General features: G+C 38.0%; 2 protein-coding genes across 19 annotated transcripts; one reads left to right on the top strand and one right to left on the bottom strand.

The window, feature by feature from the left end:
* Positions 1–5,110: 5,110 nt before the first annotated feature.
* Positions 5,111–59,911, bottom strand: MTRF1 (mitochondrial translation release factor 1). 8 transcript variants are annotated; one of them, XM_043579797.1, is made up of 11 exons: positions 59,798–59,905; positions 59,551–59,683; positions 57,515–57,940; positions 53,004–53,095; positions 51,542–51,623; positions 51,235–51,342; positions 41,307–41,479; positions 33,388–33,505; positions 15,733–15,869; positions 12,166–12,264; positions 5,111–7,291 (listed from the first exon to the last, which is right to left on the bottom strand). In XM_043579797.1, the coding sequence occupies exons 3-11, from the start codon at positions 57,930–57,932 to the stop codon at positions 7,178–7,180; spliced, it is 1,341 nt and encodes a 446-aa protein (XP_043435732.1). In that variant the 5' UTR covers positions 57,933–57,940; positions 59,551–59,683; positions 59,798–59,905; the 3' UTR covers positions 5,111–7,177. The 8 variants fall into 8 exon arrangements, with proteins under 8 accessions (XP_043435732.1, XP_043435758.1, XP_043435767.1 ...); XM_043579823.1 differs by having other exon boundaries at positions 57,683–57,940; XM_043579832.1 differs by having other exon boundaries at positions 57,515–57,900.
* An 18,228-nt stretch (positions 59,912–78,139) lies between these two features.
* On the top strand, positions 78,140–143,916 carry NAA16 (N-alpha-acetyltransferase 16, NatA auxiliary subunit). 11 transcript variants are annotated; one of them, XM_043579694.1, is made up of 22 exons: positions 78,140–78,479; positions 84,084–84,168; positions 85,974–86,078; positions 88,177–88,334; positions 90,394–90,528; positions 93,124–93,277; positions 97,573–97,692; positions 98,790–98,816; positions 100,223–100,318; positions 106,705–106,811; positions 119,462–119,534; positions 122,619–122,788; positions 123,143–123,295; positions 128,193–128,321; positions 133,646–133,859; positions 134,941–135,134; positions 136,354–136,462; positions 136,898–136,996; positions 137,325–137,468; positions 141,044–141,163; positions 141,283–141,380; positions 142,507–143,916. In XM_043579694.1, the coding sequence occupies exons 1-22, from the start codon at positions 78,426–78,428 to the stop codon at positions 142,702–142,704; spliced, it is 2,742 nt and encodes a 913-aa protein (XP_043435629.1). In that variant the 5' UTR covers positions 78,140–78,425; the 3' UTR covers positions 142,705–143,916. The 11 variants fall into 11 exon arrangements, with proteins under 11 accessions (XP_043435629.1, XP_043435637.1, XP_043435646.1 ...); XM_043579749.1 differs by lacking the exons at positions 78,140–78,479; positions 84,084–84,168 and adding exons at positions 87,615–87,632; positions 88,059–88,102 and having other exon boundaries at positions 85,972–86,078; positions 88,305–88,334; XM_043579741.1 differs by lacking the exons at positions 78,140–78,479; positions 84,084–84,168 and adding exons at positions 87,603–87,632; positions 88,059–88,102 and having other exon boundaries at positions 85,974–86,074; positions 88,305–88,334.
* Positions 143,917–144,179: the final 263 nt, after the last annotated feature.

Raw genomic sequence — 144,179 nt, 5'->3', positions numbered from 1 at the left:
AACTTTGACAAAATTACAAGCTTTTGCCTATCAAAAGCAGTGGAAAAAAAAAGGTAAGTCATATATTGCTATGCTTGCCCTTTTTTTTCACTGCTTTTGATAGGCGAAAGCTACATATATATCTAAATCTATATATATATCTATCTGTAATTCACAAATCAGTGGTCAATAAAAACATGAAAAAGCTGCTCACTGTCATTCATTCTTAGATGTATGCAAATTAAATTCATGAGAAAACACTGCACACCCATGAGAATGGCTAAACTTAAAAAGGTCAAAAATGCTAATGTTGGTGATGATAGAGACAGGGTGTTGGTAGGTTCTCTTTGGAACCTTCATATACTAATCATAGGAATATAAATTGGTATACCCATTTTATCAGTTTATTTAAAGACTTTATTTTTTAAATTCCTGCCACAACTTCATTAACAGCACTAAAATAAAGTCCTTTATTTTCTGTGTTTCCTCAAGATTTCTTATAATTTGCATAATCCTTTACAATGGACTCCATATTCTTCTTGACAGGAAGATAAAAGAACTGTTTTTGCTTGGCAATTACACCTCAGTCATCAACAATCATGGTTTTAGTTCTTCAGAAATGTTTTTTTTTTTCCAGCATTTATTTATTTTTGAGAGACAGAGACACAGCATGAGTAGGGGAGGGGCAGAGAGGGAGACACAGAATCCAAAGCAAGCTCCAGGCTCTGAGCTGTCAGCACAGAGACCGATGCGGGGCTCGAACTCACGAACTTTGAGATTGTGACCTGAGCTGAAGTCGAATGCTTAACGGACTGAGCCACCCAGGAGCCCCTAGTTCTTCAGAAATGTTTAACTTCAACTCTGCTCATGAATGTTTCCAACAGCAGGATCTACTCTGGCCCTTTTCTTCTGAGGAGGCTGAAGTGTCTCACTGGTACTGCCACCATTTCCATTTCTGGGTGACTTCAACATTCCTTTCTTACAGATCAGACATCCTCTTCCCTGGGGCAACGCCTCTCACCTTTCCCTCTGAATGTTGCTCCTGATTGACTTTGTGTGTATGTGCATGCGTGTATGTCTCATGGACTTCTGGAAATTGTTTCTGTGGACTGGTTTCCATGTATTTGAGTACTCTGCTTTCTGGAACCCCTTCCTCCCAGTTTTCGTTCCAAAATGAATACACCTGTGTAACCCTACTCAGCTTAAGAAATAAAACATTGCCAGCAACCTGGAAGCACCTGCCTCCACATCCTTCTAATCATTATTGACCACCAACACAAGAATATGCTTTTAAAGACTGTGTCTTTTAATTTTTTGACTGTTTGTAGTAGTTTGCTGATTTTAGATCCCTTGACTCAATTTCAAAGTCAATTAAAAATATTTCTAAGTTGGGGCACCTGGGTAGCTCAGTTGGTTAAGCATCTGACTCTGCATTTTGGCTCAAGTCATGATCTCCTGGTTCATGGGATCAAGCCCCGCGTCAAAACAAACAAAATAGACTTTTAAAAAAGAGGAAAAATATCTCTAAGTTTATTTACTTATTATTTATTTTTCAAAAATGTTTAATTACTTATTTTTGAGAGAGAGAGAGAGAGCACACAAGCAGGGGAGGGGGAGAGAAAGAGAGGGAGAGACAGAATCTGAAGCAGGCTCCAGGCTCTGAGCTGTCAGCACAGAGCTGGATGCAGGGTTTGAGCCCATGAACAGTGAGATCATGACTGAGCCAAAGTTGGATGATTAACTAGCTGAGCCACACAGGTGCCCCTATGTATTATTTTTTAAAGTTTATTTACTTTGAGAGACAGAGTGCATGTGTGAGCGGGGGAGGAGCAGAGAGAGAGGGAGAGAGAGAATCGCAAGCAGGCTCTGTGCTGTAAGTGTGGAGCCCAATACAGGGCTCGATCCCATGAATGGAGATCATGACCTGAGCCGAAATCAAAAGTCCAACACTTAACCCATCAAGACACCCAGCCACCCCTAAGTTTATTTAAAAAAATTTTTTCACGTTTATTTATTTTTGAGACAGAGAGAGACAGAGCATGAACGGGGGAGGGTCAGAGAGAGAGAGGGAGACACAGAATCTGAAACAGGCTCCAGGCTCTAAGCTGTCAGCAAGAGCCCGACACAGGGCTTGAACTCACGAACCGTGAGATCATGACCTGAGCCGAAGTCAGACGCTCAACCGACTGAGCCACCCAGGCGCCCCTAAGTTTATTTTTTAAATAAAGTTTGTTATTCCTTGGTATTCTAAAGGTATTGTGTGTATGAGGCAATAAACTTTGGCTTTCCAGATTTTTTTTTTTTTACAAAGAACCCTGATTTATTATTGGCTTATTAGTTGATTCCTAACATTTTTCTACTAACAATTAAAAGATGTCAAGTTTATCTTTATAGTGTGAGAGGCTCATCAGTCTATCTGAATGAAGCAGGATTACAGGTTTAATTGAAACTCATTGTCCAAAAATAGTATGCATGACAACTGAAAGTACTCACCGAATAATAGAGATCCTAGATTTTTGCTATTCCAAGTGGTGTTTGTTAGTCTGTAGTACCTGCCATGACCTGGGACCTTGTGGAAATGAAATGAATTGTGGAAATGCAGAACGACAGGCCCTAGACCTTCTGAATTAAAATCTACGTCATGGCAAGATCCCCAAGTTATTTGTACATATATAGAGGTTTGGAAAAAAAGAGCATCCAAGATTTTAATAGGTTCATAGTTCCAACTTTTGATTTTTTCCCTCCAAATAAAGTGTGTGCTTGAAGGAAAAGCCAGAGCTGGAGGACGAGGGAAGGGCAAAGACCTTGGTGGTGCTAAGGTCGGGGCTTCCTTCCAGGAAGGTGGAGCCTCTTCAGCCTTTGGCTGAAGAAGCACTTTTCCTTTTGCCCTCATTCCCTCTTAGAGCCCACCCTTCCTTGGCATGTATAGAGTGTTAACACTGATCACCAAATGAATAAATCGTAACAAATCAGTACCCTTTTCTACTGCTTTCCCTCTTACAATTTTTCACTTTCTTAGTGAAGTTTTGCAGAAATCATGTTTTGGGGTTTATGGATTTAGTGGTTTTCTTCTGGGAAAAAAAGAATTATGAAAATGACGTGATCTAACACTTGACATAGCATAGCTTATTAGACTATGTTCATTTTGCTTTGATTCACACAATGTTTTAATATTTACATTTTCTTGGATAAATGTTTCTGTTATGTAAAATACGTGACAACAAAAGTTAGTTTCTGTGTTTCTAACCTTTACCCTGAAACTCCCTATGTAATTGAACATTATTTCAAGTTAAATCAGATTCTCCAGAGACATCAATTATTTTAGAGGGCAATGCCTACTCCTAGGGAGATAATAATGATACTGATTCAAATAGGATTAAATTATCTCTCAACTCAGAGAAAGTGAGAGGAAAAACAAAAGAAAGCTTTCTGTAAAGAATGCCAGCTATTAATGTAGAAAGAATGAGAACATCACCATTTTGTAACTCCCAGTGGAACAGCTGATTCAGGCAAAGCAAGCATCATTAACTGATACTAAATCAATGAGATGAAAGGTCATTGGGTGTATTAGTTACATATTTTAGTGTAAGAAATTACGCCCAAATTAGCAGCTAAAAACAACTTTAATTTACTCAATTTCTAAGAATCAGGTATCCTTGAGCAGCTCAGTGGTGTGCCTCTGGCTCAAGGGTCTCATGAACTTGTAGTGAAGCTGCTGACCAGGACCACTGTCATTTCAAGACACCTCTGGGGCTGAATGATCTGCTTCCAAGCTCATACATGTGCTAGGAGGCAGACTTTAATTTCTTGAGAGCTGTTGGAACATGGTCCTCAGTTCTGTCACACAGCGCAGGCTATTCTATAGAGCTGCTCACATCCCCTTGCTTCCGCCTGTGTTGTTAGAGTAGGAAGTTAGTTAGGTTTTAACAGAATGCCTGTAGGCCAGCAAAAGGGGAGTCATGGCCAGCTCCCGGGGAAAGTAGACACCTGTCCTGGCAGCACTCCAGAAACAAAGCCACAAGAAGCTGGATCAAACCAGAGACGCCCAAGACCAGGAAGACCAGAAACCTTGACCAAGTAAGGGAGAAAAGGCACAAAAACCTGCTCCCCCACAAATCGCCTCCCCAGGTAATAAATACTCCACCAGCTTTCGTTTGAGCTCACCTGAGTGTACTCACTCACTTTCATAAACTTTCCTACTTGTACTGTTCAACTGTTGTGTCTGGTCTTGGATTCTTTCTTGTGATGAGGCCAAGAGCCTCTGGTGACATTCTGGAGACAGGCTGGTTGGAAGTCTCAGGGCCCCAGGGTCTCCCCAATCTACCCAGCAACAGTGTGTGTGGCCAGAAAGAGAGGCAGAGCCAGAGAGCCTGAACCAGAGGCAGGTCTCTTTACAACCCAATATTGGAAGTGACAATCCTACCACTTCTATACATTTTATTTGTTAGAAGACAGTCAACAAATCCAGTTCATGTTCAAGGGGAACAGATTACAAAAGTGTACGAAGGCCAAGAATGAGATCACTGGGGTCATCTCAGAAGCTGCCTAACACTAAATGAAGAATGAAATGGTTTTTGTTTTTGTTTTTTAATTTTTTTAACGTTTATTTATTTTTGAGACAGAGAGAGACAGAGCATGAACGGGGGAGGGGCAGAGAGAGAGGGAGACACAGAATCTGAAACAGGCTCCAGGCTCTGAGCGGTCAGCACAGAGCCCGACACGGGGCTCGAACTCACAGACCACGAGATCATGACCTGAGCCGAAGTCGGACGCTTAACCAACTGAGCCACCCAGGCGCCTCCGAAATGTTTGGTTTTTTTTTTTTAAACATTTACTTAGTGTTGAGAGGCAGAGAGAGACAGAGTGCAAGCAGGGAAGGGGCAGAGAGAGACAGAGACAGAATCTGAAGCAGGCTCCAGGCTCCGCGCGGTCAGCACAGAGCCCGACATGGGGCTCAAACCCACGAACCATGAGATCATGACTTGAGCTGAAGCTGGACGCTTAACTGACTGAGCCATCCAGGCGCCCCAAGGAATGAAATGTTTATATAATGCCAAAGTATAACTCCATAGAACTTCCTGGCACAATACACTGAATTTCACAAAATTACCCATGAAGTAGCCTTGTCAAATGTGTTTACTAAATTTAATTAATTTTTAGACTTAATATTACTTCATAGTACATTGAAGGGATAGATAAAAGTTACCAATAGCTCGAGGAAGCAGCCAGACAAACCTGGATGTAGGTCATTCTACAAAACAACCTTGTGGGATTCTTTAAAAGGTCAGTGTCATGTGGGAAAAAAGGTTGGGGGATTAATCCAAACACTAAAGAGAGACAACCAAATACAATGTGTGAATCTTGACTGGATCCTGGATTGTACAAAACTAACAGAAAACAGCTAGAAAGACATTTTAGGGATAATTGAAGAAATTTTAACATGTGATAGACATTAAACTATATTATACAGTCATAATTAATTATTATTACATAACTAAGTATAATAATGGAGTTATGATTTTGTAGGAGAATGTCCTTATTCTCAGGACAAGCTGAGATAGTTTGGCGTGGTATTACAGAGTCTGCAACTAACTTTTAAATGGTCCAATAACCACCACAGGTATGTTTATGTGTATATATAGAGAAAAAAACAACCATGGCAAAAGGGTAACAGTAGGACACTAGAGTATATACTGTTCGTTGCACTATTTTTTAAAAAGTATTTTAAAAACTTTTCCATGTGCTTGAAAAGTTTCAAAATAAAAAACTGAGAAAAAAATTTCACTGAAAAAAATTTCACCTCCTAATTCCATTGGTCTTAAAACTCTATTTTAGCTAGTCTTTCCCTCTGAGGAATGTCTAAAATAATAACCCTTCTCTTTTGAACTCAAGAAACTTCCTAGCACAACTACTAAATATATCATGCCACTTTGTATTAGAGTCGGCGGTTTATATTTTGGCTTTGTCACTCAACTGGAAGCTTCTGTAAGGTAAGGATGGGGTTTTGTATGTATCACTGCACAAAACCAGGCATAGAGAATTACACACATTACACCACATCTGTTGATGCTTATAAATTAAGCCAAAGTGAAATAAGAAATAAAAGCCAAGCAGAGAGTTCACTTTAAATATTGGTGTGTAGTTTATACAGTAGAGAATTTGTTCTGCTCTCAAAGAGCTCTAAAATCATTATTTTTGACTCATATTCTTCACAATATTTATTTTTTATTTAAAAGTAGCAGGTTGGGGTGCCTGGGTGGCTCAGTCAGTTAAGTGTCCAACTTTGGCTCAGGTCATGATCTCGTGGTTTGTGGGTTTGAGCCCCGCTTTGGGCTTTGTGCTGACAGCTCGGAGCCTGGAGCCTGCTCCGGATTCTGTGTCTTCCTCTCTCTCTCTGCCCCTCCCCTGCTCACACTCTGTCTCTCTCTCTCTCTCTCTCTCTCTCTCTCTCTCTCTCTCTCAAAAATAAACCAATATTAAAAAAAAAACTAAGAAAAATTAGTTTAAAGAGAGAAAATAAAAAAATAAAAGTAGAAGTTTAAAACCTAATTTTAACATGGTTAATAATACTTTTTCTTTAAATAGGGGTTTACAAAGAAGTTTATAAATCTTGTATCACTAAATTTTACCATGTGGTAAAATCCTGAAGTAATAAATGGAAAATGTGTTTAATTTATAGATGGTTAAAAAAAAAGGCATGTTTGGGGGTGCCTGGGTGGCTCAGCTGGTTGAGCGTCCAAGTCTTAGTTTTGGCTCAGGTTATGATCCCGGGGTCATGAGATCGAGCCCCAGTTCATGCTCCATGCGGAGCATGGAGCCTGTTTGAGATTCTTTGTCCCTCTCTCTCTGCCCCTCTCCCCAACTTGCACGTCCTCTCTCTCTCTCTCTCTCTCTCAAAAAAAAAAAAGGTATATAAAAGAGAAGAAGTGACCTATATTACATAATCAATTCCCAATACTTTATTTCTCTTTTCAAAAATACATGCTTATTTTTTTGTTTTTTGCAATGTTCATTGCATGCTTGTTTTCTGCTTGAAGAGTTGGGACTGTATTTTATAAATTCTTAGGTCAAGAAATGTGACTTAATTCATTAAAAAATATATTTGTACGTACTGTGTAATTTTAGCTGCACTTTATGAACAGCTGCTTCTTGAGATAGGTCTGTTTCATTTATAGAAGAATCTATAATAAATCAGTATTTATTTTGCTGATTTAAGGTTTTCATCCAAAAATTCAGTAATGGCTTCTTCGTCTGCTGAATGAAGTAGTCTTTGAATTAGCTGATCCAGATGCTTCTCTCCACATAAAAATTCCTGGTAAAAGAGACAGTTATTATAAAAACCTGATTAGTAGAAATAAGAGAAACAAAGCAAAGAATTAGATGTATATTTACTTTGTTTCTTTACAGTCCATATTTAATAGCAACAATGGATTACTGAAGTGGTTCTACAACACAATGAACACAATTGCTAACTTGGGAGGATCCTGTTATTTTGGCTTTTTATGTAAAAAGTGAATCCAAAAGAGTAAATGGAATTCTACTCTTTCTTTGTTTCCATTAGCATTTTATTTAAAAATCAATCTTCTAGAAGTTGGATCTTTCCAACTCTGGAAACACCAAAACAAAGGAGATCTGAATAGACTTGAAATTTACCACCTCTCTCTTTAAAATTCCTTTGCTTGACTTTCCTAACAGGGTTCTAGGTCTCAAACCATCTTTGGGAGGATGTTTGCCTTCTTTTGTTCCCCAGAAAAGATAAGGCTTTTTACTCTTGCCCTGAAAATTCCACCCTTTTCATTCATAACACATTATTTCCCAAGGGCAAGAAAGACCAAAATGCCTCCACCAATGCCCCAGGCACCTTGCTGCCACATTAACATGCACAGCCCCTCCTTGCCCTTCTCAGCCTTGCCAAGTCCTCTGGACCTCCCAGGACCATTTCAAGCTCAAACTTCTCATGCCAACCCTCAAATTTAGATTGTATTTAATCCATAAGTGGCTTATACTAGTTCTGTTTTTTCTTAAATTGGAAATGTGGTTTTAAAATGTAGAAGTCCTGTGCAACCAAAAAAATATTTATGCCAAAATATTTAGGGGACAAACGTCTTGAGGTCTGCAACTTGCTTTCAAATGGTTCACCAGCAACACAGGAGGTGGAGGAGGAAGAGAAGGCAAAGGCAGCAAATGTTAACTGTTGCATCTAGGTACAGCGTGTGTACTGATTCTTTTTTTAATGTTTATTTTTGAGAGGAGGGGGAAGAGAGAGAGAGAGAGAGAGAGAGAGAGAGCGAGCATGCATGCGGGAGGGTCAGAGAGAGACAGAAGCAGGCTTCAGGCTCTGAGCTGTGACACTGGGCTCAAACCCATAGCTATGACCAGAGCCAGGGCTGGACGCCTAACCAACTGAGCCACCCATGCGCCCCTTGAACCAGCCTTCAAAGTATACTTGAAGTTTCTAAATAAAAAGTTCAGAAAAATAAATGCTCTTATGTTTACCTCAAAATATGCCTATTGGGTGAAAACTGTTCAGTTAGACTTCCTTGTAGTCTTCCCTACAGTTCATCTCTACAAGTCACTAAAATAATGACTAAGTACCTTTCCTGTGCTACAGAAGTTCTGTGTAACAGAGTTGTTGGGAACAGTGAATTAGCAGAGTCCTATATTTTAGAAATGTTCAAAATCTAGACATTGGCCTAATGGAACCATTTCAATGTCAGCATCCGGAACACAGAACATTTAAAGTTTTGATGTAGGTATGAACTAATCTTATTTTGGTCTTTCTTGAATGATCTTAAAGTTGAATTTTAGGTTAAGTGTATACATTTATCTCTCCGATTAAACTATAGGGGGAACGATGCCTTCCTATCTTTGCATTCCACAAAACACCAGCATATATTAAAACCTCAATTAAACTTGAAAAGTAAAGCAAAAGCACTACGATAAGCTTTTAAATTAAGATTTAAACCATTTTGAGCATAATATGGAAACTGCTTATAAAATTAGCAGGCCCAGAACTCAAATGATCATGGTATTGCCAAGGTGATTTCATCATTTGGAAATTGTATCAAAAGGATCATCCCTCTTAAATGATAATCACATCACTCGTAGAGTTCAACTGGATTAACCAGAGTGCTAGAGATAGAACAAGGATGAATGACTTGTGGTTCCTAACCTCCAGAAGCTCATAATCTAGTGACAGAGTGAGGCACCACAATCAGAGCAAGAAATCAAGGAAGCAACTGAGGGTTGTAAGGTTAATTTTAAAAGAAGGTGGCAGGGCGCCTGGGTGGCTCAGTCAGTTAAGCGTCTGACTTCAGCTCAGGTCATGATCTCACAGCTTGTGAGTTCGAGCCCCATGTCGGGCTCTGCGCTGACAGCTCAGGGCCTGGAGCCTGCTTCACATTCTGTGTCTCCCTATCTCTCTGCTCCTCCCCTGTTCACTCTGTGTCTCTCTCTCAAAAATTAATAAGCATTAAAAAAGAAGGTGGCATCAGGGAAGAGTTTAGGCAGGAAGAAAAAATTTGCATTAGATCTTAAAAAGATAATAGTATTTCTCTAAATAGAGAGCGGAGCATTTCAGTCAAAAGGAGGATGAAGAAAGGCATGAAAACAAAGTATTCAGGGCAAGGGAAAATCTTCAGTTTAAGGGAAATACAGGGCAGGAGATAGGTTGATGTTCAGGAATTTGCACAAGGACTTTGAGAAACAATAGAAACATAAAACAATATATTATAGGGTAGTCTGTGCTTCTTATCTAGATGAATGAAAATAAAAACAAAATCACCTACACGAGAACTCACACTAAGAATATGAGGTGATCTCACAGAACCCAAGGATAGGAATGTAAAGGCTGGTGCCACTGCCCTGGGAATGCAGCCTACGAATAAATGAATGCGGGGATTAATATCATCAAGATTCTTTCCATCCAGTTCTATTTTTGCTCCTTTCAATACATCAGCTTCATCTCTTACTGAACACTGCCTTCTCCTCATGGTTTGGAAATGTGGCTTCTAGCCTCTTGTAAATCTCACATATTTCAGCTTTAGCCAAGAGAGAGACTAACCCTCTTTGTCTCCGGTTTAAAAATGCTAGTAAGGAACTCATTGGTGGGGGCTTGTTCGGATTTCCTCCCCAAACAAACCAATTATTGTCTTCAATCATGTAAGAGCAGAGCAGTTTCATCAAGAACTATGTAAATGGAAGGAGGTCAGGCTCTAAAATAAAGGAGCAGAGCTGAGCTTAGCTGAGCTAAGTCCCACAGACACCCACTTTCTTTCCCCTCCACGCCTTCCATTCTGTCCTGGGGCTACTGCCCTCGGATTAAGGCCCTCAATCACTTTTCCTGCCTCATCTACAACTCTTACAGTTCCTAAATTATTCACTCCCACTTGTCTCTTTACTGTCCTTCATATAGATTTCAATGTTTTACTACATTTTTTTCGTGACATTTCCAAATTTCCTCCTTTCACCAATATGGGATGTTTTCTTTCTTTCCAATAGGTGGGTTAGTCATAATGAGAGCACGCAAATATAATTTCCCTTACATTGCAGAGTCTGGCATGCTAGTTTCGTCAGTAATAACATGTTAGTTATTATAACCAGGCCAAAGCCAGGTATTTTATAACTATAAAAGCTACTTAATTTGCCTGTTTCAATACTGAATACCAACTGAGGACCTAAGGGCTATTCTAAAAAATATTACTGGTCATAAGAATGCAGCTGTCTCAGGAAAAACCATCACCACTACCAGAAAACAAATGAAAGAGTATGGTGTAATTACAACAATATGGCCAAACATATTTGGTTATTGCTGTGTGTTTCCTGAGGAAAGGGAAGTGAGCAAATATCTTCTCCTTTTTGACAAGGCTATTATGTTCCTATTTAAGACAGTATTAAATTGCTGAGAAGACAGAGGAAGTGGCATAAGATACACAGAAATTTCTAAATATTTTGAAAACACAGACATTTCCCCTTGTAAAATGAGGACTTTAATTTTGAGTATAGAATGGGACAGAATCAAATGAAAGAAGCCTTATATATCACATGGCGTCAAGGAAAAAGATCAGAACTTTCCATCTCTTGCCTTTTGTACACAGTCCTTTATGAGAACCACTTCGTTTTCTCCTTCAGTGGAAGCAAAAGGGGAATCTTTTTTTTTTTTTAATTTTTTTTTTTTCCAATGTTTATTATTTTATTTTTGGGACAGAGACAGACAGAGCATGAACGGGGGAGGGGCAGAGAGAGAGGGAGACACAGAATCGGAAACAGGCTCCAGGCTCTGAGCCATCAGCCCAGAGCCCGACGCGGGGCTCGAACTCACGGACCACGAGATCGTGACCTGGCTGAAGTCGGACGCTTAACCGACTGCGCCACCCAGGCGCCCCATAGGGGAATCTTCCTGTGCTTCATCATTAATGATTTATGTCAGTGATCCGGCCAAATGGGATTTAGTTAGGTTAATGTTCAAACCATGATGAGAGGGTCTTTCCCCAACAGCATAATTATAACTCCTGAATCTAATGAACAATAATACATCGTGGTAAGCAGAACTCTAAGATGCCCCCTGGTGGAGGGCTTGCAGAAGTCCCTCCCTTATGTCAAGGCAGAAGCTGTGAATATGACAGAATATCACTCCAGTGATTAGGTGACTAATCAGTTGACGTTGAGTCATTCAAAAGGAGTATCACTGGCATGGGCCTGACCTAAGCAGATGAGCCCTTAAAAAGGCCTGTGCCATTCCTGCAAAAGATTCAAAGTGGGATTGGGCATATGGAAGGGCCACCAAGCAAGCAACTGGACCTGAGAGCTCTGAACTCATCTCTGTTGTGTCCAGATTTTTAACCTATATAACCATTAAGATATAATATTTTAAACCACCAAATTTGTGGTAATTTGTTACACAGCAACAGGAAACTGATACAGTGTATACATGCATATTGAATATACCTTAGTACACTGTGATTGCATAGCAAAGAATCTGGAGTTCAAAGAGAATTGTTTGAAACTGGCATAAAGACCACATTTTTTACCATGAAACTAATCCAAGTATCTGCAAATTTTAGGGTACTATCTTAAACTGGCTTAATGATTTTAAATTACTTGGTAAGATTTTAGACATAACTCTCTAGAATTTGAGTATACTTTCTTTGAAAAGCAAAGTACATAAAGCATATTCAGTAATATTACCTTAATATCACGAACTTCATATGCTATCCTGTGGTCAGTGACTCTATCCTGGGTGAAATTATATGTCCGAATTCTCTCTGACTGGGCTCTTGTTCCCACCTGTGTCATAACAAAAAGGCAATTCATATTTTAACTTTATAATTACCTTTATTATAATGGAAACATACTTGTAAATGACTTTTCTATTATAACAGGTTCAATTTTTTCTAAAAGTCATATATACAAAGTGACAAGGAACAAGAATGGGCAAAACTTACTGTTTAAGACTACAGGTTTGTAAAGCTTAGTTATGGAATAAGAATGAATGTCTCTTTGGTACTTTAAACTTCAAATATTTAAAACCAAATTATCTTTGGGGCGCCTGGGTGGCTCGGTCGGTTAGGTGTCTGACTTCGGCTCAGGTCATGATCTCACAGCTTGTGAGTTCGAGCCCCGCATCGGGCTCTGTGCTGACAGCTCGGAGCCTGGAGCCTGCTTCAGATTCTGTGTCTCCCTCTCCCTTTGACCCTCCCCCGCTCACGCTCTTTCTCTCTCTCTCTCTCAAAAAATAAACATTAAAAAAACAAATAAAAAATAAAACCAAATTATCCTTGCATCCCAATCAGTTCTTCTTCCTGTTCTATAAATAACACCACCACATGCCCTTGGCTCCAAGTGGGAAACTCTGACATCCTGCAACTTAGCTCACATTTCATGGGAACTTGACACAGACACCAGGGGAGAATCCATCTTCAATTCATCGTATTCTCTACCTGCCCATTCCCAATGGTTTCAGGGGTCACCTGTTACATCCTGCCCTTTCCATTTCTATCATTCAAGGGCTTGTTATTTTCACCTTCATTCCTGTAAAAATCTCCTGATTCCTCTTCCATTTCTCTGCTTACATTGTGTTGCCCTGCTTAGCCTGCTTAAAACAGTTTTCTGATAAATTTACTTCTTCGGTTTCTTCTTGTCTACTAAGCAGACACAACTCAATTCATCATTCAAGGTACCTCATAATGTGGCCAATCTTCCTGACATCATTTCTTAAAACTATGTGACCCACTATAATGCCACTTATTAAACCATATCAAAATTATGTGCATTTCTGTCAACTCAGCTAAAACATCATCTCAAGGGATGCCCTTCCCAAACACTCTATCATCCCCACCTTTCCAGCTAGCAACGACTGAAATAGGTTAACTTTCTCCTTTGAAACTCCTTACACTTGGAATCTTCTCTACAGCACACTACAGTTTGCCTTATGCTATGGTTATTTGTATTTTTGTTTAATGTTTGTCTATTTTTGAGAGAGAGTGCAATTGGGGAGGGGCAGAGAGAGGGAGACACAGAATCTGAAGCAGGCTCCAAGCTCTGAACTGTCAGCACAGAGCCTGCCAGACTTGAACCCACGAACCGTGAGATCATGACCTGAGCCAAAGTCGGACGCTTAACAGACTGGGCCACCGCAGGTCAGGTACCCCATGGTTATTTGCATTCTTCTTAATCTCACCTACACTACCTCCCCAACACAATACCCCCTCTCATACACTTCCACTTTTTAAGACTAAAAAAAGACATTTCTATAACTTTTTTTTCAAAAAATGTTTTTTAATGTTTATTTATTTTTGAGAGAGAGACAGAGGGTGAGCAGGGAAGGGACAGAGAGAGAGGGAGGCACAGAATCTCAAGCAGGCTCCAGGCTGAGGTGTCAGCACAGAGCCTGATGTGGGGCTCTAACCCACAAACCGTGAGATCATGACCTGAGCCAAAGTTGGACCAAATGAACCACCCAGGTGCCCCTATAACTTATTTTCTTAACCCCTTAGGCAAATGATATGGAACTAAATTAAATATGGCTGACCATCATGAGCATTTTTAAAAATTAAAGATGCTAAAGCCCAACCTCAGATATACTGAATCATGGATTATGTAGATTTAGAATATTCCCTAGGCCATCCATTCTGCAACCAGCCAGGTATGGAAACTACTATCACCATATTAATGCCCAGGATCCCACCCAAATCAATTATGTTAGACTCTGGGTGGAGGGTGGGGGGCTGAGGGATCTACAAAGCTCTTTAGGTGATAAATGGAGCCAGAGTTGAGAACCTGATATAATGCCTTCCATATAAAAGCTACTGTATATATTAGCTGAACCAAAACTTCTCTAAGCATTAGAAATACCTACTAAAAAATTCACACAGATGGACAAGTTAATTGGGAGGCCTTTTCTGCTGCCTGAAGCCAGAAATTTCTGAAGACACACACACACACACACACACACACACACACACACACACACTATTTGTATCAGACCAATATTAAATACTCATTTTAAAAATTACTGTGTGAACATTTGGTACTGAAATGCCAAGTAGCAAGTAAATCCCAATGTCTTTTATTAATCCAAATGTCACAAAATTCATCGTGTTTACATTATCACTTACTTGCCAAGAAGCAATGGTTTGTTAATGAGCATTCCTATCTGCAAATGTATATACTGATCCTGAACCACAGTCTAGGATTACCACAAAGAGAGGATTATTCTCTCATTTATCCCATCACGTTTACTAGTTGGAAGTTACAATGTGCATAAGGAAAGCTAGAAGGACAAAAGTGTGAAGAGACCAGGTAAAAAAAATAATTAATGTTTAAAGTTTATATAATTCATTATCCTTCCCAATTTAGGGTAGCATACCTATCCACAAACAATACAAAGCACACTTTCTCTTCCAACCTCTCTCAAAGACAAACTTAACCTTTTTTAGGATTTAAAATCCCACAATAATTTGTTTACTTATATCAATGGCACTTATTCATTTTGTTTAACCTTTATCTACATATTTGAATAAATATCACACATTTATATGGTACAAAATTCAGAAAGTACAAAAGGTATATATAGTGGCCAATAAATCTCTCTTCTACCCCCACCCCACATCCCATCAGTAGCAATCACCATTATAGGTTTTTTGCAGTGACATTTACTTTTGATCCCACAGAGTTTTTAAAAAAGCATAGGTTTTTAAATTAAAAAATCTGCAACTATCCTAATTTCCAGAGAACTTTTTTATCTTTTAACCTAATCTCCTCTCAAGATAGTCACGATACAAACACTGGAGGGAAACAACTGGGAAATGATTTGGAGTTTACGCATATCTCATCTATTCATTTTTTAAAAAAATGTTTTATTTATTTTTCAGAGAGAGAGAGAGAAAGCTAGGGAGGGACACAGAGAGAGGGAGACACAGAATCTGAAGCAGGTTCCAGGCTCTGAGCTGTCAGCACAGAGCCCGACGTGGGACTTGAACCCACGAACTGTGAGATCATGACCTGGGCCGAAGTCAGACGCTTAACTGACTGAGCCACCTAGGTGCCCCTCTCATCTATTCATTTGTAAACTGACACATCCAAATTTAGCCCTAACCTGCTAGTCCATATGCAATAAAATTATTGTTTATTTACAAATAAGCAAGTTTCTCTATGCTATCAGATATTCCCATTTGATCAAGAACAAACGCTGTATTTTCTACATAAAATTATGACTTTTTGTGCAGAGGTATCATTATACCAAATAAATCTTACCTGCAGTTTTCTAGTACTTTGTTGCTGACATTTGTCTTTCTCAATAATCTGCTGGTAGAGTCTAGCTCTCAACACACGCAAAGCTATCTCTTTATTTTTTATCTGTGATCGTTCTTGTTGGCATTCTACTACAAGCCCTGAAAAACGAGAATCAGAGGTAAACTGTAGCATCCAGAAGCCAAATTAATATAGACCTGAGATGTCAATTATATCTTAATAAAACTGGAAAAAAAATATTTTTATTTTAGACAGAGACAGAGAGAGAAAGAGAGGGAGGGAGGGAGACCATAAACAGGGGAGTGAAGGTGGAGGGGAGAGAATCTTAAGCAGGCTCCACGCTCAGCATGGAGCCTGATGTGGGACTTGATCCCATGACCCTGGGATCATGACCTGAGCCGAAATCGAGTTGGATGCTCAACTGACTGAGCCACCCAGGTGCCCTGAGCTCAGGAATATTTCAGACTTAGCATACTTTAGAAACCAGCAGTAGATGGCCATTTAGATTCAGATATCTGAATGAGATACTTCAGATGAGAAGAGTGGAAGCAGTAGCATCTGCATCCCACAGCTCTGCCTCTCCCTCCCAGCTGATTCACACAACAGCCCGACAGAGTGAACTGCTGCTACCCCCATGCAGTGCTGCTCCATTCTGTTTTAGTCAAAGAGCACTCAGCTTTTCCCCTTTAAGCCACAAATACACACAGAGCTGATGTTTTAAAAATGACTTTATACAACCCAAATGTCTGTCAATAGATGAATGGATAAAGAAGATGTGGGGAGTGCTTGTGTATATTCATTTATAAGTGTGTGTGTGTGTGTGTGATGGACTATTACTCAGCCATAAAAAAGAATTAAGAAAGAGAACGAAATCTTGCCATTTGCAACAACATGGATCTAAAGGGTACAAATGGTAAGTGAACTGTCAGTCAGAGAAAGACAATACCATATGATATTGTTCATATGTGGAATTTAACAAACCAAACAAACAAAGGAAAAAAGAGACACACAAAAAAATAGACTCTTAAATATATAGAACAAAATGGTGGTTAGCAGGGGGAAGTAGGTGAGGGGATGAGTGAAAGAGGTGAAGGGGATTAAGAATACACATATTGTGATGAGCGTTGAGTAATGTATAAAATTGTTAAACTACTACATTATATACTTCAAACGAATATAACACTGTAAATTAATTATACTGGAATTAAAAACATAAGTTGAAAAGAAAAAAAATGACTTGATACAGTTGCCTCTTGAACAAGGTTTGAACCTGCACAAATCCACGTATATACATAGATTTATTTTTTTACAGTATGGTACTGTAAACATATTTTCTCTTCTTTATGATTTTCTTAGTAACATTTTCTTTTCGCTAGCTTACTTTAGTGTAAGGATGCAGCATTTAATACATACAACATAGAGTATGTGGTTATGTTTTTGGTAAGGTTTCTGGTCAACAATAGGCTATTAAGTTTTGGGGGAGTCAAATTTATAGGTGTATTTTTGGCAACAAGGGGTTGCATTCCTAATTTCCATGTTGTTCCATGTTGTTCAAGGGTCAATTGTTTATAGAAACTAACGAAAAGAAACTATTTATAAAACTCTTTTTAAAAAAAATTTTTTTTTAACGTTTATTTATTTTTGAGACAGAGAGAGAGACAGAGCATGAACGGGGGGAGGGGCAGACAGAGAGGGAGACACAGAATCTGAAACAGGCTCCAGGCTCTGAGCGGTCAGCACAGAGCCCGACGTGGGGCTCGAACTCACGGACCATGAGATCATGACCTGAGCCGAAGTCGGACGCTTAACCGACCGAGCCACCCAGGCGCCCCTATAAAAGTCTTTATAAGGAAGAGTTCATAGTGAATGTTTCTCAGTTGTCCTGGTTCTAAAATCAGCTAATCCCACATCTGATCATACATGTTTTGGTTAGCCACCTTCTGGATTTGGGTGGGTTTTGCCTGTTGTGTAGCCCAGTTACTAGCCTGAATCTCGACCTGAAATAATGACCCTTGATACTTCAGGCTGTTCTGTTCTTAACTTTGCAGCTACCATTCTGAAGGTCTATGTCTGATCCTGCTCTCAAGTACATTAGAGGTGAGCCACAAAACCCAAAATCCATATTAGCTTAGGCCAGCTAAACTGATACAGTCGTAACTATTTTTCTGGAGACTTAAAAATTTTCTGTAAAATTCTACCCTCCAAAAAACCCCCAAATTTAACTCTCTAAATTATGTTTTTTCCCTGTCTAAATAAGCCACAATCTACAGCTGCTAAATACTTTTACTAGGATACCTAGGTTTCACCTCTATTAGTTTATTCTTGACTGCTGTACAGTCACATGCAGCCCTGTGTTTGGGCTGGGACACTTTCCTGCAGCTGTCCTGAATCTGGTATCCTTTTTCACCATCTAAAATGATATGAAAATATTTATTTCAAGATGGCTAAGTGCTCATAAGCTTTCCTTCAAATTCTTCTTCTTCTCAGCTGACCGGCAGTAAGTTCTACCTAAACATCGATACTATTCCCATCCAGTGGCTCAGGTCAGAACTTTGAGCTTAAAACTCTTACTTACCAGCTCAGTGATTCCCAAGGAAATCACTTGATCTTATATTTTAATACACTTTCTAAAGACCAGTATTTAATCACAAGTACTCCCCTAAGAAGAGAGGACCTGGGTCCGGGGGAAGTATGCTGAATAATAGAAGAGTTGTTGAATAAGGTACTAGGATGATTAAAAAACTGTAAAAGTGCTTTGGAAAAAAATAACTTTTAGGGGCACCTGGGTGGCTCAGTTGGTTGAGTGCCTGACTCTTGATTTCTGCTCAGGTCATGATCCCAGGGTTGAGGGATCAAGCCCCATGTCAGGCTCCATGCCCAGCATGGAGTCTGCTTAAGATTCTCTCTCTTTCTCTCTCTCTGCCCCCTCACCCACTTGTGCTGTCTCTTTCTCTCTTTCTAAAATAAAAATAAATAAATAAGTAAAAAACTTTTCTCAGTATTAATACTCTAAAAAAGGTTCCAAAATTCCAAGTAGCAATGGTACCAAGTAGGTATTAAATGTGTGTTTGCTAAATAACTACATTTGTTATTTAAGATTTTCAATTATAAATGAGAACAAATATACCATATTTCATTCTAAAACAGTCCATTAAAAAATTAACATCTCTGAAATTAAAGTGCATCTTACATTCATTGACATATCATTGCTTAATTGGTAGTGTTTTCTATGTTCATAGTAACAAAATCATGATGTCTTAATCAATGGGTTCTTAGATTAGATGAAATTATATGTAATCAAAGGTTAAATAAAAACCCTGTAATCCTAAAAATGCAAAATGATGAAGGGGCGCCTGGGTGGCTCAGTTGGATAAGCATCCGACTTCGGCTCAGGTCACGATCTTGCAGTTTGTGGGTTCAGGCCCGCGTTGGGCTCTGTGCTGACAGCTCGGAGCCTGGAGCCTACTTTGGATTCTGTGTCTCCCTCTCTCTCAGCCCCTCCCCCACTTGTGTTCTTTCTCTCTCTCTCTCTCTCTCTCTCTCTCCTCTCTCTCTCTCTCTCTGCCTCAAGAATGAATATACATAAAAAAAAATTTTTTAAATGCAAATTGATGTAAAAACTTAAATCTGATTAGGAAGAATTAGGTATTATCCATAATCTACAATGATGAAGGAATATAGTGTAAGAATTACTGAGGCCCACTTTCACTCACTAACTGATAAAAAACCAAAAAGCTTGCTTTAAAACACAAAATATTAATTTGTCTTCATCTTGATTTGTTAAATTTTACACACACACACAAAAGTAACTTTTCCCTGAACAAACATTTTGTCATACCCCTACGGTACTACTCTCTAACAATGGTAAAAAAATGGAGTTATATAGAAGCAGTAGGTCAGAAAAAAATGTGATTCTTCAGAGTCCATGTGCAAGGAGAAAATGGAAGAATGACCTACAGCTCTCACTTTCAAGTCCAGCAGGGACACGGTTCCCATTCTAAGGGTCATGGAGTAGAAAAGATAGAAGAAAGGCTGAGTTTTCTTTGCAGTAGATGCTGAAATGATGGTCGACCTCAAAGTACAGTAGATTCAAGAAATCACCTGCTCCTAACAACATGGACTCATAAAAGTTAGGAGGCTTTGTAATGCATTGCTTAAAGGGAAGTTTGAGGGTAAGCCTTGAGGTCTCTTTTCAATTTAAAAAAAAAAAAATTTATTTTGAGAGAGAGAGAGAGAGAGAGAGAGAGAGAGGAAATGAGGGAGGGCCAGAGAGAGAGGAAGACAGAATCTTAAGCAGGCTCCACACTGTCAGTGTAGAGCCCATCGTGGGCTTTAACTCACGAACCATAAGATCATGGTCTGAGCTGAAGTCAAGAGTAGGACGCTTAACTGACCAAGCCACTCAGGAACCCCACGCCTCTCTAAAATCAAGGAACCAGATCTAAGTAGCTAAAAAATAATTTGGCTCAAGGTAAGTTTGGCAACAAACCATTGGTCACTTTTTGTAAATTGAGTAATTTATAGCTGTACAAGGTGTATGTTTTAAAAATATTTTGATTCATTTTTGTCAGAATTTTTATCACTTCTACCTGACTTTCTCTCATTTAAAATTTTAATTCATGGCACAGAAACAGACACATAGACCAATGGAATAGAATAGAAACTCCAGAACTAGACCCACAAAAGTATGGCCAACTCATCTTTGACAAAGCAGGAAAGAACATCCAATGGAAAAAAGACAGCCTCTTTAACAAATGGTGCTGGGAGAACTAGACAGCAACATGCAGAAGGTTGAAACTAGACCACTTTCTCACACCATTCACAAAAATAAACTCAAAATGGATAAAGGACCTAAATGTGAGACAGGAAACCATCAAAACCTTAGAGGAGAAAGCAGGAAAAGACCTCTCTGACCTCAGCCGTAGCAATCTCTTACTCGACACATCCCCAAAGGCAAGGGAATTAAAAGCAAAAGTGAATTACTGGGACCTTATGAAGATAAAAAGCTTCTGCATAGCAAAGGAAACAACCAACAAAACTAAAAGGCAACCAACGGAATGGGAAAAGATATTTGCAACTGACATATCGGACAAAGGGCTAGTATCTAAAATCTATAAAGAGCTCACCAAACTCCACACCCGAAAAACAAATAACCCAGTGAAGAAATGGGCAGAAAACATGAATAGACACTTCTCTAAAGAAGACATCCGGATGGCCAACAGGCACATGAAACGATGTTCAGCGTCGCTCCTTATCAGGGAAATACAAATCAAAACCACACTCAGGTATCACCTCACGCCAGTCAGAGTGGCCAAAATGAACAAATCAGGAGACTATAGATGCTGGAGAGGATGTGGAGAAACGGGAACCCTCTTGCACTGTTGGTGGGAATGCAAATTGGTGCAGCCGCTCTGGAAAGCAGTGTGGAGGTTCCTCAGAAAATTGAAAATAGATCTACCCTATGGCCCAGCAATAGCACTGCTAGGAATTTATCCAAGGGATACAGGAGTACTGATGCATAGGGCCACTTGTACCCCAATGTTCATAGCAGCACTCTCAACAATAGCCAAATTATGGAAAGAGCCTAAATGTCCATCAACTGATGAATGGATAAAGAAATTGTGGTTTATATACACAATGGAATTCTACGTAGCAATGAGAAAAAATGAAATATGGCCTTTTGTAGCAACGTGGATGGAACTGGAGAGTGTGATGCTAAGTGAAATAAGCCATACAGAGAAAGACAGATACCATATGTTTTCACTCTTATGTGGATCCTGAGAAACTTAACAGGAATCCATGGGGGAGGGGAAGGAAAGAAAAAAAAAAAAAAAGAGGTTAGAGTGGGAGAGAGCCAAAGCATAAGAGACTGTTAAAAACTGAGAACAAACTGAGGGTTGATGGGGGGTGGGAGGGAGGAGAGGGTGGGTGATGGGTATTGAGGAGGGCACCTTTTGGGATGAGCACTGGGTGTTGTATGGAAACCAATTTGTCAATAAATTTCATATAAAAAAATTAAAAAAAAATTTTAATTCAGTGTACACTCATTATTACTATTCTGGATAGTATAATATAGAACAATATTCCACAATACAGGGTTGAGGTGAAACACACTAAGTATCCAACAGTTTGTGGATTTCATAGGTAAATTATGGTAGGCTACAAAATTTATCATCTCATTTTTGATGAAAGGGATTTATTTCTCTATGCATAGAAAAGAATTCAAAAGGATATACACTAAAGATATATACCAAAGTGGTTATTTGGAATGGTGACAGATGTTTTCTGTTCTTTTGCTCCTGTATATATTCTAGGTTTTTACAGTTTCTTATGGAATACAAATCAAAGAAAACTTGAGATTATAAAATTATCCTGTTGTTGGATATTTAGGCTATATTAACCTAAAAAATTTTTTTTAACGTTTATTTATTTTTGAGAGAGAGAGAGACAGACAGACAGACTGCGAGTGGAGGAGGAACAGAGAGAGGGAGACACAGAATCTGAAGCAGGCTCCAGGCTCCGAGCTGTCAGCACAGAGCCTGACATGGGGCTTGAACCCATGAGCCATGAGATCATGACCTAAGCCAAAGTCAGGATGCTTAACTGACTGAGCCACCCAGGTGCCCCTAGGCTATATTAACTTTTGCTATTACGAGCAGTGCAAGCAATAATAATTGACTGAAAATTTAAAGGTGACATCTGATCTCAAGATGGCCTCCTCTTTCTTTTAAAAATCATACTAAAACAACAAGAAACAGAAATGCAAAATAAAAACATATGATGCATGTAGCCCCAAACACGATATATACAGACAGAAAGCACATGAAGAATGTTAAATGACTTAGCTATGGCGGGGGAAGTGAAACATAACTCCATGTAGAGGGAGAGCTGACCAGTAACAAGCCTATTTGCCCTGCTGAGTGCCAGAAAGCCTCAGGAATTGAGGAACCAGGTACTTCGGAAGTTGGTCACTAAAAACAAAAAGTCTTGAAGCGTATCTTTAAGTCCCCTCCCTCAATCTGTAGGAGGCAGAAGAAGGTATAGTCTTTAGGGAATTAAGTAAGGGAAGTTTCAGACTTGAGACTTGGGACAAAGGAGAGTAAGTATGAGACATGGGACTGAAAATAAGAGGATTAAGTAAGGTTGCTTAGTGAATGGTGAGACCTTAACCTTACTTTTAAATACATCATGGACGATCCTATATGGGAGAAAACAAACTACTCAAGTAAAAAGATCTATAAACACTGACATCTGGCAGTCCCTAATAAAAAAGCTAATTAATCATCTAACTGCTCTTCAGTGAAACTTCCTAGTGGGTAAGTGGCATCCAAGCACCCCAGAGCTTTTAGAACCTCCCTCTAGTATGTATATATAGACAGCAAAGAATTCCTAGACATTTCCAACAAGAAAGTAAGAGTAAAACAAAAAATAAACAGAGGAAACACAGACATTGCAGGAAGCAAAAGAACTTCAGGGAAACTAAAATTAATATCTGAACAACAACAACAACAAAATTCCATCAATGACAACAACAGGATGTTATCAGAATGGGACAATTCTGAGAATAAAAAAACTTGTGAAAATTAAAAAAAAAACACATTTTTAAAACTCAGTAAAAGTGCTGGAGAAAAAAAACCTAAAACACAAAGTGATAGACAATGTGAGAGAAAAAAAGAAGACAAACAATAAATTCAAGAGATCTAACACTGGAGTAACAGAAATTCCAGGAAGAACAAAGAAAACAGTAAATAAATTATTGAGGAAGATATTTTGGAACTGAAGGGCATGAGTCTCCAAATTGAAAACAACAAATACAATGAATGACAAAAGCCTTAAATGTTCTAAGTGGAAATTACTTCCAATCAAGTATTCATGATCAATGAAGTGTGAGCTTGGAATAAAGCTATTTTCAGATGTACAAAGTCTCAAAATATGTCTCTCATGCATCTTTTCTTAGGAAACCACTTGGAGAAGGGCTTCACTAAAATGGGGGAGTAAACTAAGAGAGATGAGATGGGATCCAAGAAACAAGAGGCTCCAACACAGAACAGACATGAGGGGAATTCCCAGACCATCAGTGTCCGGAACAGCCCCTGTGCCGTAGCCTTGGAGAGTAAATCATCCAGACTAGAGCAGGATAATCCAGGGCTCTATAAATGGTGTTGCCAAAACACATTAGCTTAAATAGAAAATCTGGTAAATTTCATTTTATAGAGCTTTTGGAAGATCAAGCAAGACTTAAGAGTCAAAGAAAACTAAGCAAATGTAAAACCAATGAGGTAATTATTAACTCTAGGAAATGACATCACAGTACAGGTCTTCCCTGCTATCAGAAAGTAGAACATTCTTATGAAACCTTTCAAAGGCTGAAATGGTGTAAAGTGAAGAACCATTACCATTAAGTTACATGGGAAATTTATTGAGCATTCCCACACCGAAAAAGTAACCTCTGTTAAGGCTGATTCCTTAAACACATCTTGCTAACAGATGGACAAAATAAACTGAGATAAAGCCCAGATGCTCAGAGACAGAGTTCAAAGCTGTGGTAACTTGATGCTGAGGTGCTGAGTGTAGTTCCTGGGGAAGGAGCTTGGTGGGGCTACTCTCACTGCTCAGCGTATGTGAAGCCTCAACAACAGCTGGCTGCAAAATAAATGCTGAACACTATTTTCTCTTTTCACCTTTTTTTTTTGTAAAAGGGAAAATCCTCTTTGGACTTCTCCTGATTGGTGAAAACAGGCATAATGTAGGTCTTTCATAAAAGTGAAGCAGCTTAATGTGAATTTTTGAAAAGCTGGGGGGATACTTGTGTGCTATGTGGCTCAGCAGTGAACACGATTTACTCTGTGTATGAAAGCAGTGAAAGTTAATTTTGCCAAAATAGAAATATATTAGGTAGAAGAAAAGAGGATATAATAAAAGAGCCCCAATCTTTACCTACTACATTAAGAAGTCAATATGTAATATTGTAACTAATTGATCAGAAGAGGCACCATACATTAGGGTACCTGGGTGGCTCAGTCAGTTAAGCATCTTATTGGGCTCAGGTCATGATCTCACAATTTTCTGAGTTCCAGCCCTACATTGGGCTCTGCACTGACAGTGTGGAGGCTGCTTTGGATCCTCTCCCTCTCTGCCTCTCCCCTGTGCTCTCACTCTCTCTCAAAAACAAATAACTGTTAAAAAAAAAAAAAAAAGAGGGGGCGCCTGGGTGGCGCAGTCGGTTAAGCGTCTGACTTCAGCCAGGTCACGGTCTCGCGGCCCGTGAGTTCGAGCCCCGCGTCAGGCTCTGGGCTGATGGCTCAGAGCCTGGAGCCTGTTTCCGATTCTGTGTCTCCCTCTCTCTCTGCCCCTCCCCCGTTCATGCTCTGTCTCTCTCTGTCCCAAAAATAAATAAATGTTGAAAAAAAAATTAAAAAAAAAAAAGAGCACAATCTAATATTTAGAAACACTGAGGTAATTATCAGAAAAAATAGCTAAGAGTTTAAATTGGTTGCCTGTGGGTAATGGGACTTCAGGGTCAAGGAAGGAAGGAGGCACAGGAAAAAGAGGTCTAAGGAGCTGCTGTTTTTTGTTATAGGATTTTACCATTGACTTTTAAAACCTTATAATATATAATGTAAAAATTAATTTTAAAAAGGAAAATTTTAGGGGCTCCTGGGTGGCTCAGTTAGTTAAGCATCTGACTCTTGATTTCAACTCAGGTCATTATCTCATGACTGGTAAGACTGAGCCCCATGTCAGGCTCTGTGCTGATAGCAAAGTCTATTGGGGATTCTCTCTTTCCCTCTCTCTCCCCCTCCCTCTCCCTCTCCCTCTCTCTCTCTCTCTCTCTCTCTCTCTCTCTCTCTGCCCCTCCACTGTGCTCTGCCTCTCTCAAAATAAATAAACATTTTAAAAACTAAAAAATAAATAAAAACATAAAAAGGAAATTTTAAAAGCTTAAAGTAAGTTTAAAATTTGAAAAATGATAGAAATATCTGAAATCACGTCAAGGACTGCAAAACTACCTCATAGTATACCACAATTACCAACATTCAAAATAACAGCATTAATGCAACACAGCCCAATGGAGCTAGCATTCAGTCTCCAAGGCAACTTGTAGATCCATTACAGTAGCATGTCCAATACTGCTTTCATGTTTATTTTTAGGCTGGGACATCTCTGGTTGTTCACCGCTGTCCAGAATACCTGGTGGCTTCTCTCCATAGGTCCACTCACTATCTGCATCCTTTGAGAGAAGTACCTTTACCAAACAGATGTGGAATAGGGAGGGGAGAGTTAAAATGGCAGAGTAGTAGGGGACCCTAGGGTTGCCTCGTCTCTCAACACAGCCAGATAAATATCAAATCATTCTGAGAACAAACTGCACATCTAAAGGGAGAAAAATAGCCACCTTGTGGAAGGAAGAAGCTGCAGAGTTGATTTGAGGGAGAAGAGAACTGCAGGTGTTACGGAGGAGAGGGAGCCCTGATCATGGAGAGAGAAGCGAGGGAGAAAGAGAGAAAGAGAGAAAAAAAACCACATAGGAAATTGTACAAGAAAAAGTCTTCCCCAAAACCAATGACTGGGAAAAGGAGAGGGGCTGACTCCTACCAGTGTTTATAAGCAGTGGAGCTCAAAGTCTGAAGTTTTAGAAGTTTGGGTCATTGCTGGGGTCATGCTTGGGGGACTTAGTGTTACTCCTGTGGGGAAAGAGGGAAAAAGCCTGGAAGTGGACAGCATGGTCTGAGGATCCCCTTGGTCTCACGGGGAGAAACAATTTCCCTTCTTGGAGTGCATTTTGGAGAGGTGGCATGGACTTTCCGGGGACAAAAAAACTGGAAAGTGCCAAGGTATTGCCCTGTTCATTAGCATAGGAACAGAGACACCTGCTGAGGGCAGCAAATCTTTGTGCTGGCTTTTTGATGTGCTTTACCATAAACTCCCAACCACTGTGTGGCTGAGTGACTGCTTTTCAGGGACAAACTAGCACCAGTCACGGTGCAGCAAGACCCTCCCCCAGAGGATCAGCGCGGGTCCATGCTGCACCAGGTCCCTAAAATTTGAAACTTAGACACCCAGCCACATTCTTGAGATAAAACACAGGAGTACTGTGCCTCCTGGCAGGCAGAAAGCTTGGACACAGACAGGGTGAAGGCAGGGCTGTGGTGGAAGCTGGGGACACAAGAAGGGAGGCTGTTCACTCTTCTGTGAGGGTTTCCTGAAGAGTGGCAGGCTTCAATTCCCTGCTCTGGGGACAAGAGAGTGGGGTGATGCCATTATCCCCTCCCCATCGGCACCGACTAACTTCAGTGAGCAACACAAGACCCCCAGTGAAGGCTGGAACCGCCTACACCAAGTTCTTGCCCCCCTGCGCCCTGCAGGTGCATCTTTCCTAGGCAAGTCCTCCTGAAAACCATTACAGCAGGATCCTCCCTCAGAAGACCACAAACCCCTCATGTGCACCAAGTATACTGATCACAGAGTGCTGCAAAGCTTCAGCTCTAGGGGAAATAGGATCTAGCCTCTTTTAACAAGCAGACTGAAACATACTTAGTTAAAACTTGCACACAGTGGACAGTGTCCAAGCACTCCCAATGCAGGCAAGGAGAAACTCTGCAAAGGATTGACCTGAGGGAAAGAGCAGCTAAAGCACAACAACAGAATGCATACTCTGAAATACTTCCTGAAGCACCAGTACCAAGACAGTATAGGACCTCTTCTCAATATAGCAATTACTCTCATGAGCAGGAATATAATAGGCTTTCCTGACATACACACACATAAACAGTGACCAAGACAAAATGACAAGACATAGGAATTCACCCCAACAGAAAGAACAGGAAGAAGTCTCAGCCAGGGATTTAATCAAAACAGATACAAGTAAGATGCCTGAAAAAGAATTTAAAACAACAATAATAATGATACTAGCTGGGCTTAAGAAAAGCATAGAGGACTTTAGAGAATCCTTTACTGCAGAGATAAAAGAACTAAAAACTAGTCAGGCTGAAATAAAAAAATGCTATAATGGAGATGTAAAACTGAGTGGTCAATGACAATGAGGATGGATGAAGCAGAGGAATGAATCAATGATACAGAAGATAAAATAATGGAAAATAATGAAGCTGAAAAGAGGAGAGAAGAAAAAGTATTGGATCATGAATGAAGACTTAGGGAACTCAGCAACTCCTCAAAGTATAATAATATTAGTATCATAGAAGTCCCAGAAGAGAGGGAAAACGTGCAGAAGGTTTATTTCAACAAATTATAGCTGAAAACTTCCCTAATCTGAGGAAGGAAACAGACATCAGAATGCAAGAGGCACATAGAACTCCCATCAAAATCAACAAAAGCCAGTCAACATCAAGACATATCCTAGTGAAATTTGCAAAATAGAGAGATAGGGGAAAGATCCAAAAAGCAGCAAGGGGAAAAAAAGTCCTTAACCTACAAGTGAAGACAAATCAGGTTTGCAGCAGATCTGTCCACAGAAACTTGGCAGGCCATAAGGGAGTGGCATGATATATTCAATGGGCTGAATAGAAAAAATATGAAGCTAAGAATACTTTATCCAGCAAGTCTGTCATTCAGAATAGAAGGAGAGATAAGGAGTTTCCTAGACAAGCAAAAACTAAAGGAGTTTGTGATCACTAAACCAGCCCTGCAAGAAATATTAAAGAGGACTCTGAGTGGGAAGGAAAGAACAACAGCTACAGAGACTAGAAAGGAATGGAGAAAATCTCCAGAAACAATGACTTTACAGGTAATACAATGGTACTAAATTCATATCTACCAATAATCACTCTGAATGTAAAAAGACTAAATGCTCCAATCAAAAGATATAGAGTATCAGAATGGATAAAAACAAAACGAAACAAAACAAAAAAACCAAGACTCATCTATAGGCTGCCTTTAAGAGACTCATTTTACACTTAAAGGCAACTGCAGATTGGAAGTGAGGGGATGGAGAACCATCTATCATACTAACGAACATCAAAAGAAAGCCAGAGTAGCCATACGTATATCAGACAAACTAAATTTTAAACCAAAGACCATGACAAGAGATGAAGAAGGATACTATATCATAATTAAGGGGTCTATCCATCAAGAAGATGTAACAATCATAAATATTTATGCCCCAACTTGGAAGCACCCAAATATATAAGTCAATTAATAAAAAAACATAAAGACACTCATTGATAATAATACAATTAATAGTAGGGAACTTTAACACCCCACCTATAGCAATGAACAGATCATCTAAGCAGAAAATCAACAAGGAAACAATAGGTTTGAGTGACACACTGGAGCAGATGGGCCTAACAGATATATTCAGAACATTTTATCCTAAGGCAGCAGAATACACATTCTTTTCGAGTGCACATGAAACATTCTCCAGAATAGATCACATACTGGGTCACAAATCAGCCCTCAGGTACAAAAAGACTGAGATCATTCCATGCATATTTTCCGATCACAACATTATGAAACTTGAAGTCAACCACAAGAAAAATTTGGAGAGATCATAAAAGTATGGAGGTTAAAGAACATCCTACTAAAGCATAAATGGGTTAACCAGGAGATTAAAGAAGAAGTAAAAAAAAATACATGGAAGCAAATGAAAATGAAAACACGACAGTCCGAAACCTTTGGGATGCAGCGAAGGCAGTCCTAAGCGGGAAGTATACTGCAATGAAGGCCTATGTCAAGAAGCAAGAAAAATCTCAAAGACCCAACCTAACCTCACACCTAAAGGAGCTAGAAAAGGAACAGCAAATGAAGCCTAAAGCCAGCAGAAGAAGGGAAATAATAAAGTGTAGAGGAGAAAAAAACAATATGGACACACACAAAAAAAGTAGAACAGATCAACAAAACTAAGAGCTGGTTCTTTGAAAGAATGAATAAAATTGATAAGCCCTAGCCAGACTTATCAAAAAAGAAAAGAGAAAGGACCAAAATAAATAAAATCATGAATGAAAGAGGAGTGATCACAACCAGCACCACAGAAATACAAACAATTGTAAAAGAATATTATGAAAAATTATATGCCAACAAATTGAGCAATCTAGAAGAAATGGATAAATTCCTAGAAACATACAAACTATCAAAATTGAAACAGAAAGAAATAGAAAATTGAACAGACCCATAATCAGCAAAGAAATCGAATCAGCAATCAAAAATCTCTCAACAAACAGAAGTCCAGGGTTAGATGGCTTCCCATGGGAATTCTATCAGACATGTAAAAAAAGTTAATACCTATTCTTCTCGACTGTTCCAAAAAATAGAAATGTAAGGAAAACTTACAAACTCATTCTATGAGGCCAGCATAACCTTGATTCCAAAACCGGACAAAGACCCCACTAAAAAGGAGAATTATAGGCCGATATCTCTGATGAACATGGATGCAAAAATTCTCAAGAAACTAGCAAATTGAATCCAACAGTACATTAAAAGAATTATTAACCATGATCATATGGGATTTATTCCTGGGCTACAGGGGTGAGTCATAATTTGCAATTCAATCAACATGATACACCACATTAATAAAAGAAAGGATAAGAACCATATGATCTACTCAATAGATGCAGAAAAAGCATTTGACAAAGTACAGAAGCCATTCTTTTTTTTTTTTTTTTTTGAGACAGCAAGCATGAAAGTGGGGAGGGGCAGAGGGAGAAGGAGAGGGAGAATCTCAAGCAGGCTCCATGCTCCAGAGTCTGACATGGGGCTTGATCCCATGACCATGAAATCACCACCTGAGCTGAAATCTAGAGCTGGATACTTAACTGACTGGCACCCAGGCGCCCCATAAAGCATCCATTCTTGACAAAAACTCCTAACAAAGTAGGGATAGATAGAACATACCTCAACATCATAAGGGCTATATATGAAAGACCCACAGCTAATATCATCCTCAATGGGGAAAAACTGAAAGCTTTTCCTCTAAGATCAGGAACAAGACAGGAATGCCCATTCTCATCATGGTTATTTAATAGTTTTGGAAGTTTTAGCCTCAGCAATCAGACAACAAAAAGAAATAAAAGGCATCCAAATCAGCAAGAAAGAAGTCACTCTTTCACTATTTGCAGATGACATGATGTCATTTATGTAGGAAACATGAAAGACTCCACCACAAAATTGCCAGAACTAATACATGAATTCAGCAAAGTCACAGGATACAAAATCAATGTACAGAAATTTGTTGCATTTCTATACACCAATAGTGAAGCAGCAGAAAAAGAAATCAAGGAATTGATGCCATTTACAATTGCACCAAAAATAATAAGATAACTAGGAATAAACCTAACTAAGGAGATAAAAGATCTGTACTCTGAAAGATATAGAACACTTCTGAAAGAGGGGCGCCTGGGTGGCTCAGTCGGTTAAGCGGCCGACTTCGGCTCAGGTCATGATCTCGCGGTCCGTGAGTTCGAGCCCTGCGTCGGGCTCTGTGCTGACAGCTCGGAGCCTGAAGCCTGCTTCCGATTCTGTGTCTCCCTCTCTCTGACCCTCCCCCGTTCATGCTCTGTCTCTCTCTGTCTCAAAAATAAATAAACGTTAATAAAAAAAAAAAATTAAAAAAAAAGAACACTTCTGAAAGAAATTGAAGATGATACAAAGAAATGGAAAGACATTCCATGCTCATGGATTAGAAGAGCAAACATTGTTAAAATGTCTATACGACTCAAAGTAATCTACGTATTTAATGCAATCCCTATCAAAATTCCAGCAGCATTTTTCAGAGTTAGAACAAACAAGGTTGTATAGAACCACAAAAGACCCTGAATGGCCACAGCAATCCTGAAAAAGAAAACAAAGGTGAAGGCACCACAATTATGGACTTCAAGCTGTATTACAAAGCTGTGGTCATCAAGACAATATGGTACCGGCACAAAAACATACACTGGATCAATGGAATAGAACAGAAAGCCCAGAAAAAATGACCCACAACCCTAAGGTCAACTAATCTTCAACAAAGCAGGAAAGAATATCCAATGGAAAAAATATAGTCTCTTACACCCTACACAGAAATAAATTCAAAATGGATGCAAGATCCAAATGTGAGACAGGAAACAATAAAAATTCTAGAGAATAACACAGGCAGCAACCTCTTTCACCCAGGCCGTAGCAAATTCTTACTAAATACGTCACTGGAGGCAAGGGAAACAAAAGCAAAAATGAACTATTGGGACTTCATCAACATAAAAATCTTCTGCACAGTGAAGGAAACAATCAGCAAAACTAAAAGGTGACTGACAGAATGGGAGAAGATATTTGTAAATGACATATCAGATAAAGGGTTAGTATCCAAAATCTGTAAAGAACTCAACAAACTCAACACCCCCAAAACAAATAATCCAGTTAAGAAAGGGATAGAGAATACATGAATAGATGTATTTTCTAAAGAAGACATCCAGATGGCTTTCGTCCAGACATGAAAAGATGCCCACCATTGCTCATCATCAGGGAAATACAAATCAAAACCACAATGAAGTATCACTTTACACCTGTCAGAATTAACAACATAGGAAACAAAAGATGTTGGCGAGGATGTGGAGAAAGGGGAACCTTCTTAAAGTGTTGGTGGGAATGCAAACTGGTACTCTGGAGAACAGCATGGAGGTTCCTCAAAAAATTAAAAACAGAACTATCCTACGACCTAACAATTACACTACCAGGTATTTACCCAAATGATAGAAAAATACTGATTTGAAGGGGCACATGCACCCTGATGTTTATTACAGGATTATCAACAATAGCCAAACTATGGAAAAAGCCCAAATTTCCATTGACTAATGAATGGATAAAGAAGCTGTGGTATATCAGGGTTCCTGGGTGGCTCAGTTGGTTAAGCATCCAACTTCAGCTCAGGTCATGATCTTACGGTTTGTGGGTTTGAGGCCCACATTGGGCTCTGTGCTGACAGCTCAGAGCCTGGAGTCTACTTCAGATTCTGTGTGTCCCTCTCTCTGTGCCCCTCCTCCACTTGCTCTCTCTCTCTCTCTCCCAAAAATAAATAAATGTAAAAAAAAAAAAGAAAAAAAAAAAAAGAAGGTGTGGTGTGTATATATACGCAATGAAATATTATTCAGCCATCAAAAAGAATGCAATCTTGCCATTTACAATGATACGAATGGAACTAGAGTATATTAGGCTAGGCAAAGTAAGTCCATAAGAGAACAACAAATACCACATGATTTCATTCATATGCAGAATTTAAGAAACACAACAGATGAACACAGGGTAAGGGAAGGAAAAATAAGATAAAAATAGAGAGGAAGGCAAATGATAGAGACTCTTCAAAACAAAGAAGAAACTGAGGGTTGCTGGAATGGAGGCGGGGGGGATGGGCTAAATGGGTGATGGGTATTAAGAAGGTACTTGTTGGGATAAGCACTGGGTGTTATATGTAAGTGATGAATCACTAAATTCTCCTCCTGAAACCAACTATGACACTATATGTTAACTAATTAGAATTTAAATAAAAATTTGAAACGGAGAAAAAAAGTGGAATATGAACACACTGGGGACCTCAGACCCATGATCTCAATGTCAACTTAAAGAGTTGGTGCAAGAAACAAGACACCAACACAAAACTATTTTCTTCTCAACGTTGAATAATTTTGTAAGATGTAAAAACAGGTTAAAAGTACAAAAGCAAAGGGACTTGATTACCTGTGGGGATATGGACGAGTCTGACAGCACTATCAGTTGTATTAACATGCTGACCTCCTGCTCCTTTGGCTCGAAATGTATCTATTCGCAAATCCTTGGGGTCTATTTTCACATCTACCTAGAACCAAAAGTACAACGTAAGTAAATTCTACTTCCAACAAATGTTTTAATACTTAAACTAAGAAAGAGCTTATACCCAAGAAAGAACCGTAAACTCCCTATATCAATTGATGCTATTTTTTGACACTGATTATGTTGCTATGAGATCATGGGGTTAGGCAATCTCTCAAGTTTCCTCACACACCATGCCACAAAACCACATTTGATAGAAAATATCCATATATACGTATGCGTGTATACATAAAGTTGATCCTCATTATTCCGACTATATGCAAATTCACCTACTTTATTTGTTCCCCATATCAATTATTGCTGCACTTTCAGTCACGAGGTGACATGCGCAGAACTGTAGAAACTCCAAGCTGCTCTATATGTGCACATTCCCAACTGAGGTCGAACAAGGTGATACTTGGCTTTCTTTTTTCAGCATGGCCAGAGAATGAAGACAGGAGGGGGCAGAGCAGCATAGTGCAAGCAGCTTTGGCTCTTGGGTCAGTTGGATGGGGTTTGAACCCCCAACTCAGGCATCTGTTAATGAAGTAGCCTCAGGCAAGTCACCTAATACTTGTGAACCTCATTTTCTCTTTGTAAAATAAAGAAAATAGACTCTACCATGACAGGTTACTTTTAAGATTATAATCCATGTAAGATAAATAGATACAGAAATATATAGGTATATAAATATATGTATACACACGCATACATATTTCCCCTAGGGGAAATGATGGTTCAATATTTGCTAAATCAGTGTTTGCTGAGACTTCACAAAACATAACTACTGTGAATACTGAGAATCGACTATGTGTACTTATTAGTGGACTAAATGGTAGCATCCAAAAAGATATGTTCATGTTCTCACCACTAGAACCTTATTTGGAAAAAGAGATTTTGCAGCTGTAATTGATTTAAGATGAGATCATCCTGGATTATTCAAATAGGCCCTAAATCCAGTAAGAAGTGTCCTTAGAGGAGAAAGTAGAGGAGAGGAACGTGTGCATTCAGAGCTATCTAGCTTGCATCCAAGGAACACCTAGAGACACTAGAAACTGGAAGTAGCAAGGCAGCCTTCAGCCTTAGAAGCTCTGGAAGGAGTATGGTCCTGCCAATACCTTGATTTTAGACTCCTGGCTTCTAGAACTGTGAGAAAATAAATTTTTTTTTCTGTTTCCAGCCCCTAAATTTGTGGTAATTTGTTACACACACACACACACACACACACACACACACACACACACTACAAAATACGATGTTTTTCAGGGGAGAACTAACATCTTGTTCCACATTTATCATTTATTTGTATGAATGGCAGCGAGTATGATTTTTCTCTTTGTAGAGTAATAACAGGGTCAGTTTTAGACTCTAATATACAATTTGGTTATTCTTTTGTTTCCTCTAAAATGAATACTATACTGTGAAGAAAAGATTATACAGCTTTTGTTAAAATATGCCAGTGTTGGCTACCTTAAAATTTCAATAAATGCTAAAGAGAAGTGGGGCACCTGGGTGGCTCAGTCGGTTGAGCATTTGACTTCGGCTCAGGTCATGATCTTGTGGTTTGTGAGTTCAAGCCCCATATTGGGCTCGCTGCTCTCAGAGTGTCAGCGCAGAGCCTGCTTCAGATCCTCTGTCCCCCTCACTCTGCCCCTCCCCCACTTGCGCGGTCCCAAAAAATAAATACTTTTTTAAAAACAAACACTAAAGAGAAGAGTAATTTCCCATTTTTTGTGGTTACAGTATATTAAATAGTCATGTAGTAAATATATGTATATTGTATGTCCTATTCTCTTAAATGTTATAACTACCTAATGACTGTTGGAAAATGCTGAACAAAGAAACAGTGACTTAATGAAATACAAAGAATTTTAAATGTCAGTTAAGAGAATAAGACTTTGCTCTTTTATGAAAATGAAACTCCACTACATGAGTGTAATTTTCAAGAATATGAAGAGAATAAGAGGATAGGTGAAAATGGGGTGGAAGGAATAAGGAGGGAAGCAAGAAAACTCTATGGTTTTGATTTCTGAACTACATAAATGTTTGCATACACCAAGAGTGAAATTATATAAAAGAGGAAAGAAAACTCAAATGCTAATACTTAATAGGAACAGAAACAAATGAATCAAAATATTTACCATAATGATATCATAAGCACATAGAAAAACATTATTTCAGATGGTCTTTGACCATAGTGCTTTGACTATGCTTTCCTGGTAGGCAATATCCTAAGGACAGAATTCTTAAACAGTACTCAGTAGTTTGCTAATTTTAAAAACATTTTATATATGCTACATAATAAAGAAAAACATAAATATATTAACGTGATTAAGAAATAAAATTTTTACTCACGTGTAAAGAGATATAAATACAAAATGAAAGATGGTGAGGAGGAAATACTCCCTTAATGTTAAATTTGAGTTGGTAATACTAGTAATTGGTACCAGTTATTTAAAATCATATGTATATCGTAGCTCTGTACATTAAAGAATCTAAATGTAAGCACACATTAATAATAATGAGCATACATAGTACCCAGCTCTTAATTTCTGGGTATATTTCTCACCAAAAGAAATGAGATCTGATACCAAGTCTGAGGCAGACAGATAGAAGTTGGGCTTAGGATATCTAATTATACCAGAAAGCAAGGATATGTTCAAAAACTAATGGGGTCATTTCAAAAAGAGCTGCCCTAAAAAGGCTACCACTGACCAAATCAGGGACAAATTGAACATTAAACACAACAGTGATTAGAACTCACAAACTGTAAGTCTATAATGAGGTCAATAATGAAATAATATTGAGTTTATAATGAGGTAAAATAAAAGACAAAGAAAGAAGGAAGGAGGAGAGAGGATATATTAGTGAGGAAAGTTCTTTACAGAAAAGAATGCCAGTTAATAAATGCAGAAGAAAAGACAGTTAGAATATTACCATCTTGCGACCCCAAAGAAAATAACTGATTCAGGCAAAAAGATCACTAATGGATGTTAAGATCATTGAAAAGTTGTTGGAAATAGGATATATGTACCCTAGAGATTCCTCAGGAACTGCAAAGAGAAAAATATAATTTTTAAACGGTGATAGTTTTATGGTCACGATGTTTAAACTAATCCTCACTAAAGTCAGACAATCTGATATTATGTGTCTTCTGATAAAATGCAACATGAATATAAGTGCCTATAAAGTATTCTTGATCAAAATGAGTAATCTGAGGCGCCCTGGGTGGCTTAGTTGGTTAAATGTCCAACGTTTGATTTCAGCTCAGGTCATGATCTCACGGTCATGAGTTTGAGCCCCACATCGGGCTCTAAGCTCATAGCATGGAGCCTACTTCTGATCTTCTGTCTCCTTCTCTCTGCCCCTCCCCTGCTCATGCTCTGTCTCTCTCAAAAATAAATAAACATTAAAAAAAAAACCCACAAAAAACATATAACCTGAATGCAATAAGATAAAGGAATGAGTTAAAGAGTACCATGAGGAAACAAATTCTATAAGACAAATGGTCTAGACTCTTCAGAAAATTAATGTCATTAAAAAAAAAAAAGGGTTGGGAGACTGTTCCAACCTTAAAGATATATATGACTTAATGACAAGGTATGAAACTTGATGGAATCCTGATTAAAAAAAAAAACAACCTAGAAATAACTCCACAGAACTCCTAAAACCCTCTGAATTTCCTATGATAAGACTGATGAATTGCACCAAAACCCATAAAATACCAGGAATAAACCTAACCAAAGAGGTGAAAAGTCTATACACTGAAAACTATAGAAAGCTTACAGAAGAAATTGAAGAAGACACAAAAAAATGGAAAAAGATTCCATGCACACGGATAGGAATAACAACTATCGTTAAAATGTCAACACTACCCAAAACAATCTACATATTCAATGCAATCCCTAACAAAGTAACACCAGCATTCTTCACAGAGCTAGAACAAAGAATCTTAAAATTTGTATGGAACCAGAAGAGACCCCAAATAGCCAAAGCAATTCTGAAAAAGAAAACTAAAGCTGAAGGCATCACAATGCTGGACTTCAAGCTGTATTACAAAGCTGTAATCATCAAGATGATATGGTACTGACACAAAAACAGACACTTAGATCAGTGGAACAGAATAGAGAAACCAGAAATGGACTCACAAACATATGGCCAACTAATCTTTGACAAAGCAGGAAAGAATATCCAATGGGATAAAGACAGTCTCTTCAGCAAATGGTGCTGGGAAAACTGGACAGCAACATGCAGAAGAATGAACCCTAGACCACTTTCTTACACCATACACAAAAATAAACTCAAAATGAATGAAAAACCTAAACGTAAGACAGGAAGCCATCAAAATCCTAGAGGAGAAAGCAGGAAAAAACCTCTTTGACCTTGGCCACAGCAACTTCTTACTCAACATGTCTCTGGAGACAATGGAAACAATAGCAAAAATGAACTCTTGGGACCCCATCAAGATAAAAAGCTTCTGCATGGTGAAGGAAACAATCAGCAAAACTAAAAGGCAACTGACAGAATGGGAGAAGATATGTGCAAATGACATATTAGATAAAGGGTTAGTATCCAAAATCTATAGAGAACTTATCAAACTCAACACCCAAAAAAACAAGTAATCCAGTGAAGAAATGAGCAAAAGACATGAATAGACACTTTTCCAAAGAAGACATCCAGATGGTTAACAGACACATGAAAAAATGCTCAACATCACTCATCATCAGGGAAATACAAATCCAAACCACAATGAGATACTACCTCACACCAGTCAGAATGGGCAAAATTAACAGCTCAGGCAATGACAGATGTTGGTGAGGATGCAAAGAAAAAGGGACCTTTTCACACTACTGGTGGGAATGCAAACTGGTGCAGCCAGTCTGGAAAACAGTATGGAGGTTCCTCAAAAAATTAAAAATAGAACTACCCTACAACCCAGCAATTGTACTACTAGGAATTTATCCAACAGATACAAAAATGCTGATTTGAAGGGGCACATGCACCCCAATGTTTATAGCAGAACTATCACCAACAGCCAAAGCATGGAAAGAGCCCAAATGTCCACTGACAGATGAATGGATAAAGAAGATGTGGCATATATACACAGTGGGAATATTACTCAGCAAAATTATGCTAAGCGAAATTAGAGAAAGACAAATATCGTATGATTTCACTGATATGTGGAATTTAAGATACAAAACAGATGAACATAAGGGAAGGGGAGCAAAAATCACATAAAAACAGGGGGGCAAAACATAAGAGATTCTTAAATATGGAGAACAAACAGAGGGTTACTGGAGGGGTGGTGGGTAGGGGGATGGGCTAAATGGGCAAGGGGCATTAAGGAAGACACTTGTTGGGATGAGTGCTGGGTGTTATATGTAGGGGATGAACCATTGGATTCTATTCTTGAAATCATTATTGCACTATATGCTAACTAACTTGGATGTAAATTAAAAACAAATTATTAAAAAATAAAGACTGATGAAGGTATTTTGTTGTACACAACAAGCCCCCTTTTAAGTGTATGTTAATAAGAGGTGATTTCTTTTTTTTTTTTTTTCCAACGTTTATTTATTTTTGGGACAGAGAGAGACAGAGCATGAACGGGGGAGGGGCAGAGAGAGAGGGAGACACAGAATCAGAAACAGGCTCCAGGCTCTGAGCCATCAGCCCAGAGCCTGACGCGGGGCTCGAACTCACGGACCGCGAGATCGTGACCTGGCTGAAGTCGGACGCTTAACCGACTGCGCCACCCAGGCGCCCCAATAAAAGGTGATTTCTAAAGCCCTTAGATAACCACACGATGGGGGCTGACTGCCAGGGGGACTAATCATGTGATTGGAAGACTGGAATTTTCAGCTCTACTGCCCCCACCCCAACTTTCAGTGAAGGGAAAGGAACTGGAGGTCAAATTAATCGCTAGTGCCCAATGGTTTAATCAATCATGGCTATGTATAGAAGTTTCCATGAAAATCCTCAAGACACAGGGTTCAAAGAACTTTCAGGCTGGTGAACATGTGGAGGCGCAAGGAGGGTAGTGAACCTAGACAGGGTAGGGGAGCTCTGCACGTCTTCGCACGTACTTTGCCCCATACATCTCTCCCATATTCCTGAATTGTATCTTTTGTAATAAACAACTTTTCATAGTAACTGAGTTCTGTGAGCTACTTCAGTAAATTATCGAGCTCAAGGATGGGGTTGTGGAAACCTCTCAATTCATAGCCACTTGGTCAGAAGCACAGGTGACACCCTGGACTGGTGACTGACCTCTGAGGTGGGAGGGAAGGGAGACCGGTGGGAATGAGCTCCTAGCCTGTGGGGTCTGATGCTATTTCCTGGTAGGTCATGTCAGAATTGAGTTGACTTGTAGGACAGCCGCTTGGTGTCCACAGATTATTGAGAAATTGCTTGCTCACGGAAAAAAAAGCTCGACATACTTAGAGTGGAGGAGTATTCTGTGAGTAAACAGAACGTGCAGGAGTTTTTCCTAGAAGATAATATTACAGCATTATGGCTGATTTTCACAAATAATGGTATTATTTAAGTAGGAAAATGTCCTAATCTTAAAAGATGTTAAGTTGAAGATGTGGAGGATAAAGCCTCATAGTGTCTGCTATACTCTTTATAGTTATTTAAAAAAATGTGTACACATAGGAATCCCGCAAATATGGCAAAATGTAAATGGGTATTGACTACAGGTGAAGGTTATGTAAGTTTTTAGTGGCAGTCTTTCAATTTTCCGTATATTTAAAATAAAATTTTAAAAAGGAAAAAAAATAGGCAATATGGCTGTATTCAACTAATAAGAAAATAGACCCCATACAGATATTATGTCACTGCCCTCAACATATTATCTATGGAATTCATTTCCACAGATAAAACTTAAGCAACATTATAAAAACTTTATGAATTCTGTTTTATGAAGAGAATTGGCTTCTATTTAAAAAGCAAAAGAAAACACCCTGGTGAGGCATAAGAAGGGCAACTTTACCTTGGGAAGAGTTAAGATTTCCCAATATAGACTACAAAGTTCAATGTGTATCATCAAAAACCAGTTTCCTAGTGCTGGAGAGGATGTGGAGAAACGGGAACCCTCTTGCACTGTTGGTGGGAATGCAAACTGGTGCAGCCACTCTGGAAAACCGTGTGGAGGTTCCTCAAAAAATTAAAAATAGACCTACCCTATGACCCAGCAGTAGCACTGCTAGGAATTTACCCAAGGGATACAGGAGTACTGATGCATAGGGGCACTTGTACCCCAATGTTTATAGCAGCACTCTGAACAATAGCCAAATTGTGGAAAAAGCCTAAATGTCCATTAACTGATGAATGGATAAAGAAATTGTGGTTTATATACACAATGGAGTACTACGTGGCAATGAGAAAGAATGAAATATGGCCCTTTGTAGCAACGTGGTTGGAACTGGAGAGTGTGATGCTAAGTGAAATAAGCCATACAGAGAAAGACCAATACCATATGTTTTCACTCTTATGTGGATCCTGAGAAACTTAACAGAAACCCATGGGGGAGGAGAAGAAAAAAAAAAAAGAGGTTAGAGTGGGAGAGAGCCAAAGCATAAGAGACTCTTAAAAACTGAGAACTGAGGGTTGATGGAAGGGAGGGAAGGGTAGGTGATGGGCATTGAAGAGGGCATCTTTTGGGATGAGCACTGGGTGTTGTACGGAAACCAATTTGACAATAAATTTCATATATTAAAAAAAAAAAAATCAGTTTCCTAGAAGCTAAGGCTTGTCAGCAAAACACCTATTAAGCTGAAGTTGTCAATGCCTCCTGGTAAGGTTACCTCATCTGGTTGAGGGAGGACAATGACTGACATGGTTCCTGTGTGAATACGCTGCATTCTTGATGACAGGCCCACCTCGGGGATTCGTTGAACTCGGTGAATCCCACCTTCATACTTCAAATGCTTATATACACTGTCACCAGAAATTCGGGCAGCTGCATGATGTAGCCCACCTAGGAACATAAAATCCAAAAATATTAACTAGTTCTACTTTGAAAGGGATTTGGATCTTAAATGCCCTTACTCCCAGGCCTGAATCCAAGTACAGAGCCAAAGATGAGAACATAAACTAGGTACAAAACTGTATCTTCCCAAGGTCAATGTATTAATATATAAAAGGAAATATACCAAAATATTATTTATGCTTATCTCTGGGGAACAGAAGAACAATATATTTTTTTATTTTACCTTTTATACTTTTGTTTCTAAACATTCTGTAATGAACAAAATTTACTTTTATAAAAATTCTTCTAGAAAAAAATACTGGGACATTTTCTTCAGTGAACTACCCTATGCAAGCGTAGGCCAGTATGGTGCCTATATAAAAGAAGGCTCACTAACATAAGAATTTATGTATTTATTTTAATTTATTTACTGTTTATTTTTGAGAGAGAGAGACACACACACACACACAGAACATGAGGAGGGGAGGGGCAGAGAGAGAGGGAGACACAGAATCTGAAGCAGGCTCCAGGCTCTGAGCCATCAGCACAGAGCCTGACGTGGGGCTTGAACTCACCAACAGTGAGATCATGACCTAAGCTGAAGTCGAATGCTTAACCGACTGAGCCATCCAGGTACACCTTTATTTTTTTTATTAAAAATTTTTTTTTAGCATTTATTTATTTTTGAGAGACAGTGTGTGAGCAGGGGAGGGGCACAGAGAGAGGGAGACACAGAATCTGAAGCAGGCTCCAGGCTCTGAGCAGTCAGCACAGGATCTGATGGGGGCTCAAACTCACGAGCCGTGAGATCATGACCTGAGCCGAAGTCAGACGCTTAACTGCTTAACCGACTGAGCCACCCAGGTGCCCCTCAGGTGCTCATTTAAAAAATAATTTTTTAATGTTTATTTATTTTTGCATGATGAATAATTCTATATAGGTCCTCCCAAGTTTTCAAGAATCTGTTGAAATTTAGCTCTTGCTTATTTATCTGTGGAACGTGAAGATAAACAAAAAAATCTTCATGCCTAGGTTAGCCTTTTCTTATTGGACATATTTTTTAAAAATATTTTTATTATAAAATAATACACAGACATGGGGTACTTGAGTGGCTCAGTTGGTTAAGCATCTGACTCTTGGTTTTGGCTCAGGTCATGGTCTCACAGTTTTGGGTTTGAGCCCTGCATCAGGCTACACTCTGACACTATAATGAAGTAGGGTCATTTTAATCATATGAAGATACTATTTTTAAAATACCACTATAGGGGCGCCTGGGTGGCACAGTTGGTTAAGCGTCCGACTTCAGCCAGGTCACGATCTCGTGGTCCGTGAGTTCGAGCCCCGCGTCAGGCTCTGGGCTGATGGCTCAGAGCCTGGAGCCTGCTTCCGATTCTGTGTCTCCCTCTCTCTCTGCCCCTCCCCTGTTCATGCTCTGTCTCTCTCTGTCCCAAAAATAAATAAATGTTGAAAAAAAAATTTAAAATACCACTATAAATCCAGGATTTGAGTATATCTATCATGTTTAAATCAATTGCAACTATTATCAATGAAGCTCAACTTGTCCATCTTTGTCCAGCAGGTGCTTTTTCAAGGTAATTTCTGAGTTCTTGTAGAGTATAACAGAGTTCTTACTATGGTATAACAAAATTTCCCAGGATTATCCTGAACTTTTCCTCCCCAAAACCTGGAATCAGTGATCTCTCCAAGAAGCCTTCATTCCTTTCAGAGAGAAATAATACTTCAATATTTTTAATATTTGGGCAATAGGAATGTTCACTATTACTGGGTAGGTCATTGATTCCAGGTCTTTGCGTAGACAGAGACAGGAAATACGTCGAGTTCATACCGATGTTGGGAGACAACTCTGTATCGGTTTCTTGCATTTCTGCACATCTTGCAAATAAGGCACTGCCTGTCCTCTCGTTCCAGAAAATATTTTTAAGAGTGTTTGCATAGGAAACAGCTTTGGAGGTGCATCTCCCTCCAGAGCAAAGGACAAGTTTGCTTATGGCCTTGGAAGGTAAAGGTAGCGTCTCCTTGTTAGAGCAACGGGCAAGCATGCTTACTTAAAAATTTTGAGATCGCTAAGCTCAGAGTTCCTCTCATATAATGAAACCTACTGCATAGGCAGTTATCTGGCTTCGAGTTGCCTTATAGGACTTGGGGCTCATTGAACCAAAACAAAAATGGTAATATTCTGCTTACTGCTATTGCGAGCAATAACCTGTCCTCTGTCTCTGACCCACAAAACTGTGGCGTGCTAACTTGTTGGCTTGCAAGTAGGGCAAAATCTCAGACCATTTGCAGTTCTTGACAATTAATACTTCCAGGGTAAATTCAAGATGACAGCCTCTTCTCTATTGCTCTTGTCTTCCATTCCAAGAATCTTGGTTCTTAAGGACAGGGAAGATACTACAATATCTCATAATTATTCATCTATTTTATCCCATAGTACACATACAACAGTCTAGAATAACTATGCTAGTTCTGCCACAACATGATTACTAAAAACATTAAAAGTTGCTCTTCCTGTTCTCCCATTTTTCAAATGATTGTATTCTATACTGTCAGATACAGTTCTAAAACACTGTATTATTTTCCTTAGTCCTCAAATAGACCTAGTTCTGCAGGTAACCACATGCATGCTCACCTCTACTCCTTATGTTGATACTTCATATTTTAGTTGTCTAAACTTTTATCTTCTAGTAGATTCCTCAGAAAGGGAACATGGGAAAAGGACTTCTTGAATCCCTGCATATTGAGAAGTTTGTATACTTATACTCATAAGTCAGTTTTGCTGCTTATAAAATCCTTAACTCAAACTTCCTTCCCCTGGGTTAACTATGCTGCCACTGCTGCTGCCATGTTCCTAAGATGTTTCTAGTGAAGACTCAGTGCTCTGACATCAGATCTAACCACTTGGTTTCTAAAGTCAGCATGGTGGACAAAAATTGGCCATAATTTTAGATTACCCTAGAAAACGACTTAGGAAGGTAACTTATCAGAGACTGACATACCCTCTCTTTTTAAGATTTTATTTTTAAGTTATCTCTACATCTAACGTGGGGCTCAAACTCACAACCCCAAGTGATGGAACAAATTACTGTTTATCTTCTTGAATACCAGATAAAGAAGCTGACTAGCATTTAGCAGTCAGATGATATGAAAAATGTAATTGTTTATCATTAATACTCAGTGTAGTCAGATGCTCATATTATGAAAGATACCTAGAAACTGAGACAGAGTGAGGCCACAACAATTAAATTTTCCATCTCATACTCACTCTGCACTTTTAATATTATTCCCCTCACCACCCCCCCTTTACCTACTTCATGTTGAGGGCACATATTTGAATTTATATGACCTGAAAGGAGAAGGCTGCAACTTTACTGTACAGATTACTAGAGCCAATCTTAGGCTGCCTGGGTTCAAATTTAAGCTTTTCCTCTTCCTAGTGTGTGTCCACAGGCAAGTTATTTCATTTGTTCATGCTCTGGTTTCCTTACTTGTAAATGGTAATTATAACTAGGGCTACAGTATGGAAAGTCATTCACATTGCAGACTATGTGAGTAGTGCTTCAAGGCATAAGTAAGCATATGATATAGTGCTAAATTCAACCTACCTCCAAGGGTTGTTGTGAGGAATAACTGAGATAAACACTTGTAGAGCATTTAGCAGTATTGACATTTAGCCATCAATAAGTATCAGTAGTTCAGTTACTGAGAGTGTATCATTGGCTCTCCTGGGCCAGTCTGATATCATGTGGAAGAGAATGATGATCCCTGTGAACTGGGGCGCCTGGGTGGCTCAGTCAGTTAAGTGGCCGACTTCAGCTCAGGTCACGATCTCGCATTCCATGGGTTTGAGCCCCGTGTTGGGCTCTGTGCTGTCATGACAGCTCAGAGCCTGGAGCCTGCTTCAGATTCTGGGTCTCCCTCTCTCTCTGCCCCTCCCCTGCTTGCTCATTCTCTCTCTCTCTCTCTCTCAAGAACAAACAAAGGTCCTGTGAACTAAATTATGATGTAGGGCAGAAATGATATACCTCTGAGGTAGGAGAGTGAGGTGCACTGCTGGCCTTGCCAGCTGAAAGAAAACTGCTTTTGGTGGTCCTAACTGGCAGGTGTGGAGAAAAAAAAGTATTTGTCAGATCAACAGCTACATACCAGGTATCAGGGGGTGTGAATTTGCTCAAGCAATGAAGTACAGCTGCTGTCATTAGAATCACCAGCTGGCTAAGCTTATAATAATCCACTGTCATTCACTGGGATCTGATCTACCTTCTTTTTTTTTAATTTTTTTTTTCAACGTTTATTTATTTTTGGGACAGAGAGAGACAGAGCATGAACGGGGGAGGGGCAGAGAGAGAGGGAGACACAGAATCGGAAACAGGCTCCAGGCTCTGAGCCATCAGCCCAGAGCCTGACGCGGGGCTCGAACTCACGGACCGCGAGATCATGACCTGGCTGAAGTCGGACGCTTAACCGACTGCGCCACCCAGGCGCCCCTGATCTACCTTCTTTATAGGTCAAATAAACAAGTTGAAAAGGGATGCAGTAGGAATCATCAACCGTGCATCTTTTAAGTCCTTGATGGTGGCACTAATCTCTGCAATCTCTTTAGGAATGCAGCATTGCTTTTGGTTTACTATTTTCCTAGGCAGAGGCAATGCTGATGGCTCCTACTTGGCCTTTCTCATCATCTAGTCCTCACCCCACAGGTCAAGGAAAATAATATGGGATTCTGCCAGCTGCTGAGTATATCTGTTCCAGCTATGTATCCAGAACTGGGAAACCATTGCAGGATGGGTTTGGGAACCCACCAGGCCCACTGTGAGAGGAACCTGTACTAAAACTATTCTCCACCTGCCCTCCACAAGCCTCTCTTCTAAGTGCTGGGCCACAGTGATGTTTTGGGTCTCCTGGAATCAGTGTCATTTCAGAGCCAGTGTCCAGTAGTCCCTGAAAAGTCTGGTTATTTCCTTTTCTGCAGGACACAGTTACCCTCGGAAAAGGCCACAGATCCCTTTTGGGAGAATGCTGGGAGAAGAGTGAAGAGTATAAATATTTGGCAATATACTGGGGTCCTTCCTCAAGGGGACCCAGCGTCCCCTTTATTCAAGGGGTTTGGGCCTGTAAACCGGCTCAGGTCTGAGAACTGATTGAGGAGCCATGACTTGTTTTTATGATTAAAGTTAGATTTCTGTTCACTTGACCTAACACTTTTCTGCTTATACAGATCAAGTAAGAATTTACGGGGCTTCCTATCTATTTTCCCTCTAGAGACGCCATGGTCAACTAGCCAATGCCATAGGTCTATACGCATCAGACTACTGACTGCTGCTTTGACTCTACTGTCCATGACAGCAACTGTATCCACCTTGCCTCTGCTGCTGAGTGCTGCCACTTGCCCCCTGCCACCCTGAAATCCAATTACTCCCATTGCATTTAGGTTTCCCAATTGAGCTACCAAAGTCCCCACTCTAAGGTCTGGCCGACAGAGAAGAGCAATCATAGAGCTCTTCAAGGATGCCAGGGCTCCCCTTACAAATTTATTTCTCACATCTGTGGTAAAAAGTATGTCTTCTGGACACATAAAATGAATCATCACATTACGTTAAGCGACCTTTCCCTGAATTTAACTGGCAAGCAGAGTATAGCAAAACATAATTATAAACATTAAACTGTTGGAAGGGAGGAGATAATGTAATACACTTCATAGAATCCCTTTAACTTGGAATATATTTCAATTTATCAGATACCCAGTATACAGAATAACAGAGTTCAGACTTACACTACATATCCAGAGCTCTTGCCCTCTACCGCTTCCACAAAAACTATCTTTAATCATTTAGTTTGGACTATTTATGGAATGACTGAGTATTATCCCTATCTGTACCTACGGTTACAAAACTACAAGACTTTAAGTCACTCGATACATGAATTTTTGCATGAATGTTTTCTTTCAACCTTAGCTTTTAGGGCTGTGTGAATCTTTGGAGTTCCTCTCCATTTCAATTAAATATTAAAATATAGAGAGAGAATTTAACATACATAGTTTATAAGGTAGGTACTTTTTACCCCTCTATTTTAGCCTTCCTAGTCATATCTTTTATTCTCCTAATTATAAATAAATCAACTTTTAAGTATTTTATAATTATAAGAAGTAGAGGTTTACTCTTAGTCTTGAATTAAAAAAAAATTTTTTTTAATGTTTATTTAGTTTTGAGAGAAAGAGAGACAGAGCACAAGCAGGGGAGGGGCAGACAGAGAAGGAGACACAGAATCTGAAGTAGGCTCCAGGCTCTGAGCTGTCAGCACAGAGTCCGATGCAGGGCTTGAATCCACAAACTGTGAGATCATGACCTGAGCCGAAGTCGGACGCTTAACCAGCTGAGCCACCCAGGCACTTCACTTAGTCTTTAATTTTAAAGGTATAGAGTAAGATATTTAAATTTTTCCTCCTTTAAAAAAAAGTCCTTTTTGGAGTGCCTGAGAGGCTCAGTTGGTTAAGGGTCTGACTCTTGATTTCGGCTCAGATCACAATCTCACAGTCTGTAAGCCCACCATGGGACTCTGCGCTTGGGATTCTCTCTCTCCCTCTCTCTCTGCCCCTCCCCTGCTTGCACAAACACTCTCTCTCTCTCAAAATAAATAACTTAAAAAAAAAGCCTTTTTTACTTTTTAAGGTATCTCTATTTTATTTTTCCAGTAAGTCAGTCTATCTAAAAGAAAGGTTTCCCAAACATTGTCTAGGAATTGTTTAGGCTGCTCTACATTTTTGGAACAGAATCTCTTTCCCTGTTGTTATTGAGTTCATCTTTTGTTCTTGAAAACTGGATTCAAAATATACATCTGAGAGGTCATGATGACATTTACCACTATTCCCTTTTATAATGCTGTTTCTAAAAATATCATTTTATTTTATTTTATTTTATTTATTTATTTATTTTCAACGTTTATTTATTTTTGGGACAGAGAGAGACAGAGCATGAACGGGGGAGGGGCAGAGAGAGAGGGAGACACAGAATCGGAAACAGGCTCCAGGCTCCGAGCCATCAGCCCAGAGCCCGACGCGGGGCTCGAACTCACGGACCGCGAGATCATGACCTGGCTGAAGTCGGACGCTTAACCGACTGCGCCACCCAGGCGCCCCAAAAATTTTATTTTTTTAAGTAATCTCTATACCCAACGTGGGGCTTGAACCTGTAACCCTGAGATCAAGAGTAGCATGCTCCACCAACCAAGTCAGCCAGGTGCCCCATAATGCTGCTATTTCTGATTATATTCTCCTTTAAACTCTCTCCTCTCTTGCTTCCATAATATTATATTGTCCTTGGGGCGCCTGGCTGGCTCAGTCGGTAGGGCATGTGACTCTTGATCTTGGGGTCATGAGTTCAAGCCCCATGTTGGGAATAGATATTACTTTCTAAACATACTATTATGCAGTCCTCATCCTTTTTCTGCTTATCTGACTCCTCTCTTTCTTTTGCCAACTAGTTAATCTTTCTAAATGTGGCCGTTCTGTAAGTTCCGATGCCTTACATGTTCCCTCTCCATAGACTCTCCCTCACGTATTCTCTCAGTGTTAGATGTGGCTATTGAATCTTTCTCCTTGATGCTGTTCTCTCACCCAAGCTCTGGCTACACAACTTCAGCATTTAGTGCATATTTCTGAATGGGTGTTCACTATAACCAGAGATTTAATAATTCACTCTGCGTTCCATCTTGAATGAATGTTGTAGTCTTCCCAGCTAGAAAGATTAGAATCCCGGTGGCTCATCTTGTTTGTGTCAGAATAGACTATGAGGGTGGGGATGTATGATTCTGGATCTGACAAACTTAAGTTTAATCCTGGGACTGCCATTACTTACCATGTGATCTTGGATTAGGTACTTACTCTCTGGGCCTAACTCCTCATCTGTAAAATGGGATTAATAATATCTATCTCACAGGGCTATGAAGATCAAACCACCTACACTGCACCCTGGACATGGGGGCAAGCACTAGGTCCTCTTTTGTCCATTCTTCCTTTGAAGATCTCCCATGTGTCTACTGCCAAGTGTAAATCTTAGTTATACCTGGATTTCTCTAATAACCTCTCTGCAGTCTGCTTAAATCTAGCTTCTTGATCCATCCTGCAAATTGCTGTCTAAATAATCTTAAAATATGTATTTATCAAGTCATGTGCTTATTGATAAAATCTCCAACAGCTCTCTACTCCCCAACAATCAAGGCCTGTTCAGCTTTCAAGGCTGTTCAAACTCTACTCCCTTAAACTCATTTCCTATGACCTCCTATCACAAATGTGCTCTGGGTAAACTGGGGTCCTCATTGTCCTTCACACACACCAAGATCTTTCCTACCACCACATTGTTGCTCTGGTGGCTCCTTCCCTCTGCTTTCAATTCCTCTTTCCTGACCACTGGCTGTATTGAAAACCTGTACCAAGCACAACTTTCTTATTCATACATTTTCCTCCACTGTTTAACTTACTTCAATCCTTCTTCCTTTTTCCTGAGAGTTTCCAGTTTATTATTGGGTATCAATGTATAACCAAGAAGATAAAAACTTTCATATGGCTTAAAAGAATGGGGAAAAAAAAAAAGAATTACTACCAGATGTTCTGATTTAACATAATTGAGTATTTAAAAGTTTAAGGACTTGTATTGTTTGCTATTGTTTACATTGTATAAGTTTTTATCTGCCCAACTACAGTGGTGTCTTAAAAATAAAGACAAATGATTAACTTTTTCTGCATTTCCATAAAAATTGAACACATAAAAAAAGAGAATAGATGCAAAGTCAGGAAACTCATACATGGTGCTGAGGGAAGGTAGAGAAAATGCTACTAAGGGCAATGAAATGAAGAGAGAAGTTGAGAGAATAAAAATGTGAGAAAAGTTTTTGAGATAATATGAAATAGGGAGAAGATTCTTTTTTTAACTTCAACATTACGATAATAAGAATATAAGGTGGATGGAATATGTTCAAAAGAGAGCTTGAAGAAAGCTCAGAAAGTTAAAATCCTTTATGAAGAACGATTTCAATGGATTTGGCAGAGAAGCATAAGGCTGAACCATTGGCAGACCAGATTTTTGGAAAGACTATTTTGTTATGAATATTTAACCTTTCAGATTATAAAAATTAAAGAGGTTAAAAAAGAATCTAATACATCATTAGCCACTCAGTCTAACTGATAATACTTTCAGGTTGTATCCCATAAATGATAAAGTTCTTAACAGCAAAAACCTTAACACATCTTTCTTTGAATAGAGAACAATGAGTTTCAAGGCAAGGTATATCTATCCTTCCCAGAGAAGTTTTCTCTAATTCAGACATTCCTTCCTTCACTACATCCCACTCCTGGTTAAGACCCCTATTAGGGTAAAGCCGCTGAGAATGATGAGCCTGCATCACAGCATTTAGTATATACAGATAAAATGTTTTAAAAAATGGGAGGGGCACTTGGGTGGCTCAGCTGGTTAAAAGCCCATCAGACTCTTGATTTCACCTCAGGTCATGAGCCCATGGTTTATAGGCTCGAGCCGTGTTGGACTCTGTGCTCCAGGAACGGAGCTTGCTTGAGATTCTCTCTCCCCACTCCTCGCTGCCCTTCCCCCACTTGTGCATGCGTGCACTCTCTCTCTCTTTCAAAAGAAAAAAGAAAAATTTAAATAAAAAATGGGCCCACATGGTTCTAATGGAGATCAGACGTAAAATAATTTTTAGCATCATCTATGGGCAAAATCCTCAAATATGCCTACCGTAATCAGCTGGTGTATAATTCAGAAGTTCAAATTTCCAGTTTTTATAGCTTGAATAATTCTGGTACATATCAAATATTTCCCGGGTAAACTGCTGGCAGATATCACCTAAAAAAAATTATATACAAAAAATATTCAGCACAAATTTTTAAGAGAGCCATTCTTAGGTACAGGCCTCTTAGGAAATGAGTAACTGGTTCCACAGTGAAACACATTTAATGGACTTTTAAAGTTAAAGTGTGTCAAACCAAGGTAAAATTTAAGTATTTTTTTCTTGGATCATTTATAATAAAATTATTTAACTGACCTCCAGTAGTTCTTCCAGATGTCACCTCTAAAAGAACGTCATTTTTGTCATATTTCTCCTTTGGCACTAGACTCTGGAAAAGCTGAAAAAGGGGGAAAAATCAGCATTTGTGTGTATATTTTCTATGGTATACTATTGCTTGATTTTAGATAAAAGACCTCCAAACATTAAAAAATCAATAACACAATCATATAGCATCCCAACAAGGTCTAGTCACTAAATGCTATAAGTGGACTGGACCTAAAATAAGTGATCAGTTCATGCTAACAATGGAGCTACTTGTCAGGGTATTCTCCACAATGCTATCAGACAATCTTAATTTTCTAAAATGTCCAAGTGTAGATCAAAGTCCAGAGTGTTCCATTCAATTTTTTCAGATTTTGCCTCTTATTAGTTCTGAACAGTAGCTTCTTTCATCTAATGAATGAAGTAAAACTTTGAAAGTCTTCACTTGCCAAAAATAAGGACTCCTTCCATATGACTATTCTCTCCTGCCATAGAGGACAGCAGGCCCCAGGTCATGCCCTGTGTTCTCAGGAGAGCTGCTCTGCTTAAAGAATGTACTGAGGTCCCCCAGGATAAGGCCCAAATAGTTTGAGCTGTGAAAAGAAAACAAGGGGCTTCCTAATAAAGAAAGTAACTAGCTTCCCTCTAAAGAAGAAAAAGGAAGCAGTTTTATTTTTTATTTATTACTAAAAGGTCTTGCAAATCAAACTAAAAGTTCCTACGTGTCATGACCCTCTCTACTGCTAATTTTTGAAATACGCCGTCTCTGCTAGAAATGATAGTTTATGGGAGAGAGTATCAGACCAAGAGTGACACCCTACTTCTGGTTGACTTGCTGGTTAAATCACAGTAACCGGTAACTCCACCTCATTCCTCTCAACAAGCCCCACTACGGATCCCAGAATAGGGAGACTGATTGCAGGAAGATGGCAAATAGGACAGAAGCAAAGACAGTATACAGACAGCACTGTTTCTCGCTGTCCTTTAAACACATCATCCGTTGAACTACAAGGAGCTAAAGACTTGTGTGAACCAACTGTGTCTACACCCTTTGATTCGTCCCATTCTATCCAGAAAGCAAATTTTCAATCCTTAATTAACACAATCACTGCAAATACCTCCCCCTTTTCTAAGGCTTAAAAACTGTTGATTCTTCCTCTTGGTGAACTAAATTTCTTTACCAACATCTGTCTCCTTGCCTGGCAAGTTAATAGCTTTGGAATATGGTTGCTCTTGGAGGAGGGGGAAAGGTGATATTTTATTCTTTGGCATCCCAATGGCTTCAATCTCATTATTCAATCTGTAGCAGATTACAGTATTAAACCCAGCTTAATCATTTATTATAAAAGAAGGCTTAATAAACTGGTGTTGGAAAGTACTTTGAGCACAATATATCCTAGCAAAACAATATTCTTTTATATTAACAAAATTGAGTAGTCTGCCACCTAAAACATACCTCACTGTATAACATATTGATTTTTTGAACCATGGTTTGTCTCTCTTCCAATGCAAGTTCTTGTAACTGCTTTTCATCTTGTTGATTTAGATCTACAAAACAGCAACAGAAATGATAAATGTTTTTAAATACTCATAGAGAAACTCTTAAACAGCTACTTAATCTCTGCCTACTGAGTTTTATTTCAGTTGTGAAGTAAAGGGATTATACAAAAGAACAGTTAGAATAGACAATATCAATTAATAAGTACTGGTGAACTTTGTCTAAAAAAGTCAGCGTGAAAAGAAGTATGACTGGTCCCCAAAGAGTTTATGATTTGAATGTGTACAATTCATTCTAAAAATCGATGATTGTTTAAGGAACTGGTTAATTAAATATAAACCCAAGTAAGGAGAGTTTTGGAGAAAACTGGGGTGACCACTTTTTGTCTTCAAGGTGGCAGCCATTACTCCACACACGGTGGGTAATCTAGCATGGCTAGTAGAGCCTCCATTTTTTTCAAAGTCAGAAATAAGAACTCTTAAAAGTTTGAAGTCTCTTGAAATGTTTATCCCTAGTAAACGTTTTTTAAGAACACCATGCAGGTCAAACAAAACATCTTTGTAACCTCTGTTTTATGGAAACAATGGTCCTTTTCACATCATTTCAAAAGCAGAAAGTTAAATCATAGAACTCCCAACAAGAAAGCTACCAATGAGAGACAGTAGCCAAGCTTGGTGGATCTCATAACCTTTGCCTCCATTGCTAGATACCGAGACTCCATTTGTTAGTGGCAATGCTTGAAAATTGAGGTAGAAATTGTTGATTCTTGGTAAGAAAACAGAAATGAAAAAATCATAATCATAAAAGAGAGAAGGCTCTTGAAACTTCTTCCCTAGTCATGGAAGGCATGAAGGCTGGTGGGATTCTATGCCTCTTTCATGCTTTCAACATTTAACACTTATTATGCGCCAGATACTCTGCTACTTGTTGGGCACACAAGGATGAATAAAACAGGATTCTAGGCCTCAAGTGGCTCAGCGTGGTGGGAAAGATGGACACGTACACGATTAAAACATGTGATATGACAGTGCCATGGAGGCATAAAGGAGGGGGTCTAACCCAGACTTTAGCACTTGAGAAAGGCTTTCTGATAAGGTGCCAAACTAAATTCTAATTATGGATCATCTGTTGCAGAATTGTAATATCACTAGTGGCCCCACAGTATGCACTTACGCCACAAATGGAAACCAGCATGACAATACTCCGTATAGATACTTGGTAGGTCAAAAGAAGAACGTGATTTGCAGTCACATAAAATTATTTTTGTGGCCTCTAACTGTTTACTGATCTATAAAATCCAACTTAATTCAATTTCATTATATCAACAAAGGTTTGTCTATTACATCCTACGTTTGGTGCTGCAGGAAATATAAAGATGAGTGAGACACAGGCTCTGTCCTTGAGAACAGATGATGAGGGAAGGGGCAGAAGTTAATTAACTTTTTTTTTTTTAATGTTTATTTTTGACAGAGACAAAGACAGAGTACAAGCAGAGCAGGGGAGAGCAGAAAAAGAGAGACAGAATCCAAAGTAGGCTGTCAGCACAGAGCCTGACACGGGGCTCGAATTCATGAGCTGCGAGATCATAACCTGAGCTGAAGTTGGACGCTTAACCGACTGAGCCACCCAGGGACCCCAAACCAATTAACTTTTAAGACAAAGGATCAAAATTAAAAACAGAGAAAGGTAAACTTATTTGTCTTACAGAGGGGATTGAGGCCAAAGTATGACATCCAAGCCATACGTAAAAGGGGACTGAATTTTAACAAGGTGACATTGGTGGGTAACAGTAAGCGCAAAGACAGACATGGGATGATACTGGAATATTCAGGGAACGGTGAGTTATCTATTTTTCTTGGAAAGTAGCGTATGCAATGGGAATTAACGCACTACACAGAGAGGCTGGTGTCACTCTGCAGAGGCTCTTAAATGCCAAATCAAGAAATATGTATTTATACGCAATGGGAGCTACTGAAAATTCTGAGCAGGGGAGTAATAGATTAAGGTTGCACTTGGACTGGGAAAGCCTGTAAGTGGCACAAGTTAGGAATTTATCGTAATCATTCAGGATGAGATATAATAAAGATATAAATGAGCAGAAAGAATAGAAGGGGACTATTGAAAGGTATACCACAGAGGTAGAGCCTCCTGGACTTTGAATCATTGTGCAGTGGATAAGAACAGAGGCTGTGGAGTCTCACTGATTGGGTTCAAATCCTTACTCCTCACCTGACTGGCTGAGTGACCTTTAACATCTTAAGCTCTCAGTTGCTTCATCTATAAAATGAAGATTTTACCTCAGCAGATTATTGTGAATATTCAAATGAGGTAATATTTGTAAAATACTTAGCTTAAGTGCCTGGCACATAGTAAGACAGGAAATGTAGCTTTTAATAGAGAATAGCAGAATTGCAGACCTAGAAAACATTTCAGAAGCAATCCAATCCAGTCTTAATTACACATGATACAACCAAGGCTGAAGAAGGTTATGTCAATTTAATTTAGAAAGCATTTAGTCAGTTTCTATTATGTGCAAAGAACTTTCTCAAAACCAATGAATTACAAATTTGAGTGGCATAATACAAAAGAGTAAAAAAAGTCCTCATTAAACAATAGGTGAGAAACTCACGGTACCACCAACAAAAGGCAGGACAATACAAGTCTTTGGAAATCCAGAAATTTATAGGTGTAACTGTGACTGGCCTTGACGTTGCTTAATGTCTCTAACACTTAATGAAACAGGATGAAGCACAGGGGAAAGTTTAGAAACTAAAAGCTTAAAGCACTATCTGGATAAATGTTGAATCCCAGGGTTGTTCATCATATTTTTCTCTCAACTTGTGTACATTTTGGAAAATTTTCATGTAAGGAAAATGTTAAGGCAACAGCAATATTAAGAAATACTAAAATTAAAAATACACATCTCACATCATATATAAAATTAACTCAAATAGATCAAATAATTAAATATAAGGCTAAAAATATAACTCTCAGAAGTAAACACGATGTACCCTTTGTGACCTTAGATTACACAACAGTTTCTTAGATAGGACACCAAAAACACAAGCAACAAGAAAAAAAAAAGATAAATCTGACATCATGAAAATTAAATATTATGGTGCTTCAATCTTTTTTTAAAAAGCGGGGGAAGGGGCAGCTGGCTGGCTTAGTAGATAGAGCATGCGACTCTTGATCTTGTGGTTGTGAGTTCAAGCCCCACGTTAGATGTAGAGATTACTTAAAAACAAAATCTCAGGGGCGCCTGGGTGGTTCAGTTGGTTAAGCGTCGGACTCTTGATTTTGGCTCTGGACATGATCTCACGGTTCGTGGGTTCAAGCTTCCCATCAGGCTCTGTACTGACAGAGCCTGCTTGGAATTCTCTCTCTTCCCCTCCCCCCTCTCAAAATAAATAAACAGACATTAAAAAAAAAATAAGATCCTAAAAAAAATTATAGTGATTCAAAAAATAACCCACAGAGATAATTTTTGCATATATCTGATAAGAAACTTGTAGCTATAATATAAAGAACTCTCACAAGTCAATAGCAAGAAAAATAATTAAAAAATAGGCAAAGGATCTGAACAGTCATTTAACCAAAGATGAATTACAAATGACCAACAGGCACATGAAAAGATGCTCAACATCATTAATCAGGGAAATGCAAATCAAAGCCACAATAAGATATCATCTCCACCCATTAGGATAGCTAGAATCAAAAGGGCAGAATTTAAATGGTGAAGCCACTTTGGAAAACAGTCTTCCAACTGTTCAAAAGGTAAAATGTAGAGTTACAAGACTCAGAAATTGTAGCACCATTGTTCTTAATAACCAAAAAGTGGAAACAATTCAATATCCATTAACTGATGAATGGATAGATGAAAAGAAAATGTGGTATATCCATACAATGGAATACAGTTCCACAATAAAAAGTACAAATACATGCTACAACATAGATGAACCTTGAAAATATTATGCTAAATGAAATAAGCCAATCACAGAGGATATATTGCATGACTCTATAAATGCCCGAAGTGAGTAAATCTAGAAAGTAGATTAGCAGTTGCTTCTGGTTGGTAGGGAAGGGGAATTGGGGCAAGATGGCTACAGGGTGCAGAGTTTCTTTCTGGGAAGATGAAATAACACCTAGACCATATGAGCCCTTTGATGGGGTTGGAACCGTATTTTTGTGTCTCTGCTATACACATAGGACAGTGCTCAATAAAGTCCTGCTCAATAAATTAAAATTTCTGAAAATATTAATATTCAGTTTCCTAGACCCTAAAAACTTGGCAAGCACCACGAGGAGCTTGGTCTCTTAGTAGTTGATTTTTAGTAGCTGAAATACTTTAAACACCCAGGGGAGAATCCTGTCTTCGCCGAGTGTAGGTTTTTTAAAAGACTGCAATTCAATAAAGCTTTAACCTATAATCAATCATGTCCTTATACACACACGTATCTGTTACCTACTTCTACACATTGAATCTAATTCTTCAATTGCTTGCTCAGCCTCCTGAATTTCTTGGTAAATGGCTGCGAGTGGTGCCAACTTGGCATGCCTTCTATTCAAGGCTCTTCGGTCCCCTTCATTCAGAGACACTCGCTGCAAACACTGATCAAGCATACGGTGCTCCTTACTCAGGTCCTCCATATATTTCTGTAGTGCTTTATGCTTCCACAGCATCCTGGTGTCTTGATGACAATATCTCCTGGGACAATTCTTATTTAACAGATGATGGAGAACGGGATGCCTGTTTTGTCTAAAAACCCACAGTCTTGTATCAAAATGTCTCTGTGTAAACTGATGAGACTGGGGGTGGATGTGGCACTGGTGGTAACCATTATGAGATGAAAGTCTAAAAAGCCAAGCACACAGGTGACGATTCATCTCAGCATCTGAAATATAATAAACACAATCTGAAAAAAAATCAACTCTGCAAATATAAAAGCTGGAAGAAGTCTCAAGAAATCCTGCTCAGTTCACAGCCGCAGCCAGCTCTAAACACTGTCCTGAAATTCAATAATCCATAAAAAGAAAATAATTCTCCAAATATTTGAATATAACATATTAAAATAAATGAATATAGCACTGTTTTCTATTCATCCAATGTATATAATTAGCTAAGGCAAATGAGTAGGAGCATAACTGATAAATATATTAATAAACTGGATTAAATGAGCTATTTTCTAGAAAGTATTTGGAATCTAGAATTGACTATGTGAACAAACACTTGAAAGGTATGAAATAATCATGCAAGCTTTAGGTAGTTCACATATTCATAGATTCCTGAAGTTTGAAGAAGATATTAACTGTTTTCTTGTCTAATTCATTAATTCTAGGTATCCAGATGTCCAAGGAAGTCAACTGACTTAATCATGATTATTCACTCAGCCAGACAGGCAGAGCTAATACTAGACTGCAGTTTGCTTGTTCAAAGCTCAGTGCTTTCCATTCTCAATTCTGCAATCAGGTGCTTCCCTTTTAGCTGAGACCCTAAAGGAAGAAAACTTCAAATATTATACTAAGAAAGTAGCTGGTAAAAAGGGACAGTGGTGATATCTGCATTAAATGAAAAAAGCAGAATGCAAAACAATGTAATCTCAATTAGGTTTTTAAAATTTTCTATGACATTATGGTATACATGTAAAAAAGGTAAACAGAGTATTTTGGGGGGGGGGGACCTAAAAAAGAAATAGAGCAAAATGTTAACAAGATGATCTCTAGTTGTGGGCTTGTGGATACCTTTTGCTTGCCTTCTAGCTTTTCTACCTTTCAGCGTTTTAAATTTTTCTATATGCATAGCATGTATTACTTCCACAATCAGGAAAAAACAGTTACTTAAAAAAAATTACAGGTTAGGTGAAATTGTCTGTGTTCACTGATTTACCTGTTCTTCCCTCTAATAGACAATCAGAAGCTAACAAAAGCACAAAGTAGTTTTATTAAGAAAGGGGAAAGATAAAGATAAAAACACTTTGCCCCTAAAACTCGAGGTTCAAAGTTGAAGTAAGGGTCAAAATTTTATCAGAATCAATCTTTATTGTCTCTGGTGTTCCTACTATGCTAGGAGGTACATTCATATATTAAACTCATTTGATCACTGTAAGTCTGCTAAGTTGAATATCATAATCTCCTAGGAAATAAAATATTCAGAATGATCTCCAAAATCTACAGATTTTGTAGGATTCTATTAACAAACTTTAACATACTGAATCACATTTGGAAAAAGACTGTAGAAGGATGCACCAATACCCAACAGCCATGTGACAGTCCTTCAGCAGGTTTCCAATGTCTTTACATGCAGTCTCAAGCACATCGGAGGAAGAGTGTCCAATTGAAAACAAGGACAAATCAAAAGGATGACAAATTTTTGTTAGAACATTTCTAGCTAAAATTTCCATCCTAGGAACAGTAGTAGAGTAAATAACTCTTAAGGTCATGAACCTCAATGTTTAGAGGGGGGGGAAAAAAACCAAGACGTTTTACTCGCTAGTGTTACCTATACCTGAGAACGGCAAGTCTTCTCCGTCACCCACCACAAGACCAGGATTAGTCGGTACTCTAAGGACAATTCTCAAGAGTCGGCAGGTCAGAAGTGATACTAAGCCTGCGCCAGAGCAGCACACGTAAACCAGATTCTGTAATTCAGAATACGGAGTGATCCCAAAGAGGCAACATGAAAGAAAAATGGGGATAGAAAAAAGACCTTTAAAAGATCTAAAATAGAAAAAAAAAAAAAAAAAAGTGAGTACCTAAGAAATATAAGTAGGACAGCTTTCCTTACTGTAGCCGGAACTCTCTGTGACCTGCTACATTTCAGCCCGACACACACGGGATTACTTTCACTTCTGGTATCACTCCTTCCGGGTGGACGCTTGCTCTCAGCCTCTCCGGAGTCGTCGTGGGCGTGCGTGTTAACAGCTAACAGGGGAAACGCAAGGGAAAAATGACAAATCGAGAAAGAAAAAAAAAATGATAAGGCAAAAATGAATATCCCAGGAGATGACCACCCGCGCAGTACTTATCCAGAACCTGAGCCCAGGGCGTGGGTTGCGATGGGGTAAGGAGGGTGGGCGGTGGTGAAATGTAGAATGAACTACAACTCCCGGGAATCCCACCCGGGAATCCTGGGAGTTGTAGTTTATGCCCAGGCTGCCTTTGATGGACCTTTGGTTTCATAGTTACAGGCAAATAACATGAGAGAGATTCTCTACCATTCTGATTATGAGATCAAGAATTACAATATAGTAATTTGAAATTAAAAGAATTTCCTTATATGTGGAGCCACTAAAGCAGTGTTGTTTTTTTTTGAGGACTCCCTTTTCATCACCCCCAAATTTGGGGATTCTGCATGGTTTTTTCATTTTCTTTTTTTTTTTTCCTGTGGGATTCTGCATGTTTTTAACAAAATATTTTTTAATGTTTATTATTTATTTATTTATTTGAGAGGGAGAGAGATACAGCGTGAGCAGGGAAGGGGCAGAGAGAGAGGGAGACACAGAATCTAAAGCAGTCTCCAGGCTCTGGGCTGTCAGCACAGAGCCTGACACGGGGCCTGAACTAATGGACCATGAGATGATGACCTGAGCTGAAGTCAGACACTTAACTAACCGATCCACCCAGGCGCCCCAGGATTTTGCATGTTAATAGTTGTACTTTCAACTTCCACTGCTTGAGAAAATACCTAGTAACTAAAGGAGGATATAAATTTATATTTTTAAAAATCATAACAGGATCTTAAAGATAGAAGACTACATATATCCACAAATTAATGACTTTATAGATGTTGCATGCACATACAGAATTTAGGGGCTCAAACTAGGTTCATAGCTTGTAAACTACCGATTAAATAAACCAACTAATAGACAATTCCAAGAGAATGCAAACATATTGCCTTACTTTGGATATTCCAGTGGCGATCACATTTACAAGTTACACGACAGCTGTGTCTCAATATCACTTTCTGAAAAGCCAAGGTAAACATCAACCCATATAACCAAATTCATAGGATATTTTCTTCGGTTACAATCCCATATAAAAAGGACAATTAACCCTAAATGTAAATATCTAACATTACTTAGTTAAAGGTATCTACTTCTATCTAGTATATATTAAATTATATACTAAATGGTTTAAGCCTATTAGTTTAATCCATACTACAACAAACCTAAAATATCCATTTTGTGGAAGAGGAAAAAACTAAGGCATAGAGAGCTTAAGTAACTTGTCCAAGGTAAAAGAACTGATGAGTAATAGAACTGAGATTCAGTCAAGGCAGTCTGTCTTAATGATCTGTGGCTCCTAAGCTCTGATACTCTCCTTCCTTCAAAAAAAGAAAGAAAAAGGAAAACAATCATTCATTCAATAATGAGTACCAGTTATGTCTACTCACTGTGTTCTGGATATGAAAATTTAACAATGACTAGAAAAGACAAAACTTTGCCTATATGGAGTTTATTTTCCAGTAGAGAACAAATTCCAAAGGATCCACATAAATCATTCTCCTAAATTATCCAATGAAATCCTTTAATTCTTTATTTTGATTTGTGTATGCAGACATAATAATTTAAGTATTATAGTACACAAAGATTTATTTTCTTTAAAAAATAAGCCTTACTGCTACGGACCAAATTGTGTCCCCTGCGTTCCCAAATCTAATATGTTGAAGCTACCCTCCAATATGACTGCACTGGAAATCGGGCCTTTAAGGTGAAGTGAGCCATAAAGGTGAAAGCCCGATATAGTAGCATTTGTGCCCTTGTAAGAAGCTTGCGAGTGCAAGCTGTTTCTTCTTTTTCTGTCCCTCTTTCTCTAAGACAAAGAGGCCTCAGAATGAAATCTACCTTGCTGGTACCTTGATCTTGGACTTCCCTGCTTCCCAAAGTGTGAAGGTTTTTCTGTTGTTTAAGTCACTCAGGCTGTGGTATTTTGTTATGGCAGCCCAAGTGGACTTTACATTTACATATGTAAAAATCTATTGAGATATAGTACATGAAACTTTACATACTTTATGTATTTTATTTCTCAATTTAAAAAAATCCCTAAAGACGTTTATCCTTGGTGTTATAAATACTGCTTCCTCCTCCATGTTTTTTTTTAAAAGAATATAATGTGGTATATCTACATTTATTAATACACAATAATATCCACAATAAATCATTAAATGAAAATGACATTGCTAAAAAAACGCTCAGCCAAAAAAAGGGGGGGGGGAAGGTGTGAGGGGGACAAAAAAACTCAGCAAACTATTCCATTTGAACAACACATGTGATGCATATATATTTAAAAGTCCAGTGGAGGGGCACCTGGGTGGCTTAGTTGGTTAAGCATCCAGCTTCAATTCAGGTCATGATCTCATGGTTTGTGAGTTTGAACCCCACGTTGGGCTTTTTGCTGACAGTGAGGAGCCTGCTTGGGATTCCGTCTTTGTCTTTCTCTTGCTGCCCCTCCCCTACTCACACCTTCTGTCTCTCTCAAAACAAATTAATAAACTTTAAAAATAAAATAAAAGTCCAGTGGAATTATAGGTCATTCTTATTTTCTTTATAGTATTCCGGATTTCCTGAAGTTTTTTAATAAGCATTATTATACATAAGACAGCTATAAAAGAAGAAAAAACTACATTCTTTAATGTTTGATTGAAAAAGCCTTATGGGAGTTATTATTATTGAATCATTTTATAAAGTTAACTTCTACTTCCAAAGAGCCTGATATATTACAGGAAACATTTTTCTGGAAATAGTAATAAAAAGGTTGATTCAGTGAAAATAATAGCATTTGATTAAATTAGCAACAAGAGCTATTATGTCTGAAATATTTCTCACTATAAAGTTGATCTCATAAAAATTTCTTTTAAGAATATATGTGTAATGGGCACTGACAATTTGGTATGCCTTTAAAAACTAAATGACCTATGTCCCTTTCCTCTGTCTTGGAGCAAGCTCAAACACCAAAATATTTGCAGCGATTTTTCAGATCCATTTACATACAGCAAACTTAGCCCAATTTCCAAAGGGTAGAGAATGGGGATTTTCACTTAGCTTCTTCTCAGAGACCTCCAGATAGTTTTATTATTTAAAAAAATTTTTTTAATGTTTAGTTCTATTTGAGAGAGATAGAGAGGGAGAGACAGAGCACTAGTAGGGGAGGGGCAGCACAGAGCCTGAAGCAGGGCTCCAACTCACCAGTTGTGAGATCATGACCTGAGCCAGTAGGACACTTAACCAACTGTGCCACCCAGGCGCCCCAACCTCCAGATTGTTTTAAAGATTCTGGGGAAACTCTTGTTTCTGCAGTACTAAGAGAAGGATGATTTATGTCCTTCTACAGAGATTCCACATCAAAAAGCATCCACTTAGGGCTTTTTCCCTGAGAGAAGCAGAGCACCAGGGTTTCCTCAGCTCTGGATATTCTTTGGGAAGTCAAACCAGGGTGGGTTTAGAGATTGTTCCAGGCTAAGTTGAAACCTTTGGGCCCATCTGGGAAATGTTCCGAGGTACTGAAAGCAACATAAAATCCCAGGACGCAAGCCATAAAACACTATGGGTCACAGCCCACTGTGAAATGCATGTTGGCTCTCTGGTTCAGTTTAGGGTCTTTACCACATCCTGAGGCGTTCCACAATGTGAATATTGGCAGCCATTTGGTATTTTAACCAGCTATATTTTATTCTAGAAAAAGTGAAACTAGGAATTACTTAACAATTTAATACAGAATTCAAGCCCTCACTTACATGGAAAAGAAACAGCAAAACAAAGGTTATTCTACCTGTATTCTTGTAAATTATTTTCCCTGAAAGAAGCAGAATACGAAGATGAAAAGGCAGCGTTTCTTATTTTCATATATTCATACTGGTGTTCAAATTTTTCTTAGCTTTGATTTAAAAAAAAAAAAAAAGCTAGGAAACGCGCCACCTGCTGGCATTATTGAAACTGGATCTCTCCTTATTTGCAGAGTCAGAGATGTCTTAAAAAGTCAACCTACTCTCTTCCTTTTTCTATTAAAAAGAAAAGGAATGGAATGGAATGGAAAGGAAAGGAAAGGAAAGGAAAGGAAAGGAGAGAAAAGAAAGGAAAAGAAAAGGAAAGAAAAGAAAAGAAAAGAAAAGAAAAGAAAGAAAAGAAAGAAAAGGAAAGAAAAAAAGAAAAGAAAAGAAAAAAAAGAAAAGAAAAGAAAAGAAAGAAAAGGAAAGAAAAAAAAGAAAAGAAAAGAAAAAAAAGAAAAGAAGAGAAAAGAAAAGAAAAGAAAAGAAAAGAAAAGAAAAGAAAAGAAAAGAAAAAAGAAAAAGCATAGGCAGGACAAAGAAGAAGCGATCTTGGGAACTCATTTTTATTCTATCCTAAACTGGTATTAGCCTAGGTTGAAGTCAGCTTTGATAAGCTCTCCTAAGACTGCTTGGTAATTTCATCTCTTCCATATATCATCCTGAATTTCAGGCTAAATGTTTTTCTTAAATCATTTACTTCAGTTTTGAATCATATATTTTCATATAGTTGTTTCAGTAAACTTTATTCTTTTTCTCTTAACAGTGGTATTTAAATACCCTTTATAAGCATTAAAGTCTTTTCTGTCTTAGATCCAAAGTAGTCTACGTGGAGGAAATCTATAGTGTGTGTATGTGTAGATATTTATCTTTCCATTTCTTCCCTTTGTATTACAACAATTTTCAAATAGTTCAAAATTAGGGAGAACAATATAATGAACCTCTATGCACCGGTCCCAAATTCTCAAGTTATCAATGCAGTGTTAACCTGCCCTCCTCCCTAGGCTTGCTCCCCATATCCTCACAGAATTACTTTGAAGCAAATACAAAACATCTGTAAATATGTTAGTAGGTAGTTCCAGAAAATAAAGCCTTTTTATTTAAAAAAAAATTTTTTTTTAACGTTTATTTATTTTTGAGACAGAGAGAGACAGAGCATGAACGGGAGAGGGTCAGAGAGAGAGGGAGACACAGAATCTGAAACAGGCTCCAGGCTCTGAGCGGTCAGCACAGAGCCTGACGCGGGGCTCGAACTCACAGACCACGAGATCATGACCTGAGCTGAAGTCGGATGCTCAACCGACTGAGCCACCCAGGCACCCCAATAAAGCCTTTTTAAAAATATAATTACCTCCTCAAATTAAAAATAGCTTCCTGGGATGCCTGGGTGGCTCAGTCGGTTGGGTGTCCGACTTCGGCTCAGGTCATGATCTCACAGCTCATGGGTTCGAGCCCCACTTCGGGCTCTGTGCTGACAGCTTGGAGCCTGGAGCCTGCTTCGGACTCTGTGTCTCCCTCTCTCTCTGCTCCTCCCCTGCTCACACACTGTTTCTCTCTTTCTCTCTCTCTCTAAAAAATAAATATTTAAAAAAATAGCTTCCTGGGGCGCCTGGGTGGCGCAGTCGGTTAAGCGTCCGACTTCAGCCAGGTCACGATCTCGTGGTCCGTGAGTTCGAGCCCCGCGTCAGGCTCTGGGCTGATGGCTCAGAGCCTGGAGCCTGTTTCCGATTCTGTGTCTCCCTCTCTCTCTGCCCCTCCCCCATTCATGCTCTGTCTCTCTCTGTCCCAAAAATAAATAAACGTTGAAAAAAAAATTAAAAAAAAAAATAGCTTCCTAACATTATCAAATACCCAGTTCATGTTCAAATTCTTCTCACTGTATCAGATTTTTTCTTTGGCAGTTTGTTCATATTGGTATTGAAATGAGGTCCACGTATTGCAATTTCTTGCTATATTTTTGGTTTGTTTTAATCCACAGGTCTCCCCCCCCCCCCCCGCCACCTTTTTTTCCCTTGCAATATATGTGTTGAAGAAACCAGATCTTTTGCCTTGAGGAGTTTCACATAATCTGGATTTTCCCAGAATTGTGTTGCAGTGTTTATCATGTTCCTTTGTTACCTGTATTTCCTATAAACTGCTCCTTGGCTTCATCAGTTCAGATTAAAATTTTTGAGGCGGAAGTACCTTATAGGTGGGTTAGACGCTTCCAAAGGGAGGTGCAAAATATTTAGTTGTGTGTTTTAAAAATGATACTAGCAGCTCCTGATTGCCTAGATCCATTATTTCACTAGAGGCTGCAAAATGGTGGTGTTTTATCATTCTTTCTTCATTTATTAGCTAGAATGTCTACAAAGAGAAAATGTTAGCTAGGATGCAATTGGGATGTTACTCAAATCTGAGGGCTGAAAGCTATAAGCAGAAGGGAGGAAAAGGAGGGGGCAAAACCGGGATGGAATGTGTTTTGTTTTGCAGAACCAACAGTTTTAGCCAAGGAGATACCTGGCTAGGTGTGTCTCACCTGATAGCCCCTTGGTAGGTGTGTCTCACTTGATAGCCCTTCACTTGAGCAGGTTTGAGCCAGATTGGGGCTGAGTACCTGCTCCGATGACCTCCAGGTGTCCCGAGGGTACCTTTAGCTCATTATAATGTTAAGATCTGCCTTGGGTGGGGTTTTCTGCCATTTTTTGAACGAAAAATGTATGCCTAGTGTGTCGACATGGTAGGCATGCACAATTGAACCAGTGTCTCTGCAAGCATCCTGACCCTGTCCCCAATATACTGAATAAAAGCTTCCTGTACTAACCCTCTGGGGGAGACAGTGCTTTGAGAGCTATCTCCCTGTCTCCTTACTTGTAATAAGTATAGCAAGTTCTTTGCTTTCAATGCTCTTTTGGGTCATGTTCAATTTAATGCACCCCAAGCAGTGAACCCCTTGAGTTTGGTTACAAAACTTATCCTCCTCAACTACTGGTTGCCCTTGCTTTGAAATTTTTAAAAGGAAAAGTGAAAACTTTGCCAAAGTGGAGAGGGGATCAAATTCAAAAGCTTCCTTTCCAAACCATTTCCAGAATTTCCAAATTCTATTTCAATCTGATCTTTTCTTACTTCAGTAATATGACAGTTGTCTGTAATTCCCAAGTCCCCAAAGCTCTGAAAAACTTTATTTTGAATTTAAAAATGTCTGAAAACTGAAGTCTTAGTAAATTATTGGATGGGCAAAGCTTCCGAATTTGTCAGGCAATCCTGACTTGGACTGATGTGAGGCCATTTATATCTTTATTTATCTCACTGGGAATAAATGTTCATATATTTTACTGAAAAAATATTCATGTATTTATAGGGTGCTGGCCCGGATCCCACTAACAGTCTTATGTAACAAACAGCACACACATTTTCCTTTCTAAGTCCAAAATATTCCAAAGTTTGAAAACATATGCTCCCAAGTACTTCAGACAAAGAATGGTGAACTGTGACAACAATACAGTGGTTAACATTCACTGAGTACTTATTCTTTATCAGGTAATGCTCTGAATGTTTTACACTGAACTAACTCATTCAATCTTTCAAAACCCCTATGAAGTAGGTTCAATTGCAAAGCCCAGTTTAGGTTCAATTGCAAAGCCCAGTATGCCTACATGACTTGCTCTAGGTTGTGCCCAAGAGACAATATATTGGCCAGAAGGGTTTGAATCAAGACAGGGGGGCTACACTGTGACCTTGTTTCTGCCACCTGTTTTCTGTCTCATTTAATGGTGCATCATCCCCTCAGCACCGCACTGATCTGACTCCAATCAATCTTTCTTCGCTTGTGATACCCTCCAAGAACCTCATGTCTCAGTTCAACTGGAAGACTCCTTATTTCCCCAAAACACAATTTTCAAACGTGTCTTTTTGTTCATATTGCTAAATGGTATTTTTTTTAAAGGTGAGACTATGATCCTTGTACTGGTATGAGATGTACATCTGTTAAAAATTTTAACTAATTATGAATAAAGGATGTTACAACTAAAGAAAAATCCTGAGAGAAGACATAAATATGCCATAAGGAACACTAAAATGAATTTGTTTAAGAGATGAAAAATCGGGGGCGCCTGGGTGGCTCAGTTGGTTGAGTGTCCGACTCTCGATTTTGGTTCAGGTCATGATTCGAGGGTTGTGGGATTGAGTCCCTGTAAGGCTCTGCACTGAGCATGGAGCCTGTTTAAGGTTCTCTCTCTCTCTCTCTCTCTCTCTCTCTCTCTCTCTCTCTCTTTCTCTCCCCCTCACTCCCCCTCTATCCCTTCCCTGCTCATGCAGGTGCACACTCTCTCTCAAATAAAAAAAAAAGAAAAGAAAAAAAGATGAAAAGCTGGTCAATATACACAAGACAGTAATAATTTGCATCTCTATCACACAATTTGCACTGCTGGCAACAAGAATCCTTTGCATTGTTAGCAGTTTTCTGCAACTTAAAAGAGTTATAAAACAGCTCAAAGGCAAGGGAAAACAGTCCATTCCGCAGGACTGTCCCATAATCTTTTTGCCCATTTCAAAGCCTTATGGTTTTTCTTCACATTAATTTCTCTGTCTGGAGTGAATACAGTGGAATTGTCTTCATCAAACTGGCACTTGGCGTATACCCACTATGTGCCAAGCATGCTGCTCAGTGCTAGGAGTTGAGTGGTGAGGAAGATAGACACCATTCCTGCTGTCACCATTTTTTATAGATCGGCCCATCCACCTAATCACAGTTAGTTCTGCCTCCTTTTGAGCTCCCATGTGATCTCATTACATCACTTGTGATGCTGCTCAATCTTTTCTTGTATCATACTTAGTTGGCAATGTATTGTTCACACCGGATTTTGTAGTTCTGGGGAACAGGACACAAGTCCCAAATTCTGAATATCTTTTGTGTAAGATGATACATTATCTTTTGATTCTTGAGGAGGTAAAAACAACGGCCTTTCAATGTAACCAGCATGACTTTGATTCTCTGCTACATGTAAAGTGCTATGCCATGTGCATGGCAGGAAGATGATTAATTCAGCAAAGGTATCTGTGAGCACCAACTGTAAAACACAGGGAGTACAGTCAAGTAAGACATAGTGTCCAATCCAGAGGATCTTCAGTATAATGGGGGAAATGGACAAGTAAGTTAACCTCAACATGGTGTGAAGAGTGCTGTATTAGAGGTGAGTGCTGAGTGTTTTGACAACGTGGAGGAGGTTCAACCACATTAGAGTAGTGAGCAGGGATGGCTCAAGATGATGCTTAATCTGAGTTTGGAAGGACAAGATGGAGTTAGCGAGTCACAGACAGGGCATCACAGATATACACTGAGAATTTGAGAAATGACAAGTGGCAGAGTCTGGTTGAGTGGTGGGACACGAGGCTGTACAGGCAGGCAGGAACAGAATCATAAAGGGCTTCGCATACTGAGGCAAAGAGGTTCAGCTTTCTCTTGAAAGCCACAGAAGGATTTTGTAGTTTACAAAGATAACTCGGCAGGCTGAATCATGCCCCGCTTCCTGACAAAATTCACATCCTAATCCCTGGAATCTGTGAATGTGTTACTTTACATGGAAAAAGGGGACTTTGCAGATGTGATTAAGTTAAAGATCTTGAGATGGGGAGATTACCCTGCATTATCTTGGTGGGTGTGATCACAAGAGTCCTGAAGAGAGAGGTGGTGGAGTTAGAGTCAGAGAAGATGTGAGGGGGAAGCAGAGGTCAGAGGAGAGAGAATCTATGCTGTTGGCTTTGAAGATGGAAAAAGGGGCCACAAGCCTAGGGATGCAGGTGGTCTGGAGAAGTTGTGAAAGGTAAGGAAAGGAATTCTCTGCTACAGCCTCCAAAAGGAACATAGTTTGCAAAACACATTTCAGACGTCTGACCTCCAGAACTCTACAGTAATACATCTGTGTTGCTGTAAGCCACTAAATGTATAGCAATTTGTTACAGCAGCAATGGGAAATTAATACAGACTCCCTTGGCAGCTATGCAGACAATGAAGGAGGCTGGTCAAGAAGCTATGGAAACTAGTTCATATGCTGTGGGGAGCAGTGTAGCACAGAGGCTAGGTGCCTGAGCTTTGGCAAGATGGCCCTTACTTCTCAGTTTTTTAATTTAGTGCAAATTTACTTAAACATTTTTTTTAAGTTTATTTATTTATTTTTGAGAGAAAGAAAGTGGGCGGGGGAGAGGCAGAGAGACAGAGGGAGAGAGAGAGAATCCCAAGCAGGCTCCACACCGTCAGCACGAAGCCTGATGTGGGGCTCAAACTCATGAACTGCAAGATCACGAGATCATGACCTGAGCAGAAGCCAAGAGTTGGACACCCACCCAACTGAGCCACTCAGGAGCCCCCAAATTTATTTTTAAAACTTCAGTTCTCATTTGTATAAGTAGGATAATTGTTTGATAACAGTAATTTAAAAAAATGATAACAGTAATTAAGAAGAGAAGGAAGAATAAGGAGAGAGCAGTAAAGTCTCCAAAGAAGGTAGAAACGTATTCTCTTCTAAGCACAGATGGAGAAACTAATTCTGGCATAGGCCAGAAGGCACTGTTTTGGCTGAGAAGGGAAGAAAGAAGAAAACAATGGGTACAGATGGGTGCCCAACAACTGTGGGTTGAATGAGTGAATAGACAAGGAGATAATGGTGTGAGTTAGATGCACTGGTGAGTTAGATGCAGTTGAAGAAGAGGTGTATGCAGGATAGAAGAGTGAGTGAGCCCAGATCCCCTGCATCTTGAAGAGTGAATGGCACTTAAAAAGGAGTCAACAAATATTTGTTTGAATTTGTTGAAAGAACAATAGGAGATTGTCATCAGAATGTGGGGTAACCCCAGGAGAATCCGATTGGAGTCACTATAGTCAGAAATTACAGATGTATATAGAACAACCCTCTGAGAGCAATAGCTCTTGGCTTCATGCTGAAGGCAGGATGCTGGAGCTTTGATGCAATGGCAAAAAGACTTCTCTCAATGTTACACTAACAGGCTATTACTCCCACAACCTGGCATCTCATTTCTAATAAAAGGTACATCATGCCTACTGTAGGAAGTTTCCTTGGAGTTGAAAGAATATTGGCAAATCTCTTGTATTTTAAAAATAATGAGGGGGCGCCTTGGTGGTTCAGTTGATTAAGTGTACAACTCTTGATTTTGGCTTAGGTCATGATCTCTTGGTCATGGGATCAAGTCCTATGTCAGACTCTGTGCTGAGAGCTCAGAATTTGCTTGGGATTCTCTCTCCCCCTCTTTCTGCCCCTCCCCTGCTCACAATCTCTCTCTCTCTCTCAAAATAAATAAGCATTAAAAAAAATAAATGTAATTAGAAAAATAAGATAGTAGATTCCTGGAATTTCTGATTTGAGAGGAAGGGCAAGTGTTGCTGATTAAAAATTTGGTCAAAACTCTCTAGGTTTTGAAAAGTGTATAATGACATGTATCTACCACTATGGTATCATACAGAATAATTTCACCACCCTAAACATCCTCTGTGCTCTATTTATCCCTCCCTCCTCCAACCTCTGGCAATCATGGATCTTTTTACTGTCTCCATACTTTTGTCTTTTCTGGAATGTCATATGGTTGGACTCATGTGGCCTTTTCAGATTGGCTTCTTTTACTTAGTAATATGCATTTAAGATTCTTTCATGTCTTTTTGTGGCTTGATAGTTCTTTTTTTTTTTTTTTTAAGTGCAGAGTAGTACTCCATTGTCTGGATGGACTACAGTTTGTCCAAGGCTAGGGTTTTGAATCACCCACATCGATATTGGAGTCATAGTAGATGGATATTGTGAGTGAAGTTGAAAGGACATCTACTGTCACTTGGCAAATGACCAGATGGAGGATAGTGACCAAGATGAAAAGAAGAGAGTGACAGAGCTGATGGGTATAGACTCAAAATTGATTTCCTTTTCCTTAGATGAAGGTGAAGTCTTATGATTTGGAGGAGGCAGGGGGGTGGGAAAAAATGCTGATTCTCCCCCCACCAACTCCTATGGTACATGCAGAGAGGAAGATGAAAAATGAGAGACAAAGTCCTTGGTGAAGGGTTGGGTAGCAGTTAAAAGGAGGAGGAAGAGAGTACTCGGTAAAAGGGTTGAGGATGAAGCCCAGTGGGAAGGTATGGCATAGAGAACAGTGCTACAAGGGTAAGTCTGTTGAAGTGAGATGCCTGGAGGGGTGTAAATCTGACTGGTTTTGAGTGAACTCTTGTGTAATAATGTTTCTGTTCTTATCCAGAGACTTTATTTGAAAAAAAAATTTTTTTAATGTTTATTTATTTTTGAGAGACAGAGCACAAGCCAGGGAGGGGCAGAGAGAGAGAGGAAAACAGAATCCGAAGCAGGCTTCAGGCCCTGAGCTGTCAGTACAGAGCCCAACATGGGGCTCAAACTCACAGACCGTGAGATCATGACCTGAGCTGAAGTCGGATGCTTAACCGACTAAGCCACCTAGGTACCCCAAACCCAGACACTTTAAATGATGCCAATTCTAGACCCCACCTACTGTTTGTGGGGCCATCAGCAATGGTTTTTACCTAGGGTTCCAAATTGAATTTTGGTGATGAGCTTTTTTTGTTTGTTTTTGTGCCTTATATCTAAATTTAACTTCAAGAATGGGGGGCATGTTTAAACCTGGATTAGGATGAATGGTCTTGAAGTAGTGGTTCCCAAGTTGGTTATACATTATGGTTATCTAGGAGGATTTAAGAAAAAAACCCATTCTCCACCCCACCCCAACTGAATCTCCACCCAACCCCAACTGAATCTGCCTATGGAGGTAGGATTTGAGCATCAGTTTTATTTTGTTTTTATTTTATTTTATTTTATTTTATTTTATTTTATTTTATTTTATTTTATTTTATTTTATTTTTATATTTTAGAGTTCTGGAGGTTAGACATCTGAAATGTGTCTGCAAGACTATGTTCCTTTTGGAGGCTGTAGCAGAGAATTCCTTTCCTTACCTTTCTGCACTATAAGTGCAGACCCTGATGTGGTGCTTGAACTCACGAACCATGAGATCATGACCCAAGCCAAAGTCAGATGCTTCACCAATTGAGCCACCCAGGCACCCCTTGGACATGAGTTTTTTTTAAGGATAAGGTGATACAAAAGTGCAGCTAAGTTTGAGAACCACTGCCTTCAGACAACTTATAATTTATAAAACAGAAAACAGTAAGATAAAGGCATAAGAGAAGGACAAAATGCTATGTAAATTCATGGAAAAGAGATCAGATCCACTGGAAAAACTTAGAAAGATTTTATGAAAGTCATGACATTTGAGATGAAGGATTTAAAAAAAAAGATTCAGTATTGAAAAACAATCTCTGATAAAACTATCAGGTTGAATATGACTATGGAATTTAGAAAATACTAGATCGATTATAGTTACTGGTTCCCCTGCAACATAAGGTAATTGTAGGAGCAAAGGGAAAGAAAAATCTGGGAATAGACTTAGTTCTAGACAATGGGGGAGCTATTGAAAGTTTTGATACGACTGAGAGACCCGTTTAGAGATCTGGATAGAAACGACATGTCTAGAAACAATGTGCAAAATGAAATGAAGAGAACAGTCTGAAAGTGAGGGACCAGTTACAAGGTTTTTACAATATTTAGTTTTAAGGTAGAGAGGGAATGGAAAGCAGGGGAGGAAAGGGAGCAACGTGACAGATCCAAAATCTGAATGACTAGGCAACTTGGATGTGGGGAATAATAGAGGCCAAAGGTGACCAGAGGATTTTTACTACAAGAGTGCTGTCATTAACAAAAACAGAGAAGGCAGGACTTGGACTCGTTTGATGGGAAGATAACTTTTATTTTTATGTCCAGGTAGAAAATGCTTGGAAGACTTGTAGATGGAGCAGTTTAACAAACAAGTGTAAACAAAGGCTAGGAGATCAAAAGAAGGCTTGGAACTGGAGACACATTTGAAATCTGCTTGGGGTTAGTAATGGAAGGTATGGGAGCAGGAGGATTTATTAATTCTGTTTTGCTGGTGAGTAGGAGGTACTCGATGGACACATTAAAAAAATTTTTTTTTATTGTTTATTTATTTTTGAGAGAGAAGGAGAGAGAGAAAGAGAGAGAGAGGGAATGAGTGGGAGAGGGGCAAAGGAAGAGGGAGACACAGAATCCGAAGCAGGCTCCGGGCTCTAAGCTGTCAGCACAGAGCTCCATGCAGGGCTTCAACCCACAAATTTTGAGATCATGACCTGAGCTGAAGTCGGATGCTTAACCAACTGAGCCGCCTAGATGCCCCTTGATGGACACATTTTATTGCTGATGTTGAAAAAGAAAGCAGAATTGTCTAGACAACCAACATTTAGAAGGAAGAAGAGTTGATGGAGGAACCAGAGAATGACTGGGAAGAGGAAAAAACCCAGGATTCTGCACGGTCTTGGTGCCCGAAGGCAGAAAAGTCAAGCAGGACAAGATGGTACACTGTGGGCTAAACTAATCTTTAGTGTTGGATAGTGGGTAATCCTTAACATGTAAGCTCCATGACGGTAGATGTTTTTGTTTGCTAGAAGATTGCCTGTCACATTGTTCTCAATAATTATTCAACAAATTAATTCTTGAGATTACAGACATTTTCAGAAGACTCCTGGAGGTAGAAGCCAAATCTAAAGGAACAAATAGAATTGCCACTTTCCCAGAAGAAACTCCATTCTTGCCCATTTTCCATAGGTAGTCAGGGTGACCTTTTTTTTTAATTTTTTTTTTTTTTAGCGTTTATTTATTTTTGAGACAGAGAGAGAGCATGAACGGGGAAGGGGCAGAGAGAGAGGGATACACAGAATCGGAAACAGGCTCCAGGCTCTGAGCCATCAGCCCAGAGCCCGACACGGGGCTCAAACTCACGGACCGCGAGATCGTGACCTGAGCTGAAGTCGGACGCTTAACCGACTGCGCCACCCAGGCGCCCCCAGGGTGACCTTTTAAGTGTGTGTGTGTGTGTGTGTGTGTGTGTGTGTGTGTGTACTTGTGTGTGTGTATAAGTAGGCTCTATGCTCAACATGGGGTTTGAACTCACAATTCTGAGATCAAGAGTTGCATGCTCTATGGACTGAGCCAGTTAGGCACCCCCAGAGTGACCTTTTAAAAAATAAATCATGGCATGCCATTTTCCTGCTTAAAGATGGCTTCTTGCTGAATTTAGGATTAAACCAAACCAACCCAACCCAAACCAATACAAACCACGCTGCCTGAGCTGACCATCCCTGTGCAGCCTGGCTTATATTTTCAACTGAACCATAGGCCACTTTCCCTCTCATATACTACCCTCCAGTCACCAACTTGAACCTGAAGTTCTTACCTGTCCCTTTAATGCCTTGACCATGCCCATCTTGTCCCTGTATTAGGGCACTTGCATGTAGTTCCCTTTGGCTAGAATATGCTGGCCCAGCTTTTTTTTTTTTTTTTTTTTTTGTCCCAGCTTTTTACTTGTTAACTTGCTTCTCATTCTTTAGGTCTGTTCACATGTTATCACTTCTCCCAGAGATCATTCCTGAGTACTTGGTTTAAAGTAGTCCTTGCCTCAAGCCCCACTCCCCTCACACGACCTTGTTTTCTTTCTTTCCTAGGACTTCCTAGTCTGGAACATCTTGTTTATTTATGTGTTTACTGACAGTCTCCTCCCATTAGAAAATAAGGAGGGAGAAAATGCAAACGGCAGAGGGAACAACCGATGAATAAAAGCTCAGGAGAAGCAAAAGGAGATGCGATCAAGAGTTCCAAGGGAGGAATGAAGAACTCTTGCTTCCTCTAAAACAAGAGCAAGGAAAGTAGACAAGAGCAGACACATTAGGGAATCTGAGGTGTAATGCATTAGGCAACCTGATGAGTTCTTTTCCCATCAGCCTTTAATTACATGGTTAAACTGGTTGTAGGAATAGCAGCAAATTACTTGATTTTACCTTGTCAGCTGGTTCCGTAAAATATGCTGTGAATATGGGGGTGGAGAGCATCCTTTTCTAGATTCTTTTTTTCTTAGGTCTACTGAGCTTAGCAAGAGAATCACTGGCCCATGTCTTATATGTAAAAAGGTCTTCACAGACATTGTTGCTTTTATTGTACTGTGTGCATAATTCTAAAGGAGGTACATGCTGCCTGAAGCACCAGGAAGCAACATTTGGGTGGGCGCCCGAGATGCCCCCAGTGGGGCTTCAGCATTCTTTCTGAGAGACAATGGACTGAGATTTATAATGCAGGTGTTTTTTTTGGTTTGTTTTCTGGGGGCTTAGAAATGATAAAGCATTACATTCACATAACCTTGCTGTGAAAGATTACAGTAATGTTATTATAACCTCATTTTCTGTTGAAAGGGGGAAATGAGATTTGCTCCAGACTAAACAAGAAGTCAGTAATAAAAAATTACAGTCCCTTGGGTGCCTGGATGGCTCAGTCAGTTGAGTGTCAGATTCTTGATTTCGGTTTGGTGGTCCGTGAGTTTGAGCCCCACATCAGGCTCTGCACTGACTGGTGCTTGGAGCCTGCTTTGAATTCTCAGTCTCTCTTTCTGTCTGCCCCTCCCCCGCTCGTTCTCTCTCTCTCTCTCTCTCTCTCTCTCTCTCTCCCAAAAATAAATAAACATTAAAAAAAATTACAGTCACTCGCTAATCCAGGCTTTCTGACTTGTGCACGCGTTACATCCTTCACACACTCCAAGGCTTACGATGACAACTACCAGCAACACTATTGGCATTTTCAAGTCTTTGCCTTCACTCCCACCCTAGTGTAGACAACCACACTATGCGTGCATTGCATGTCATGGTGTATGAAAGGCAGATGAGGAAAATATTAAATATGAGTATTAATAACTACCACTTCTCAGTGTTTGGGATTAAAGGTTTCCTTTGCACTGCTGGGAGATGCTGGGAGGCTGTGTGAAGGGGAGAGGTTGGCAGTGGGTGGGAAGCTGCAGAGAAGCCTAGGGTCTGTCTAGAACACATAGGCCCTTATGGACCTTCCCCCTTTTAATAAGTCCCTTCCATTTTATTTTATTATTTTATTTTATTTTATTTTATTTTATTTTATTTTATTTTATTTTATTTTATTTTATTTTATTTTATTAAAATATGTATATTTTTAAGTAATTGTTACACCCAACATGGGGCTGGAACTCACAACCCTGAGATCAATAGTTGCATATTCTACTGACTGAGCCAGACAAGCCCCCTCCTACCCTATTTTGATAGACTCCTGGGGCACCTGGGTGGTTCATTCAGTTAAGTGACAAACTCTTGATTTTGGCTCAGGTCAGGATCTCACAGTTCATGAGATCAGACCCCATGTCGGGCTCTGTGCTGGCCGGGCCTGCTTGGAATTCTTCCTCTCCCTCTCTCTCTGCCCTTCCCCGGCTTCTCTCTCTCAAAATAAAGAAAGAAAAAAAGAAAAGAAAAAAAAAAAAACTTTCAAAAGACTCCTGTGATAACTTCTCCCATCTCCAACCAACTCAGGCTAGAGGGAAAATTAAATAAGCCTCAAGCCAGCTTTGATTACAGCCTGTTAAATGCAAGTATGCATCAGTCACTCTGTAGTCACACAAATATGCACAAGTTAAGATTCAGAACATGTGTACATAAATTTATGCATCTAATATTTACATATTCCATAATATTAAACCTACATCGTACGCATGGTTATGCTTGTCATCGATGCATATCGTATCTTTCTAGACTCACATGTTTCTATCACTGTGCTACTGTTTACATGTGATAGTGCCCCAGAGTTGAAGATCCTGGGTTTGAATCCTGTTTCTGTCATTATTATACGGCTTGTATGAAGGGGAACCTTCTGACGAGAAGGTTTTTCACTGACAACGTTAGGTGTTCTAAACTGGGGGCAGTAATTGTTTACTGACACTTCAAACATGCTTTCACATTAGTCCATTTCCAGGCCCACCCAATGACTTCACATGCGTTGTAAACACGTCTTTGGTCTGCACTGAAAAGAGAAGCCTTCTCTCAAAGTCTAAGTGAAGGGGAAAGGACGGAAAACAAGTTCGTCCTACAAGACTTTACTTTGAGCCCAGCACTGTGTAAAGTTCCTGAGTGCAGAGAAGTCCAAAAGTGAGTGCGGTATAACAAACATTCTCTTGGGCCACAAGCCTAGCAATCAGAGCACAGTACAATCAGTAACTTACGATTTGTAATGAGTCAGGCTGTACTAGGCCCACAGGAAACTTTCATAAAAGATAAACATCACTTGGGGCGCCTGGGAGGCTCAGTCGGTTAAGCGTCCTAGGTGCCGGTGACAGAGGCAACCTAACACTCCGCACACTACGGTCCCCGCCGCCCGGACGCCCCCGCCGCCTCTGGCCTGCGGAGCGCCCCGCGCAGGCGCACGCCGCCCCGCTCTAGGGGACGGGCTCCAGCTGCCATCTTGCCGCGCGCGGGAGCCACCTCCGCTCACCAGTCCGTAGAGCCGGAGTCGAGGTTGTCCAGCCCAGATCGCGTTCCCTTTCCATTGCCAGCCCTGCCCAACGGCCTGCCCGGCCTGCCCAGTCCCTACTCCAGGCCATGAAGTGACCCATCGCCCGCTGCCCGACTCCTAGCATTGGTCCGCCCCGGTGCCCACCCCTGCGGAACGGAGCGCCCGGGCACCCGGTCTCCCCGCCGGCCGCGATGCCGAACGTGCAGCTGCCGCCCAAGGAGAGCAACCTTTTCAAGCGCATCTTGGTGAGTGGCCGAGGCCGCGCTTCCGACCCGGCCAGGCGCGGCGATCGGTCTGGAGGCGGCGTCGCCAACGCGAGCTGGGGGCCCCGGCTCCGTTCTTTGTTTACCTCCGAACCTTCTCGACCTGACTCCCCGCCTCGGCCGGCCTCCCCCTGCCCCCTGCCCCCGCGCGCTTCGTCTCGCTGCGTCTCTCGCTGCACCCCCGCCGCGCTCCGCAGTACCTTTGGGCCGGGACGCGTCGGCCGGGAGTGGCCCCCTTGGCCTCTGCGGCGCTCTGCGGCCAAACTCACGACCTCAGCCCTACCGATCCTCCCGTTTGTTTCTTTTCCCCTTGGCCAGGTGTGTTCGTTCACTGATTCGTGCTTAACCTATTGCACAGTGCACGCTGATACCTGCTAAAGAGGGGGCGATTCTCTGGTGCAGTGGGGCTCCGATTTATACCGGTTACGGGAAAATTAAATCCTTGGAGGCCAAGCCTCCGTTTTAGAAAGAGTTTTTGTTTTTGATGTGCCGTACTTAGCCCCTTTGGAAGAGACCAAGTGACTTGAACTGCATTTCAAAGTCAAAAGTCGAACACAGCTCTTTGGTCTCTTTTAACTTATTCAGGCCCTGCATTGGCTAAGTCGCGCCGACTGGCCGATTTCATACTTGAGGGGAGCCTTTACTTTGTTTCCAAGCAGAAACCTGAATAGGACCCGGAAAGAGATGACTGCTGCCCAGACGGGAGAGCTTTCCGTGGGTTCTGTGCCAGTGTCCTTGGTGCCTTCAGTTGTTTCCCAGGGCCATTCTTCCAGGGAGGAGAGGCAACATGCCTTTGCCTTTCTCATTGTGCGCTGGAGACTGTAGATTTTAAACTGATATTGTAAATAGTGTCTTTTCTAGTGTATCATTTCATCTGAAAATGAGCGTTTAGATTTTAAGAGTGAATTTATTACTTAGAGCTTGTGTTACTTACATGACTTACATGGTAAGTTGTTGCTTACCTTTACTATAAATAAAATCCTACCTTTAGAATAGTTTTAAGCATTATCAAGGTAGATTAGAAGGTAAGAACTCATATTAGCTGTTCTGTTTCAAGCCAATAGAAACTTCATGCTTCTTCAAAATGTTAAAAAGATACATAATAGATGGGATTAATATTTTAAGTCTTAATTTTACGTGGTACTTAGTGTTGAGCAAACAATGAGAGACAAGTGTAAAAACAAAAAATTCTAATTAAAGTATTTTGGCAGATTGCTTCCTTGGGCCTTGTACATATTTTTTGTTAGTTTAGTTTTCATTTATTTCCATACCCTTATCACAGGATGGATTTTGGAGAAGTGAACTTTTTGACCCATTCAGGTTCATCTATAAGTTGTTAATTGGATTTAAGGACATTTGGCATTATACCTAAAAGATGACAACACTTATTTTCACTCTATATGGATATTTTCTAGTTCCAATCGTGTTATCAATAGATTATAAAAAAACAATTATATGATTTATTATACTCTAGTTACAAAAAAGTTATAGCTGCTGAATTAACTTTATTCCTAAATAAATTGGGAAATGCTAAACATGTTCTTATCTGGGTCTGTAATATTTACTATAAGGTTACATGAATTTAGGAAGGTGCTGCAAAAGTGAATGATTTTATCATTTCACAGTTGCAATAAATGTGGGTATCATTTTGCTACACCAACTCCATGAACAGTCACAAAATTATTTTTCAAGTTTGGTTGGTGGACCAGAGTGCTTTGCCAGTAAATTTTTAAAAATTAATTATGAATGTACTTGAACACATCTGTACAAATTTACCAGCTAGCTGATTACATGTTCTGCATGGCTTGTACATGCCTGTCTTATTCCCCAAACTGGCTATTGGCATTATGTGTTGTTGAATTTTGGAGCTATTCCATGCATTCTTTTACGAATGAAACAAACCCAGGAATGGTAAGTGACTAAATGTCTAAGGTTCTCTGTGTGGTTAGTAGCAAAGTTGAAACCAGAATCTATCTTTTTAAAAAAAATTTTTTTTCCCACGTTTTTGTTTATTTTTGGGACAGAGAGAGACAGAGCATGAACGGGGGAGGGGCAGAGAGAGAGGGAGACACAGAATCGGAAACAGGCTCCAGGCTCTGAGCCATCAGCCCAGAGCCCGACGCGGGGCTCGAACTCACAGACCGCGAGATCGTGACCTGGCTGAAGTCGGACGCTTAACCGACTGCGCCACCCAGGCGCCCCCAGAATCTATCTTTTGTACTCAGTATATATTCCTTACCAAACTTAATGCTTTTCTTTAACCTGTGTATTTAGATACTAGAGACAGACTACCTGTTTTTTTGTTTGTTTTTTTAGAGCTTATTTAGAGAGAGAGAACCAGAGGGGGAGAGGTGGGGCGGGCGGGCAGAGGAGCTGAAGCAGGATCTGTGCTCCCAAGCAGAGAACCTGATGTGGAGCTCTAACTTATGAACCGGGAGATCATGACCTGAAGTAGTAAGTCATCCAAAGTTCGATGCTTAACAGACTGAGCCACCCAGGTGCCCCCAGACTACCTGGTTTGAATTATGGCTCCGACACTTATTAGCTCTGTAAATTCAGTAACCATGTGCCTCACTCTCGCCATCTGAAATGGAGAGGTAACCTCATAGGTGTTCCTGGGATTTAAATAAGGATTAAGTGAATGGTACCTGACACTAGTAAATGCTTCCAATAAGTATTAACTATTATTATTGTTGTTATTGGTAATACAAGTATTAGTATTTCCAGATCATTTGTTAAGTCAGAAAAAACCCGTAATATTTCTTTTTTTCCTGTTCCCTAGTGGTTCCTTCTGCTTGTGTTTTTCTTGTCATTTGTCAGATGAACTCCTAAAGTCAAACTCAGATTATTTTTATTTTATTTTAAATATTTTTGGAATAGGGGATATATTCAGATGGTTCAAAATTCAGATTTGTCTCCCATCTTTGTCTTCCAACTAAGTTTCCTTCCCTAGAGATGATCAAGAAGCCTCAATTTATTATTATTTTTTAAATTTTATTTATTTATTTTGGGAGAGAGAGTTGGGGGGGCAGGGAGAGAGAGAGAGAGAGAGAGAATCCTAAGCAGTGCAGAACCTGACACAGGGCTCGAATTCACAAACTGCAAGATCATGACCTGAGCTGAAATCAAGAGTTGCAGGGTTTGAACTCACCAACTGTGAGATCTTGACCTGAGTTGAAGTCAAGAGTCAATACTTAACTGACTGAGCCACTCAGGTGCCCCAAGAAGTCTCAATTTAAACATTTTCTGTGAACACTTTTCTAATTCTCTCCACATCCCACCCCTGCTGCATAGATTAACCACTTCCTCCTTCCTTCCTGGTACTGTTTTGCTTTGAACCTTATAGACTATATGTATGTATTTTATTTTATTTAAAATTTTTAAAACGTTTATTTATTTATTTATTTATTTTTTATTTTTTATTTTTTTTAAAAATTTTTTTTCAACCTTTATTTATTTTTGGGACAGAGAGAGACAGAGCATGAACGGGGGAGGGGCAGAGAGAGAGGGAGACACAGAATCGGAAACAGGCTCCAGGCTCATGAGCCATCAGCCTAGAGCCTGACGCGGGGCTCGAACTCACGGACCGCGAGATCGTGACCTGGCTGAAGTCGGACGCTTAACCAACTGCGCCATCCAGGCGCCCCAACGTTTATTTATTTTTGAGAGAGAGAAAGAGAAAGAGAGAGAGAGAGAATGAGTTGGGGAAGGGCAGGGAGGGAGGGGGACAGGGGATCAGAAGCCAGCTCCATGCTGACAGCAGAGAGCCCTATGTAGGGCTTGAACTCAAGAACCGTGAGATCATGACCTGAGCCAAAGTTGAACACTTAATTGACTGACCCACCCAAGTGCCTCTTATTTACATTTTTTAGTATACTGTATTTATTGAGCAGTTCTAATTTGTGTAGACTCTGAGGATGCAGCGTTTAAAATAGACAAGATCTCTGTTCTCATGGAGGTTATACAGCATGGTGAAGAAGACAGATACTAAATAAGTAATCAAATAACAATTTCAGGGAATGACAGTGCGGTGTAGAAAATGGAGTAACATGATAGAGAGTGTATGTTTTGTGTGTGGGGGGGGTGGGAGACTGGCAGTGTTAGAGTGGTCAGGCAGGTGACATGTGAGATTCCACTAGTAAGGAAGCTCTGGGGAAGAACATTTCACGTGTAGAAGGAACACGTGCAAAGGCCCTGAAGTGGGCATAAACTTGGCATGTTGAGTGCTGGAAAGAGCATGCATGGCAGTTTAAATGAGACATGCCTGTCTCATTTGGAAGATGATGAGATGTTCATGTGATCAGTGGCTGTGGTGGACAGTCGCTGGTTACTGAGCCTGGCTGGTGGCACTTAGGTGTTGCTCACACATGTATTAGACTAGTGATGGAAAGATCATGGTCTTTGGAGTCAGACCAGAGTTTGCAAGTACACTGAGCCACTTATAAACAAATTTTATGAACTCTTACATTTCAGTTTCTATGTCTGTAGGGAGGAGGTAATGACACCTACCTTAAGGAATACATATGAGATATAATAGGTTTTGTATGGACATACAGTAGTTGTGTGTGTGTGTGTGTGTGTGTGTGTGTGTGTATGCATGCCTTGGTTTCATTTTTTTTTAATGTTTTTATTTATTTTTGGGACAGAGAGAGACAGAGCATGAGCAGGGGAGGGGCAGAGAGAGAGGGAGACACAGAATCTGAAGCAGGCTCCAGGCTCTGAGCTGTCAGCACAGAGCCCAGTGTGGGGCTCGAACTCACAGACTGTGAGATCATGACCTGAGCTGAGGTCAGACGTTTAACCGACTGAGTCACCCAGGCGCCCCGCCTTGGTTCCATATTTGAAGTGGCACTAATGCAGTTTCTGGTTTTTTTCTGTGTTGTTATCACATATTTTTTGCTTTTGGATTTGAATTTTTACAAAATGTAGCAGTGTTGGTTGGCAATTAAATTCCCTATTTTTATTTGTATTTTTTTTAATGTTTATTTATTTTTGAGAGAGAGAGAGAAAGAGAGAGCAAGTGATGGAGGGGGAGAGAGAGAGGAGACAGAAGATCTGAAACAGACTGCACTGACAGCAGAGAGCCCTACACGGGGCTCGAACCCATGAACTGCGAGATCATGACGTGAGCCGAAATCAAGAGTCAGACGCTTAGCCAACTGAGCCACCCAGATGCCCCTAAATTCCCTATTTATTATTTTTTTTCCTTTTCTTCTATAAAAGTGAAAATACTCATACTAGCACAACTTGGCAAGGAGTAGTTTATGAAATATACTTCATGCTATAAGTGATTTAAATTGGTATAAAACCTTCCCATTGTATATATTTTTAACGTTTAGTTACGAGGGTAACTCTTGAGACCATCTTCTTGAGAAAATAGGCTAACTCTGCTCAGCTTTCGAATAACATTGAAAACATTCTTTGAAGGAAATGGAAAGAAGTCTTCATTTCATAGAATTTTAAAACCTTCCCATTGTATATATTTTAAACCTACTTTTGGATCTTAAATTTAGAATTTATATAATGCAACGAAAAGTTGCTCTCTGTTCATTTTATTAATTAATTCTTGTTCATATTTCTTTACAGAAATGTTACGAACAGAAGCAGTACAAAAATGGCCTCAAGTTTTGCAAGATGATTCTTTCAAATCCAAAATTTGCTGAACATGGAGGTATTGCCTCATCTGTGAGAGACTGCTTTGGGGAACTGTAATTCCAAAATCAGACAGATAGGATTCCTAACAGTGAAAGAAGAATACTTCCAGATTCCATGCCTTGTAGCTCTCTATTAGAGTATATAAACATTTTTGGTTATGTGTCTTATCAATCTTATTCTAGGTCACTTTCCATTTATTATGCTTAGGTGTATGCACAGTCTTTACTTTCAGATAAGTGACTGGTTGATCTGTTGGGGAATAATTGGAGTATATAACAGTACTTTTATAGATGTCATTTCATCTATTACTTTGAATAGGACTTAAATTTATACTTTGATTTCTTGTCTGAAATGAGGATCATATCTGCAATACAGAAGTAGTATAAAAATAGTCAGATGTATTTTATTCTTTGGTAGATGTCTTTTTTATATATATGCTGACCTTTCTATATAAATACTTAAATTAGATACTATTGATTTACCATTAAATTGTTTATCTTGAGTTGTTAGCAGGGTGTTAATAGGTCTGTATTTGCTTGTCTCATCCTTTTTCACTGGTGACCAGTGTTTATTTAAAGGATGGATCAGGTTAGACATGCAAGTTATCGTCCTACAGCAGAGCACAGCTAATTGGGGTCTCTGAATATTAGACGAGGGTAACTCTTGAGACCATCTTCTTGAGAAAATAGGCTAACTCTGCTCAGCTTTCGAATAACATTGAAAACATTCTTTGAAGGAAATGGAAAGAAGTCTTCATTTCATAGAATTTTAAAAATGTAAAGCTTGTTTTCAAGTTTTTTTCTCCATGGAACCCTTATCCAAAGTGCAGCAGGTGGAAAAAACAGATAAATGTGTATAAAATGACAGATAAATGAAGATGTTTGTAGGGGTCTGACTGCTGAATCACTGTGTTCTGAAAACCAGAGTCCACAGAGATCATTTGAAAACCATTGTTCTTGTCTAATTCCCTGCTTGTGGATTTATTCAGAGAATCATTTCATTATAAGCCATCTTTCATTAGCTGCCTTAAATATATTCTTGGGTTGCTACTCCTTCACCAGTCTTATACTCTTGAAATGCAAACTGATATTCCAACTAGAATTAGTTGGAATAAACTTGTGGCCAAAAATAAAGTGTGTTCCAATACTGAATAGGCTTATTTTTACATTGCATACATCTCTTTGCTAAGGAAGATTGTTTTTGTGGGGTGTAAATCAGATGGTGGATAGAAGTGCTCTTGGATGAAAGCTGTGGAGCCACTGTAGTAGAGTTAACTCAACAGGACTCGGTGTTACCTTTTCTCAGCAGAATAATCTCAACCCCTTTGTACAGTCTTCTAAAAGGCAGAAAGCATTGTAGGAGTCCTAGCCTAAGGGATTTCAGTCCCTAGTCCTCAGTCGTAGCCTAAGGGATTTCAGAAAAGGATTCAGGCTAAGCTTCAGTAAATACTTAAATGTAGTTTTACTTTTTGTATTGGAGAGAAGTTTCTTTTTATTTATTTATTTATTTATTTATTTATTCAATATATGAAATTTATTGTCAAATTGGTTTCCATACAACACCCAGTGCTCATCCCAAAAGGTGCCCTCCTCAGTGCCCATCACCCACCCCCCATCAACCCTCAGTTTGTTCTCAGTTTTTAAGAGTCTCTTATGCTTTGGCTCTCTGGAGAGAAGTTTCTAACTATGTGATTAAAAAGACAAATAATGTAAGCATTGGCAGATATCATATTAAAATAGTACTAAGAGCTAAACAAAATAAAATAGTGCTAAGAGAATATGAATTCTTTGTGCGTAAATAGAGGTTAAAAATATTTTTCAGAGACTTTGGCTATGAAGGGATTAACATTGAACTGCTTAGGAAAAAAAGAAGAAGCGTATGAATTTGTTCGTAAAGGACTTCGTAATGATGTCAAGAGCCATGTCTGTATCCTTTTGCAATAATTGAACTTTATTATTTCATTTACTTTCCATTTAGCGGGGTTTTCTAGTTCAGGAAAAACAGACCTTTACTATGGGAAGTTTTGCATAGAAGAAAGAATTCAATGAACTCTGTGTACCGTTACTCAGCTTCAATAATCATCAACATTTTGTAATATTAGTTTCTTCTAGTCCCCATCCCTTGTTTATTACAGCTGGTTGAAAGAGAATCCCTGTACAGTATGTATTCACTTCAGTTGTGGTTAGTGTGAGAGAAAAGGAACTGATACGTGACTTGAAACCCATTTTTGTCTTACATATCCATAAACCTGTCATTCCAACTGACTTGTATAGTAAAATTTGTGTTCTTTAAACTTTGTTTTAGACATTTCAGAAGAAAAATTCAGAAACACCCTGTTTTAAAACAGAGTTTATTTAGTATTGAGTATGATATTGGTTCTTCAGTTTGGTTTCTGTTGCACAGGGACAAAGCTGGTAACTTCACTGGATACTGACTGTATTTTTCATTGGCTGATATCTCAGTATGTGAACAGACAAAAGTACTTTTTTTTTTTAAAGCTTTTTAATTTTAATTTTAATTTTAATTTTTTATTTATTTATTTTTATTTTTTATTAAAAAAAAATTTTTTTAACGTTTATTTATTTTTGGGACAGAGAGAGACAGGGCATGAACGGGGGAGGGTCAGAGAGAGGGAGACACAGAATCTGAAACAGGCTCCAGGCTCTGAGCTGTCAGCACAGAGCCCGACGCGGGGCTCGAACTCACGGACTGTGAGGTCATGACCTGAGGTGAAGTCGGCCTCTCAACCGACTGAGCCTCCCAGGCGCCCCTTTATTTTCATTTTTTTTAATGTTTATTTATTTTTGAGACAGAGAGAGAGAATGAATGGGGGCAGGCAGAGAGAGAGAGAGGGAGACACAGAATGGGAACCAGGCTCCAGGTTCTGAGCCATCAGCCCAGAGCCCGACTCAGGGCTCAAACTCATGGACTGCGAGATCGTGACCCGAGCCGAGGTCTGACGCTTAACCGACTGAGCCACCCAGGCGCCCCCAAAAAGTACTTTTTTTTTTTTTAATTTTTTTTTTAACGTTTATTTATTTTTGAGACAGAGAGAGACAGAGCATGAGCGGGGGAGGGTCAGAGGGAGGGAGACACAGAATCCGAAACAGGCTCGAGGCTCTGAGCTGTCAGCACAGAGCCCGACGCGGGGCTCGAACTCACGGACCGCGAGATCATGACCTGAGCCGAAGTCGGCCGCTTAACCGACTGAGCCACCCAGGCACCCCAACCCAAAAGTACTTTTTAAGGATGGGTCATCGAAACTGACTTTCATTTTTGTTTGGCTAATCTGTGTGCTTATTCACAATCTTTTCACATGTTGCCCTTGGATCTTAATATTTTATTCATCTAGGTATTGGCCAGTATTGAACATCAGTAGTCTAAGTAGTGTTTTCATGTATTTAGCTTAGGGTTCTCTCAAAATACTAAATACTTATTTCTTTATCTCAGTGCCTACCCCAGAATGAAGAGAAAGGGCATGTAAGTATGATAGTTTTTTTTGGCTCTAAGATATGCTCAGACTTTAATTTATAGTAAATAAAATTTTGTGGTTGTTAGTGTCACTATTGAACTAACTGATGGTCACGTGTTTGAGAATTGATTGACTATAAACTAGATTTAAAAGATAGTTGGCAGCTTTTGTGTGTATAGTAATGAAGCATCAGTAAGTATTGAGGTGCTGGGGTGAGGAACTAAGGGGGCAAGAGGTAGGAAACGTGAGGAATTTTTACCAAGAATTTTCTAAGGTTACATAAATACAATGGAGAATTCCAAACACGTGTAAGTGGAGAGCATAGACTAATGAACCCCCATCACCCAACTTTAATAATTTAACAGTTGTCAGTCAGGACTAATCTGGTTTGATCTCTTACCACCTGCTCACTGTCCCCCTCCCTCTGACCCCAGATTATTCTGAAGTAAAATCCAAGACAACTTACCACTTCTTTAAGGTAAGCTTTATATTAGATATGTAGCATAGCATATTTTAGTATCTGTGAATGTCTCTATTTCCTTAACTTAGTAGGTTGGCATGTTTATGGACTCTTGCAACGTTCTGATAAGAAGTATGATGAAGCTATTAAGTGCTATCGAAATGCCCTCAAATTAGATAAAGATAATCTACAAATTTTGAGAGATCTCTCTCTGTTGCAGATTCAAATGAGAGACCTTGAAGGTTATCGAGTAAGTACTTTAGTCTTAAGTGTACATGTTCTTACAACAGACATAATTTGAAAACATTTGGGTTCAGAATGAGATGAGCATAGGCCAAGACTATATAGATTTGATTGTTCATTATCATCTATAGCAGAAGGGGAAAGTCACCTGAGACATTCTTCCCCAGTTAATAGTTGTGGAACTACATAGTTAATCATAAAAAGAGGGTAACTGTTTATTCATTTAATGCTTTTTAAAAAACTAGACTACCTCCTATGTGCAAGGACTACCTCCTATTTACAGCTTTGGTAAACAAAGCTTTTATAATCGAAAGCTAAATGTAGGGATTAATTAGCTTTCTCTGTTATGGGTTAGTAATATAAAATGATGTGGCAGGATTGCTGTAAAGCAGTCTTTCTCCGGTCCAGACCTCTTCATACTGGCACCTTCCAATCTGCTGGGTATCTCCGTGTGCTTACTCCATTGAGTACCCTGACTTCAGTATGTCCACAATGGAATTCTCTCCCTTATATGAAGGAGACCACCAACTCTTAACAGTTCTCTTTAAATAAATTAAGTTCTTTCATTTACTTTTTACTTTTGTCTTCTACCATACAAATCCTTATACCCCGTGCCTAGATTTTTGCAGGTTTCGAGCATTCTGCTGAGCTTAATAAAGGTATCATTCTTCCAGATCATGATTTTTTCGTTTAGCCTAGGTGCGGTGGGAGTTAAAATCAATTATCCATAGGAATGAGGCAAGGAAATTAAGAATATTGGCAAACCGTGCTTGCTAAAAGGGGTAGTGAAGATACAAGAGCAGTGGTTAGAAGTGAAGGACCTAAGGAACCAGAGGTACTGGTGGTTTTCCAGAACAAGGGTAGGAATGTCACTGAATAAGAGTGTTGGCCAGAGAGTGAGATATCTGAATTTATGATTTCTGGGTGGTAGTAAGGTCTAGGGTGTGGTTGCAGTAACATCTCATGGGTCCCTGAAATGGGGTAAAGGAGATCATTAAAGATGAGGAAATCTTGATTCTAAGACAATAGCTTGTTTTGGATGGGTGATCCACAGTGTTGCATTTGCAGCAGGATAGTGGCAGGATTTGGCAGAGAGAAGAAAACTGACCCAGACTTTAATGAAGAAAGGAAGTGACAGAAACAGTGGTGAAAAGGAGAGATGGGAGTAACACAGCTTAATTTCATGTGCCTAAAATGAACCAGGCACACAAGAGGAGAGGAGTGATACTATGTCTAAGTCTTTTGCTCAAAGATCTTTTTCTTGAAAAGACTGATCATGTTCTCCTTGTGACATATAGTGTGGATGGACTCACTTGGCACCTATTCCAACAACAGAAGCTAAAAACACTACATTTTCAGAACTTCATTGCAGCTAGTGTTCTTCGTGAGACCCTGTTTCCCCATGCAGTTGTACACACCTAAAACTCAGAGTCAATACGAGCTGTGAAGGGGTGGGGGCTGTGTAGGAAGGTTGTATTTTGTGCTAGTGAAGATACCTGGATTCTTCGGGGTAGCCCTGGTGGAATTTCTGGGGTTTTCTCCCTAATGTCTTACATTATTATTACACTGTCTTCAAGTAGCAGCAGTGTTCTGTTAGAAAATTCCAGGCTGATGTTTGAGTGTTTGCTCAGGCTTTGTCCGCCCTGCTTCTGGAGCTTCTTGTAACAATGTGAATACATTATAATTTCACACAGTGATTTTATAAACAGCAGAATTTAGTTTAATAAAAAGGTATCTTAGTCTCTCTTCAAAGATGTTTAGTTACCAAAAGAAATATGCATTATATAAAAGTAATTTTATAAGGGAACCCAAAAGCATGGGCCCCAAGAATAGCTTTTTAGTAAAAGCTTTACAGTGAGCATTAACAGAGTATTCTAGAACTTAAGTAATTTAGATAAGAACATAAAAACTATTTCTATTTTATTCAGGAACTGATGTTTATTCCTTGAATTCATTAGAAAGGAATTAAAGGCATTAAATTGTTTTCTTACAGCTCTGTGTTGAAATACAAATATTTTAGAGACAGTTAAAGTGAAAAAGACAATTTTTAATTATTTTTTTTTTAGGAGACAAGGTATCAGCTTCTTCAGTTGCGCCCCACGCAGCGTGCTTCCTGGATTGGATATGCTATTGCATACCATTTGCTGAAAGATTATGATATGGCACTAAAACTATTGGAAGAGTTTAGACAAACTCAGCAAGTAAGAACTTCATTCTTACATTTTCTCCTACCCACACAAACTAAAATAGTTGACTTCTATATTGCCCCGATTCTCAATTATGCATTAAAGTCTTTGGGACCCATGGAAAAACTTAAAAATTTTTTGAAATAATTGGAAAAAATTAAAATACAGAATTCTTTTTTTTTTTATGCTTATTTATTTTTGAGAGAGAGAGAGAGACAGAGTGTGAGCAGGCAAAGGGCAGAGAGAGAGGGAGACACAGAATCTGAAGCAGGCTCCAGGCTCTGAGCTCAGCACAGAGCCCAATGCGTGGCTTAAACTCACAGGCTGTGAGATCATGACCCAAGCCAAAGTTGGACATTTAACTGACTGAGCCACTCAGGTGCTCCTAAAACACTGAATTCTTGATAGAGAATAAATATTATGAAAAATTTTGTACTCTGTTATTTTGATGATATTCAAATGACTAAAGAAAAGAATACATAAAAATGAAAATAGTTTTGTGATTACAGAATTATTCCTCATACATATAGCTTTATGTTTTATGTAAATATGTTAATACATTTTAATACACATGCAAAGTAGAAAAATGCAAAAAATATATACTATGCATCATTAGATAAATAGATGCTAACATTTTGCCACACTTTCTCCAGGTTTTATTATTTTTTAAAGAAATATTTGGGGCGCCTGGATGGCTCAGATGGTTGAGTGCTCAGCTCTTGATTTCGTCTCAGGTCATGATCACAGGGTCATGGGACTGAGCTCCGCATTGGGCTCTGCACTGAGTGTGGAGCCTGCTTAAGATTCTTTCTCTCTTGGGGTGCCTTGGTGACTCAGTCAGCTAAGTGTCTGACTCTTGGTTTCTGCCCAGGTCATGATCTCACAGTTTTGTGAGTTTGAGGCCCACATCAGGCTCTGTGTTGTGGCAGGGTGGAGCCTGCTTGAGATTCTCTCTCTCTTCCCTTGCTCTCTGATCCTCCCCCACTTGGGATATCTGTCTCTCTCAAAATAAATAAACTTTAAGAAAAAAGATTCTCTCTCTCTGCCTCCCTCCCCTGCTTGCATGGGCATACTCTTTCTCACTCTCTCTAAAAAAACCTTAAAAATTTAAAAATTTATAAAGAAAGAAATACTAGAGAAGTAGTTACAAAGTTCTCCCACATCCCTAGAGGTAGCCGCTATTCTGAAATTGTTATAGATCATTCCTAGTCACGTTTAGGTTATATATAAGCCCATAAAAATTACAAACTGTTACTTTGTGTATTTAAAAGTTGACAGAACAATATGCAGTGTTTTCGCATCTTGAGACATATCTGTGTTGATACATGTAGGGCTAGTTTATCCATTTAAAAAAAAAATGTTTATTTATTTTTGAGAGAGAGAGAGGGAGGGAGGGTGGGGGGTGGCAGAGAGAGAGGGAGACAGGATCCAAAGCAGGCTCTGTGCTGACAGTGGAGAGCCCAATGTGGGGGCTCAAACTCACAAGCCATGAGATCATGACCTGAGCCAAAACCAAGAGTTGGATGCTTAACCACCTGAGCCACCCAGGTGCCCCAAGTTTATCTGTTTTTAATTGCTATTTGGTATTTCATTATATAAATAAGCCATAGTTTATCAATTCCACTTTTTCCTTATGCCAATACCACACTATCTTGATTACTGTTGCTTTATAGTATATTTGAAATTTGAAATGCATGTCCTCCCACTTTGTTCAAGATTCTTTTGGCTATACAGGGTTTCTTTTATTTCCATTTGAGTTTTAGGATTAGCATGTCAATTTCTGCAGAAAAGCTTGCTGAGAGTTTTATATGGATTGCATTGAATTTGTAGACCAATTTGGAGAAAATTGCCATCAAAACAGTATTGAGTATCCTGACCCATGCACAGGGTTTAGAGTGTCTCCATTTATAATAGATTCTTAATTTCTCTCAGCATGTTATCTTCAGTGTATTGGTCTTGTTTCCTAAATTTATTCCTAAATATTTTGTTCTTTTAGATGTTTTATCATAAATGAAATTATTTGAGTTGTTGGTTTCTAGTATATGGAAGTATAATTGATTTTTGTATTTTGATCATGTATTCTGTCACCCTACTAAACGTTTTTATTCTAGTAGTTTTTGTTAAATTCTTTAGGATTTTAACCATTTTCATATTCTGTGGGTATAGGATTTGCTGACCTGAATCTTGACTTTGCCATAGGCAGAAGTGCCACCTTTTTGTTTGTTTTAAAGAATGTATTGGGGCACCTGGGTGGCTCAGTCGGTTAAGCGTCCAACCTTGATTTCAGCTCAGGTCATGATCTCATGGCTTGTGAGTTTGAGCCCCACATCGAGCTCTGTGCTGACAGCGCAGATCCTGCTTGGGATTCTCTCTCATTCTCTCTCTCTCCCTTTATGTCTGCCCCTCCTGCTTTCTCTGTCTCTCTCTCAAAAATAAATAAAATAAACTTAAAAAGAATATTAATTTTCTTCACTATTAATCACTCTTCTATTTGTAATTGCTTCTCAGTTGCTTTTTTTAATCTATGTGAGTGACTTTTCCGAGGAAGTGATGAAAGGTGTATAACTGTTTTATATAATTATATAAATAATTTTTGTTACTTTTTTTCAGGTTCCTCCCAACAAAATAGACTATGAATATAGTGAACTGATACTATACCAGAATCAAGTGATGAGAGAGGCAGACCTATTTCAGGAATCTTTGGAACATATAGAAACATATGAGAAACAGATATGTGATAAACTTTTGGTGGAAGAAATTAAAGGTAAGTTGACCTGCTTTTTCTTTATCAGTGGCCTCAGTTAAAGAAAAGAATAAAAGCTACATACTTTACTCTGCCCTAGTACTTAAATAAGACTTCGTATGTAATAAAAAACATTTTTATTATTAATCTAATGTCTATTAAATTAATCCTCAGAACAATACCATGATATGGTTCTTATATTCATTTTAGAGAGGAGGGGCTGAGGAATCAGACTGGTTAAGTGCTTTGCCCAAAGTCATACAGCTAAGTAAGCTGGGTAATGCTGGATTTGAGTCTAGGGATTTTGGCTCCAGATTCCATTTTCATAGGCAGTGTCTTATACTCCCTTCATACTTCTCACCCCCAAATATATATCCATGAAATGATGACACTGGGGTCATTATGAAAGTAAGATTGATTTATTTTCAATATGGGCTAATTATGAAGGCAGGATCCTGATAATAGTTTGTTTAAAATGTTCATCAACAAAGGGTCAAGTACATTTGTTTAAAACAAAGTTTGCTCATCAGTTAACATTCTCTGAGCAGTACATAATAAAATGAACAACTAAAGCAATAATTAGCTTAAAACTAAAGTTTCATATAGTTGCGGGACTTCTAAACTTCATAAAAATAATAGCTAAGATTTATTTACTTTTCCTGTGTCTCAGAGTATGGTAATTGCTTAAACTTCTTTATTTCATTTAATTTTTTAGCACTTCTAACATGGGTAGATTATCCCCATTTTATAGTTGAGGAGACTAAAGTTTAGAGAGGTTAAAGACTTGCCCAAAGTCACCCAGCCTTTTAGGTGGTAGAGTTAATTTGTAAATACATCTTCCTGGGCTTCAGAGCCCTTATTTCATTTTATTTTAATTTATTATTATTATTATGATCATGATTATGATTTATTCATTTTTATTTTATTGCATATTATTTTAATTTATTATTATTTATTTATTCATTTATTCATTCATTTATTTATTTATTTATTTAACTTATTTTATTTATTTATTTTTTAAAGTAAACTCTATACCCAACATGGGGCTTGAACTCAGGACCCCAAGATCAAGAGTCGTATGCTCTACCAACTGAGCCAGCCAGGTGCCCCTACTTTTTTTTTTTATTGTTGTTTGTTTTAAATTTAAAGTCTTCATTTTTATAGAGCAATTTTACGTTCACTGCAAAATTGAGTGGAAGGTACAGAGATTTCACATATACTCTCTGTCCTCACACATGCACAGCCTCCCCTACCATTATCAACATCCCCCAGCAGAATGGTATATTTGTTGCAATCAGTGAACCTACACTGAATGTAATTACCACCCAAAGTCTACAGTTTACATTAAAGTTCACTCTCGGTATTATATACTGTCTAGGTTTTGACATATATCCACCACTGTAGTGTCACGTAGAGTAGTTTCATTGCTACACAAACCCTCTGTGCTCTGCCTATTTGTTTGTCCTTGCCCCCAGCTCCTGACCACCACTGATCCATTTAGTATCTCCATAGGTGCGCCTTTTCCAGAATGTTATATAGTTGGAATCATGTAGTATGTAGCTTTTTTAGATTAGCTTTTTTCACATAGTAATTTAAGAGTCCTTCATTTCTTTTCATGAGTCCTTACTTTTAACTGCTATTCTCAACTCTTCTAGTTAATGTATAGCAACTTACTGATTTAATTTTTGTGAATAATACTAATGACAACACTATTTTTCTATTTATTTATTTATTTATTTATTTATTTATTTATTTATTTATATTTTTCCAAGTTTTTATTTAAAAAATTCCAGTTATACATATAGTTAACATACAGTGTAATAATTAGTTTCACGTGTGGAATTTAGTGATTCATCACTTACACACAACACCCGATGCTCAATCACAACACGTGCCCTCCTTAGTACCCATCACTCATCTAGCCCATTCCACATACCTGCCTCCCTCCGTCAGTCCTCGGTTTGATATCTATAATTAAGAGTCTGCTTTATGGTTTGCCTATTTTTCCCCCACTGTGTTCATCTGTTTTGTTTCTTAAATTCCACATAAGAGTGAAATCATATGGTATTTGCCTTTCTCTGATTTATTTTGCTTGGCATAATGATCTCTAGCTCCATCCATGTCGTTGCAAATGGCAAGATTTCCTTTTTTTTATGGCTGAGTAATAATATATACCACATCTTTATCCATTCATCAGTCGATGGACATTTGGGCTCTTTTCATTATTTGGCTATTGAACAACAGTATTTTTCAAACAGTGGTAAAATGGCGATAAATTATTTAATGTTCTGGTTTCTTCTATCACTTATAATTGATGGGAACAAAGAAAATGGCAATTATTTTTATATTCTGATGTATTATTGCTATTTCTTGATTCACTCTTAACTCAGGTTGCTTTCTCTCTCTCTTGTAACAGCAGTCCAGAATGCAGTGATTAAAAAGTAGATAAGATATAGTGAGATCAGTTCTAGTTCAAACAGTGTGCAAGTTGCAGTGTTGCCACATTCATCCATATGTTGCTAGTGAGGGGAATTTGGGGGCCATCATCTTGAATATAAAGCCAGTACTTTATACTGCTTATAGAGACAAGTTAGAGTATTATTTTTTTGGTGAACTTCGCAGGGCCCAGAGAGACCTTTGACATTTACACATTGATGTCTTTTGTAGTCCTTAGCATATTAAGATCCTTTAATAAACAAAAAAATGTTAGAAATCTTCACTTACTTTATGAATATGCAAATGTATTTTTTGTTCTGTGTAGTCCTCTAGTAATAATCTTTGCCTTTGATGGTAGCAGAAAACAAAGGTTTTTGGAATTGAAATCTGTGTTGTTGTCTATTTACCTAGGGTAAGCCAGGTAAAAACTGGACTAGCCAGAAATTAATTGTGGAGGAATGTGGCATGTTTATACTTTTAAGTAGCAAACACTTGTGTGCATTCGTTTTGTGCCAAGCATTGTGCTAACTAACCAGTTTAAATTAATATATCACAAAAGCAGACAGAGGTAGTCGATATTTTATAGGTAAGTGGACATTGGAAGCTTGTAACATGCTCAGGGTCACAGAGTTAGAAAATGGTAAAGCTGGAAATTATATCGAGTTAGTCTTCTTCTAGAGCTTGAGTAATACATAAAAATAGTAAAATAATAGCATGTAATAACCACTTTAATATATTGTCCCCTCCCAGATGATGAAAGCTGAAATAATATGTCTGAAGACATTTCAAAGGTTTCTTCCTTTGAAATAGATTGGGGAAGGGGAAATAGCAATAGGAAGTTGAGGTATACTCTTTTTTGAGAATCTCTCTTTTACCTTGGATTACGTGCACTTTGTATTCTACCTGAGAAGTTTAGATACTCATTTTCCAAACCTACTTCCAATTTGTGTGGCTTGGTAAAAGGATTTGGACCTTAGGGGTGATCCACGTGTGAATCTGGTTTATGTGGTTTCTAGCTGTGAAGTGGTACTTAGTGTTTTTGCTTCACTGAGTTAAACTTTGGCAATTTTAGTGATGTAGAAAGGAATCTAAGAGAATTGAATGGAAAATGTTTAATATAGGAATTGATCAGGAAAAGTACATTCAAATCTAGCAGTAGGAATGTAGGGATATTTCATTCGAATTACTTACCAATCTGTGTTGGGAGTCTTTAATTGTTGTTAAGGGTATATAAAAACGTGTATAATACAAATATTTTTACCAAGAACTTAATATACTATATGTATATTTGGAGTGTGGGAGGGAGCCAAAATGTTAGCTTATAATATTATAATTATAATTTTACATATAATATATATAACTAATAATTATATTAATCTTTATTATAATATTTATGATATTATAATTATAATATTAGAATGTTAGTATATAGTAGAATGTGTAAATGAAGGTTCACTTCTGAAGTGAAAATTATATATAATTAATAATTATATTAATCTTTATTATAATATTTATGATATAATTATAATATTAGAATGTTAGTATATAATAGAATGTGTAAATGAAGGTTCACTTCTGAAGTGAATATTAATTATATATAATTAATAATTATATTAATCTTTATTATAATATTTATGATATTATAATTATAATATTAGAATGTTAGTATATAATAGAATGTGTAAATGAAGGTTCACTTCTGAAGACAAGCTGTGAATTAATCTGTGTTTAGTGGTATAAACTGCAACATGTCCCAAAGGGAAGCACATACAGTTTTTTCATAAATATCTAGTATGTTAATACTGCTTAGTGAAATCTATGAGATCGGAAAGTTATTTAATGTTTGAGTAAAATGAATGTGAATTTGAACTTAATTTTAGGGGAAATGCTGTTGAAATTGGGAAGATTAAAAGAAGCCAGTGAAGTGTTCAAAAACTTGATTGATCGGAATGCAGAAAATTGGTGTTATTATGAAGGCTTGGAAAAAGCTCTGCAACTTAGTATGTAATTATTTTTCTCCTCTACCTTATCTTCGCTAGTGCTTGAAGTGAATGCAAAGTTGTGATAATATTTGAGGACAGATATTTTTAGCATTAGCATTTATTTTTCCATTTAGGAGAATTACAGGTTAAACATGGCAGTGAAGATGAGTTCAGATATTTATTTATACTTTAGTGATAAATGCTCACAGATAATTTTAAGTTCCTTGACCCATTGAAATGTTACCAATTTAGGCTAACTAGAGAGCTGGGGAGGAAAGTGAGCCGTTCCATTTCTGGGAAACGTAGTTATTTAGTATTTTTTAAAGAATTAGAGGTTTGTTACCCTCAGCCTTTAAACATAAGAATTAGGCCAAAGCAGTTTTGCTGAGGATATGTATTGTATAGCATCAGCATGAAAATTATCCTCTAAGTTTCAGGCTGGGCTACTTTGCATAGAGCAAAATGTCACATGTCTTCTTTTCAAATTAGGTAAACTATCCTTTTTGGAAATCTAGAATTGCAATTTTCCCTAGTATTTTCATAATTAAATGTTGCTCAGAGCAGTTAATATTCCTAGTATATTTACTCATGGATAAATACATGGCTGAAATAATTTTGAAAATATGGCTTAAGGGTGTTGAAACAGCAGAACTTTTAAATTTAAAGATATGGTAAAAATAGGTAGCTACTCATACTCATTTATAGAAGTGTAAGCCATGAGAAAAATTTTTTGTTGTGTTCTCATCACTATAAATTACCAGGTTTTCTGTTAGTGTTTAAAATTTAAAATTTAGTGTAAAAAATTCTGTTAGTGTTTAAAATCACAGGTCATTAATTGTTTCCTTTAAATTGTCTTTAAGACAATGATGAAAACAAAAATTATTGATTACATCAATAATTTGTGGTTTTAAAAAATCAGGACAAAAGTTTTCTATTTGAAGGTTGGAAATGCAAGATAACTGTGATGTTTTTCTTTAAACTATCAGTTACTGACATGTAGTTAATACAGATATTTAAATGTTTAGTAAGTTGAATATGACCTGTTCCATGTCAAGAACCATGCTTACTATAAAATATTTTGATTACAAACTAATTATATTACTTTATCTTTTTAGGTTCCATAGGACCTTTTCTCCCCCATGGTAAGTTCTGGAGCTCCAACTTGTGACTTCAAATAGGACATTGGAATGGTTTGGTTTTGTCTTAACTTAACTACTTTTATAAGACTTGTTATATTTGGGATAGTGGGGAATTTTTTTTCTTATATTCTTAGGATTAGGCTTAAAGATGAGACCTGACTTTTAAAAGCAGTAAATAGCCTTCATGTAAATTTTAGTATAAGGGTCCTTGATATTTCATGAAGTCTCCAGATTGTTAACAGAATGTAAAAATTATCTTTCATGTATCCCAGGTTTTGAATCCTACCACATTGGAGCTCCAAAACATACTACTGGGGGAAGGAAAGAGTTTAAACAAAATCAAACATTACCTTTTTAAGTGTTACATTTATAGTCTCGATAGTGAACACTACATTTAGGATGGAGATACCTTGATTGCTAGCACCAAGGGTTCTTCTTACAAAATATTTCCGTTTTCTGAGTTGAAATCAATTAAAAACCTTACAGTTTAAAATCAAATTTGTTTGCTTTCTCTTAAAATTCTGTTGTAAATGGTCTTAATGCTTATATGAAACAGTGCATATAATCTCTCTTTGCAAATTATGGTAGATATTATTTTAGAATAATGAACTGGACCCAGATCCTACCTTGCAAATTGTTATTGCAGAGTCACCTGTAGTTTGTGTGTATATGTATATATGTATATGTGTGTGTGTGTGTGTGTGTGTATATATATATATATGTATATATATATATGTATATATATGTTTTCTATTCAGTACTATAAAATTAATTTGGTCTTGGGAGGGAAGACCCAACTTTCTGTTAGAAGTATATTTTGTATCACTCTATTTGGGAGAAATAATTTGCCACTTTAAACAATCTGTATGAATCGGATTCTTTATAATGGAGTTTCATTGAAGATTTTAAGTGTTAAAGCTACCTTAGAAATTTAGTTCACTTTTTAAACTATAAGACATTCACATTCATGATGCTGAAACAGTTGCTTTTTAAAACCTAATCAATGGGTGTTACAGCCTTTTGTGGGGAGGTGTGTAGGCTTCATCGGGCTAGAGAGTTTGTGTAAGACTTGAAGGAGGACTTTCTTTTTCATGGGTTGTGCGCTAACGAATGGAAGTGCTGTGTATCTTGAGTCTCTGTGTCTTGCATGGGTATGATTTGAGTTGGTTTTAGAATCTGTTGTGATGAAAGAAGTTTTGGATTTATCTGGAGGTTGGGTTTAAAATGGTGTTTTGCTGATTATGTGTTTCACCACCACAGAGTTTTCATGTCATTCTTATAAAAATTGGGCACAGCTTTAATATTGACAATGCAATCTTTATTTATAACATTTAAAAAAGTTTATTAGCATTTTTTCGTAGATAAAAAGTTCTGATGCTTTGAATCTCACACATATTTACTGATAATAGGCACTTTAGAAGAGAGGCTCCAAATTTATGAAGAAATTAGTAAGCAGCACCCCAGAGCAATTTCACCTAGAAGATTACCTTTGAATCTTGCCCCAGGTAATATTAGGATATCTTTTGTAACACTAATAATTATTTGTTATTCAACATCATTCACATTTAAAAAACTTGTTTCTTGTACAGAGTTTATATCGTCACCAATCTTGGGGGTGGGAGTGATCAGTTATGAATTTATTATGCATGTGTTAATAAGAATGTTGAGCATATGGCTATATGTTTGTCTCAAGTATTTGAAATTACCTTTTTAGAGATTGTTTTTCTCATGTGACTTTAAAAATTAAACACTAGATTTAGAAGATCAATTAAATTCCCTAGAAATGACAAATCCTAAGTGAGGTATTATGATTTAAGTGGTAGAAGTTTTGAAGTTTTAGGTCTTTTTTTTTAATGGTTTTTATTTATTTTTGAGAGAGAGAGAGAGAGAGAGAGAGAGAGGGAAAGGATAGTGGGGGAGGGTCAGAGAGAGAGGGAGACACAGAATCTGGAGCAGGCTCCAGGCTCTGAGCTGTCCACACAGAGCCCAACGCGGGGCTCAGACTCACAAACCGAGAAATCAGGATCTGGGCCGAAGTCAGATGCTTAACCAGCTGAACCACCCAGGTGCCCCTGGGTCTTCTTTTTAGAGCACAAATTCAGAGAAAGAGTGGGGAGCCCTTTGTGTCCACCACAGTGTTTAAGAACGTTACTATTCCCTATGAAGGCACTCTGTCTTCAGAATTGTCTGCTTCCCTGAAATTCGCCTTTATCATGCCCTTGTTTTTACAGAGCTCCATGTATTTTGTAGCCCTAGAAAAACAACCCCCCCACCCCGTCCCTCCCTGCTTTTGTACATAATGTAAATTGGCGCACTATGGTTTGTATTCTGTGACTTGCTTTTATCGAACAGCAGTATATGCACGACCGTGATCCAAGTTGTGCAAGTGGTTGAACTCCTTCACTTTGGGGTCTAGAGGAAGTAAAAGTATGTTAGTTCTTCAGATAGTTAACATCTGAAGATTTGTGCCTTTTTCTTAGAGCTGTCAGTTGTCTCTGTTTTTAGCTGGAAGTGCTGTAGATTATGAATTATTTGTTGGGACTTCTGGCATGTCTTTTGATATTAAGTCAGACCCTAGAAAGCTAATAGAACTTAAAAAAAATCTATTCTAGGCATGGGGTGAGGAGGGGGTATATTTTCTAATGAATTTTCACTTATAGTGCAGATAATTGGGTTATAATTTTCTTTATCTAAAGATTTATGGAAATTAAAAAGTTTTTAGTTACTGACTTTAAAAATGTATGAAGTACCTGTTAGAAATGTATCAGATAGTCGGTACGAGTTTATTGTAAACAGTTTTATTTTCCACTAGTATATCTTAGTTCCACAGATAATAAATGGTATTCTTCTGATGCTCTCATTTTTGTTTTGGCTTTATGAATACCAAAAGCAGATTTCCCTGATGTTTTTCAGGGAACATTATGCTCACGTGGCTAGTATCAGTACTCGGGAGGGTACTGGTGTGCTGAGATGTTCGTCAGTCGAGTGGGTTGGGGAAACTTTGAATTGAACACAGCAGTCAGGTTTCTGTGTTGTGGGACCTGTTAGAACGTTCATAACTGCATTGTGAATTTCTGAGATAGGATGTCCTATGCAAGGAGGAGCATTCCCATGTGTGTTTCATTGAGGATGTTTGGCTTCACATTTTTATATGTCTTTTTTTAAATAACAGCATTTGAAATAGAATTCACGTGCCATATAATTCACTTTTTAAAGTATGCAACTCCATGTTTTAGTGTATTCATGGAATTGTGCAACTGTTGTCACAATCTGGTTTCAGAAAGTTTTTGTCCCTCCCAAAAGAAACCTCACTCCCTGCACTCCCTGCGTCAGGCCGCACTCCCCCTGCACTTCCAGCACCAGGCGGCCGGTAATACTTCCTGTACCTGTGGAGTTGTCTGTTCTGGATGTTTCATACAAATGGAATCATACCACATGTGGCCTTTGTGTCTGGCTTCTTTTTTTAAAAATTGGTCTCCATATATAATGTATGTCTTGTGTCACGTTGTGGGTGGGGATATTCTCTTAGTTTGGAGTTTTCAGATGCATCTATGTGCCTCTTAGGAAAGAAGGAAAACTCATTTAACTTTATAGTTATTATTTTAATGTTTATTTATTTATTTTGAGAGGGAGAGAGAGAGAATCCTAAGCAGGCTCTGCACTGTCAGCACAGAGTCCCCATAGCGGGGCTTGAACTCACGAACCTTGAGATCATGACCTAAGCCAAAATCAAGAGTTGAACACATAACCGACCGAACCACCCAGGCACCCCTAACTTTAAGATTATTAACAAGATGTCTTAGTTCTGTTATTCCTTAATGGAACATGGAACTTCAAATTTACACTGCCTTGAGTTTTTCTCATAGTTAATAAAGTTTGCTAAAAACTCTTAGTACATGACAGGAAATATATTTTTACTGAAAGATAGCTTGGAACCAACTGTTGATTATAAAGTGCAATTTAGCTTTAAGTGGAATTATCTTGGACTCTCTGGGCACTCTGTCTTTGAAAGGCTAAAGGCATCTTTATACAAGATAGGGCTCAGTTGAAGGGTATGATGGCACGGACTTCAAGGTCAACATCACTGTGAGGTTCTAACATCCATGGACTTACAAAGCTCCAGTGAGCATATGTAAAATCACACAGATACCTAATTGTACCTCTGTAGAAGCTAAATACTTCATGTTGTTTTGCCTGTCTAGAAATATTTTTATGTGTAATAAGAAAAGCACCTTGATATTGTCAAAAACAATAAGATTTTTATTCAAGAAACATGGAACTTGAGAATGCAAGGTGAAAGTTTTAAAAAAGAGTTTTCAGTTTTTAGTTAAAAAGGCTTAAAACTGTCAAGTAGTGAATACAGAACTCCTAGGTAGATTCTCCAACCGTCGAAAATATTAAGCGCTATGAAAATAATGCAGGGATATAGCTACTTTTCAAAAGAACTGGTTTACTTCATCATGTTCTATTAGTCTTCACTGGCCAAGGCAGGGGAGAGAGGGAAGGAGATAATCCAGAGTATTAAACACAAAGTTCTGATCAAATTTTACTCCATTCTTTTTCATTGGATTATTTACTATTGAGATATAATTACATATAACATTATAGAAGTTTAAGGTGTATAACTCTTGATTTGATACATTTATACATTGTATTATTACTATAGTGGTACCATAGTATGCTAGCTAACACCTTCATCAGGTCATATAGTTATTTCTTTTTTGTATTGAGAACATTCTCCATGATTTAGAATAAATTCCCAGTGAATCACACACAGTCTGATCTTGCTGATTGTATTATTTTAGCACTGGTTTTTGAGACAGCAATTTTTATTGAATCTATACTACACATCTGGAGAAGAATTAGCATAGCATCTGTGTAGACAGATAACCTGTTTGGTAAGTGGTAATGCTAAGCAGGCACTTAATGATTGACAGTCTTTTTTTTTTTTTTTTTACCCCTAAAGGAAACACTGTGGGGGGTACTAAAGATTATTTAAAAATAATTAGGAAGAAGAGAGATTATTTGCTTTTGTGAAGGGGTTTTTCTTATGCCTAAAGAAAACCTTATGAGCTGAGTCATGGTAAGTAATTTTAGAATATAGTGTGTGACTGAGCATTTGAATAGCTGTCTGTAGGCTTCTTATTTAGATAATGCATTATAGTTCCAGGTAAAATGATTTTTTAAGTGGAAAGTTTTTCCTGTCCTTCCTCTGACCACCTCCTTCTCTAGTGGCTGCATTGTTACCAGTAGGTGGTGTATACTTCCATAAACATGTTGTGCATATGCAAGCACAAATGTGTGTGTGGGTTTGTGTATAGCTTTCTTTTTTTCTCCCTCTTTTGTACAAAAAATGGTAGCATAGATTGCTGTGCACTTCGGTTTTCTTTCCACTTAACTCTGTGTCTGTGCTTTACATCAGCACATGAAGAACTTCCCCATTCTTTCTCACAGCTGCACAGTCTAACAGTTTAACGGGAGAAGGGGCTTTCAAAATTATGGATAATTGAGAATGGACTACATTGTCTTTTAACTTCAATCTGCCAGGATGATCTGAATTGACTGAGAAAGTTGAGGAAGAAGAGGAGTTCAGAATAGCCTCTGACATGAAGATACAATGCTTGGTTTCTCAGTGGATGTCTGCAAATATGGAAAAGATTCTTAACTATAGAAATGCAGTAGCTGTCAGGTTATCATGGCATGTAATGATAGACAACATTTATTGAGTAGTTACTGTATGCCAGACACTCTTTACTGCTATATACTTATATTCTGGTTTGAGCCATGCAGGAGGGCTCTTGAGGCTGCTAGCATTGTTACCCTCACCTACAGTGGGGAAAGTGAGGATTTTAGTGGACAGGTTGGTTACTTGTCCAAGGTCACACAGAAGTGGAAGAATACACATTTCTCTAAACAGCTGCATCCCACTGGTCCACCACAATATTGTTAACTTAAAAAAAAAAAAAGTATTTATTTTGAAAGAGAGAGCAAGCACAGGAAGGGCAGAGAGAGAGAGAATCCCTAGTAGGCTCTGAGCTGTCAGTGCTGAGCCCAGGGCAGGACTCAAACTTACGAACCTTGAGATCATCATGACCTGAGCTAAAATCAAGAGTTGGATGCTTAACCAACTGAGCCACCCAGGCGCCCCAGTATTGTTAACTTTTGCCTTATATCGGAGGAAGTGCTGGAAAGATTTGATCTCTAAAACTACTTTTGATTTTTAAAGAAGTAATGATGTCTATTTAACCCATTATATACTTTGTGTATGATCTAATAAAAGATTAGAGATTATCTGGAAATGGTTTTTATAGTACATTAACAAATGTTGAACCTGTTTTTATATTTGGTAAACTTTCCCCTTAATAAAATTTAAATATCTCTTTTAAATTTTTATGACATCTAATTATATTGAGTATGCATGTTTTGTTCAATACAGTCACAACAAATAAAAATAACCGCTTTGGGTTGTTGGTATTTTTTTTGTGAAGTGTTGTGATTCATAATGAAACTTTAAGGGATTGTTCAATAGTTTTACTTTAGGTTAAGCCATTTATGACATATGTATCTTTTTCTTTAAAAAAATTTTTTTTAATGTTTATTTTTGAGAGAGAGAGAGTGAGCGAGCTGGGGAAGGGGTAGAGAGAGGGAGACATAGAAGCTGAAGCAAGCTTCAGCCTCTGAGCTGTCAGCAAAGAGCCCAATGTGCGGCTCGAACTCACAAGCCGCAAGATCATGAACTGAGCCAAAGTCGAACACTTAACCCGACTGAGCCACCCAGGCGCCCTGTAATCTTTTTCTTTTTAATGAGTGGGCAAATCCGTGTCGTTATATAATAACTCTTCCTGTCAAAAAAGTTAAAGCCTTAACTGAGTTAAAGCCTTTGTGTTGTATTTAAAATGAAAAAGTTTCCATTTTTTCCCCTGCTTCCAGAAAGTGATGCCAAGTTTTTTTTGGAAGGGTTTAATAATGATAGAATTATTTACTTCTAATGTTAAAACGCTCTGGGGCTCAGTCTGATGTCTAACATATGTTTATTTTATGTATTATCCATCCTGCCCACTGGAATGTTAAGTTCCAAGAGGGCAGAATTTAATTCATTTATTTATTTTGAGAGAGAGAAAGAGAGCATGAGCGGGGGAGGGGGAGAGAGAGGGAGAGAGAGAATCCCAAGCAGGCTCTGCGCTGACAGCGTGACTTGATCTCACAAAGTGTGAGATTGTGACCTGAACGGAGATCCAGAGTGGAACACTTAACCGACTGAGCCACTCAGGCGCCCCAGAATTTGTTTTTAATTGTTTTAGTCACCGCTATGTTCCTAATGCCTAGAACACTGCCTGGCACATATGGGTGCTTGAAAGATGATTGTGGAATGAATGTTGAGGCAAATCACTAATTGGTTTGGAAAACATTTTCAAATACTACTTTAGTGTTTAAAAATATATTTTGGCTGTCAGTTAAATATGCTGCTGGTTACAGTAGGATCTCTTTATAGTCTTCAGCGTGCCTTATGAGGTGTCTGCAGATGAGGACGAGTCTGTGCTAGTCAGTGAGGTTAGGAAAGAGACTTGCTATGGGGACTGTATTCAGAATGGATAGTGAGTAACTTTTTCTACTACTTAAAGCTGCACAGTTATTTGGTGTACTTATCTTTTGAAGTGTTCCTTGAAGATATTTTAACCTAGATCTAGGGAAAAGGATAGTTGCCAACTAAGATATTTAGTGTTATCCTTTTGGGTGGTAACAGTCAAGCAATAAATGCTGACAGACTTTTGGGTTTAAAAATAGGATGGAGGGATCATTGTTTTTGAGGGAGGTTTATTTTTATTTGTAAAATCACTTTGAGAACTGTTTGCATCAATTGAAATATAACAAAGTACACTTTTGTTTCTAGGTGAAAAATTTAGAGAACTAATGGATAAGTTCCTGAGGATTAACTTCAGTAAAGGCTGCCCACCCTTGTTCACTACTTTGAAATCTTTATATTACAATACAGAAAAGGTAAAATTTGGTCTTTACTCAGTTTTGCTGTAATCTTTTTACTAACTTATTATAGAAACATTTCCATGTGAATAATATGCTATGATTTAATAATTTTTTCTATTCTGTTAATAGAGAAACTATTCACCTTAGTTTAATAATAGTTGAGCTGAAATTATATGTGTGTAGTATGCTTTATTTGACTGTAATGGCACTGCTGTTGAGTTTTTGGTAAATAGTGGTTGATTCATGTGAAGACATGGAGCAGTGCCTACCAATAATTTCTGTAGCTTATTTAAAGTAGCATTTGCCAAAATTCATCACTTACTCTTTAGGATAAGGGTGACAGAGAAGAAAGGGGAGGTGAGATGTCAGAAATGGTAAAGAGCTTACATGTGTGAATTCGAATACAGATTTTCCCTGCTGTCTGAAAGTAGAGTGTTCCTGTGAAACCTCTCAAGCTGAAATGGTGTAAAGTGAAGCACAATTAGCATTAGTTTGTATTCAAAATTTTTGAACATTCCCAGACCCCAGAAATAACCTCTCCGGCTTTTCTGATATCTTAGGATGCATCTTGCTAATGGATGCACAAAATAAATCGAGATAAAGCACAGATGCTCACAGACACAGTTCAAATCTATGGTGGCCTGATGCTGAGTGTCCTTCCTGGAGGAAGGAACCTGATGGTGTCCCTCTCCTTGCCGAGAGTGTGTGATGCCTCTGTGAGGGCTCCCTGCAAAACCAATGCTGAGTGCTGTTTTCACTTTTTGCCTTTTTCCGTGAAAGCGAAGGCACCACTGTAGGTCTTTGGTAAAAGTGAAAGTGGTGTAATACAAACTTTCACAAAACCAGAGGGCTACCTGTAATGCTTTTGTAATAACATCTTGCAGAAGCTGCTGAATATAGTGGCCATTAAAGAATTTGTTCCTCTTGGACTGTCACTAAGCTTTCATTGGCTTTGTCCATTTTCACACGGGGCACAGACTTCATTTTTTAAAATCCCTCCAATATAGATCCAAAATTATCATCATAAGGATGTAAAGCATTTGTTGGTATTTTATAAAGCACGGGAATTGCATTTTTAAAGAAGGCACTGAGAATGTATTAATTTACATAGGAACCTTTGACATCTCTTTAGTGTTATTTTCTAAGCATGGAATAGGCGTGTTTACCAAGTGCTTTTTTTTCCTTTATAAAACATTTTTTTAATGTTAATTTATTTTTTGAGAGAGAGAGAGACCAAGTGCTTTTGAGAATTGAATCAAACCTCAGAAAACTGAGGTTGTCAGTACTTAGTATAGTAAAAAATGTCCAAGTCTGGGATGTGCTTTTCAAATAATTTTGGCCACATAAATTTGTGATGTCTCATAAGGGTGTTCGAAAATTCATTTCTAACTGGTAGTCTTGCTTTTAGCTAAAGATTGCATTTTAACTCTGGAGGAAGTATTAAAAAGCGGTGAAGGCTGATAAAGTTATGGCTTCATAAACTTCCAGATCTTAAAGAATGATCCATGTTAGGTAGCATGAAAATAAAATCATCTTTTGAAGTCAGCCCAGGATATAGCACAACTATAGAAAATTATTTTAAAAACATCTGCAGCATTTTAAAACGTGAATATATAATTTAGGGACACAAAGAGCATTTTTTTGTGTAATTCCTGTCAAGGTTTTTTTCCCCTATGAATTTATTTGTGGTATTTGTAGGCAGCTGTAATAATTTTGACCTGAAAGTTTGTCTAGCAAGTGCACAAGCATTTTATATGTTGCTTCATGGTTTTCATTATCTTCCTTTTTGATGACTACATATCAGAGCCATTCCTCTATTGTTGAACTTTGGGTTTCCAAACTTTCACTGTTAAAATCAAACAAACACTATAAATATCTTTGTACCCATAGCTTTACTCAGGATTATTTCCTTCTCACAAATTCTCAAATTAATTGGTAAAAGGTATGTGCATTCTGTGATTCTCAGTTAATAGTGGTACTTTGGTTTCTATGAGGTTGTAAACACCAATTTGTATTGTCACTAGCGGTGTATGTGTGTGCAAGGTTCCCTGTACCCTCACCAGCATTAGGTATTCTAATATTTTCCCTTTTTGTATTTTCCCTTTTTGTATTTTCTTTTCCATGGATAGATGTATTTTTTTAACATAGAAACAGTTTGGAAGGTCCTCTTCTTCTAGAGCAGTGTTTCTCAAGGTGCAATGAGGGAGGGAATTTTGTCCCCCCAAGGGACATTTTGCAATGTCTGGGAGTATTTTTGTCACTGTTGGGAAGTATGCTATGGAGACCTAATGGGTAGCAGCCAGGGATCAACAGGACAGCTCCCCACAATGAAGTATTCTGTTATTGACCTGTTGGGCTAGATAATTTGTTATAAGGGGCTGTCCTTTGCATTATAGGATATTTAGCAGTGTCCGGGGCCTCTGCCAACTAGATACCGGTTGCTTCCCCCCAGTATTTTTGTTATTGTTAACAGCTTTATTGAGATATAAATCACATATCATAAAATTTACCTACTTGAAGTGTACAATTCAGTGATTTTTAATATATTCAGAGTTTTGCAACCATTTCCATTGTAATTTTAGAAAATTTTCATTACCCCAAAAAGAAATCCTTTCCCCACCCCCGCAACATTAGGCAACCACTAGTCTACTTTCTTTCCGAGGATTTGCCTATTCTGGGCATTGCACACAAATGGAATCATACAGTTTGTGACCTTTTGTTCTGTAGTGTGTTTTACTTAGCATAATGTTTTCATCCATGTGGTAGCGTGGATGACTACTTCATTCCCTGTATCACCAAATAACATCCCATTGTATGGCTGTGCCACATTTTAGCAGTTGAGGGACATTTTGGTTGTTTCTGCCTTTTAGTTATTATGACTAATGCTGCTGTGAACACTTGTGTGCCAGTTTTCCATATACATTTTAATTTCTCTTGGGCGTGTATACCCAGGAATGGAATTGCTGCTTCAAATGGCAAGTCTGTGTTTAAACTTTAAAAAGACTGCCAGATTGTTTTCCAAAGTGACTGTACCTTTTTATATTCTCACAAGCAGTGTATGAGGATTCTGATTCCTATATATCCTCACCAATAATCCACTTGCTATTATTTGGCATTTGATTATGCCAGCCTAGTGGGTGTGAAGTGCTGTCTCATGGTTTCAGTTTGCAATTCCCCGATGACTGATGATGTTGACTGTCTTTTCATGTGCTTATTTGCCATTTGTAAATCTTCTTTGGAGAAAGTCCATTCAGACTCTTTGAGTTGTCTTTTTATTCTTGAGTTGGAAGTGTTCTTTGTATATTCTAGATACATGTCCCTTATCAGATAGGTGATTTGGAAATACTTTCTACCATTCTGTGGGTTATCTTTTCACTTTCTTTAAAGTGTCCTTTGATGACAAAAGTTTTTAAAGTCCATTTTATGGTTTTTTCCTTTTACTGCTTGAGCTTTTGTGCCATATCCAAGAAACCATTTCAAATCTAGCGTAATGAAGATTTATACATATTTAATAAGAGTTTTATATTTTTAGTTCTTATACTGAGGTCTTTGATACATTTTGAGATCATTTTTATATATGATGTGAGGCAGGAATCCAGCTTTTGCATGTGACTATCCAGTTTCCCAGAACCATTTGTTGAAGAGACTGTTCTTTACCCAGTGAAAGGTCTTGCCAGTTTTGTTGAAAATAAATGGACCATAAAGAAGGTTCATCTTTGGACTCACTGATCTATATATTTGTCCTTATGCTATAGTACCACACTGTCTTGATTACTGTAGCTTTGGGGTAAGTTGAAATTAGGAAGTGTGAATCTTTCAGCTTGTTCTTTTTTCAAGATTCTTTTGACCATTCAGGATTCCTTTTTTTTCAATTTGAATTTTAGAATTAGCCTTTCAGTTTCTGCAAGAAGCCAGCTGGAATTTTACAGGCATTGCTTTGTATCTGTAGATCACTTTATCTTAACAATACTAAGTTTTTCAGTCTATGAACTTTGGATGTCTTTGCATCTAGACATATCTTCTTTAATTTCTTTCAACGATATTTTGTAGTTTTTAGCATACATCTTGTACATCTTTTGTGAAATTTACTCCTAAGTACTTTATTCCTTTTAATACTATTCTAGTGGAATTATTTTCTTAATTTTATTTTCATTTTGTTATTGCTAGTGTATAAAATACAGTTGGTTTTTGTATATTGATTCTGTGGCCTTGCTGAACTGATTTATTTATTATTTATTGTTGATAGTTGGTGTAATGGATTTCTTAGGATTTTCCATATTTTTCTAAATTTGCAGATTTTCTAACATTGGTATTGTTATTAATTTGCAAATTATTGGCAAATTTTCTGATTTGCAGATCATGTCATCTGCAAATAGAAAGTTTTATTTCTTCATTTCCTTTTTGTATCCTTTTAATTTCATTTTCTTCACTAATTGCCCTGACTAGAATCTCCAGTACAATGTTGAAGAAAAGTGATTAGAGTGGATATCTTTGTCTTGTTCCTGATGTTAGGAGAAAGCATCTAGTCTTTGTCCATTAAGTATTGGGTTAACCATGAATTTTTTATATATGCCCTTTGTGATGTTGAAGAAGTTCCCTTCCATTCCTAGGACACTGAGCATTTTTAAGGTGAACATGTGTTGGATTTTGTCAAATGTTTCTTCTATGTCTATTGAGATAATTATGTGGGTTTTTTTTTTTTAAATACTCTTGCTATGATGTATTACATGAATTAATTTTCAGATGTTAAAGCAACCTTGCATTGCTGGGATAAAACCCACTTGGTCATGGTGTAGAATTCTTTTTATATATTGCTGGGTTCAGTTTGCTAACATTTTATTGAGGATTTTTGTTTGTCTCTTCCTACTGGTCTGTAGTTTTCTTGTGACGTTTTTGTCTGGTTTGGGTGTCAGGGTAGTAAAGGCCTTATAAGGAGTTGAGAAGTGTTTCCTTCTCTTCTTCTCCTCCTCTTTTTTTTTTTTTTTTTAAAGTTTGTAAAACATTGGTATTGTTATTAAATATTTGGTGGAATTTACCAGTGAAGCCATCTGGACCTGGATTTTTCTTTGTGGGCAGTTTTTGATTACCTATTAGAACTCTTTACTTGTTATTGGTTTATTTATATTTTCTATTTCTTCTTGACATGGTTTCTGAAATTTGTGTCTCTAGAAATTTGTCCATTTCTTCTAAGTTATCCCGTATTGGCATACAGTTGTTCATTGTATTCCTTTATAATCATTTTATTTCTGTAAAGTCACTAGTAATGTCTCCTCTTTCATTTTTAATTTTAATAATTCAAATTTTTTTTTCTTTTCTTGGTCAATCCACCACAGGTTTGCCAATTTTCTTGATCTTTTCAGAGAGCCAAGTTTGGGGTTTGTTGACTACTCCCCACCCCCATTTCATTAATTTTCACTCTGATCTTTTTTATTTATTTACTTCCGTTTAAGTTTATTTTGCTTGCCTTTTTCCAGTGTCTTTTTTCTAACATGTTCTTAGTGTTCTATACTTTCATCTTTTTTTTTTAAATTTTTTTTATTAATTTATTCTTGAGAGAGACAGAGAGAGCACGAGTGGGGGAGGGGCAGAGAGAGAGGGAGACACAGAAGCCGAAGCAGCCAGTATTTTTGAGACACTCTGATGAACAGTTAATGATAATTGTAATTATGTGCATGAATTCGTTTTTTGTTTGTTTCAAAAGAGTTTTAAGCTTGGGGAGAGGAAAATAAAAGCAAGTGTTTTTCCTACCTAGGAAGGCGTCACAGTATAGTAAAATGTCTGCTGACATTCATTTATTAATCTCCCTCATGATTTTTGCCAAATTTAGGTAATACCAATAGTGTTATTTACTTCATATTTTCACTAAATTTGGTTACTTTTTTGTTTTTGTAAAAATCATGGGCTTGTGCTAATATATTTTTTATAAAACACTTAAAAATAAAACTTAAACGTGTGCTTTCATTAAATGATAACATTTGTAGTTATCTTTTTTTTCTTTAGGTTTATTTATTTATTTTTGAGAGAGAGAGAGAGAGAGAGAGAGAGCAAGTGGGGGGAGGGGCAGAGAGAGGGGGAGAGAGAATCCCAAGCAGGCTCTGCACTGTCAGCACGGAGCCCAATGTGGGGCTCAAACTCACAAACCATGAGATCATGACCTGAGCCAAAACCAAGAGTTGGATGCTTAACCGACTGAGCCACCCAGGCACCCCAAATGATAACATTTGTAAAGTGCTTGTTGATTCAGAGATGTTCCAGAACTATCATTCCGTTACCACTCCATCCCTTACGCCTCATCTCTGCAGGAAATTACTTAATTTTGTTTCGATGTCATAGTTCTTGGACAACTTATCTCTGTGACTAACTCCTTCAAAACCAAAATTGTCACTACAATTACACATTTATTGGAAATTAATCTAGCAGTTTTGGTCCTTGTTGATAAATTACTGTGCTTAGTTTTTTAATTTGGGTAAAAATCAAAAAGTTTCAGTAGCTTTTGTGTTGCAATAACATTTTAACCATGTGATTTATATCTATATGCGAAAAATCTGTATTGCGTAAAATCGTGTATTGGATATGGTATTTTAGAACTTTGTCCTTAAGTGAGGTTAATAAAATTCTTTTAACTTGCACATAAGAAAAGTGAGTCAAGGGCCATACTTTAGGAAATTATAGTAGTCACAGTATTTGCTCAGGTTAGATTTTATTAGCAAAATAAAGCTGCTTCAATCCTGATCAGATATTAAATCAAGAGATGGTGGTTAAACTTGGAAATTTTTTTGGTTCATAAAAATTTTGGCTTTATAATTTAAGATGTCCATTTTAAGGATTTTAAATTTTTATTGTGATCTTAGATATCTAACTCAAGTGGATTAGATTTCTTGATTTCAAACGTGTATTTATTTTAAGAGACAGAGCCCGTGAGCAGGGAGGTGGGATAGGGAGAGTGGAGAGAGAGAATCCCAAACATGGAGCTCCAGCCTGGAGCCTGATGTGGGGCTTGATCTCACAAACTGTGAGATCTGACTTGAGTCGAGATCAGGAGTTGGATGCTTACCCAACTGAGCCACCCAAGTGCCCCAGTATTTCTTTTCTTTTTTTTTAATTTTCTTTTTTTAGTGTTTATTTTTGAGAGAGAGCGAGAGACCGAGCACCAGTGGGGCAGGGGCAGAGAGAGAGGGAGACACAGAATCCAAAGCAGGCACAAGGCCCTGAGCTGTCAGCACAGAGCCCAACATGGTGCTCGAACTCACCAACCGTGAGATCATGACCTGAGCTGAAGTCAGACGCTCAACCAACTGAGCCACCCAGGTGCCCCTGGATTTCTTGATTTTAATGTTTATTTATTTTTGAGAGAGACAGAGCACGAATGCGGTAGGCACAGAGAGAGAGGGAGACACAGAATCCAAAACAGGCACCAGGCTCTGAGCTGTCAGCACAGAGCCCGATGTGGGGCTCGAACCTACAAACTGTAAGATCATGACCTGAGCCGGAGTCAGACGCTTAACCATCTGAGCCACCCAGATGCCCTGTCTTGATTTTAAATGACAGTGGTAAAATACTATTTTCAAGAAAAAGAGCCATTATATATTGAGTTTTATGTGAAAGGAGTTGAGTATATTTTCTCATCGAGATATAAATGGTAAGTAAACTTGAAATAAAATGGATCCTTCTATCTGAATAAAATTCCTTAGACTACCTTTCATAGACAAATTTGGAAAATTGAATTGTTCACTTAATTACTCACTTGATGATTATAATACGCATATTTTGGATTGAAGAAACATGACTAATGAACTAGGATTGCTGGTGTTAGCCACACTTTTTTAAAATTTAATTTATTTAGGAGATTTAACGTGGACTTTCTATTATCTTGATTTTTTTTCTTTAATCACATTTATTGTGAAGTCCTGAAGCTGGAGATCTGTTTCATTCAATAGTTCTTATACTCCTTTATTAAGAATTATATGTAACTTTAGTATGTGTTTTGTTATACTTTTTAAATTATTAAAACAAATGTTTCACTCTAAAAATTCAAAAATACACCTTTACCTAAAACCTGCCCTAGCTGCAGTTTTTGCAAATACCAGTAGATGGCAGTGTAAGTTCATGAAAAAATACTTGCCTCCATAAATTCAACAACTTGAATACTGAATTCTAAGCCTGGAAAGTTGTAAAGTTACAGATATTCTAAGTGAGATTGATGGGGCAGTTTTGGTCATGGTGGGTTAAAAATGTCTATTACCTTTCATTTTGTCTTGTAATAATAGGTGCTTATTTTGTTTGTCTTTGTTTTTGTTTTAGTAACTTTTTTTTATCAGTTCACAAGAATTAACAAGGCAGCTTGCTAAAAATAGATTGTTCCGCTCAGAGTTTCTGATTCGGTAAATCTGGGGTTTGGTACCAAAATTTGCATCTCTTAACAAATTACCAGGTGATGCTGATGCTAACATTAATGATGCAAATGATCTCAGGACCACACTTTAAGAACCACGTGTTTGTTTGTTCATTGTAGTAAAACAAAATTTACCATCTTAATCATTTTTAAGTGTACAGTTCTTTGATATTGAATACATTCACGTTGTTGTGCAACCATCATCACCATGCATCCCCAGAACTCTTTTCATCTTCTAGAACTCTGTGCTCTAATTTAAATAATAACTTCCCATGTCCTCTTTCTCTCAGCACCTGGCAACCACCATTATATTTTCTGTTGCTATGATTTTTATAAGTCTAAGTACCTCATATAAGTGGAATCCTAGCATTTGTCTTTTTGTGACTGACAAATTTCACTTAGCATAGCGTGCTCTGGTCCAGATTCATCTATGTTGTAGCATATTGTAGAATTGCCTTCCTTTTTAAGGCTGAATAATATTTCATTGTATGCATGTACCACATTTTGTTTATCCCTTCATCTGTCCATGGACATTTAGGCTGCTTTCACATTTTGGCTGTTGTGAATAATGCTGCTATGAACATGGGTGTACAAATATCTCTTCAAGACCCTGCTTTAACTTCTTTTGGGTATATATCCAGAAGTGGAATTGCTGGATCACTTGGTGATTCTGTTTATAATTTTTTTGAGGAACTAACCGTACTGCTTTCCATTTTATTTATTTATTTATTTTTAATATGTATTTTTGAGAGAGAGAGACGAGAGGCAGAGCTTGAGCAGGGAGGGGCAGAGAGAGGGAGTAAAGCCAGTAAGGCCACTGAGTCTAGAGCTTTTCTTTGTTGGTAGATTTTTAATTGCTGACTCAGTTTCTTTCTTAGTTGTATGCCTATTCATATTTTAAAGACTACTCTTTCTATTTTTATTTTTTTAAGTTTACTTATTTACTTAGAGAGACAGAGACAGAGCACACACATGAGTGGAGGAGGAGCAGAGAGAGGGCAAGAGAGACTCCCAATTAGGCTCTGTGCTGTCCGCACACAGCCTCACATGGGGCTTGATCTCACGAACCGTGAGATCATGACCTGAGCTGAGATCAAGAGTCGGATGCTTAAACAACTGAACCACCCAGACACTCCAAGTACTACTCTTTTTAAACAATCTTCATTTAAAAGCCTTATTAATACAAAACAGCATGATTATTGTGTTTCAAAAGAATATACCTATATTCTGTTACCCTAAACCATTTGGTCACATTTTTGCTGAGTATGTGTCTATACATACATGTTTTAGTGAAGTCATAATGTGTGTAAATTCTTTTCATGTTCTCTTTTTTTTTTGTTACTTACATATTTTTCCCCACTATGAATGTATAATTTCACCTATTTCCCTGTTGCCTTCTATCTTAGAGAATTATGCCATATGATGCTATCTCATGTAGAAGTGTTTTAATTTGGTCTTTTTTGTTTGTTTGTTTTTGTTTTTGTTTGTTTTGTTTTGTTTTGTTTTGTTTTGTTTTTACTGATGCCAGTAAAAATGGTCCATGACTTCATGGATACTGTACCCTGTGACTCTGTGGGGTGGGGTTCTAATTTGGATTCAGAATTAGTATGATTAAAGCATACTATCTTATGTTACATTGAATGTGTGAAGAGATTTCTTTTGTAGCCATACATATCAAAATCTGTTTAGGAATTTTTGATACATGGTCTGCTCTCCAGTGGCACTAGAAATATAGTGAATTTTGGTTAGTTTATAAAGAGGTCTAGGGAAAGAAAAGGAATATAATTGTCTTTCTGAAAATAAAAATGTCTAAAGTTTCAATTTTCATGAAATAGTAAGATTTCAGATCTTATTTTAATAGTAGGTAGATCAATGAATTTGGGTAGGAAAACCGCTAATTGTTTTAAGTAGAGATTCTCACTTTTTGCCTACCAAGGCTGCTAACAGTCATGTAAAATTTCACTAAGCCTTTTTCATTTTTTTTGTAGATATGCTAAGGATTCATAAATGGATGCAGTCACTTGTTAATTTTATATTTTCACATTTTTAGATTGTCCTAGATGTTTACAAACTTGAGATCATGGTTTATTTACTAACATAACAGACTTACTAACAACATTTGATGTTAGAGATCATAATACATACAGGGCCCTGAAAGTAGGTAGTTAGGACTTCCCAGAGAGACTCATTGGCTGGCTTGTCCCTCTGAAACACACCCTACCCCACTCCCAGATCAGACAGAACAGAACTTCTTTCAATTTCAAGAACTTATTAATAACATTCTTTGGGGGGCGCCCGGAGGGCTTAGTCAGTTAAGCATCTGACTTCAGCTCAGGTCATGACCTCACAGCTCGTGAGTTCAAGTCCCACATCAGGCTCTGTGCTGACAGCTCAGAGCCTGGAGCCTGCTTCCAATTCTGTGTGTGTCTCTCTCTGTCCCTCCTCACTCCTGCTCTGTCTCACTGTCTCTGTCTCTCTCTCAAAAATAAATATTAAAATAAAAAAAAATAACATTCTTTGGGCACTCAATTTGGAAATGTGTATTTGTAGATATGTGCCTTAATGCCACATCAGAGTGTACTAAGATTGTCCCTCCTAAACCTTCTCTTACTTTTTTTCTCTCTTGTATATTTTCCCCTTCCTGTTGTCCCTTGTGTGTGTGTGTGTGTGTGTGTGTGTGTTTAAAGCTTACCCCCTCTCTAATTTTGATGCACTTAGTATGTTTTCCATGCTCTGGCTGATTTAATATGCACCATTTGGTGTTTTGAGCACTAAAACTGATTGGGGAAAGTTTCTTGCCCTGTTATTATTAGTCTCTAGTCTTAATGCACCCCCTGTGAATCTGAGAGAATTGCCATTTAGTTATAAATGTGCCACGTCCCATCCACTGATTGATACAGCAAGTAGTCAGAAGCTAAATTCTGGAGCCTTATTACTTGGGTTACATTTTGGCTCCACTGTTGTATACTTTGAGCTTATTTTTATTTTCCTTTTGCCTATAAGTTCAAGTTAATAATAGTATATACTATCATAGGGTTGTTTGGAGGACAAGTGAGTTAATATAAGTAAAGTACCTAAAACAGTGCCATGTAGGGTTGACTGTAATTATTACTTATAATTTTTTTTAATGTTTATTTTTGAGAGAGAAACGGAACATGAGCGGGGGGAGGGGCAGAGAGAAAGGGAGACACAGAATCTGAAGCAGGGTCCAGGCTCTGAGCTGTCAGCAGTGAGCCCAATGCAGTGCTCGAACTCATGAGCTATGAGATCAAGACCTGAGCTGAAGTCGGATGCTCAACCAACTGAGCCACCCAGGCGCCCCTATAATTATTACTTTAATACATGTAAAGTGCTTGTGACAGTTTGTGGCTTCTTACTGTTGTTCCCTTGTCTGGTATGTTCCCTTTGTCTGGTGGTATTAGCAGCATCCCATGTTTTAAAACTAGAAAACTTAAAAAATTATCGCAATTAAAATAATACCATATTTGTCAGATACTATTAAGCGTTTTAATGGGTTCCCTTCACTTTTAAATCATTACTTTTTTTGAACTTCACAAGTAAGATAGTTATATTTTTCCAACTTATTCTGAACAGTTAACATCAATAGACATTTAAAATCAGTTATACATAAAAGCTGTTTTTTTTTTCTTTTGCCACTTCTAATTCATGTCACTTTTAGTTTGCCTCTTTCAGGGCATAGCACATTAACAGTGTGGTTTCTAGTATTTCAGTCCTTACTTGAGGGGAGTGTTGAAATATAACTCTTTATTAAAATGATCACTAAAAATTAAGGGGGTTTAAACATCTGCTTAGGAGTTTACTTCACCTTTTCCATCAATTCACTGTGTCATTTGGGTCACTGCACTTGAGTTTTTTGTTATGAGTGGCTTTAGAAAATCTGAATATGTAATGGTTTACAACTTCACAATATAACCATGAGAAGCAAAAGGCAAACTGTTGGAAAAAATAAAAGGTTTTGTAGTAATTAGTTATGATTTGTCCTTTGAAAACTCAAAGCTACTTACTGAGATGGGAGATTGAGGATTGAGATGCTGTTTTACTATTAATAAAGAGCAGTATATTTTCTGTGTTTTTCTTGCTTTCCCCTCACACGATGGGGTGGGGGGGGGAAGGGGGAAATAGATATACTAATAGTTAATTTATAGTCCTGAAATAACCTTCACATTGTTTCCAAATTTAATATACTCCACAGTAAATATAAATAACCTTCAATAAAATATTTTTAAAATTTAAAACTATGTTTCTTTAACAGATTTCTATAATCCAGGAGCTTGTTACGAATTATGAAGCCTCTCTTAAAACGTGTGACTTTTTTAGCCCTTATGGTAAGTTTAAATTAGATTAAACTGGAATTTGAATACTCATTTCAATCCATTTTTAATCACTTACAGTAAAACTAACTTATATTTTATGTATGTGCTACACGATACCTATTTACTAAATAGTTTTTGTTTTTGAATTAGTAAATGAAAAGAGCACTTTCTTTTATTTATTTATTTTTTTGAGAAAGAGAGAGTACACAAGTTGGGGAGAGAGGCAGAGGGGAGGGGAGAGGGAGAGAGAGAGAGGGAGGCAGGGAGAGGGAGAGCGGAAGAATCTTAAGCAGGCTCCATGTCAGGGAGGAGCCTGAGGCAGGGCTTGATCCCACAAACCTGCGATCATGACCTAAGCTGAAATCAAGAGACGCTCAACCAACTGAGCCACCCCAGTGCCCCTTGAGAAGATCACTTTCAATCTTACTTAAATTTTCCACAATCTTGTGAGGTGGGAGCTAACTCTGTTTTAACAAGAGTAAGTGCTTCAGAGGTTAAGTGGCTTGTTTAAGGTCATATAGTTAGTTTACACTGAAACCTATTTTTCCCAAATTCCTACTTCTCTCTTCTTTCTACTAGTTCATTACTTTGAATTCTGTATGATTTAGGAGCACCCGGGTGGCTCAGTCGGTTAAGCATCAGACTTCAGCTCAGGTCATGATTTCCCATTTTGTGAGTTTGAGTCCCACGTTGGGCTCTGTGCTGATAGCTCAGAGCCTGGAGCCTGCTTCGGATTCTGTCTCCCTTTCTCTGTGCTCCCCCTGCCCCCACCCCGCTATGCTCTGTTTCTCTCCAAAAGTAAATAAACATTAAAAAAAAATTTTTTTTAATTCTGAATGATTTGGTTCTTTCTCTCTTTGTAGGGACATGTGTAATTCAAGGAATCTTAGTTTAGAAAACACTCTAGAATGCTTTCAGTCATGCAGATGGTAACTTTAGTCTGAGTTCTTCATGTATCTTTTACATGTTATTGCTCTTTTGTTTTTGTTTGAAATAAATTTCATAATGAAATAACAGAAACAGAAATAAATAGAATTATGAACCCTTGTGTCCCCTTCACCCAGCCTCTATTACCAGTATTTTGCCAGTCTTATGTAAAGTTATCTCCTGTCTAGTTTTTTCTCTGGGGTATTTTTTTTAATGTTCATTTATTTATTGAGAGAAAGAGCACACATGTGTGCACACATGAGCTAGGGAGGAGCAGAGAGAGAGAGAGGATCCTAAGCAGGCTCCATACCGTCAGCACAGAGCTTGATGTGGGGCTCGAACTCATGAACCATGAGATCATGACCTGAGCCAAAATCAAGAGTCAGATGCTTATCCAGCTGAGCCACCCAGGCCCCCCATTTCTAGGGTATTTTTAAAGCAGACATACTCTTTCACCTGTCAGTACCTTAGTGTACATCTCTGTTTAAAACACTTAAACAGAAGATACAACCACAGGGCTATCTCACATAGTATTAACACTCATATCCTAATATCTAATACCCAGTCCAAATGTAAATTTCCCCAGTTTCCTCAAAAACTGTCTCTGCATAAATGGCTTATTTGAATCTGGCTCCAGCAAAGGTCCACACTTTATATTTGGTTATGTCTCGGATAATTTTTTAATCTTGATAATTAACCTCCTGCCATTAAAAAAACTACAATCACTATTTGTAGTAGGTCATTTGTATTTTGGAATGTCCCATATTATGGATTTGGCTGAATGCATTTAATATATTTTGCTATCCAGATTTCATGTGAACTTCTAGTTAGATTTACAGGCTTGATTAGATCCAGGTTCCTTGTGAATACCTCTTATGTGATGCTTTGTACTTCCTGTTGTATCACATCTGGAGGCAGAAGACATTCTGGTTATTTGTCTTTGTGATGTGAAGATTGATCAGGGTTTAGATGTTACAGCCTGATCTGCTGGTTAAAAAGTTCCTCTTACCTAATGATTTTAGCAGTCACTGAGGATCACTGCCTCAATCCCTTTTATTCTATAATCACTTCCCCTCTGCATTTATAATAGCTAGAATTCTCTGATAAACAACTTTTCCTTATCAGGAATGCCTGGGTGGCTCAGTTGGTTGAGTGTCTGACTCTTTGGTTTAGGCTCAGGTCATGATCTCATCATGGTTCGTGGGTTCAACCCCGTGTTGGGCTCTGCTCTGACAGGTCAGAGCCTGGAGCCTGCTTCAGATTCTGTGTCTCCCTCTCTCTCTGCCTCTCCCCCTGCTTGTGCTCTGTCTCTCTTTTTCTCTCTCTCTCTCTCTTTTTCTCAAAAATAAACATTAAAAATTTTTTTTAAAAAGGAACTTTTCTTTATCAAATATTTGGTTTCCCTGAGATATAGTTTATATAAGAAGAACAAGATAAATGCTTGTCTTTTTCCTTTATTATTTCTTTTAATTTATGTTAATTTCTGTGTTTACAAAACTTGTTTTTTTTTCTGTGGTATGGGTAAATCCTCCATTCTACTTTTTCTACCTGATTTCTTACCTGTATCCATTTTAAAATTCATTTTGAGAGCTTGATATTTATTTATCTACTCTTCTGTAGCTTGAGGAATGGCATGGAGCTCAGCTGACTGTGTGTGACTGCTTTTGTCACATGGCAGGGCTAATTCCACCTTGTCAGGAAGGTATCTTCATACCCTTCAACTTGGGGTTTCCCTGATTTGGGGTTGAGTCTTAGGAAGTGCAAAGCCCTGGCAGTTCTTGTTTTTGTGACAGTCTTGCAGTGGTATTTAGGGACATCTGTTCACCACGCTGTGACCTTGATTTTTCTGGGCCTGCTGCCTTATGTTCTGAGCCGGAGAATGCATCGGGTTAGACTGATTCACCTCTTTTCCCCAGCACTGTTTCTTCGGAGTGAAGTAGAGGTCAGAAGTCTGTGAAACCAGCATGTTGTTTCTCTTCCTGGCTGCTACTTTTTGAACTTTATGGCATAAAGTCCTACCTCTCTCTGTTGACATTGGTCATTTTTCTGGGTTTTTTTCTGCTTATTCTTATAATAATTATTAACTTCATCATGCATTAAGGGAGAGAAAGTATATGACTTACTTTACTTTGCCTTCTTCTTTATAATTTTATATTTGTTTGATTGCAGAAAATGGAGAGAAGGAACCCCCGACAACACTTCTCTGGGTTCAGTATTTCCTGGCACAGCATTTTGATAAACTTGGGCATTATTCTTTAGCTTTGGATTACATTAATGCTGCAATTGCTGGTACTCCCACTCTAATAGAATTATTCTATATGAAGGCAAAAATTTACAAGGTAAAATCCTAGTCATGTTTTTTGAATAGCTGAAGAATTTGGCTACTTTAAGAACCCTTGGAGTTTTTTCCATACAGAAATAACTTCTGTGGTACCCTGATAATCTATTTCTAATACTCTAATAGTCCTAGGGAGTTATGTTACATAGTTGTATAAGCAGTGCATAATCAGTGTTAATTACTTGAATCATCTCTTAGTAAATGTAAATTATAACTTATCTAAGGATTTCTAGAGAAGTTTGACAGAAATGGTACCAGATTTCTAGTTTGTATAATTTTTTTCTATTTATATTCACCCATATTCTTTTAATAACAAATACTGTGATTTCTTTAATAATGCTTTCATTTCTTAAAGCATATAGGTAATCTCAAAGAAGCTGTAAAGTGGATGGATGAAGCGCAGTCTTTGGACACAGCTGATAGATTCATCAACTCCAAATGTGCAAAATATATGCTTCGAGCAAACATGATAAAAGAAGCAGAGGAAATGTGTTCCAAGTTCACAAGGGTAAGAAATGCCATATGCGAGTGTGTACTTTTCTGAGTTAGTACAGTTAAACTTAAGCTCTATGATGATTTATGAAGTTTGCCACTAAAGTTCATAAGAATTCATTTTTGTCATTATTTTTATTAATCCCATCTAGCTTGTGTCCTAAGGATGGTTTCTTACTGTGGTTCAGTGTGTGTATGCGTGTGCTTCTGGTGGGGGACGGTTGAAAGACAATGATAGGAGCACAGTATCATTATACGAAAATAAGCAATATACCAGACTTCAGTGCTTATATGTAATATTCAATTCACAACTCTTTTGTCTCATTAGTAATTTGTGGCTGCTTTTTATTTCTCTTTTCAGTTTCTTTTGAATTGCTCATAGAGTTTTTTCTATGTAGAACCAGCCTCTTCGAGCTATAATTTCTGACATTTCAGAATTTAAGTTCTCTGAAATTGTTGGGCTGAACATCTGTTCCTTTCCTGTCCCTCCTTCCCCATCCGTACATCTCTTTTTCCACATGAACTTTCTATCTCATTATGAAAATAGTAAGTTTATGGTTCAAAATATATGTAGACTAATGGAACACAATAGTAAGCTCAGAAACAGATTGACGTGCATTTGGAAACTTGGTATATAGCCACAGGTGCTTTCAGAATCAGAGATGAAAAGATATTGCTAGCACAACTGACAACAATAAAATGACATTCTTCTCCTGCACACAAATAGATTCCAGGTTGATTAAAGAAAGTATTAAAATTTATCTTTAGAGTTTGAGGTAGGAAGCATTTGTTAAGAAACTAAAAAAATTTAAGTATAAGGGTAAAATTGATATATTTGACCATATTAAAAATTAAAGTGTACATATAACAAGGAATAACCATAAACAAAATGAGACAGTAGGCCATAGAATTGGAGAAGGTATTTCCAAACCATATGATGGACTAAGATTTTATAGGGGTGCCTGGATGGCTCAGTCAGTTGGCCCTCTGACTTTGGCTCAGGTCATGATCTCACAGTTTGTGGGTTTGAGCCCCACATTGGGCTCTGTGCTGACAGCTCAGAGCCTGGAGCCTGCTTCGGATTCTGGGTCACCATCTCTCTCTGCCTCTGCTTGTTGTGCTCTATCTGTCTCTCAAAAATAAACATTAAAATAAAAATTTAAAAAAAAAAGAATTTATAAAGAACTCCACAAAGAATTCACTGAAATAGTTCCTTAATACACATTGAATGTGACATTGAGGCATAAAGAGGAAACCACATTTCCAAGTTTAATTTCCAAGTTTTAATTAAGATACCCTGGAATAAATAACTTTTACCTCCGAGTGCACATTATGTATACAATGGAGGGCCTTATTGCTGGTGTTTGAGAGTAATTTAGGATGAAAGTAAGTTACCCCTGTGCCCTGTGATACTAATGTTTTCCTCATGCAGCCCCAGCATACCACCTTCCTTAACTGTTAACTAGAGTCTGGTTGTGTTTGGGTGTTTGTCAAAACTGCTTATAATTTAGAAGTCACAGAATAGCTTGAATTTTGTTGTGAAATCTTAACTACTTACAAGAATGTCATAGAAACAAACACACACACACTAAACCTCAATAAGAGAAAGACAAGATGAGAGAAACATGGGCAAAGGATGTGAATAGTTAGCTCACACAAGTGGAAAATGGAATGGCCAAAAAAGATGCTTGCATTAGTAATTAGAGAAACAATAAGATCTCATTTCGTACCATCAAAGTGGCATAAGTATTCGTAGGTATTGGTAAATAATATGTCATATATATCATATATACACATATCTCCTATGTATACATATGGATCACATACAGCAAAACCTTGGATTACGAGTAATTTGTTCTGCGAGTGTTCCACAAGACGAGCGAGCATTTCTAATAAATTTTAACTTGATAAATGAGCAATGTCTTGCAATATGAGTGGTACGTGATGCTGAACATCACATGATCACAACTGAGCCAATGGTTCTTGAAAGTCGCTTTGATAAACAAATACTTTGGAATACAAGCATGTTTCCGGAATGAACTATACTTACAAACCAAGGTTTTACTGTATACGAAATACATGTCCTGTATATTTAGGATGAGAGAGAGAGACAACAGATGGTCTATAACTAGTAGCCTTTAATGAAAACTTAAATGTCTGTACGTACACACACAGCTCTCGCTCTCCCTCTCAGCTCTCGCTCTCCCCTCGAGAGAGAGAGCGAGAGAGAGAGAGAGCTCTGTGTGTGTATGTACAGACATTTAAGTTTTCATTAAAGGCTACTACTTATAGACCATCTCTTCTCTCTCTCTCATAAAAATGGCTTTTGCATCTGAACCTGCCTGAGCTCTCCTTTCTCATATTTAGAGTAATGCTAATAATTTGTATACCATTTGTAAGGGGAAATGGAAAGTAGCTTTAACAGTTATTAAGCACTGAACTAAGTATGTTATATACATAATCTCATTTAATCCTATCAGTCCTCTGATATCATTACTCCCATATTATAGTTAGAAAATATTTAGAGAAGTCAGGTACTGTGCCCATTGGAGATCACCCAGCTAGTCATTCCTTTTGGAGCCAGGATTCTAGCTTAGCAATCTCTGACACTAAAGCCCATGTTTTAGAATGGTAATAGGAGCAGAAACTGTAGTGACTAGTGTTTCAGAAATTCACACACCACAGGATCAATAGATTGCGAAGTGGTAGATGTAATGAAGAGAGAAAGAAGTAGCAAGAGTGATGGGTATTAGGAGAAGAAAACTAAAATGAGCAAAATCGTCTTAGTGTTCATGTTCACCTACCACTGAATCATGTGTTTGTCTGACGTTTTGCAGCAAGGTGGGTGAGGCTCTGAAGGGGTCATGTAGTAGATAGTGCAGGGGTTCAAACTCTTTGATGCCCTTTGCCCTGCGACACAGATTTGGAGACAGTAAGAAGTACAGGAGTAGATACAGAAGCAGGTGGTGTCTGTGCAGGAAAGTACCACCTGGAAGCCAAAGCAGAGATCGGAAGGAAAGTGCAATTAAAATGAATATACAGGGGTTCCTGGGTGGCTCAGTCTCTTGAGCATCCGACTTCGGCTCAGGTCATGATTTCACAGTTTGTGAGTTCGAGCCCTACATCCGCCTCGCTGCTGTCAGCCTCAGGGCAGAGCCCGCTTTCGATCCTCTGTCCTCCTCTCTGCCCCTCCCCACCTTGTGCTCTCCCCCAAATAATAAATATTAAAAAAAAAATAAAACGAATATACAAAACTTCTTAACTAGATCAAGTCCAGTGATTTTAAAAACCAACCAACACACACACACACACACACACACACACACACACACACACCGAAGTCATAGACAACCAGGATGTGTTTGAAAAGGCACTACAGAATGAAGAAGAAGGGGAATGGTTGTCTGTTTGAGGAGAGGAGTCATCAAACCCCGTGGTTCAGCTGGCTTGTCAGAATTGCCTCTGGTAATGCACTCTTGACAAGCTGTCTTGCTGGATGGAGACCTGGGTCTGCTCAGCCACCCTCGTTCCTGGGCCAGATGGGCCCAGAACGTGTGGTGGATAGCCCAGGGAGTGAGCCAGCAGAGGCAGACTGCTAACCTCAAATAACCAGTTTATGTCTGATTATAAGTGATTCTATCTGATCACTAATAAGTGAGTGAAGTGTGCATATTTTCTTCTGGCAGATTTTTCAGTGTTTTAGAACCTGTGTACAGAGTTGCTGATGCAAGCTGGACAGTTCTAGTTGGTAAAGATTTTGAAATGAAAAATAATGTAGATTTCTTATAAAAATATGTAGTCACCAAAAGATGGAAAATATATACAGCCATAAGGAAGAAATAACATACACCCATAATTCCATTCACTGAGAGATAACCAGTTTTTACACTTTTAATGAGAATACTGAAATTGGAACAGGTCACAAAAAATGGGTGTGAAAAAGAACTGAAGACTGAAATTATTGATGAATATGTATCTTTGCCATTTTTCCCTGGGGTCACATAAAATATATTTGAAATAACTCTTCTAAATTGTGATAAAACTCCAGTGGCCCTCCATTGAAACTAGGTACTTTAGGTCTTACACTCTTCTCAGAATTCTCATTGAACCCAAGTTAACAAATATTCTTTTTATTTATTTTTTATTTTTATTTTTTGAGAGAGAGAGAGACACACAGAGGATGTGTAGGGGAGGGGGAGAGGGAGAGGGAGAGAGAGAATTAAGTAGGCTCCATGCCAAGCTCAGAGTCTGATGCAGAGCTGAAATTCACAACTGCAAGATCATGATCTAAGCCAAAACAGGAGTCTGACACTTAACGGACTGAGCCACCCATGTGCCCCTAAGTTAACAGATATGCTTTACAAATTCCCTTATTTGGCTTTGTCAGCCTAATGCAAATGGGAGGAGTTGGTATGGAACAAGAAGCAGACCCAGGGACACAAAGATAGTGCCAGCTGATAGCCTGAGGTGGAGGGAGGAGACCAGGAAACCAAAGGAGCCCTGGAACTAACAGATTCAGCAGTAACTGGGTATACATCACAGTGACCGAGTCAGCAAGGAAAGGTTAAGCAGCGGTTGCTTAAAAAGAAAATAAGCAGTGCTTCCTAAGGATTACTGTTAAATATTTTAAATATTTCAGTAAATAAGTATTTTAAATAAAAGTGTTCAAAAACTTAGTTTCAGCAATCTGGAGTCTTTTCTGGGTAGGGTGTTGAATACCCCAACAGAGCTGGGTAAATAAGACATTATGTAATTTCGCATCAGTAGGAGCCTTTGGAAGAACCTTGAGCTATTTGTCTATTGCTATGTATTGTCATAATGATACTTGTAGCCACAGTTGTAAAAGAGAAAATGAGGTCTTTAGGATCTCTTTTGTTGTTTGTGTCCTATATTTATGAATGCTTCTGTTTCAGGAAGGAACATCTGCTATGGAAAATCTAAATGAGATGCAATGCATGTGGTTTCAGACAGAATGCATTTCAGCTTACCAGCGTTTGGGGAGATATGGGGATGCCTTGAAAAAATGCCATGAAGTAGAAAGGGTAAGTTGTAGAACTTTGACTTTACTTTTCTCCTGTAAGGTGACGAAAAAAGCGGGTTGATTTCTACATGGGATCATCTACCTGTTCTGCTTTGGAAACTTCACTGTGAAAAACATCCTTGGTCTTTAGCTTTTCAAACATTCAGAAGTTGTGAATAAGTGATTGCTTTGTTTTGATCCTCAAATGGTTATGATTGAGACAGGTCTGCGTAATTTGGTCTGAGGGAAGAAGGAAAAGATGAATTTATCAAGCCATTACTGTTATTATTAACATATATTCAAAATTTGTGTTTCCTAATCCGGCCATTATTTGATCTCCTCACTAGCCCAGAAGGACACACAAGCTGATGGCCACCTCTTTCCCCTTTACGTCAGGATCTGCTCTGGAGCCAGCCTCTCTCCAGTTTGTCTTCCCAGGATACTTGTTCTCACGTCCGATACTTTGTACAGCAATCTGTGGCTGGTTTGCAGGCTTATTTTATTACTTGCTTTTAGGATTATGTGTGATATGTCCTAGTGAGGGGACTTTTCTTTTCCTTTGTGTGAATTTTGTTTTCCTGTTCTTTGTCATCTCTGAAGCACTCTCCTTCCAAATGGACAACAGGAGGAAAAGAGCCACAAAAGCACCCCTGAGGCAGTCCTCAGCAGCCCTCAGTTGTGGGGTCAATCGGCAGCACTGTTCCCATGCTGACGCAGTATAAAACCACAGGCGTCGTAGTCAGGTGAGCCTGATGTCTGCACTCTAGCAGTCACTTTGGCCTTTTTCCCCATGTGAAACTTCGAAGGTTACCCAAAAGAAAGCCTAAATCTTAGGGGGTGGCTTTTGCTGGGAACTGGAACTAGGATTATACCTGATCCCTTTTGGAAATAACCTAGTTTTTTGTTTTTGTTTGGTTTCTTTGCTTTTTTCTTTTTGAGCCTGGGCTTGCTTGCTATATCGCTGGGGGAAAATCCGTATCTTCTCCTTGAAAAATATAAAACCCTCAGATGATATGCGAAATACTTAGGCAATATCCAAGCATTCTAATTTAAACCCGGCTCTTATTTCTGTGATAAAACCATAGATCACCAGTTTGTTTCAACATTCCTTAGATTACCAGCACTTTAAAAGCTTTCTTGTTAGGAAGGAAAGATACATGCTTATTACCCAGGACATTCTCAGGGAGCAATAGATTGTTTCCTGAATGAAGAAGCTACTAGGCACTTATGGATCAGTAATTCCAGCAAGGGCATGACTAGATATTTACCAGATTTTCTGTGAAAGTGAAATTTGCACATCCTTAGGGTCATTATAACTATGAGTGTCTCCAGCTTCAGCCCCACCCCTCCTAATATTCATGACTATCAATAGTTCTCTTGGTGGTATTTCTTGAGAATTGTTAGAATATGATTAATAGCTCTTCCATTACTAAGTTTCATTTAGATTATGCTCTCCCTTAAATTTTTAGTGACTTTTGTCTGAGTAACATGAAATAAAAGTCTGTAATGTCAGATAAACTGTGTCTCTCATTCAAGAAATAGGATTTGACTGGTAAAAAGCATTTTTGAAGAAAAAAAATAGAAAACCATTGGCTATCAGAGATTAAAATAGGCAGAAATTGTCGCCCTCTGGTCATGTTATATAATCATTTCTAGAAACTTTACTGTTTCTGTTTTGGATTTGTTAGTGCTTGAGGACAGAAAGAACCAGACACAGATAAGTGAGGGAAGAGCCTATTCTTATGCCATTTGTGAGCTAGTCTTTTATAGTGAGTTATTCATAGTAAAAGTAAGACTTAACTCTTCTAGTGTATGTAGAAATGTGAGTGCTTAGTATAAATAGGGTGATTAAATATTTGCCGATTAACACTAAATTAGTAATGCTATTAATTTCATTTCTAATAAAATTAACATAATCTGAAAGAATTCTTAATGATATAGTTTGTTAGGATTTAAAAGTAATTACAGAATTCAATGATTTATTATGATAAATATCTTCATGACCTACTTTTGTGCCTGGATTTTAAATATTTTAGTAAAGAAATGATGACCTTTCAAAAGTAAAACTTTGCAGTTAACCTTCACCTTCAATGAATACGGATGTAAGTTCAAATAAGGTCTAGGCCTTTCTTCTGCCTTCAAGAACTTACTCAAGAATTCTCCCCTTGAGGGCAGTTTCAGCCATGACATATATTGCTGTAAGCTTTTAGTTAATTGCATTTGTAATGTTAGAATTCTAGAATGGCCCAGGATAGTATTTTTTTTGCTTTCATCTTGCAGCCCTCATAGGATTTTAGGATTATATGTAAAGGTTATGAAGTCCAGCCTAATCTGATGTTTAGACATTGAGGTTTATTAAAAATAAAACAAAACAACCATCTTTAAAGATACTAGATATAAACATGTGTTCATAATAATTTTATATTTCAAGACTTCTTTCTTTTCTTTTTTCCCAGGGATTAGTTTCTCATTTTAGTATGCTGATTTATGTCTGAAATGGATCAGTAATACATATTTCTAAAACTTTATGATAAGATCTGGGATTTCTGATAGATCAGAACCATAGGCAGTTCATAACTTTATCTTCTAGCGTATCTTAACCTTTATCTAGTTGATGTGTGCTTTATAATAACGGATTTTCTATAATGGGGGTAGAGTTGCTTACTACCCTAGTTCATCTAATTATTATTATTTTTCAAATCAGAGATTTTTGTTGCCTTTCTGTATATGACCTTTTGTGGGGCTCCTCCAGGGTTGCCGAGAAGTAAGGGGGTGGGGGAATCTGGGTAAAAAGAGAGGGACTAATACGGAATTCCTAAAGGAAACCATGCTCTTAGGCCACGAATAGCATTTCTTTATTCTCTACTGACTCGTCTTATTTTGATTCAAGCCTAATTTTGACAAATTAAGCAATTCCTGCCCCCCCCCACCAAAGAACTAGTAATTTATGATGAGGGGAAGATGGAGTTAAGAGTGTGAGCTGTCTATTAAAATTTGGTTACCTGGTTTCTGCAGGAAGCTGATAAGTGACCGTATTATGCTGAAGTATGGGGAAGCTAACTTCACCTGTTTGTGTCATCTAGCTTATTTTTATGTTTTATCAATCTAGAGACTTAAAAATCACCCCAAGATAGTGTAAGGGAGATCTTTGTGGGGATGGAATAGTTCTGTGTCTTGATTGTGGTGGTGGTTACACAAATCTACACATGTGATAAAATCACATTAGAACTATATACCCACATTGTATCAATGTCAGGTTTTTGATTTTGTTCTCACACTATAATTATGGAGGATATAACTCTTAGGAGGAAATTGAGAGACCAGTGTCCAGGGTATCTCTGCACTACCTTTGTAACTTCTTATGTATCTATAGTTGAAAATAAAAGATTAAAAAAAAAAAAAAGAAAATCAAGCTAAGATTATTTAGTTGTTTCTTAAAAGGGTTCTACAATATAGCGTTTCTTCCCAAAGTAAAATTATTTTGTTAGTATCCTACTTTTTCTAATTAACTCTGGCCATATCCTGTCCACAACTATGAGCTTACTATAGAGTGATCAACATCCAGGTTTGCCCGGGGCAAAGCGTATTCTTAAGACACTGGACTTTCCTTGGAAAAACTGAGAAAGCCCCAGGCTAGCCAGGATAAGTTGGTTACCCTATATATGGAAGACTAACTGGAGAGAGGCAGCCTGTGGGCTGTTACTGATAAAGAGGCGGCTTAAATGTTTGTGGTTCTCTACTGCTCCCTCTAAGACTTGACCTAGAATATATGTCTACTAAAGCTGCTAGAGTATCTCTTAAAACTTGTGTCTGCCTTTTACACATAAATGTTTCTTAACTTAAAAAAAGGTCCTGTAATCTCTTAGATGTTATCATTTCATTATGTATTCCTTGATGTGGGGCATTGCCATTTTTCCTCAGTTGTATTGAATTTTAAGATTTGGTGCTAGACATAACTTGATTTATATTAACCACGAACAGCTTTATGAAACCTGTAATCCTTTGATAAAAAAACAAGTTTATGTTGATACTTATGAATTGATTTGTCTTATTGATGGGAGGAGTGCAATTTTTAAACACATTAAAGCATGATTCTTGAAGTTATAAACTAATGTTGAATGTTTATTTTTTCCCATTTTTTTCCCCTCCACACTGTGTACTTTTATACTTCTTACCTTAGAATTCTTCCCTTAAAGTCTCAGGTACTTAATGTCATTCTGTGTGTAGTGTATTTCTAATTATCAACACAAATAAAATTATGAAATGATGTGGACAGTTGCTAATGTGTCTTCTGCACAGTGAGTTAGTACTTAGGCCCCCAGGACAGAGGGGAGATGAAGTAGCAGAAGAGCTTAATTTGTATTCATGTATTGAATCATTCATTTTTGTGTATATTTTTGGAGAAGCTAAAATAGGGGAATAGAAAGGAGATGGAGGCAGAGAGGCATATAGGAAAGAAAACAAAAGTATCAGTTGTTTTGAATTGTTAATCATCTCCTTGCCATGTAAGGAATTAGTTCTTTAACTTTTCGGGCCATGAACCCTTTGGGAATTGGATCAAAGCCTTGAACTCTCTGCTTAGGACAATGTTATTATGCTTATTTATACATAGACTCTAGTTTAGGAACCATTGCTAAAATGGAATGTTGGTAGAATAATGGGAGTTTATTGAATGAGAAAAAGCTAGAATGCTCTGTGTTCAGTGAAATTTTTAAACTATCTTATTTGATCACTTAACAACCTTATGAAATTGGCTATGTGGATTTCTTTATTCCTACCTAATTTAAATAATTGAAGCTGTAGGAAATTAAGAGGTCACATGCCTGATAAGCATTTTCTCTCTTGAGTTAGCAAAAACTGTGCTTATTGAATGTTAGGCCTGTGCCATGCAGTAGGGATAGAGATGACAGGGCTTGTCCTCGAAGTTGAGTAGAACAGTCTGATTTGTAAACATTTAATGTGAACCTGTGTATATTTGACCTTCATTCAGAGCTCCGTTTAACTCTGCCTTGCTCATTTTGGGGGAATATGGAGGAGAAATATTTCACTAAAACAAAATTAATCAATATGTACTGATTTTAAGGTTAAAAAAAATCTGATTATCTGACTTATTACACAGAAATTGAGTGTCGTCACAAAAAGTGATACAGGGAATGGCCAAGTAACAGAAATTTAAGTTGAATGCAAAGAATAATTTGATGTTCTTTGTAGTGTTGAACAGTGGAGAGGGGCAACTAAGTGAAACTGTGACTGTGAACACTGTATTTGGGGTTTTTTATGATTTTCTTTCAAAAAATAGACATTACTGACATATATATAAGGGATAATTTTGTGTTTTTTTTGAAGCATTTTTTTGAGATAACCGATGATCAATTTGACTTCCATACATACTGCATGAGAAAGATGACCCTTCGTGCCTATGTTGACCTTTTGAGATTAGAAGATATACTCAGAAGACATGCCTTCTATTTCAAGGCTGCTAGATCAGCGATTGAAATATACTTGAAATTGTATGATAACCCCTTAACCAGTGAGAGCAAACAGCAAGAAATAAATTCAGGTAACTGAAAAGGAACTTGATGTAAAAGGATGGAAAAGAACACAAAATTTCAGAATGTCCTTAGCATAACAATACATACAAAAGCGTTTTGTCAAATGGATGTGAAGACAGCATCAGGTAGCCTGTATGCCCCCAAAACAGTGCAGGGGATGGGGGGAGCTTAGAAAAAGTCAGCAGGATCGTGCCCTGTAGCTAATAATTCTAAATAGCCCTAATTGGATGACTTGTGATCATTTTTATTTTTATTTTATTTTTTTATGTTTTTTAAATTTTTTAAGATTTTATTTTTTTTTTAAGTAATGTCTACTTCCAACATGGGGCTTGAACTCACAGCCCTGAGATCAAGAGTCGCACGCTCCATTGACTGAGCCAGCCAGGTGCCCTGCAGTCATTTTTATTTTTATCTTCAGTAAGGCCAATTAAGGAAAAATAGAAATGTCTGTGGACTGCGTTCTTTTTCTCTCTTTTTTTAAATTGTAAGTGAAAATAGCTTTGAGCCCCTTTGGGAAAAATACATGTTCTTACAGTTTCTAGTGCCTAGTTAATTGAAAATAATACTGCCAATGAGGATATCTGTACAGCTTTTTATTCACTAGAATGTTAGTATCTACAGATATTTGAGAGATAGTAACGTGGAGGCATATTTCGGATCAGATCACAATTCTGTGTGTATGCATTGTCTCACTTGTCCTTGATATATTCCAAGAGGATAGCTGGTGTCATCACCCCCACTATGCGCAGATTGGGATTGAGACTCAGTGAGATGAAGTGATTTACCTAAATAAAGTCATGTTATCATGTTGGGAGGCAGAACTAGGCCATAATTGGTTAATTTTATTTTATTATTATTTATTTTTATTTATTTTTTTTAGAATCGGTTCATTTTAGTCAATGCAGTATTTACCAGTTGCCTTTTGTGTGTCAGGTGTGTGATAGGTGGTGGCACTTCCTAAGAACCTCCATATCGTTGCCTCTTCCCCCTTTTCCCTTGTAAAAGCTGTACTCATACTGTGTATTGCAGAAGAATGTGAGGAACATGGAAACACTGACTTAGAATTTGTATTCATTTGGATATTTGTAGAAAACTTGTCAGCCAAAGAGTTGAAGAAAATGCTTAGCAAGCAGAGAAGAGCTCAGAAAAAGGCTAAACTGGAAGAAGAGAGAAAGCATGCGGAAAGGGAACGTCAACAAAAAAATCAAAAGAAAAAAAGAGATGAAGAAGAAGAAGAAGGCAGTGGTCTCAAAGAAGAACTTATACCTGAAAAATTAGAAAGGGTGAGATAAATTTACTGTCTTGATTTGGTAGAATTTATGTTACTTGGTTCTGTTTTGGTCACAAACGTGTTTTAATTACATCTGTAGATCAGAAGCCGTTTGTAATATTTCAAGGTCATGATACTAGTCAGTTAGTTTTGAGTGATAATACGCAAATTTTGGTTAATGCAGATTATATGTAGAATTGTAGTTGTGGTAGGCAGCATAATGTCCCTTTAAATCTCTTCACATCCTAATCCCTGGAATTTGGGAATATGTTCCATTACATGGCAAAGGGGAATAAAGGTGGCAGATGCGATTTATGATTGTAATTAGCTGGCCTTCAAATAAGGAGGTTAGCTTGGATTGTCTGGGGAGCCCAATGTAATCACAGTGGATCTTTAGAGTAGAGGGAGACAGCAGAGGGTTGGAGTCCTGTAAGGAGAACTCAGCCTGTTACTGGTTTTGAAGAGGGAATGAGGGAGCCACAAATGGAGATTGTGGGCAGCTTTGAGGAGCTGAAAGGGCCTTGAAACATACTCTCCCTTCAAACCTCCAAAAGGGAGGTGGTCCTGCTGGCACCTTGATTTTTAAGCCCAGCCAGACCCATGTTGGACTTCTGACCTACAGAACTGCAAGATAATGAATAGGTGTTGTTTTATGAACACTAACTTGTTGGTAATGTGTTACAGCAGCAATATAATTATTACATCTGGAAACATTTTATATATATTGATATGTTTTAGCTACAAAGAGAAAGCACTTCGTGGCTGGGATTTTCTCAAAGTGTTGGTAGTTATTTAGGGACCAGGTTTAGGGAAATATTTAGTTTTCAGGTTTATTCACTATAGAATCTAGTGTAAGTATTTCAAATTTGTCATTTTTTCCAATCACATGATACAGTTATATTTGCCTCTTTACTATAGATGTTTGAAGAATAAGGGGCTATCAGTATTTGGTGTCCCATCTCCTTAAGCCTATGGAATAATTTCCTGTATTTTTTTGGATTTTTATGAGATTATAATGATTTTATAATCAGAAGAAACAATAGAGCCATATCCATTTTGAAATTACTATTTTGAATTTGTTTACAGATGATGTTAAAATGTTTTCTTGCTTATTTCGTCATATACAGAGAATGGTAAATTACTTTAGAGACATATTAATATGAGATTTTGGGGGAAACTGACTTGTGTAGCTGTTTTTAAATGTAATAATTTTCCTTTCTGTTTCAAAATAGATAGAAAATCCATTAGAAGAAGCTATCAAGTTCCTTATACCTCTTAAGAACCTTGTTGCTGATAACATTGACACTCATCTATTAGCATTTGAAATATATTTTAGAAAAGGTAATAGTTTGAATTCAGTTGTTAATCCTTACTTATATTGGTGACCATATTCAGCATAATCTTTATCAAGTTAGATTGATTTTTGTTTCTTAAAGATCCATTTCAGCCTTCCACAAAAGGCTCCCAATCCCTTTTTCCTTTGCTACTCAAAACTTTTTGGGGTAACTAGTTAGAAAATTATGTTCAAATCCCTTTTAAGAAGAGTTTGAACAGTCATACAAATTGTTTACCTGAAGCAGTTCTACATGATTTCAAACTTTTCTTTAGAAAATAAAAGTTGTCTTTGATACCAAAGTCAGCTTTGAATTTTACTTATGAATGTTATAGGAAAGGTAACATTTTGTTACTGGAATTTAAGTGAGGCTAAAATAAAGTGACTAAAATAACATACGTAAATATTTGATGCTGTTACCTTTCCATGTTTTTCTGACACAGGGAAGTTTCTGTTAATGCTGCAGTCTGTCAAACGAGCTTTTGCCATCAACAGTAATAACCCATGGTTACATGAATGCTTAATTAAATTTTCTAAATCTGGTAAGTATGAAAAAAGGTAATATTTATGTAAAAGCAAGTATGACAGTTCAGAGGCCTCTCATTAAGCTGGACATTAAAGAGATTTGCAATAATGTAAAGCAAGGAAAGGATAATATTTATGGTATGTTTATAAATTAAACATGCTGGCAAAGATATGTTAGAAATTAGTGCATTTTTAAGCTAGAATATATTTAGTATTCCAAAGGAGCAATATTTTTACTGTGTGAAATGTATCAAGCTTAATAACAAATATAAATGTATTTCCATTGATTTTGTTTCAAAGGATAGATTAAAAATTTTTTCAATTCCAAATGTTTTGTTTTTATAGTGTCTAATCATAGTAATCTTCCAGACATTGTGAGTAAAGTTCTATCTCAAGAAATGCAGAAAATATTTGTCAACAAGGATTTGGAAAGTTTTAATGAGGATTTTCTCAGACACAATGCTACCTCTCTTCAGCACCTACTTTCAGGTTGGTATTGGACTCCCAGGGGTAAAACAGTTCTGGAAAAGGTTAGAATGTGGTGAAAATAAACGTTTGGAAAGATGTTCAACCTCACAAGTTATCCTAGCAGTAGAAATGAACGCAATATCATTTTTGATCTTTCCAGTTAAGGAAGGTCTGTTTGTTTGGAAAAAGGAGACGGAAGTACGGTAAAGATGTGGTGGGTAAGCACTCTTGTATCTCGCTGCTATGAATGTAAACTGGCCCGGCCATTTAGGAAAGCAACCTGTCCTCTTATGAGGAGCGTCACATTATCTGTGATTTTCGCTGCCATCATACTTTTGTAAATAATTTTAAAGAATTAATCCAAAGCAGAGATAGAGCTTTAAGTGCAAAGACGTTAACTGAAATGCTGTTAAGTGTGGGGAAAAGAATGGAAACAAAGTTGATGTATGTCTGATAGTAGGGGAAATAGTAGCAGGTTTGTAGTGGAATGGAAAACCCAGCAGTCCTGTAAAGGGATGTTAATTTGGATGATTTGTAATAATGGGGGTAAATAATTTCATAACACGTACACAGAAGTAACATACAATATAATTTCAACTGTAAAAAATAATACATGGGATAAAGGCTGAAAAGAAATACATATGAAAGCTTTAATGGTTGCCTTCGTGTGTTGTGGTTATGAGTGATTTATTTTTTCTTGTGTTTTTATTACTTGCCATATTTTATATTTTGAGGATTTACTTATATCCTGCCTGTACAGAAGGATTTTAGGGAGTTTATTCAGTTTCATAAAATGACAAAATGGCTTGGATGGACAAGATGGTAAACTGGACAAAAGATTGTGGATGAGGAATTGGAGACAAAATGAAGTACATAATATAGTTAACTAAGCTCCTATGTTAAGCATATACTTAAATATTTTAATTTAAGCTTTCTTGTTCTAAAGGGAAACTTCTTGATTCTGATGTCTATGGGAAAAAAAGTTAATTCCTGTGAAAAACTGCAACTTCTTGGTACAAAGGGAAATAAGAACTTCTCCTCAAGAACACAGGATAATGGACGAAAACATTTTTTTATTTTTAGGGAAATACCTTCCCAAATATTATGTGAAATTCTAAGGAAAAGTTAAATGTTGCCACATAAAAGTTAAAACACCATAAAAAAAAGTCAAAAGACCAGGCTGGCTGGCTCAGTGGGTAGAGCGTGCGACTCTTGAGTTTGGGGTTGTGACTTCTTAGCCCCATGTTGGGGTTAGAGGTTACTTAATAAAAAATAAAAAAAGAAAGAAAGTCAAAAGGCCAATTGGAAAAAAAATATTTATAGATATGTAACTAATAAAAGGCTAATAACATATGTAGAGTTCTTACAGATTAGCAATAAAAAATATAAATTGATTAAAGGCCAGTAGAAAAAATGAGCATAGAACATGGACCAGGAGATACCGTTATGGAGAAAGAGGTTATTAATTGAATGAATACTGGTTGCCTCCATTCTGAAAGGGAAGGAACACATCTCTCTTGGTCACTTGTGTACCCAGTGCCCAGCAAAGGGTCTTATTTAGAGATACCATACGTTGTGATGTTTCTGACCAGAAGTGTCCCCTTTCCCCCCTCCCTGACCTTGACCCCTCTGCCTGTACCTCCTCATCCCAGTCCTGACACACTGGTTGGCACTGTCTGATGTGCTGCCCTGGGAGCCCCTGAGGGCAAGGCTTGGAGCTGTCTTGGTCACTAATGTGTCTCCTACATTGTCCAGTATAGAGCCAGGCGTAGTAGCTTAGTGAATGGTGAATGAATGAGCCAGCTTGCTGTGAGCCTGCATCAGTACCCAAAATGGTCATTATCCCATTACCCTAGCTGGAACTAATGGTGAAATTAAGAGCTTTGAGCCCATATACCCCAGGTGTGAAACAAAAATCTCCAAAATTTACAGGAGAAATGTAAAACTGAATTTTACTGGAAAATAGCTTTAAAAATATGTTCTTTGTGAATATGCAAGCATTTTCTGGAAGATGTAGAAAGAACACAAATACATGGAGGTTAAATAAAATTGTAATAAACAATGAATGGGTCAACCAAGAAATCAAAGAGGAAATAAAAAAAATACATGGAAAAAAATGAAAATGAAAACACATGGTGCAAAATTTTGGGGATGCAGTAAAAGCTGTTCTAAGAGAGAAGTTGATAGCAACACAGGGCAACATCAAGAAGCAAGAAGACTGTCCAATAAACAACCTAATCTTAACATGCAAAGGAGACAGAAGAAGAACAAACAAAGCATGAAGCTAGTAGAAGAAAATAATAAAGATTAGAGTAGAAATAAATGAAATAGAAGCTGAAAACCAATAGAACAGATCAATGACACCAGGAGCTGGTTCTTTGAAGAGATCAACAAAATTGATAAACCTTTAGCCAGACTCAAAAAAAAAAAAAAAAAAAAGGAAAAACGACTCAAAATCAGAAGTGAAAGAGGAGAAATAACAACCGAGTCCATAGAAATAAAAAGGACTGTAAGAGAATACTATGAAAAGGCACATGCCAACCAACTGGACAACCTACAAGAAATGGACAAATTCCTAGAAACGTATAACCTCCTAATACTGAATCCAGAAAAAACAGAAAATTTGAACAAACTAATTACCCAGTAATGATACTGAATCAGTAATCAAAAAATTCCCAACAAACAAAAGTCCAGGACCAGGCGACTTCAAACATTTAAAGAGGAGTTGATACCTATTCTTAAACTATTCCCAAAAACAGAAGAGGAAGAAAAACTTCCAGATTCATTCTATGAGGCCAGCATTACCCTATACTAAAACCAGATAAAGACAAAAAACAAAAAACTACAGGCCAATATCCCTGATGAACATACTTGTAACAGTCTTCAACAAAATAGTAGCAAACCATGTCCAACAATACATTAAAAATTCATTCACCATGATCAAGTGGGATTTCTTCCTGGCTTGCAAGGATGGTTCACTATTTGTAAATCAGTCTGTGCGATACATCACATCAGTAAGAGAGAAAGGATAAAAACCATATGATCATTTCAGTAGATGCAGAAAAATTACATAGGAATAAGGATTAAAAAAAGCTTTAAAAAATACTTATTTTCTTTGTGAACATGCAACCATTTTCCTTTTGTCCCTCCACACTTCTCTGTGACAGTAATTTGTTCCTTAGATGTATTACTTTAGCGTATCATCTTTTTTTTTTTTAATTTTTTTTTTCAACGTTTTTATTTATTTTTGGGACAGAGAGAGACAGAGCATGAATGGGGGAGGGGCAGAGAGAGAGGGAGACACAGAATCGGAAACAGGCTCCAGGCTCCGAGCCATCAGCCCAGAGCCTGACGCGGGGCTCGAACTCACGGACCGCGAGATCGTGACCTGGCTGAAGTCGGACGCTTAACCGACTGTGATACCCAGGCGCCCCACTTTAGCGTAGCATCTTAAAAAAATTATTTTAGCTGAAATGTCGATTGATACTACAGGGCAGCCCATATTTATATTTCCAGTTATAGTGTTTCTTTGGGGAAGGATCGGTTGTTAAATCTGGTCTCCTGGTAAATGTTTAACAACCATCTCTTTGTGACAGAAGCCCTGCTTTGTAGTGTTTTGCCATTTACAAGTACTCCCATTGTGGTGCCAGGCTGTCAAGAGGATGCCTTTAAATTGGGAGTTGGGAAGAGACACTGTACCTGGCTCACAAGTTCTGGTAGGAGGCAGCTCCAACTCACTGCTGACTTTAAGTCATTGGAACCAGATTTTAAGCCACTGGTTAATGTCCATCAAATCAAAGGAGTTTGCTCATTTTGTAGTGTCTTGGTATTTCAGGTGCTAAAATGATGTATTTTCTGGACAAGTCAAGGCAAGAAAAAGCAATTGCTATTGCCACTAGACTGGATGAAACTATAAAAGATAAAAATGTAAAGGTAAGATTTTTCAGAATAAGTTTTACAAATTGATGGATACTGAGTGATCTGGCAAAATGTGTGTCTTTACAACCTAATTCTTAAGTGGGCCTTCAGAGTTGGGTCTGGATCTGGGTCACATTAGGCAAGTTTCCATTTCTTAGCTTCCTTTTCCTCATACGACGAGGGTGAAAATACAGGCATACCTGGGAGATACTGTGGGTTCTGCTCCAGACCACTGCAAATAAAGTGAATATCACACTAAAGTGAGTCAAATCAATGTTTTGGTTTTCCAGTGCCTATAAAAGTTCTGTTCGTACTGTACCGTAGTCTGTTAAGTATGCAAAAGTGTTATGTCTAAAAAACAATGTGCATACCTTAATTAAAAAAATAGTTTATTACGGTGCTCCTGGCTGGCTTAGTCAGTGAGGGTGTGACTCTTGATGTCCGGGTCATGAATTCAAGCCCCGTGTTGGGTGTGGAGCCTACTTAATTTAAAAAAAGAAACCTGTTACTAAAAAATACTAAGCATCATCTGAGCTTTCAGCGAGTCGTAATCACTGATCACAGATCATCATAACAAATATAATAATCATGAATAAGCTTGAAATATTTGCAAGAATTACCAAAATGTGACATAGAGACACAAAGTGAGCAAATGCTGTTGGAAAAATGGTACTGATAGACTCGCTCAGTGTAGGGTTGCTACACAGTATCTGCAAAGCACAGCAGAGCGGGCACAATAACACGAGGTGTCTGTATGACTGACCTCATGTACTTGGTTTAAGGGTTAATTGAAATGATAAACTGTGAAGGGCTTGGCACCTGCGTGGCACACAGTAAACACTCAGTACATGGGAACTATTGATTGTTGTTAATAAAGGATATTTCCAGTTTAGTGATTAGGTTCAGAGATTCACTTTTTCAAGTATTAGAAGCATATCGCTTTTTTAAGGCTCTGTCGATTTGATTTCTAAAGTGTTCCTGTTTTGAGGTGATTTCTTACTGTGGGTAGCAAGAAGTTCTTTTACACTGAGGCCACACCGGTTTTCTTTTGCTTAATTAACAAATTGCATCTTTTGATTAAAGTGATGGTTAACCAACATTTTCTCTTAAAAATAATTTTTACTTTCCCCTTTTCTCATAGACTTTAATAAAGGTTTCTGAGGCACTGCTTGATGGCAGCTTTGGGAACTGTAATTCCCAGTATGAAGAATACAGGATGGCCTGTCATAACCTGCTTCCTTTTACTTCCGCTTTCCTGCCCGTTGTGAATGAGGTCGACAGTCACAATGTGGCACTAAACCACACAGCTAACTATGATGTCTTGGCAAATGAGATTTGAAATCCCACAGAAGGTTGACTCCTGTAAGACTCAGAGCTGAATTCAGATCAGGGTTTCTTTTTCAGGGTGTATTTTAATATAGATATGAAATGAAATAATTGGATAGAATTTTTTTTTTGGATAGAATTTTTAAATGGAGTATTCTGTAAGCTTATTTTATTCTTTATCTGACTCTGCCAATTTACATAAACATGTTAAAAATTACCTGTTTATACTTGTACAGTTTTCTTAAACTTTCAAATTATCAGCATTGTGATGGGTGCTGTCACTTCTGTATCATAAATATAATTTCTTACTAAGCTAAGTTGTATACAGCCCCACTGTATTATTTTCTTTAGATGCTGGTTTCAGAAACTATGTTTTGATCTCTTACTGGTTTGTTGTATTTGTTTATTTGCTTGCCTTTTAATTAAAGCATGTCAGTTATAAAGTGTTAACTGTTAAAAACAATATGGAACTTTTTTTGGCAGATGCTGGGGTTTATTTTAAAATTTATTTCAGTTTGCCCTTCCTTCCACCTTAATTTTTTTCGTGATTTACCACTTCTTTTTTAGTATCCATGAAAATGATACTTTCTACTGAGTAAGGGTACTCCAGTTTTATGTAGATGATTCAGAATGTGGGGATTGGTTTGCTTCTTAATCATGGAAATTCACTGGTAAGTTTGTTGCCTATCTCTAGACCAGTCTTTTAAAGACTCCCGGGTAAGACTTATGCTTCCTTGACTAAATTGCTTGCGTGTCAACAAGTATTTGATATCTGAACAGTGTGCTTCAAGGGAGCATAATCGGGAAGAATGCAAATGACAAGGAAACATTCGTTCTTACTATTACAGCCAGGCATTGACTATTAAATGTTTTTGTATCAGCAAAATGAGACTTTAAAACTCTTGTTAGTGTAATTATTAAAACATGGTTCAGCAATATTTTTTTGGGAGGGGGTAAAGGTTTTTGTTCTGTCTGTACAGAAAACAATAATGGAATCATTCAGTAGATTTCTTTCAGAATTGTGTAAATATGTCTAATATTAATACTTCCCTTTGAGGCAAATACAAATTCAAAAAGGGAGATTTTATTTAGAGAAGCCATTCTAATTAAAATGATTTTCCTTCACTCTAAGCTGTTTAGATTCATAATTGTTAAGAGAAAAAAAAACTCACTGTAAAATAATGCCAACCTATATATGCTGTAATAAATTATTTTGTACACAGTTGCTTATTTGTATTTGTGTTATTCACACAAAATATTTTTACAAGATGTTTTTCCTTTTTCTTTGAGGGAATAAAAACTTAATCATCTTAATTTTTACAAGTTTTTAGAAAGAAAGTTGGTTATTAAAGAATAAACACCTACCAATAAACTCTGGTGCCACAGCAGCTTGACTTCTTTTTTAGTGTTTTAATAATTTTAGAACTAGGTAACCTTTGTCACTAAATAATCCTGGCAAATCTGTAATGTGTTATGTTACTTTCAGCA

This window comes from Prionailurus bengalensis, chromosome A1 (assembly GCF_016509475.1).
Source record: "Prionailurus bengalensis isolate Pbe53 chromosome A1, Fcat_Pben_1.1_paternal_pri, whole genome shotgun sequence".
NCBI lineage: Eukaryota > Metazoa > Chordata > Mammalia > Carnivora > Felidae > Prionailurus > Prionailurus bengalensis.
Note: the sequence above shows the minus strand (reverse complement) of the source record. Positions and strands in the feature narration are given on the sequence as shown.

What these genes read in the sequence shown, in the direction of transcription:
- MTRF1 (XM_043579814.1), bottom strand. Translation starts at nt 57,932, where the DNA reads ATGAATCGTCACCTGTGTGCTTGGCTTTTTAGACTTTCATCTCATAAT. An exon ending in ATCTGGAAGAACTACTGGAG is followed by an intron (nt 51,343 to 51,541) that starts GTCAGTTAAATA and finishes AATTTTTTTTAG; the next exon opens with GTGATATCTGCCAGCAGTTT. An exon ending in ATGAAGTTCGTGATATTAAG is followed by an intron (nt 7,292 to 12,165) that starts GTAATATTACTG and finishes CTCTTTTACCAG; the next exon opens with GAATTTTTATGTGGAGAGAA.
- NAA16 (XM_043579694.1), top strand. Translation starts at nt 78,426, where the DNA reads ATGCCGAACGTGCAGCTGCCGCCCAAGGAGAGCAACCTTTTCAAGCGC. An exon ending in TTTGGTGGAAGAAATTAAAG is followed by an intron (nt 93,278 to 97,572) that starts GTAAGTTGACCT and finishes ACTTAATTTTAG; the next exon opens with GGGAAATGCTGTTGAAATTG. An exon ending in TGTGTTCCAAGTTCACAAGG is followed by an intron (nt 123,296 to 128,192) that starts GTAAGAAATGCC and finishes CTTCTGTTTCAG; the next exon opens with GAAGGAACATCTGCTATGGA.